Genomic DNA, 144,179 nt, shown 5'->3' with positions numbered 1-144,179 from the left:
CCGGAGAGGGAGTTCAATATCACTTGAATGTCACGGAAACTAATTGGTGAGAGTCAGGACATTAAGTCTCATCTATACCACTGCATACCGTACCATAGATCACTCGCAGCATACTACTTACCAGCAGCCATTGTTCCTGAGATGAATACATACCTGTTCTGTGGCATGTTGTATAACAAGGATCATCAACTAGATTCAGCCGCTGACCGATTTTTGTCTTAAGAGGGTGGTCAGGTAGCCAGAACATAATTACAAATGATTAGCAGACTGCAATTTGACCACAAGATGCCCAAACCAATATGATATTAGACTAAAACATCATAATAATCATTTAAATCCCTGCTTACATTTTGTATATGATCACGTAACAGCCAAAATAATGGAAAAACTTGAATGAGGGACACAATGAGTATATTGAAAGCAGCTGCTTCCAGACAGCTGTGGTTCCTGAGTTAATTAAGCAATGAACATCCCATCATGATTAGGGTGATGTATAAATATGCTGGGCAGGCCATTATTTTGGCCACCATGGCTATGCCCCCATAGGATGACAATGCTGCCATCCACAGTGCACAAAGGGTCACTGAATGGTTTGATGTGCATGAAAACAATGTAGGCAATATGCCATGGCCATCTCCACCACCAGATCTCACCCCAACTGAACCCTTATGGAAGATTCTGGAGCGGCACCTGAGATAGTGTTTTCCATCAACAAAACCAAATGATGGCATTTCCCTTTGAAGAATGGTGTCACATCCCTCCAATAGAGTTCCAGACACTTGTAGAATCTATGCAAGGTCCAATGAAGTTGTTCTGGCTCGTAATGGCCCAACATCCTTTTAAGACACTTTATGTTGGTGTTTTCTTTATTTTGGCAGGTACCTACAGTTGAAGTCGGAAGTTTACATACTCTTAGATTGGAGTCATTAAAACTAGTTTTTCAACCACTCCACAAATTTCTTGTTAACCAACTATAGTATTGGCAAGTCAGTTAGGACATCTACTTTGTGCATGATACAAGTCATTTTTCCAACAAATGTTTCCAGACAGATTATTTCACTTATAATTCACAGTATCACAATTCCAGTGGGTCAGAAGTTTACATACACTAAGTTGACTGTGCCTTTAAACAGCTTGGAAAATTCCAGAAAATGATATCATGGCTTTAGAATCTTCTGATAGGCTAATTGACATAATTTGAGTCAATTGGAGGCGTACCTGTGGATGTATTTCAAGGCCTACCTTCAAGGTCTGTGCCTTATTGCTTGACATCATGGGAAAATCAAAAGAACACAAGCATAGACCTCAGAAGAAAATGTGTAGACCTCCACAAGTCTGGTTCATCCCTGGGAGCAATTTCCAAATGCCTGAAGGTACCACGTTCATCTGCACAAACAATAATATGCAAGTATAAACACCATGGGACCACGCAGCAGGAGATGCATTCTGTCTCCTAGAGTTGAACGTACTAAAGTGCGAAAAGTGCAAATCAATCCCAGAACAGCAGCAAAGGACCTTGTGAAGATGCTGGAAGAAACAGGTACAAAAGTATCTATATCCTGTCACGTTCTGACCTTAGTTCCTTTGTTTTGTCTTTGTTTTAGTTGGTCAGGGTGTGAGTTGGGGTGGGCAGTCTGTTTGTTTTTCTAGGTTGGTTTTTGAGTTTGGCCTGGTATGGTTCTCAATCAGAGGCAGGTGTCGTTAGTTGTCTCTGATTGAGAATCATACTTAGGTAGCCTTTTTCCACCTGTGTTTCGTGGGTGTTTATTTTCTGTTTTGTGTGTCATCACTAGGACTATTTCGTTTGTTCGTTCTTCCTAGTTGTTATTTTGTTTATTTTTAATATAATCAAAACTGAACACTAATGAAAACTTAGCACTCTGCCGCTTGGTCCTCACCAGCTTCCACCGACGACGGCCGTTACATATCCACAGTAAAACAAGTCCAATATTGACATAACCTGAAAGGCCACTCAGCAAGGAAGAAGCCACTGCTCCAAAACCACCATTAAAAAAGCCAGACTACGGTTTGCAACTGCACATGGGGACAAAGAAATGTTCTCTGGTCTGATGAAACAAAAATAGAACTGTTTGGCCATAATGACCATCGTTATGTTTGGAGGAAAAAGGGGGAGGCTTGCAAGCCAAAGAAACACCATCCCAACCTTGAAGCACAGGGGACGCAGCATCATGTTGTGGGGGTGCTTTGCTGCAGGAGGGACTGGTGCACTTCACAAAATAGATGGCATCATGAGGCAGGGAAATGATGTGGATATATTGAAGCAACATCTCAAGACATCAAGTTAAAGTTAAAGCTTGGTCGAAAATGCGTCTTCCAAATGGACAATGACCCCAAGCATACTTCCAGAGTTGAGGCAAAATGGCTGAAGGTCATCAAAATCAAGGTATTGGAGTGGCCATCACAAAGCCCTAACCTCAATCCTATAGAAAATGTGTGGGCAGAACTGAAAAAGTGTGTGCAAGCAAGGAGGCCTACAAATCTGACTCAGTTACACCAGCTCTGTCAGGAGGAATGGGCCAAAATTCACCCAACTTATGGTGGGAAGTTTGTGGAAGGCTACCCGAAACGTTTGACCCAGGTTAAATAATTTAAAGGCAATGCTGGCAAAAACTAAGTGAGTGTGTGGTGATCCTAACTGACCTAAGACAGGGAATTCTTACTAGGATTAAATGCCAGGAATTGTGAAAAACTGAGTTTAAATGTATTTGGCTAAAATGTATGTAAACTTCCGACTTCAACTGTATATCTCTATTATTTGTTTGAATACTTTGGAACAGATTTCCAAAATGAAAATCACTTCGATCTAATTTTCTGGTGTTTTTACAGTCTTATGTCCAACTATAAAACCTCTTTTCTTTTATTTTAAACATTTGCTCAGAAAGGGGGCCAAATAAAATCACTGGCAGTTGGGGTACCCTGTTGTATACCCCCTTGGATATAGAGTACCGTTGAGCATTGTAATCTCTAACTGATTAGTGATGTACATAAGATGCATTGACACGAAAACTGTCACTGGGCCTTTTCAGAGTTTCTCACACAAGTTCTGTTTCATCACAACAAAGCTGTGCCTAGTTATCCTACCTTTTTCCATTGTAGCTCCCCTCCATCTACATTATGTTGCCGTAGAAGCTGACTGCCATCTCCGTATGAAAAACAAACACACAAAAGAAATCAGTGGGTTCCACAGGCTTGAACTAGTGGGACTTTCAACAGTGCAGAGCTTGACATGGCGTATTAATAGATTATGTCCCCCTGCTGCTCTTTTTTAAAATTTAAACCATTTTGGAGTAAGCATTACAGGAGGCCTGTGGATACTTTGTTTGCAACTGGGATTGAAACTCCAAAGAGTTGCTTAGGGAAAAACCACTGGCTTAAAAAAAAGGCAATTTACTGAGTCTTTTGAACTTTTAAATTTTCTGCAGTTCCCCTTTCCTCTTATCTCGCCCGTCAGTGAGAGAGTAGAGGCACCATTACAGACAGTCCTGATGTTTGACTATGTCTTCCTCAAACATTACATGACAAGCCACGATCATTAAACCAAAAAATATTTCTTCATAAAAACTGTTGTTCTCAACTCCCTCTCAAACCCACTCCAGTGGAAAATATACGTATTTTTATGATGGTACCTGCTGACCCTCACCTGTAATGGAACATGTATTTAAGTCCCAAAAAAATGTTAACTGTTGGAAATATATGTCATATTAAATGTATAATAATAGTTTAAACAGTATTTGTATGTAGACAGAATACTATCTTTGTGTCGTATGCTTCCCTACAAATAGTCTGAAGTGAAATATCGAAACTGAGAGAAAATACTCCAGATATTAGTGAACGCAGCTGACTACTTATCTTAGTTCTCAAGAGTGTCAGAAGGTAGTTTATGAAAGAGGCTGCAGTCTCTCTGCTACAGTACAGTGAGTGAGCAATAAAGCTTAGAGGGCTCCTAAAGGGGCTGCCTGAGAGGCAGTAGATCAGTCTGGAACGGCCTAAGTGTTGATTGAGGTGGTCATGGGCAGGTGCATACCACACAGTCACAAGGAGCTGGGCTGAGGGCTACGCCCCCTGCCAGGCTGATATCTGTCTGAAAGAGTTAATGCACAGAAATCCCCAGGAAATATCGAACCAGGAAAGGAAGAGATGCTATTAAACGGAGCACACATACAGTATGAAAGGGCATCATTTGGAGGTGGAGGTCATGTAAATCTAATGATCAGGATGGCATTGCTCATGGCTGAACACGTTGAAGGTTGACATTAAAAAGTAATTTTTTCCTGCTCCATGCCAATACTCCCCCTTAGCCCAACACCTAATCTCCAGTATGACAGCCATCTGGATTCCCTTAAGAGGTTTTCTACATTCCTTGAAATATTTTTCTCTTTCATACACAGTGTGAAGAAGAAGCGGTTTTCTAGATTTTTAACAAGTGAGTTGCCAGTCTATGCGATCATATTATTCATGCAATGTACAGTATATCGTTAAAAACCCTTTTCTTGCAACAGGCAAGGCACTGAGTAAGAACCTTCGTATATGGGGAAATCGACATGTCTTCCTCCCTCTGACTTTGTGTCCGGTTCTCTGAGAGGTTTTGCTAACATCACACGTTCAGATGACTGTCCCACCAGCAATGTTGACAGATATAAAAAAACTCCTCTATGTCTGTTTGGTAGATAAGGCATGGATGATAAGTTAACTTGGCACTGATGGGTTATATCCAGGGCCCGTCAATGATACCTGTGATTTACCTTTGAGACATTTGATAAATTATTTCTACAGATGATGGGAGAAGAGGTGAGGAAGCTTTGATAGTAAAGCTGCACGGCTTCCCTCATCGTACATTCACTCCCTTGCAGTGAGGATGACCTCCACCTTACACTCATTCTAATTCTCATCTCTGTCTCTGGGCCGACAGAACGTGAGCAGAGAGCATTCTTGTCCTTGTCGGTATCTGGAGATTGCTGTAGATTGCTGGAAGTGTCCTCCAGGCAGTGACAACCTGTCCAGTTTTGGGACTGGCACTGAGCTGGCGCTGCATACCAAGCAGACGGTCCCCTCCCCAGCCCTCTCTCAGCCTCCCTCTGTGCCCTGTGCTGCCGGGGAAACATGGAGTGGTTTATTGTACACTCAGACCACGCAGCAGCTCAGGCTGAGAGGAGTGCATTTGTTCTATGGATGCTGTCAGGGGACTGCAGCTGCCTGCTTGGCCTATACTGCAGGAGCTAAGTAAGGAAAGAAGGGTTACATTCAGTTTACATCATAGAGGGCTACACACACATTCACACCCACACAATCCAAATCTAATTCTTTTTTTGCGTCACATAAATCTTATGAAACTTTTCCATTTATTTCTTGCTCACACACATACAGTAACAGTCAAAAGTTTGGACACACCTACTCATTCATTCCTTTGCCTTGATGACAGCTTTGCACACTCTTGGCATTCTCTCAACCAGCTTCACGAGGTAGTCACCTGGAATGCATTTCAATTAACAGGTGTGCCTTCTTCAAAGTAAATTTCTTAATGTGTTTGAGCCAGTCAGTTGTGTTGTGACAGGGTAGGGGTAGTATACAGGAGATAGCCCTATTTGGTAAAAAAACAAGTTCATATTATGTCAAGAACAGCTCAAATAAGCGAGTATGGTTCTCAGAGGGAGGTGTCGTTCGTTGTCTCTGATTGAGAATCATACTTTTCCCACCTGTGTTTTGTGGGTGATTATTTTCTGTTTAGTGTTTTCTGCACCTTACAGGACTGTTTCAGTTTTTTCATGTTGTTATTTTGTAATTAAATTTTCACAGAACTGCTTGTTGCAATTTCGATGAGGCTCTCTCATTCAGATATCTGTAAGTGGACTCGAGGCAGGGCATGAAAGGGATAACGAATCCAGTTGTGTGTCATCCGTTTTGGGAAAGTACCTGTGTAATTGCGCACCCAACTCACTCAGGTGCTTCGCTATATCACATTTGACATTGTCCGTAAGTTTGAGTTCATTTGCACACAAAATACAATGATGGATTTGATGATTTGATTTGGAAAGACCTGTGTGTTGTCCTTGTTAATGCAGACAGAGAAGAGATCAAACTTATTTGAAAACTCTGTTTATTCAGTTTTACACACAAGACAACACAAAACAATATAAATCATATACTCAACTAGAAAAAAAAATGTAAAGAGCTTTAAAGATACAGTACTTTAGACAAGTTAAACACACCGGGCAGAAGGCTACAAAGGTTAAAGGGCAATCTGTAGTACAGGGACAGAGCAAACACATCACCATTGTTCCTGTAAACAGTCAAGGGATAGGGGTGGAGAAATGCAATCACTCACAGACAGTCATGACCACAGACCGACCATCCACTGGACCAAAATAATAATCATTTTATGTATGCGTGAACAAAATGTAAACAGTTTTTTTTTTTTTAACAGGGCAAAACAAGCTCACATTTTAGTCTGACCGGGCAAGATAAACAAGGCATCCACAGGTCACAAACCATAAGCACATCATCAATCTTAATGCCCCCCCCCACAAAGAAATGCTCATCCAGCCCTTAAGTCACAAGGGAATCAAATACAGACTTATTTTTGTTTTAATATGAATGCCATCAGAGGATGGACTGTTTAAAGTAAGACCGGAATGGAGCCCACGCCTCATTAAACAGTTTGGGGTTCCCACATGTATTGAATTACATTTTTTCTAGTTTCAGAGAGCACAACACATCTCCCACCCAATATTTATAAGATAGGGGAACTGCCATCTTCCAGTTCTGTAGTATTAGCCGTCTAGCTAAAAGAGTTGTATAAGCAAGAGTGTCCAACTGGATTCTTGACAGGGGAGTGCAAGGGGAAGGGGAGACAGATCTATAACAGTGTCATATATATCAGAGAAACATTTAAATATTCATTCCCAGAAACCTGACAGTTTATGACAACCCCAAAACATATGCAACGGTGTGGCTGGTTCCGTTTTACATCTGACACAGGTAGGATCAAAATCAGAGAATATTCTTCCAAGTTTGGCCAGTGGATACGGTTGAACCACCTTGAATTGAATGAGGCTGTGTCTAGTGCTAAAAGAGGATGAGTGCACCCTGTGCATCACAGATTCCCAGGTGTCTTCCCCAAGTTCTTCCCCCAAAATATTTTTCGCATTGAGTCTTTAAAGGCATCAAAGAAGGGTTCTGTAAGTCATTAATGATTGCATATACATCTGAAATTGCACCCCTAGGAAGCTTGTTCAGCTCAAAGATGCTCTCTATAGCTGTATTCGCAGGCCTATGGGGAAATTCAGGTGTGTTAACTCTGACAAAGTTCCTAGTCTGGAGATAGCGGAAAAAGTGGGATTGGGGGAGGTTGAACTTTTCCTGTAGCTGAGCAGAAGAGGCAAATGTATCATCAAAGAATAATTGGGCTAGTGAGGAGAGGCCTAGTGAGTGCCAGATGGCAAAAGCCCCATCATTCAAAGATGGAGGAAATAAAATGTTCTGATTGATTGGACCTGATAGAGAAAAGCCTCGGAGGCTAAAGGCTAAACGGAACTGATTCCAAATTGTAAGAGACTGCTTTACAATTGGGTTGACACACCATTTGCCTAGGGACACTGGGAGAGACGAGCACACCACAGAAGAAAGTGCAGCAGGTTTACACGATTCAGACTCCATCTGGACCCAGAGTGGTCTAGGGCCAGTAGGATCAGTCTGGAGCCAGTACAAAAGGGCTCTGAAATGTGCAGCCCAATAGTATGTCTGAAAATTTGATAGAGCTAAACCACCAATGCCTTAGGCTTCTGTAAATGTTTTCTACCAATCTGTGGTACCTTGCCATCCCAAATAGAATACATGAATGTTTGATCCAGTGAATTAAAAAAAGATTTGGAATAAAAATGGATAAACACTGAAATAAATATAAACATTTGGGCAACACATTAATTTTAATGACATTAATCCTTCCAATAAGTGAAAGAGGTAGCGAATTCCAAAAAGTAAAAGATTGTTTCAAACTGTCTGGTAGAGCAACAAAGTTTTCCTGAAACTAATTTGAATATTTCCTTGTCACTTTAACTACCAAGTAGGTGAATTGATCCCGGACAATCCTAAACTAAAAACTTGTAAGAGCACTTTAACTTCTTGCGACGAGCCATCCCAGATGCGGGATCGTGACTACAGCCTCAAGACCATTAGCATAACGCAACGTTAACTATTCATGAAAATCGCAAATGAAATGAAATAAATATGCTAGCTCTCAAGCTTAGCCTTTTGTTAACAACACTGTCATCTCAGATTTTCAAAAATATGCTTCTCAACCATAGCAAAACAAGCATTTGTGTAACAGCATTGATAGTTAGCATAGCATTTAGCGTTAGCATTCAGCAGGCAAAATTTTCACAAAAACCAGAAAACCATTCAAATAAAATCATTTACCTTTGAAGAACTTCTGATGTTTTCAATGAGGAGACTCTCAGTTAGATAGCAAATGTTCAGTTTTTCCTTAACCTCTTGCCTCTACTTGGGACGCTTGCGTCCCAACTAGAGCTCTGGAAATGCAAATGCGCTACGCTAAATGCTAATAGTATTAGTTAAAACTCAAAAGTTCATTAAAATACACATGCAGGGTATCAAATTAAAGCTACACTCGTTGTGAATCCAGGCAACAAGTCAGATTTTTAAAATGCTTTTCGGCGACAGCATGAGAAGCTATTATCTGATAGCATGCACCAATACACTACAACAGAAAAGCACAGCAGGGGACGTAAACAAAATAATTAGCATTTCGGCGTTACACAAACCGCACAATAAAATAGAAAACAGTCATTACCTTTCACCATCTTCTTTGTTGGCACTCCTAGATGTCCCATAAACACTATTGGGTCTTTATTTCGATTAAATCGGGCCATATAAAGCCAAGATATCGTTATATGTAGACTGTGTGATAAACGAAAAAACAGCGATTTCACAACGTAACGTCATTTTTAAAATTCAAAAAGTAGACGATAAACTTTCACAAAACACTTCGAAATACGTTTGTAATGCTACTTTAGGTATTAGTAAACGTTAATAAGCGATAAAAATCATCCATAGGCGATGTAGAAATCATTAGCTGTCGTCTTGGAAAAAATTTCAGGAGAGAGCTCTTCCGGAATGATCTGGGCGGAGACCGGAGGTAAGTCGTGCCCCTCTTTCGGTTCAACCAAGAATCAAAGATGATTCAATTCACAAGACTCTAGACAACATGGGGATGCTGTGGGAGTTGAATGCTCGGTCTTATCTAAAACGGCTCACTGTTAACAATTGCTGGAAGTGGCGCAAGGATATTTATTTCCATTTTCTGTGATCAGGTTTTCCTGCGCTTTCCGATGTAACGCACGTTATGTAATAGCCACAGTCGTGATTTAACCAGTTTTAAAAACGTCCGAGGGTTTCCTATCCACACATTCTAACCATATGAACGTACTATATTCCTGGCATGAGTAGCAGGGCGCTGAAATGTTGCGCGATTTTTAACAAAATGTTCAAAAAAGTAGAGGGTCGACTGAAGAGGTTAAAGATTATTTGTTTAGGAGAAATCGCTCCATTTTGTGCGTCACGTTTAGCTAAGAAAAAACCTGTATCCAGGATTGTGTAAATCTATCCGCAAGCTCATTATCATAACACAACGTTAACTATTCATGAAAATCGCAAATGAAATGAAATCAATATGCTAGCTCTCAAGCTTAGCCTTTTGTTAACAACACTGTCATCTCAGATTTTCAAAAATATGCTTCTCAACCATAGCAAAACAAGCATTTGTGTAACAGTATTGATAGCTAGCGTTAGCATTTAGCGTTAGCATTTAGCGTTAGCATTTAGCGTTAGCATTCAGCAGGCAACATTTTCACAAAAACCAGAAAACCATTCAAATAAAATAATTTACCTTTGAAGAACTTCGGATGTTTTCAATGAGGAGACTCAGTTAGATAGCAAATGTTCCGTTTTTCCTGAAAGATTATTTGTGCAGGAGAAATCGGTCCGTTTTCTGCGTCATGTTTGGCTACCAAACAAAACCGAAAATTCATCCAAACGCCAAACTTTCTTCCACATTAACTCCATAATATCGACTGAAACATGGTAAACGTTGTTTAGAATCAATCCTCAAGGTGTTTTTCACATATCTCTTCATGATATATCATTCCTGGAAGTCTCCTCTCTGTCTCAATCACATGGATGAATGCGAGCAGCTTGGAGATTACGCAACAATTTCAACAAAGGACACCGGGCGGACACGTGGTAAATGTAGTCTCTTATGGCCAATCTTCCAATGATATGCCTACAAATACGTCACAATGCTGCAGACAACTTGGAGAAATGATAGAAAGGGCAGGCCCATTCGTGGCGCTTTCACAGCCATATAAGGAGACAATGAAAAACAGAGCGTCAAAAATCCTGCTCATTTCCTGTTTGAAGTTTCATCTTGGTTTCGCATGTAATATCAGTTCTGGGGCACTCACAGATAATATCTTTGCAGTTTTGGAAACGTCAGAGTGTTTTCTTTCCAAAGCTGTCAATTATATGCATAGTCGAGCATCTTTTTGTGACAAAATATTGCGCTTAAAACGGGCACGTTTTTTTATCCAATAATGAAATAGCGCCCCCATAGCTTCAACAGCCTTATTTTCAGGAAAAAGCTCACTCTTGCCTAGATTCAGCTTGTACCCTGAGATAAACTTTTTAAGAACAGATAAGGCACGTGGCAATGAGGTATCAGGGTTGGAGATAAACAAAAGGAGGTCATCAGCATATAGCAAGACTTTGTGCTCTAAGCCCGTCCTGATTATACCTTGAATGGCATCATTAGTGCGTAGTGCAAGAGGCTCGATTGCCAAAGCAAACAACAAGGGGGAGAATGGACAACCCTGTCTGGATCCGCGGTGCAAGGGAAAATAGTCCGAGGACAAGCTATGAGAGAGAAATAAAGAATCTTTATCCACGCAATGAATTTAGGGCCAAAGCCAAATCTATAATGGGCAGCTGTTAAGTAGTCCCACTCAACGTGGTCAAAAGCTTTTTCCTCATCAATTGAGACCACTTTGGCCAAGTAGGTATGCTTTGAGAGACTCCCATATGGCAGAGCAGGACATACCTGGCGTTGAATTAGTTTCTAGGAATAAGTTGATTTCAGAAGAAATGAAATTGACAAACTCCTTATCTGAGAGTAAAATGGGGTTAAGACGCCATTGGTAACACATAGGAGGTCGCTGGGGAAACTCTAGTTCAAGCACTAATGGTGAATGGTCAGAAATAACAATACTCTCGCACGTACACCGCCGAAGGTTAGGCAGAAGTTTTTTTGTCCAAAAATAAGTAATCAATGCGGGAGTATGTTTGATAGACAGTATTCCTTTTATTCTCATGTTCATCTGTAGGGTGTAGGAAACGCCAGGCCTCACACATAGCATATTTCTGAAGAAAAGATTGAATAAGTAGGGCACATTTAGATGGGCCTGTAGTTCTTTGTGAGGACTTGTCAAGAACTGGGGACATTGTACAGTTGAAATACCCCCCCCTAAAGTCAAGAAATGTGAATCTAAATTAGGTATAGCAGGTAAAAAGGAAGAAATAAAACTTGTCATCCCAATTGGGAGCATAAACACTAGCCAAAACAGTTTACCGGTTACTATGACGTATCGTCCCTTAGGACCAGCAATAACCTCAGAAGCTACAAAGGGAGTAGATGTATCAACCAAAATGGCAACACCTCTTGATTTACTATGAAAGTTAGAGTGGAACTCTTGACCAACCCAGTCCCTACGCACCCTAAAATGCTCACCAGTCCTCAAGTGAGTCTCTTGTAGAAATGCAACATTTGCATTCAAACCCTTTAAGTGTGTCAGCACACTCTTACGCTTCACAGGGTTGTTAACCCCTTTGATGTTCCACGAAATGTACTTGATCGTATTGTTTCAGCCACCCTAAGCACTCCCATTATACAACCCTGTCATTAGAGCATAGAGTGAAAAAGCAATGAGTACCCAAAAACCCCAGAATAACTTGTCTCAGAGTAATAATGTACATTGCAAGATATTTGGAAAAAGTACAGAAAAAAGACAGAATGACAACATTAGAACTGAACAATTCAACCTCCTTCCTCCCCCCAACCACCTCCCCCCATCCCAGACAGTACCTCCCCAAACGAGGTACAAGCCTAAATAGAACATTTTCTCCTCGCTCAGTATGTCTGAGTGTAACGGCGTTCGTCTGTTGAATGAAGAGAGTCGGACCGAAATGCAGCGTGGTGGTTACTCATGATCTTTAATAAAGAAAACAGCGATACAATGAAATAACTGTGAGAAACAAAACAACAAACGGAACGTGAAACTATACAGCCTATCTGGTGAATACACAAAGACAGGTACAATCACCCACGAAATACAACGTGAACACAGGCTACCTAAATACGGTTCCCAATCCGAGACAACGAGAAGCACCTGACTCTAATTGAGAACCGCCTCAGGCAGCCAAGCCTAACTAGACACACCCCTAATCAACACAATCCCAATTACTACAAACCCCAATACGAAACACACCATATAAACCCATGTCACACCCTGGCTTACCCAAACATATACCAAAAACACAAAATATAATGACCAAGGCGTGACAGAACCCCCCCCTAAGGTGCGGACTCCGGGACGCACCTCAAGAGCATAGGGAGGGTCCGGGTGGGCGTCTGTCCATGGTGGCGGTTCTGGCTCGGGACGTGGACCCCACTCCATGAATGTCCTAGTTCCTCCCCTTCGCGTCCTGGGATAATCCACCCTCTCCGCCGACCATGGCCTAATAGTCCTCACCCAGATCCCCACATAACTGAGGAGCCGCTCGTAACAGAGGGGCAGCTCGGGACAGAGGGGCAGCTCGGGACAGAGGGGCAGCTCGGGACAGAGGGGCAGCTCGGGACAGAGGGGCAGCTCGGAACAGAGGCAGCTCGGGACCGAGGGGATGCCCGGGACCGAGGGGATGCCCGGGACCGAGGGGAAGCCCGGGACTGTGAGGAATCCCAGTACTGAGATGAAGCTCAGTACTGAGATGAAGCTCAGAACTGAGATGAAGCTCAGACAGGTAGTAGGCTCCGGTAAATCCTGGCTGGCTGGCGGAACTGGAAGATTCTGGTTGTCTGGCAGATCTGGAAGAGACTGGTTGTCTGGCAGATCTGGAAGAGACTGGTTGTCTGGCAGATCTGGAAGAGACTGGTTGTCTGGCAGATCTGGAAGAGACTGGTTGTCTGGCAGATCTGGAAGAGACTGGTTGTCTGGCAGATCTGGAAGAGACTGGTTGTCTGGCGGATCTGGAAGAGACTGGTTGTCTGGCGGATCTGGAAGAGACTGGTTGTCTGGCGGATCTGGAAGAGACTGGTTGTCTGGCGGATCTGGAAGAGACTGGTTGTCTGGCGGATCTGGAAGAGACTGGTTGTCTGGCGGATCTGGAAGAGACTGGTTGTCTGGCACTTCTGGTGGATCCTGGCAGACTGGCGGCGCTGGGCAGACTGGCGACGCTGGGCAGACTGGGAGCACTGGCGGCGCTGGGCAGACGGGGAGCACTGGCGGCGCTGGGCAGACGGGGAGCACTGGCGGCGCTGGGCAGACGGGGAGCACTGGCGGCGCTGGGCAGACTGGGAGCACTGGCGGCGCTGGGCAGACTGGGAGCACTGGCGGCGCTGGGCAGACTGGGAGCACTGGCGGCGCTGGGCAGACTGGGAGCACTGGCGGCGCTGGGCAGACTGGGAGCACTGGCGGCGCTGGGCAGACTGGCGACGCTGGGCAGACTGGCGACGCTGGGCAGACTGGGAGCACTGGCGGCGCTGGGCAGACTGGCGGCGCTGGGCAGACTGGGAGCACTGGCGGCGCTGGGCAGACTGGGAGCACTGGCGACGCTGGGCAGACTGACAGCTCTGGCTGCTTCATGCAGACTGACATCTCTGGCTGCTTCATGCAGACTGACAGCTCTGGCTGCTTCATGCAGACTGACAGCACTTGGCAGACTGACAGCTCTCTGCAGACTGGTAGCTCAGGCTGCTCCGAACAGGCAGGAGGCTCCGGCAGCGCAGGAGAGGAGACAGGCTCTGGCTGCGCTGAACAGGCGGGAGACTCCGACAGCGTAGGAGGGAAGGAAGGCTCTGGCTGTGATGAACAGGCGAGGCGCACTGAAGGCCTGGTGCGTGGTGCTGGAACTGGTGGTATTGGATTGAGGACACGCACAGGAAGCCTGGTGCGGGGAGCTGCTACCGGAGGACTGGAGTGTGGAGGTGGCACAGGATGGGCTAGACAGTGAAGGCGTACAGGAGATCTTGAGAGCAGTGTGGGCACAGGACGTGCAAGGCTAGGGATGTGCACAGGAGGCCTGGTGCGTGAGGCTGGCACCAACTTCACCAGCTGACTAACACGCACCTCAGGTTGAGTATAGAGCGCTAACTCAGGTGCTATCAAATCCCCGACACGATCCGTCGGACGAATATTGTATCTATAGCACCAAGCTAGCAACTCCCTCATTACTCTCCACTCCACTTTCCCCATTAACTCCTTCACAGTCTCTGCTTCGCTCACCTCGAACACTGGCTCTGGTCTCCTCCTTGGCTCCTCACGATAAACAAGGAGAGTTGGCTCAGGTCTATCTCCTGACTCAGCCATACTCTCCCTGAGCCCCCCCCAATACATTTTTTGGGGTGACTTTTGAGTTTCGCTCTGCACCGCCGTGTTCTCCTTTTCGACTCCATACGTCTATAGCCCTCTTCGCATTGCTGCAGCGAATCCCAGGCAGGCTCCTGCACTCTCTCTGGATCGGCCGCCCACCTGTCGATTTCTTCCCACGTCGTATAATCCTTGCCATTGCTGTCCATAACGTCCTCCCTTCGCTGTTCAAGCTGTCGCTGCCTGTAACCACGCCACTCGGTCCGTTTACGGTGGGTGATTCTGTAACGGCGTTCGTCTGTTGAATGAAGAGAGTCGGACCGAAATGCAGCGTGGTGGTTACTCATGATCTTTAATAAAGAAAACAGCGATACATGAAATAACTGTGAGAAACAAAACAACAAACGGAACGTGAAACTATACAGCCTATCTGGTGAATACACAAAGACAGGTACAATCACCCACGAAATACAACGTGAACACAGGCTACCTAAATACGGTTCCCAATCCGAGACAACGAGAAGCACCTGACTCTAATTGAGAACCGCCTCAGGCAGCCAAGCCTAACTAGACACACCCCTAATCAACACAATCCCAATTACTACAAACCCCAATACGAAACACAACATATAAACCCATGTCACACCCTGGCTTACCCAAACATATACCAAAAACACAAAATATAATGACCAAGGCGTGACAGAGAGAGTGCGGTGTTAAACCCAAACCCACAGTCCCGCTCTTTAAAGTCGCGTGTTGTGTTAGTGGATCAAGCAGCAAAAAGAGAGAAAAATAAAAGTGAATCCCTTGTGCAAACGAAATGACAAAAGCACCACTTGTAGATGTATATAATTATATTCCTAGACTTATAACAGGCGTTGAGAGAGAAAATAAATTAAATGTATAAAGACTCTCAACCAAAAACCTAATTTGAAGTAAGCAAATCGTAGTAAGACAATCAAAAAAGAATAATAATTGTCTAGTTTGACGATAAGACAACTTACAGCCAAGACCAAAAAACTATGTGCGCTCAACGTTGAACGTTTGCTGGGCATAAATGACGTTCAAAACCTTTTAAAATTGAAGTGAAGACCCCCGGAACATTTATTGTTTACTGGGTCGGTACAAACGGATGCAGTAAACAAACAACCCAAAACAAACTGAATAGGTGAATGAGACAACCTGGAAACAAATGAGATAAGTAAAACCTTTATACAATTAAATTAAAATGACTGAAAATAAATTGAATTGAAATTAAATTGTTGCATACACGTGGTTAGCAGATGTTAATGTGAGTGTAGTAAAATGCTTGTGCTTCTAGTTCACAACTACCTTATACACACACAAGCGTAAAGGAATGAATAAGAATATGTACATAAAAATAATGGATGAGCGATGGCCGAACGGCATAGGCAAGATGCAGTAGATGGTATAGAGTACAGTATATACATGAGTAATGTAGGGTATGGAAACATTATATAAAGTGGCATTGTTTAATGTGGCTAGTGATACATTTATTACATCCAATTTTTTATTATTAAAGTGGCTAGAGATGAATCCGTATGTTGGCAGCAGCCACTCAATGTTAATGATGACTGTTTAACAGTCTGAGATAGAAGCTGTTTTTCATTCTCTCGGTCCCTGCTTTGATGAACCTGTACTGACCTCGCCTTCTGGATGATAGCGGGGTAACAGGCAGTGGCTCGGGTGGTTGTTGTCCTTGATAATCTTTTTGGCCTTCCTGTGACATCAGGTGGTGTAGGTGTCCTGGAGGGCAGGTAGTTTGCCCCCGGTGAGTCTTACGGTTGTGGGCGGAGCAGTTGCCATACCAGGCGGTGATACAGCCCGACAGGATGCTCTCGATTGTGCATCTGTAGAAGTTTGTGTGTTTTTGGTGACAAGCCGAATTTCTTCAGCCTCCTGCTGCTGCGCCTTCTTCACCACGCTGTCTGTGTGGGTGGACCATTTCTGTTTGTCTGTGATGTGTACGCCAAGGAACTTAAAACTTTCCACCTTCTCCACTACTGTCCCGTCAATGTGGATAGGGGGGCGCTCCCTCTGCTGTTTCCTGAAGTCTACGATCATCTCCGTTGTTTTGTTGACATTGAGTGCAAGGTTATTTTCCTGACACCACACTTCGAGGGCCCTCACCTCCTCCCTGTAGGGCGTCTCGTCGTTGTTGGTAATCAAGCCTAACACTGTAGTGTCATCTGCAAACTTGATGATTGAGTTGGAGGCGTGCATGGCCACGCAGTAATGGGTGAATAGGGAGTACAGGAGAGGGCTGAGAAAGCACCCTTGTGGGGCCCCAGTGTTGAGGATCAGCGGGGTGGAGATGTTGTTTCCTACCCTCACCACCTATGGGTGGCCCTTCAGGAAGTCCAGGACCAAGTTGCACAGGGTGGCGTCGAGACCCAGGGTCTCAAGCTTAATGACAGGTTTGGAGGGTACTATGGTGTTAAATGCTGAGCTGTAGTCGATGAACAGCATTCTTACATAGGTATTCCTCTTGTCCAGATGGGTTAGGGCAGTTTGCAGTGTGTTTGTGTCGTCTGTGGACCTATTGGGGTGGTAAACAAATTGGAGTGGGTCTAGGGTATCAGGTAGGGTGGAGGTGATATGGTCCTTGACTAGTCTCTCAAGCACTTCATAATGACGGTAGTGAGTGCTACGGGGCGATCGTCATTTAACCCTAACCCTGTTGTTTTGGGTCGCCGGCTGGGATCCGATCCATTGTCCTGGGTGGTGGACCAAACAGAGGATCCGCTTCAGGAAAGTCGTATTCCTGGTCGTAATGTTGGTGAATTGACTTTGCTCTTATATCCAATAGTTCCTCCTGGCTGTATGTAATAAAACTTAAGATTTCCTGGGGTAACAATGTAAGAAATAATACGTAAAAAAACAAAATACTGCATAGTTTTCTAGGAACGCGAAGCGAGGCGCCCATCTCTGTCTGCGCCGGAAGTAGAATGCTGGAAAGCAAGCCCAGAAGCTCTATTCTTGATAGCATCAAGAATGTTCATTTCAGGCCAAGCCGCACCCCCGGGTAAAGTGTGAGTCCCCGGGCCCTCAGACTCAGGAGAGGTGATGAGAGTGGGTCTTGTAGGCCGGGTTTTCTCAAAGTCATGTTTTTGGCCTTATGTTTTGTCAACATGACATTCGAAAGCAAAGTAGTCTCGGTTTTTAATATTTGAAAATAAATATGGTTCTGCCGCAAAATTCACAAACTTTAAGAATATTGCGGGAGCTAACGAAAAACACGTCAGTCGCACATGGCCTCCCTCCAACCCCACGAGCTCCAACTTCTTAATCATAGCCTCAATTTTGTCCCGCAAATTGAATATAGTTGCGGAGAGTCCCTGTAATCCTACAATCCGATCATTCAGGTGAGAAAAAACATCACCCAGATAGGCCAGATGTGTGAGAAACTCGTCATCGTGCAAGTGGTCAGACAAGTGAAAATGATGGTCAGTAAAGAAATCTTTAAGCTTGTCTCTCAATTAAAAAAACTGTGTCAATACTTTGCCCCTTGATAAGCAGCGCATTTCTGTATGTTGTAAAAGCATTAAATGGTGGCTGCCCATATCATTGCATAGTGCAAAAAATACATGTAAGTTCAAGGGCCTTGCTTTAACTTCTTGGTGACAGGGGGCAGTATTTTCACGTTCGGATGAAATTCATGCCCAAATTCAACTGCCTGCTACTCATCCCCAGAAGATAAGATATGCATATTATTAGTAGAGTTGGATCGCTTCCACTGGATGTCATCAGTCTTTAGAAATTGGTTGAGGTTTTTCCTTTGTGTAATGAAGAAGTACGGCCATCTTGAACGAGGGTCACTTGAAGTGTACTGTTAGATAGAGGCGCATGACCAGAAAGCTAGCTACAGTTTGTTTTCCTCCTGTAATTGAGCACAGATCATCCAGTCTTCAGTCGATTATTTACGTTAAAAAATACCTAAAGTTGTTTGTTTTGGCTAAGTTTACAGGAAACTTTTGAGATATTTTGTAGTCACGTTGCACAAGTTGGAACCTGTGTTTTTCTGGATCAAACGCGACAAATAAATGGACATTTTGGATGTTTATCGACGGAATTAATCGAACAAAATTACCATTTGTGGGACATATTGGAGTGACAACAAAAGAAGCTCGTCAAAGGTAAGGCATTAATTATATTTTTATTTTTGCGTTTTGTTGAAATATGCTTTCTCTCTTTGTTTACGGAGGTGCTATCCTCAGATAATAGAATCAGGGGTGTGAGCAAGGGAAGCAAGGGAAGCAGGAAAGTTTTCCATATGGCCCACCAGGGTACTCGCTCCTACCAGTGAGCCTGATGTCTTTAAAGGGCAAGAAGATACAAAATAACCAAGAGTCCCGCAATAAAGACGACTCTTCCTGTTGATCCTGTATGCCGTTCTGCTGGCGATAGCCCAGCTCTACCTAGTTGCATAGGCTCAGGAAGCGGCGACTCAGCTGACTCCGGCGACTCTCGGGGCAGGTCGGGTGGCCTCAGGTTCTCTCGGCAACGGGATCGTCGGGGACTTGCGGGAGTACTTGGTGGCAAGGTGGAATCCCTGGACGTGGGAGTGAAGTCGAATTTCCTCTCCCTCCACCGCTCCCGTAGTTGTCCATCGGTACGGATGGTCAAAGTAATGAGGGAATCGAGATCCGTAGGTAACGCCCAAGCAGCAAGCTCATCCTTGACCTCCGAGACGCCACGCAGGAACATATTGAACAGTGCTTCCTGGTTCCAAGCACTCTCCGCTGCCAACGTGCGGAAATCCCACGCATAGTCAGCCATACTGCAGGAGTCCTGTCAGAGCTGGATTAGCTCCCAGGCAGCTTCTCTCACAGAGAACGGGGTGAGAAAAAAATACGAACCCCTCCAGACTAGCGCATATGTTCCCATACAGCAATTTCCCAGGTGAGTGCCCTCTCGGACATCAGCGTGATGAGAGCGATCCGAGGGGAAGGAGGAGGGCTGAAGCTCAAAAATGAGGGCATACTGAGCTAGAAACGCCTGACAGGTGCTCGACTCTCCATTGAAGCGTTCCTGGGGGTGGTAAACGGGGCTCCCAAGTAGGTGGAGTGGCCGATGAGACGCCGCTGCTAGCAGCTGGGTCGTTGAGGAGCTGCGGGGTTACTACAGTTGTAGGCTGCCTCCCAGACAACCCGCGGAATTGCTCCAGCAAACTGTCCAATGCCCAGTCATGGTGTTCAGCCAACGGTTGGAACCCCTCTATAAGGCCTCCTGATGGCGGCTCCTTGGTTAGGAGATGGCGTCGCGCAGCTGGCCCAGGTCTGCTGGGTCAGTCATGGCCAGTTCGTACTATCAAGGTAAGACCCAAGTGCAGACCTTGTGAAGTAATAATGTTTATTGTAACACCAGGGGCAGGCATCGACAAGGCAGGCAAGGCAGGCAGGCAGGCTCAGGGTCCGGGACAGGCAGAGTGATCAGGCGGGCGGGTACAGGGTCAGGACAGGCAAGGGTCAAAAAACAGGAGGACGAAAGAAATAGAGGCAGGGATAAAGACAGGAGCTGACTGGACAAACGCTGGTAAGCTTGACAAACAAGATGAACTGGCACCAGACACAGGGGATAATGGGGAAGATGGGCAACACCTGGAGGGGGGTGGAGACAATCACAAGGACAGGTGAAACAGATCAGGGTGTGACACCCATAAATGTAACGGACATATACCAAATAAATGCTTCATAGAGTTCAAGTAACAGACACATCTCAACATCAACTGTTCAGAGGGGACTGTGTGAATCAGGCCTTCATGGTTGAATTGCTGCAAAGAAACCACTACTAATGGACAACAATAAGAATAAGAGACTTGCTTGGGCCAAGAAACACGATCAATGGACATTACACCGGTGGAAATTTGTCCTTTGGTCTGGAGTCCAAATTGGAGTCTTTTGGTTCCAACCACTGTGTCTTTATGAGACACGGTATGGGTGAATGGATGATCTCAGCATGTGTATTTCCCACCGTAAAGCATGGAGGAGGAGGTGTTATGGTGCTTTTCTGGTGACACTGTCTGATTTATTTAGCATTCAAGGCACACTTAACCAGCATGACTACCATTTGCATTCTGCAGCGATACGCCATCCCATCTACAGTGGCAAGAAAAAGTATTTGAACCCTTTGAAATTACCTGGATTTCTGCATCAATTGGTCATCAAATTTGATCTGATCTTCATCTAAGTCACAACAATTAAACAAACATAGTGTGCTTAAACTAATAACACACAAATTATTGTATTTTTCTTGTCTGTATTGACTACATCATTTAAACAATAAGTTGGAAAATTATGTGAACCCCTAGGCTCATTCTCGAAAGGCTCATTGGAATCAGGAGTCAGCTAACCTGGAGTCCAATCAATGAGACGAGATTGGAGATGGTGGTTAGCGCTGCCTTGCCCTTTAAGAAACACTCTCAAAATGTGAGTTTGCTATTCCCAAGATGCATTGTCGGATGTGAACCATGCCTCAAAGAAAAGAGATCTCAGAAGACCTAAGATTAAGAATTGTTGACTTGCATAAACCTGAAAAGCGTTACAAAAGTATCTCTAAAAGCCTTGATATTCAACAGTCCATGGTAAGATACATGGACAAAAGTTCATCACTGTTACTACTCTCCCTAGTAGTGGCTGTCCTGCAAAGATGACTGCAAGAGAACAGCGCAGAATGCTCAATGAGGTTAAGAAGAATCCTAGAGTGTCAGCTAAAGACTTACAGAAATCTCTGGAGCATGCTAACATCTCTGTTGACGAGTCTATAATACGTAAAACACTAAACAAGAATGGTGCTCATGGGAGGACACCACGCAAGAAGCCACTGCTGTTCCAAGTGCACCTGGATTTTCCACAGCGCTAACGGCAAAATATTCTGTGGACAGATGAAACTACAGTGTTGTGTGTTCCTTCCAAACAACTCAACTATGTGTGGAGAACAAAAGGCACAGCACACCAACATCAAAACCTCATCCCAACTGTAAATTATGGTGGAGGGAGCATCATGGTTTGGGACTGCTTTGCTGCCTCAGGGCCTGGACAGCTTGCTATCATTGACGGAAAAATGAATTCCCAAGTTTATCAAGACATTTTGCAAGAGAATGTTAGGCTATCTGTCCACCAATTGAAGCTCAACAGAAGTTGGGTGATGCAACAGGACAACGACCCAAAACACAGAATGGCCTCAACAGAAGAAAATATGCCTTCTGGAGTTGCCCAGTCAGAGTCCTGACCTCAACCTGATTTGAGATGCTGTGGCATTACCTCGAGAGCAGTTCACACCAGACATCCCAAGAATATTGCTGAACTGAAACAGTTTTGTAAAGAGGAATGGTCCAAAATTCCTCCTGACCGTTGTGCAGATCTGATCCGCAACTACATGAAAACATTAGGTTGAGGTTATTGTGCCAAAGTAGGGTCGACCAGTTATTAAATCCAAGGGTTCACATACGTTTTCCACCTTGCATTGTGAAGGTTTACACGGTGTGACCAATTTATGCAGAAATCCAGGTATTTCCAAAGGGTTCACAAACTTTGTCTTGCGACTCTGAGCCAATTGTGCGCTGCCCTATGGGACTCCCAATAATGGCCGGTTGTGATACAGCCTGGAATCGAATACCAAGAGTGTGCAAAGCTGTCATCAAAACAAAGGGTGGCTACTTTGAACAATCTAAAATCTATTTTGATTTCTTTAACACTTTTTTGGTTGCTACATGATTCCATATGTGTCATTTCATAGCTTTGATGTCTTCACTAGTACTCTATAATGTTCTACAAACATTGAATGAGTAGGTGTGTCCAATCTTTTGTCTGGTACTATAGAAAATCCTACCTTATTTGACTAGTTTACTCTCTTGCTATGACTAAATGCCTGTGTGTGTGTGTGTTCCTGTGCAGTAGTTACAGTGGTGATTCATGCAAGAAGTGAATAGGCTTGCTCCTGATTGATTGTAGCCATTGTTCTGCAGTCTTGATCCCTGCTGTGGTAATCGCTTTAATACATGAAATTAGTGTGGCCCTTTTTACTGGGGTATAGTAGTAATGAGTGGCCGTGGTGTGATAAGGTGATATGAAGCTCTCATATGACTCTCAAGGCAGACAGATGTTGGCATACTAAAGAGCTAAGTTTCACTGCTCCCTCTATCATTTCCAGGTAATGTAAATGCATGGATGGGGTTGGAGAGGTTTGATATGCTTAGGACGAGCTTTGATGCCTCTGATGTTTGAAGTCCAGGGTCACAAACATTCACACCCCTTGACTTATTCCACATTTTGTTATGTTACAGCCTGAATTCAAAATGGATTCAATAAAATAAACACACAAAACCCCACAATGACAAAATGAAAACATGTTTTTAGACATGTTAGCAAATTTACAGAAATACTTTGTAGAAACACCTTTGGCGTCGATTACAGCGGTTAGTCTTTTTGGATAAGTCTCTAAGAGCTTTGCACACCTGGATTGTACAATATTTTCCCATTATTCTTTTTAAAATTCAAGCTTTGTCAAGTTAATTGTTGATCATTGCTAAATAAACATTTTTAGGTCTTGCCATAGATTTTCACTCCAATTGAAGTCAAAACTGTAACTAGGCCACTCGGTAACATTCAATATCGTCTTGATAAGCAACTCCAGTGTAGATTTGGCCGTCTGTTTTCGGTTATCGTCCTGCTGAAAGTAGATTTTTGTCTCCCAGCTGACTGAACCAGGTTTTCCCTCTAGGAATTTCCTGTGCTTATAGCTGTATTCTATTTATTTTTTATCCTAAAAAACTCCCTAGTCCTCTCATACCCATAACATGATGCAGCCACCACCATGCTATCTGGCGTTCTACCTGGGTGAGCCCGACGAGGCGCGAGGCCCCGACGAGGCGCGAGGCCCCGACGAGGCACGAGGCCCCGACGAGCCAGCCGAGGTGCGGGGGCCCGACGAGACAACCGAGGCTTTGTAAGCCTCTCAAGCCAGCTGATGCATGGGAGCCCGATGAGACAACCGAGGCTTGTGAGCCCGACGAGCCAGCTGAGGCATGGGAGCCCGACGAGCCAGCTGAGGCATCCCCGGTTGCTTCGGCAGCGGCACCAGGACCCGACGTCACCAACAAAAAACAAAAAAATCCCTGATTCTTCCAATTGTGGTGTCTGGATTCTGTAACGGTCTTGAGGCGACAGACGCTGGGAGATCGGAAGCAAGTACAGGGTGAGGATTTAATAATAAATAGACATGAAAGAAAGCAAAAACAGCATCAATGCAGACACACACAGGGACAGATATAGGGGAGGCAATCAATGACGTGATGGAGTCCAGGTGAGTCTGATGAAGAGTTAGTGCGCATAACGATGGTGACAGGTGTGCGTAATGATGAGCAGCCTGGCGGAGTCGAGCACCAGAGAGGGGGAGCGGGAGCAGACGTGACACTTGTGTGTGTTTGTGAATTCCAATGATGGTGCATTGTGGCTGGTTGTTTTTTCATTGTTTGCGGCCAATTGCATCATCCACTCTCATCTCTCCATCCTGAGCAGGAAACCAGGTGTGCCTCTCCCTCTCTCAGTGATCCTCTTCATCACAGATGTGTGGGAATCGGCACGCCCCTCTCATCTTTCTTCTAATGGCACATAATGCAAGCCTGCTGTGTAGCCCAAGATGCTATTGGCTGAGAAACATCAATGCTGCTTTACTTTGCTCTGCTCTCCCAAGTGCTACTAGGATAGTCATCACCTCGCCTGTCCCTGCTGTTAAGATTGTTATTGCTGCCTGGCAGCCTGCTCTGTCTGAGGGCATTGTTCCTAATGAGGAACAAAACAGAGATTCCAGGACGGAGGGATAAAACAGTCATTGGTGGTTATACAAACAGGCATATATATATATAGGCAACTGTTTGGTTGGCAAAAATATTTTGTTATTTGATATGTATTGAGTTTAGATAGGGTAGTATGGCTTTACATGCTACCCCATTCTGGTTGGTTGTGTACTAGCCACAGCTTGGTATGCATAATCATCTTACTCTTTGTCTTCCCTGATCAGTTCAGTACATGCCTTTCGGACACTACAAATAACACAAATGTCTGATATACACTATGTATATAGTATACAAAAGTATGTGGACACTTTCAAATGAGTGGATTCAGCTATTTCAGCCATACTCGTTGCTGACTCTTGTACAAAATTGAGCACACAGCCATAATCTCCATAGACAAACATTGGCAATAGAATGACCTTACTAAAGAGCTCAGTGACTTTCAATGTGGCACAAAGGGAAACCCAGACGTGAGCTGCCCAGTGATTCGAGCCTACCAGAGGAGCTAAATGCCTTTTATGCTCACTTATGCTCGCTTCGAAGCAAGCAACACTGAAGCATGTATGAGAGCACCAACTGTTCTGGATGAGCAAGACCTTTAAAAACAGGTCAACATTCACAAAGTCGCGGGGCCAGAAGGATTACCAGGACGTGTCCTCAAAGCATGCGCGGACCAACTGGCAAGTGTCTTCACTGACATTTTCAACCTCTCCCTGACCGAGTCTGTAATACCTACATGATTCAGGAAGCTAAGGTAACCTGCCTAAATTATTACCGCCCCGTAAGCACTCATGTCGGTAGCCATGAAGTGCTTTGAAAGACTGGTCATGGCTCACATCAACAGCATCCTCCCGGATACCCTAGACCCACTCCAATTCGCATACCGCCCCAACAGATCCACAGATGACAATCTCAATCGCGCTCCACACTGCCCTTTCACACCTGGACAAAAGGAACACCAATGTGAGAATGCTGTTCGTTGACTACAGCTCAACATTCAACACCATAGTGTCTACGAAGCTCACCACTAAGCTAAGGACCTTGGGACTAAACACCTCCCTCTGCAACTGAATCCTGGACTTCCTGACAGGCCACCCCCAGGTGGTCAGGGTAGGCAACAACACATCTGTCACGAACAGGCCCCCATTAACATCAACGGGGCTGTAGTGGAGCGAGTCAAGAGTTTCAAGTTCCTTGGTGTCCACATCACCAACAAACTATCGTGGTCCAAACACACCAAGACAGTCGTGAAGAGGGCACAACTAAACCTTTTCCCCCTCGGGAGACTGAAAAGATTTGGCATCAAAAAGTTGTACAGCTGCACCATCGAGAGCATCCTGACCGGTTGCATCACCGCCTGGTATGGCAGCTGCTCGGCATCTGACCGTAAGGCGCTACAGAGGGTAGTGCGTACGGCCCAGTACATCACAGGGGCCAAGCGTCCTGCCATCCAGGACCTATATAATAGGTGCTGTCAGAGGAAAGCCCATAACATTTTCAGAGACTCCAGTCACCCAAGTCATAGACTGTTTTCTCTGCTATCGCACGGCAAGCGGCACCGGAGTGCCAAGTCTTGGACCAAAAGGCTCCTTAAAAACTACTATCCCCAAGCCTTAAGATGCTGAACAATTAATCAAATAGCCACCGGACTATTTGCATTGACATCACCCCTCCATTTATTTTTACACTGCTGCTACTCGTTGTTTATTATGTATACATTGTCACTTCACCCCTACCTACATGTACAAATTATCTCAACTAACCTCTACCCCTGCACACTGACTCTGTACCGGTACCCCTGTATAGCCTTGTTAATGTTATGTTATTGTGTTACTTTATATTATTTTTTATATTCTTAACTCTTATTGAACTGCACTGTTGGTTAAGGGCTTGTAAGTAAGCATTCCACGGTAAGGTCTACATTTGTTGTATTCGGCGCATGTGACAAATTAAGTTTTTCTGATTTTCTGCACTACTAGAGCTGTCCCGGTCAACTATAAGTGCTGTTATTATGATGTGGAAACGTCTAGGAGCAACAACGGCTCAACCGTGATGTGGTAGACCACACAAACTCACAGAACGGGACTACCGAGCGCTGAAGAGCGTAGCGCGTAAAAAGCATCTGTCCTCGGTTGTAACACTCACTACCAAGTTCCAAACTGCCTCTGGAAGTAACATCAGTACAATAACTATTGGTCTGAAGCTTCATGAAATGGGTTTCCATGGCCGAGCAGCCGCACACAAGCCTAAGATCACCATGAGCAATGCCAAGCGTTGGCTGGAATGGTGTAAAGCTCGCCGCCATTGTTTTTCATAGTTCGGGCTAGGCCCCTTAGTTACAGTGAAGTGAAAGCTTAACTCTACAGCAAACAATGACATTCTAGACAATTCTGTGCTTCCAACTTTGTGGCAACAGTTTGGGGAAGGCCCTTTCCTATTTCAGCATGACAATGCCCCCGTGCACAAAGCAAGGTCCATACAGAAATGGTTTCTCGAGACCGGTGTGGAAGAACTTGACTGGCCTGCACAGAGCCCTGACCTCAACCCCATCGAACACATTTGGAATGAATTGAAATACAGACTGCGAGTCAAGTCTAATCGTTCAACATAGGTACCCAACCTTGCTAATGCTCTTGTGGCTGAATGGAAGCAAGTCCCCGCAGCAATGTTTCAAAATCTAGTGGTGGAGGCTGTTATAGCATCAAAGGGGGAACTAACTCCATATTAATGCCCATGATTTTTGGAATGAGATGTTCGGCGAGCCGCTGTCCACATACTTTTGGTCATGTTGTGTATCTGCACAAAGAAGCTCTTGTTTTAGTACATATCGTTACGAAATGTACTGCCCTTATTTATGAGTGTCTGAGAGTGTTGAGGCTGCACATAGCAATTTCACTGTGGTTTCCAGATCAAGTTCATAGAGAGCTCAATTGTCCATGAAATCCCTTATTTTCAATTGCACCCAGAATATGTGTTGAAGCGTGACGGAGACTGCAGTGTGATCAGAGGATTGAAAGAAAGAATGGCTCAGGGCACATGTTATTGAAATTGGCCAGAATAAGCATAATGTGCCCTGGCCTCTCTGTGGCCCAGTAGCCCCCTGCTATCGCACCAGTCTGTGCTTAACAACACAAAGACACAGGGGGAACAAGGCCACTGGCCAGGGGTTTAGTGATAAAAGGACCTAAGGGCCAATGGACCAGGCTATATTCAGCACGGCTCTAAGTCAAGAGGACGTGGACTGACATACAAGTATATACTACAGTATACAGTATACAGCTCACTTCTGCATGACAGTCAGGTGTGTCATGACGCAACAAGTTCTGTTGTGTATTTGGCTATACTTGTCATTTAGCACTGTGCATTCTCTAGACTGTGCAGTACATATTCGAAAATGAAACCGGGTTAGCTTGATTTGATGTGTAGCAGCAACAGATTTGAGCATGCTGAAGGTTATCCTATTGTGTTCTTCGAGAGAAAGCAGAAGGTTATGTTATTGTATCGTTAGATAGGCATAGAGGGGGACTCGGGGACATTGTTGCAATACCAATACTGATGGGACTAAAATGTAGAGATGCACCAAAGTGTGTGTGTATAGGGGGGGGGGGGGATCAGCTGCTCATGTACTAATGAAGTATTGATTGGAAATCAGTCATGCAAAATAACTGTTTTGACACCAAAAATGTTTCAGGTGACTGATGTTGAAGACAAAATGAAAATGGTGTCGGCAGCCACAGGAGGGAAGACTACTTCACATTATTCAGCGTAATGAATGCACTGGCTGTACTGTATGTCTCATGTACAAGAGGTTTCCATTATGTTTTTGACATGCTGCTAAATTGACCTTGTCTTTTATTGAGTGGCCTGTTTTCCTCTGTAGCTCAGTGCACCCATCCGTACTAAGGTCTGGCAAACAACCAAAATACAAACCACAGACCATTTTAGCCCAGCTTATCAGAATCCGCCTTAAGACCAGTCAACAACCTCAGTCCCTGTGGCACTCTTGGTCGGAATGGAAACTGTGAAAAATCAAACTATGACATTTAACACAGGAATGGATTTCATTCAGGAACACGTTCAAACGACATTTGATTGCTACTTCAAAGTTTCTGGGCAAGAGATCTGTAATCTCCTTTGCAAAGTAGTAAAAGGCCAATTCTAAGTGTTGTTGTCAGTCTGGATAGAGAGTGGGCAGGTGGTGAGAGTCCCTGTGCGCTGTGTGTACCTGGTACACCCAGCCAGACGCAACACTATGACTCATTTCCACCGTGGAAGATCTTTGTCTGTGGCTCATTAGCTGGCGACAAAAGGACGAAGCTACATGGTTATTTCCATTGCTTTGGAAATCTCCCTTTCCTCTTTGCTTTCGGTTTTATCATCTGACCCAGAGTGGTGCTTTAACATCCGACTATATAACCAGGGCAGCTGCTTTGCATCATCCTCGTGATCTGTTATCTGTTAGTCTTTCCTGGTGTATCAGTGGCCAACCTCTGCTCTTGTCCTGTGGGAGAGCAGAGTTCTTCCTAAAAAAATCAATCATTATCTCTGGCTACCATCCTGATACTGTTGGTGATTGAGAGCCAGTGACAGAGGCTGCAGACTTGGGCTGAGAAAGCCGTCTACTGTCTGCAGCACAATTATGATATTACAGTCATATGACTCACGGCTACAGTCGTTTGTCAAATTTAGTGTGAAAGGAGCCACGCCACCAACACACCAATGTAACAGCTGTCTGGTGGAGTATGTTATATTTGGAGTATGCAGCAATAACTGATTTATTTATGAGTGTGAATACGGTGTGTGTTTTTAGATGTGTATGCATCACAGTTGTTAGTATTTGTCAAGCCAGTAAAACCACAGTGCCAAGTAGAGTCATACAATGTGACACTGGTGGTGCAGAATGGCATAGTTTCCTTTCACCTCTGCCAAGCCTTGACACTAAATCACTTTAACAGCCTGGCTTTTCTCTGAACGGACCCATAACCACGTAATAAGCCACAAGCTTCTGCTATTGCAGTACATTTTTAGGAAGTGGAATTCACTCTGCTAGTTTAGTACTGGATTCTAGGAACCGGTCCAGATTTGATTCAGCATAATATTTGAGATGATGGACTGTATGTGGTCTTATCACAGAATGCCAAGTGCCAAATGCAGCTTAGCCTTGTGTGATTTTTCTCCTTAAATCAATGCATGCATGCCATATAACCTTTCAAATGAACAGTGTAGTGTCGCATGTTATAATAATTGGGAGGATCGTCACGTTCTGTGCGGATCATATTCTTTGGCCACAAATCTTTGCCCGCCAAAGGTCCCCTCATTGAAAAGGCTTTGTCATTAGTGGCCTCTCTCTCTCTCTCTCTCTGCCTCAGACACAAACACTGCTGGTCATTATACAGAAACGACCCACACTCTGTTTGCGCAGCAAAAGGAAACTCCGATTTTAATTTGTCTCCTCTGCCGATTTTTTTTATTTCGAGGGATCGTTCTCCCTCCATTTCTTCTTTCCAATGACTAACACGATGATTTTCTACGTTTTCACCACGTTGAATTACACTTGTTCCATACTGAACCATATATTTCACTACAGTTACAGTCGTACTGTAGGCTGATGTATTCATGACTTTATATCAAGTGCCGTTAAATAATTCATACCCCAGTGCATCCATCCTTTCCTGCAGCTGACACCTATGGGCAGAAGCATCCTTCTATTCTATTTCAGTGCGACTTAGATATTCATTTAAATCCTGAGACTTTGTCTTTCCTTCAGTGTCTTAATGGATTTCATTGAGACTGAACTGCATTGATTTAGGTTCGCACTGTCAAAGTAAGTCAAGGAATTGCTAGTGTGTTTTTTTCCGTCAGAAAAAAATACAGATTGTCACATTATGCAAATATTTTCTAACATTTTTATCATGATCTAAAATTCAAGTCAGAGATGACCTTTTTTGTGTTGCAAGAGGCACTTCACTTAAATTTGAGGTGATGTAGAGACAATGTAGTTGATTCTGAATGATTATTTCTGTGGCGAGTGGAAGAGGATTGGAACAGTGCTCTCTCGGCCATCCAACCGACTACATACCTCATCCCCATATTTGTTTTGTTTTTTTCCTGCTCTTTTGCACACCAGTATTTCTACTTGCACATCCTCATCTGCACATCTATCACTCCAGTGTCAATTGCTAAATTGCAATTACTTCGCCACTATGGCCTATTTATTGCCTTACCTCCTTACTTCATTTGCACACACTGTATACAGATTTTCTATTGTGTTATTGACTATGTTTGTTTGTCCCATGGGCAACTCGTGTTGTTGTTTTTGTCGCACTGCTTTGCTTTATCTTGGCCAGGTTGCAGTTGTAAATGACAACTTGTTCTCAACTAGCTTAACTGGTGAAATAAAAAAAATAGGACACCCAGACACTCTAACACATCAACGTTAACCTTCTAATATTCAACGACAGACAGTTGATACATTTCCATTGTTATTGTAGAGTAAGAGAGGCTTTGAGAGGGGAGTTACAACTCTGACAAATGACATGCCAGCTGTCACCCAGGTGTAGCATATGCTCAATATGTCACAGGTTACAATATGATGCTATGATTGAGCGTCAGTATCCCTGCAGGTACTTGACATATGGGAGCTGTTTGAGGTTTCTATTGGCTTCGCTCTCTCCATCTCGTTAGCATCAGCATTGATCTGCCGTGACTGATTGTTGACAGACCTGCCTGGGCACACAGTGTATGCTACACTTTTGTTGAAGAGATGCAAATCACCACATTTTCTGAGAGGTCACTGTGCTTTTTGTTTGTTTACTTGGTACCAGGCCTCAAGCAAACACTGTGGCTGTCTTCGCATGATTGTCTTTATATAGCATGCAATATTTCTTTAAGTCGGTCTGCCTTTGTTGATAGTCGATACTGATTTTACAGCCTGTGTATGTTAAACATTTTAAAGGAGCCAGTTTGCTGGAAGGATTGCTAGGATGACGGCAAGGCTATTTCTGCTCCCTATAGGCCCGTGTTATTTTCTGTCTACCCCTAAGCTCCAGAGCCCAGGACAGACTGTCTCCTCTCCTTCACTTCAGTCTGCCACCAATAGGCTGCCTCAGCCCCCTGAGCCCTACCTACCACCACCTGATTTACCCATCCACACTGTCTGCTGCTGAGCCAAGCTGACAGGCCCACCCCAGGCCAGCTCTGCCTACCTGCCTGCCTGTCCATCTCCTACTCAGCCTCTGTCGGGCCCATCCCTCCTCACAACCTTGTCCTTCCACCCCGGGCCACCCTGGCTCTACCTGCCTCCTTCCCACCCCCTACACAGCCTCTGTCTGCCCATCACAGGAGGCTGCGGAGTAAAGAACGGCTCATAATAATGTCCGGAACAGAGCAAATGGAATGGAATCAAACACCTGGAAACCATGAGTGTTTCTCAATATGTATACTACAGTGCTCCACGCTCTCATGCTCCAAGTGCGTTCTCCGAGGACGTTCTTGTGAGGACGAGTGTGGAGAAGACATAAAACATTTAATTTGAGAAGCACTCGCCCTCCCTCTACTGGTTTACCTCGTTCATCTCCCCATTCACTGAACCTTCTTCCAGCCAGGACAATGGCAACAATAGAGACCAAGCAAGATGTACACAAAGCAAACGTTTTACTTCATAATTATCAGCTAGATATATTTGAATCATAATCTAGCTACCCAGCTAGCTAGTTAAACAGGCAATGACCTAAAACTAATATTATGCAAGGTAGATGTCAATTGTTTGTGGCTCGCTAGCTAGTCAGTTAGCCCAATTGACTTACTATGGACTTACCCATTCACTGAACCTTCCTTCTTCTAGCCAGGAAAATGGCAATAAAGATGAAACAAGATATACACAAAGCCAACCCCAGGCCAGTTCTCAACATTAACCTTTAATATTCAATGACATAACTAGCAGCTAGCTATATGTGAATCGTAATAATTTAGCTAACCAGATAGTATAACAGGCAAAATGACCTAAAACCAATGTTATCCGAGGTAGATGTCGATTCTTCATGGGTAGCTAGCTAACAATTCTTTGTGGCTAAATGGCTAGCTAACAGTAGTAGCTAGCCAGTTAGCTCTATTGACTTACTACTACCTGCCTACGCACACTACAGTGGGTATTGTGGGAAGGTAACTATGACAAAATTAACACAGCATTTATTTATTAACTTATCAAAATAAAATATTGTAGTCAGGCAACATAGGAGATGTGAATAAGCAACATTTCATTCCAAAGTCAGAGTGTATTTTCTCTCGCTTCAGCTCAAATAATGTCTGCCATTGATGCATCCGCCGATGCATGCTTTAAATGATGTACAAACAGAGTACATGCTCCATTTCACATACTCTGATTTGGACGCATACTCCAACCCTCCCGTGCTCCAGTTTGCATGCTTGGAGCACGGTAGTATGCATTTTGAAAAACACCCCATGTGCTTTCCACTCATTCCTCTCCAGTTATTACCACACGCCCGTTCTCCCCAATTAAGGTTCCACCAACCGACTGTGCTGCCCAACCTCCTCCCTCCACAGCCCACACACAGCAGTGACGGTCTTTGGTTTTGTACTACTGTGATCTGTTATTATTCTTGGAGAAAGGGCCAATGTTCCGCTAATATGCTGCTTATTGTAAAAACGGACTGTATTCATTTGTAAGGAGGTAGATTCTTCACAGGTTGAGAACGATAAAGAGGTAGTTTTGTCCCGCGTGTGTATATGATGATTTTGTGCCCGCCAGGTCCCACTACTATTAAAATGTAATCAATATGATCATTGCTCATTCTCTAAAAAGCAGTTGAAACGCAACATTTTGCCCAGTTTGTCTCATTTTCTCTGTAGCCGTTGGCTGTATATTCTGGGTCTGCTGCCTAGACCCCTTTTTGAGCAGCATGCTTGTGTTGTAGGAACAATGTGTCCCTTTCCTTTTTCACTTACTTCCAACTATCAACAAACCATTTCATTTTCAATTTAAAGATAACACCAGTCTGTGGCTGACTGGTACACAATAAAGTGACGGGTCCCATGTGATTGTGTTTAACCACTTATCTGGCCTAACAGAAAACACCACCTCTGGTTTGACCATGGGATGGCTGTAAGATCTACCGCAGTGACATGGCGGTAGCCTATCAAGTGTCACACATCAACATTTCCCTGTTCAAAGAAGCGGCACTCAAACTAACATGGATTAATGTGTCTTGACCTCACGGTGAAATGGAAAGGTCACCTCCCTAATGTCATGTTGTCATTTGGTTGGGGGCCATTTTCCCCTTAGTTTAATTGCTGTTAGGCAGAACAGATAACTGTATGGCAGATAGAGGACGGAAAGTAATGGCAGATTGATGTGTGATGATTAACCAGTAAGGACACAGACTCGGAGCCGCTACCGAGACATTGTATTCTATATTCACCACGGATCTGGGCTAAACATTTGACATGTATCTCTCCCTGCTAAAGCTCTGTATGCTGGATTTCCACCCTTCCCTTCCCTTCCTGTCACCCAGTCAGACCTATTTGAGGTGCTGTCGCTTTAAGTCTTATGAAATCAACTGGATATCTCAACTGCGGGCCATTTATTTCAGAAGAGGTTGGCATTATGGGTAATTAATCTGAAAGTGACATGATTAATCCTGCTACGTTCACCCCCGAGGCTAGCTTCAATGTCTGGGCAAAAACTGTCTCCCCAACAACCTCCCACCCCCGAGACCTGAGACTGCATATTATCTTAAGGCAGGAAAACACAATCTTTTAAATTCTGTGTTCGCACTACCTTTCACTCTGCATTAAAAAAACTGGATGTTCTAACAAAATAATCATAGGGAGTAGGCCTTGAAATGTAGCTAATGATTTAACAGCAATACAGAACATGTCTTTGCTTCCTTAGATTCATTCTATACATGGTTTGATCACAGAATGAACAAACACCTAGCTATTCTTACGCTCATTGAATTTTCACAATTTGACGTTCATTGTTGGCATATTCCAACCAGCTGTAGGTGCTTGGACTGCAGGACTTGATTGGTGTTTTCATTTAGAATACACATGTTCTGTGTTTTGTTTTACTCCTGCTTTACCATATTTTGTATGACTGGGGGGGGGGGGGGGGGGTCAGTGGGAATGGGAGGATAGTCTACTTACTCAGTGGCATCAGCATAGGGAAGGGAAGAATGCCCAACAGTGAAAACAGCCAAGAGGACATATAGTTAAAATCACTGTTACTTCCCCCAACCACCCCCCGTGTCGTCCAGATAGCGTCCTTTTTATCATGTTGAGCAACCCTGGAGCTGGCAAATTGATTAATGCAAGCCTTTCATCCCAGACAGCCCTCGTGAAGATATCATCACTGCCTAGAAAGATGCCTCCAATACCGGGGGACTTGACAAAACATGTCATCCTCTATAAATCACCATTTTCAAATCAACCCTCTTCTTCTACACATTCCACCACTTAATGGTCAGGACTCTTATGTGCATGCCTTGCATTGCACATTACATATATTCATTTCTTCGTCCTTTTCTTGCAGTGATTTTTCTGCACAGCGGGAAATGCAACCTTGTAGCGCGATCAAGATTTTCAAAGGCTTCTAAAGTTTGAAATTTCCGATTTATAATGTCAGACTTTATTTGCCCTTTCGAAAAAAATGTATCAACCCCTACACAATGTCCATGTTGCTGCTGGATTATTTTCCTGCTGTGTGAAACTGGCTCAAATTAAGCTGCCGCATCTGATTACTGTGATTATTAGTTAAGCAATAAAGATGCTCATTTATTATACAGTACTTCCGATGATCACAATTGTGCATTTTTGCCTGTTTCGACCTCGCTTTTATAACTTTGACATTGGCTTGAGCTTTGAATGTTGAAGCCTTTTGAAACCTTTCATTTTGGAGGATTTTCCTTCATGCATGTCTTTGCAGCTACATCTACAGGGCAGCCATCTACATCAGAGACCTGGCTGCTTTGTGTTGGGTGTTCAGATGTCTCACAGCTGATAGTGACTTACCAAGGCACCGCTGCCTGCCTAATGCCACGTAAAAGCTTAATTGACTCAGACTCGTTCAGAAAGTCTGGGTAGTAGTATCCAGTGGTGGATTTCGGGGATAACGGCAACAACTTGCCATGCTCAGCATTGTTCAGTTGCAGTCTCTAGTAATGTCAATACACAAGAGTGTCTTCTCTCTGTTCAATCAGCCCAGCTCATTGGCAACAGCCAGCCCTCTCTCTCTCTCTCTCTCTCCCTCCCTTTCTATCTCTTGCTCTCTCTCTCTCTATCCCTCTGCTAATCTTTCTCTCCCCTTCTCCTCTCTCTCTGTTCAAACCCTCCCTCTCTCTCTCTCTATGTTCCCCCCTCCATCCCTCTCTCTTGCTCTCTCGCTCTCTCTCTCTCTCTCGCCCTGAGTAATGGCCTGCCTCTACCTTCCTGTCACCATGATGAGAGGTGGTGCTGGCTCTGCTCTGTTCCCCTTTTTTCATGCGTGTCCTTTCAACCGACCAGGCAATCCCAGCTGAGATCTCTATCGACCATGATTTAGCTGATATAGCTACGTTTTTGCTTTCTCGCTCTCTCTCTCTCTCTCTTGCCCTCCTCTCCCACGCTGTCTCTCCTTCCCCCGCTCTCTCCCTCTCCCCTCATCATCCAATCAATTCCCTCTTCTGGCATCCCTTTCACCCTTGCACTTTCTCATCCGCTCTCCCTCTCGTCTGGTGTGTTTATTCTGTCAACATAGTCCCTGTATCCTACCCATCACAGTTCCCCCTTCAACTCTCACTGAATCCAAATGTTCCTTATGGGAACATCATTAGATAGCGATGTATGATGAAGTTCCGTGCTACACATACTAGAAATTAATACAGAGCGAGAGCAAGTTAGGGATGGCTGCATGTGGTAATGCAAGAGCGAGGGCGACGCATGTCATCGAATTCTGACTGGAACTAAATAATTCAGCAGAACCAGGGACCAACCATTGTTTTCTTGGTCATGGGGGTATTGTCTGCATCTGGTACCTGAATGTATTGCCTGCTATTTTTAGATCTCCCCTCTCCCTATATTAACATTCCAAAGCCTCTTTATCCCAGGTACACCACCACAGAGACATGCACATCTGTCCTCCTGATGTAGCAGTTTTGACAGTTGAGCTGAAGTGGTCTCTTCCTCTGCAGTATCCTGCTTTTCTATGGCTTGGAGGTCTGTCTGTACATTGGCTGTAAATCAGTAGCCAGGGATGTGTATTTATTCTCACACCCCGTGTTCTGGCTTCTGTGTCTTTCTCTGCACTGTGGCTGCCTGCTCTCCCTCGCTCGCCAACCTCTCTCTCTCTCTGCCGCTCTCTCTCCCTCTCTCTCTTTCTTGCACACACAGAGACTCACTCTCACTCACACACACACACTCACACACACACACACAGGAACCCGCTGCACCTCACTCTATCACAGTCTCTGACTATGCCTTCAGAAGAGCATTGCGCTGTGTGCTGTGCTCCCTCGTCAGTGAGCCCGTAGCGACCAGCTCAGGCTGTTACTTCTGATGTGCGTCTGGAGTCCAGGCTGTCCTGGGATTTCAGCCTTCCACGATTCAGGAAGTCGATGCTCAAGCCGCTGCTCCAGTTTTAATTAGCATGGATTTCGCCACGGCAGCAGTCGGAGTCAACGTCTTCTCAGCCATCTACACCGTTTCGGCGAGAAGGAATTTACTGCTATCATCCATATCCAGCTGCGTGTCATTGTCAATGTGAGCATCCTGGAGAACGGAGAAAAGGAGAGGTGAAGGAAAATGCAGCAGTAGTCTGTACTTCATGCGCTTGGGCAGCAGGTGGAGGGTGAGGGGGACAAGGATGCGGTGTCTGGAGCGCTGACTGCTATCCCACATCTAGAGGTGTTTCTAGTGGTGCTCTGACCCGCCAGAGGTGACCATTCAGAGGGGTTTGGTCACTGGGAATGTTTATTTGTTGATCTTCTGTGTTTTTCTTTGACCGCGCCGCTGCAGCTCTTGCTCCCCTATTCCCGCCCTCTCCTCCCTCTCCTCCAACTATATGGAAACAAGAGAGTGCTGGATTCTGTATCTCCCTCCATCAGCTTGGATCTTTTCTTCCAAATGAAATGATCTTGTTTCCTGTGGGGAGGTCTCTTATCTGTTCCTCTGCAGTGTGGGGGCTTTCGTCTTATTGGGTATTAGTCTTAGCTGCCCCCTCCCCACTCTGTTTTTTCATACTTTAATTTCATAATGGAAATTTATATTTCTAAATTACTTATAGATTCAGCATTGTGTCATCAACATGCTTTTTGATAGACATTTTGGTGCCTAGAAGCTGACCTGGAAGATATTGTTTTGGGATGATTACACACCACTGCTTGGTATTTAATCCTCAGTTCAACGTATCAAAACATGGTGTGAACAAACAGAAATAGGATTCTCACTCTGGGATTTCATTGTCAGACACAATAACTGGATTTTGTCTTTGTTTCACTTCCTCAGCAGAGGTTTTCCCCTCCAACCATTACTAAGGAGAGATCTGGTCATATCTTTACCATTACCCAGTCCCTAGGATTATGGAGGGAACAGGCTTGGCGGCCCACTGAGATGTCCTGTCTTCGTGGGGTGGGACTGAGGGAGGCCCTGGGGGGCCCCTGTGCCAATCTGGAGGTTATGGTGGTGGGGAGTAGACTCCCACCAGGGGGCCCTGAGCTGGGCCAGGGGTCAGGCTGGAGAATCCTGGGCCTAAGCTGCTGGTGGAGGCTGGCGTTGTCATTGGCCTTGCTGGCTGCACTCCCCATACAGGCAGGGACTGCTCGTGTGTCTTCCAGCCTAAGCACCACGCACCATGTCCACCATTTCCACAATAAGCACGGCACGGTACCTATCGCCATCAACAGGATGCCTTTCCTCACCCGAGGAGGCCATGGTAAGGAAACGATCTCTCCTCATTATAGAACTGCTCTTACACGCTTCACACTCTGTCTCTTGAGTCTGGTCCATGTCCAAACAGTTAGTGGAGGAGTTAGTGGATGGTTTGGCTGAAGGTGTAGTAGAGGTTGGGTTGGGTCATTGGTATTTGTTGGGTCAGTGGTATGGGTTGGTTAAGTGGTATGGGTTGGTTTAGTGGCATTTGTTGGTTCAGTGGTATGGGTTTGTTGAATGAGTTTGCTCAAGTAGACAATTGATAGCAAGGCTGTGGTGTTTGTGAGGATGGTTATACTGGCAGGGCCTGGTAGGGCTTGGCATTCTCTATTTTTCTTCAAACTTATGGCAATTCACTATATATATATATATACACACAGTGGGGAGAACAAGTATTTGATACATTGCCAATTTTGCAGGTTATCCTACTTACAAAGCATGTAGAGGTCTGTAATTTGTATCACAGGTACACTTCAACTGTGAGAGACGGAATCTAAAACAAACCATTAAGAACTCATCAAACCAAAGGACAGATTTCCACCGGTCTAATGTCCATTGCTCCTTATGTGTATATATATATATGTGTATATGTATATATATATATATTTTTCCTCCCTCATGATGCCATCTATTTTGTGAAGTGCACCAGTCCCCCCTGCAGCAAAGCACCCCCACAACATGATGCTGCCACCCCAGTTTGAAGTCGGATGTGTGTTCAAACTGGGGTGGCAGCATCATGTTGTGGGGGTGCTTTGCTGCAGGGGGACTGGTGCACTTCACAAAATAGACGGCATCATGAGGGAGGAAAATGATGTGGATATATTGAAGCAAAGTGTCAAGACATCAGTTAGGAAGTTAAAGCTTGGTCGCAAATGGGTCTTCCAAATGGACAATGACCCCAAGCATACTTCCAAAGTTGTGGAAAAATGACCTAAAGACAACAAAGTCAAGGTATTGGAGTGGCCATCACAAAGCCCTGACCTCAATCCCATAGATAATTTGTGGGCAGAACTGAAAAAGCTTGTGCGAGCAAGGAGGCCTACAAACCTGACTCAGTTACACCAGCTCTGTCAGGAGAAATGGCTGAAAATTCACCCAATTTATTGTGGGAAGCTTGTGGAAGGCTACCCAAAATGTTTGACCCAAGTTAAACCACTTAAAGGCAATGCTACCAAATACTAATTGAGTGTATGTAAACTTCTGACCCACTGGAAATGTGATGAAAGAAATAAAAGCTGAAATAAATCATTCTCCCTACTATTATTCTGACATTTCACTTTCTTAAAATAAATTGGTGATCCTAACTGACCTAAGACAGGGAGTTTTTACTAGGATTAAATGTGGTCAAGTGCTGCAGAGATGGTTGTCCTTCTGGAAGGTGCTCCCATCTCCACAGATGAACACTGGAGCTCTGTCAGAGTGACCATTGGGTTCTTGGTCCCCTCCCTAACAAAGGCCCTTCCCCCCTGATTGCTCAGTTTGATCGGGCAGCCAGCTTTAGGAAGAGTTTTGGTGATTCCAAACTTCTTCCATTTAAGAATGATGGAGGCCATAGTGTTCTTGGGACCTTCAATGCTGCAGACATTTTTTGGTACCCTTCCCCTTGAAACAATTCTGTCTCGAATCTCAATGGACAATTCCATCAACCTCATGGCTTGGTGTTTGCTCTGACATGCACTGTCAACTGTGGGACCTTAGCCTAGTGGTTAGAGCGTTGGACTAGTAACCGAAAGGTTGCAAGTTCATATCCCTAAGCTGATAGGTACAAATCTGTCGTTCTGCCCCTGAACAGGCAGTTAACCCACTGTTCCTAGGCCATCATTGAAAATAAGAATTTGTTCTTAACTGACTTGCCTAGTTAAATAAAGGTAAAAAAATAAATATAGACAGTTGTGTGCCTTTCCAAATCATGTCCAATCAATTAAATTTACCACAGGTGGACTTCAAGTTGTAGAAACATCTCAAGGATGATCAATGAAAACAGGATGCACCTGAGCTCAATTTCGAGTCTCATAGCAAAAGGTGTGAATACTTATGTAAATAAGGAATTTCTAAAAACCTGTTGCCATTGTGGGTAAATTGAATAAGATTTGTTTGGTTTAATCCAGTTTAGAATAAGACTAATGTAACAAAATGTGGGAAAATGGAAGGGGTCTGAACACTTTCCGAATGCACTGTGTGTGTATATATTGATTTTGTTTTCTCTAAATAATATTTGTGACACAATTAAAGGTCAAACACACTGCATTTCAAACAGTCATCAATAATCTAACGAACTCAGGGCTTGTTGAATTATACCTAGGCTAAACATCTAGCTTTCAAGTCTGTCTATGAAAATGCTACTTTTTGTTACAAATTTAACCAGAACCATGCATAATGCACATTCACTAATAATGACCAACTCATAAACAATCTCTCAAGCACAAGCCCACGTGGAAGTCACTAGCCAGCTAATCTTTATATTTCACGTTTATCCAACTTGTAACTATTTGCTAGCTAAAAAGGCAGAACAGTTGAAATGTTCTGAACATACCCTTCTGTCCGTCTCAAACTGTTTGAAATAGAGGTATTCACATTAGCTAGCTAGGATAATTGAGGCTGCATTGTATTCTCTCGCTCATCCTACAGCTACCAATAACAACTCCATTCAGAATATTATAGCAGCCTACCTGTTGGGTCTTTGTCGTTGTAGCCTGTTCTGCTCCTTTAACTTTTAATTCCATCGTCCATTGATTAGATATCTCCTAACTTCTGCCAGCACGGAGGCTCTATGACTGTTGCCTATTGCCGCGTTGACGACTTGTGATTGGCCAACAACAAGCCACATGCGGCACGCTCCACTCTCACGCAAAGCAGAAGAGCAGTAGCATTAATGATACAATTTCTCTCTCTTTCTCAGTGGTGGAAAAAGTACCCAGGGGTCATACTTGATGTCACGTTCGTTTGTAGAGATGGACCAAGGCGCAGCGAATGTAGAGTTCCACATGCTTTAATAATAGTTCAACTTAAGAAAAACAAAAACATTCAACAATAAACCAACAAACCGTGACTACAGAGGTGCAAAGTGCACTAACACCAAACACAGTAACATAAACAATATCCCATAACCCACAGGTGGAGAAAATGCTACTTAAGTATGATCCCCAATTAGAGACAATGATTACCAGCTTCCTCTAATTGGGAATCATACAAATCACCAATAATAGAAAATAATTCTAGAACCCCACAAAGAAATAATAAACTAGACTAAAAAACCCTAGTCACGCCCTCCCCTACTCTACCATAGAAAATACAGGTTTTCTATGGTCAGGACGTGACACTTGAGTAAAAGTAAAGATAACATAATAGAAAAGGACTCAAGTAAAAGTAATCCAGTAAAATACTACTTGAGTAAAAGTTTTAAATATACTTAAGTATCAAAAGTAAAAGTATAAATCATTTCAAATTCCTTATGTTGGCACTATTGGCACTATTTTCTTGTTTTTTTGTATTTACGGATAGCCAGGGGCAGGCTCCTACACTCAGACAAAGAATTGACTCCTATTTACAAACAAAGAATTTGTGTTTGTCAGATCAGAGGCAATAGAGACGACAGGGATGTTCTCTTGATAAGTACGTGAAGTGGACCATCTTCCTGTCCTGCTGTGCATTCAAAATGTAACTAGTACTTTTGGGTGTCAGGGAAAATGTAGTACTTTAAAATTACTTTAAACCACTGCTCTTTCTCAATGGCATCAGTATCTTCGGATCTGTACGGGCCCTTCCAGACAAAGTAAGTTAAAGTTACATACTGTATACCCGAGACCCTTGACAATCGTATCAGATCAGACCTGTGACATTGTTTTTCAATTGTGGATCCGGACCAGCTTGGGTCCTGGATCGGGTCTCAAGTATTTGGGTACAGGTGGATCCGTGAAGACCTCTAGTTTGAACAGCATGCTAGCCTGTCCACTTTGTTCAGATGCTGAAATCAAGTGGCTTACCTTATGCCTCAGAGTGAGAACAGGTTGCCATTTCCTTATATAATTGTGTTTTATGCTTATTGCATGTTTATGAAACAGACTGGACAGCTAGTAGAACAGTATTTGGCTAAGTTAACCTTGGAACCTTCTCCTCTATTACAAGAAAACATAATGTCTCAATGTGTTTCGGTGTCCAGTTGACTCATTCTGTGGGGCCAAACCTCAGATGCAAATAGCGAGTTGAAACCGCTTGTCAGAGAGGAAGAAGTGATCTCTCATCTGTGTTGTTGTGAATGGTAGCCGGAGTGGCTTGGTGTGTGTGTGCACATGTGTGTGTGTGTCAACAGAGAGTAAGAGGGCGAAGCGAGAGGTTTCACTCTCGCCAAAATAAGCCCAATGTGTTTCTATGGGCTTATTTTTGTAAGACATGAACATCTCGTCTTTATATATAGATCTCTAGTGTAACGGGGAAGGCGCATACAGCACAGAAGGAGCGAAGGAGACGGTACCAAAAAGACAACATGAGAACAAGCGCACATAAGCGCTCATAAAAAATACAAAATTAGAGCTTTGATTCTGCGATACAGGCATTTGATATATCGTGCAAACAAATACATTTTAATGATATATTTTGGATATATTACCCAACCCAAGGCCCAGGGCTGTGGTGTTTGAGAGGACGGTGATACTGGCAGGGCCAGGGCTGTGGTGTTTGAGAGGACGGTGATACTGGCAGGGCCAGGACTGTGGTGTTTGAGAGGACGGTGATACTGGCAGGGCCAGGGCTGTGGTGTTTGAGAGGACGGTGATACTGGCAGGGCCAGGGCTGTGGTGTTTGAGGGGATGGTGATACTGGCAGGGCCAGGGCTGTGGTGTTTGAGAGGACGGTGATACTGGCAGGGCCAGGGCTGTGGTGTTTGAGAGGACGGTGATACTGGCAGGGCCAGGGCTGTGGTGTTTGAGCGGACGGTGATACTGGCAGGGCCAGGGCTGTGGTGTTTGAGAGGACGGTGATACTGGCAGGGCCAGGGCTGTGGTGTTTGAGGGGATGGTGATACTGGCAGGGCCAGGGCTGTGGTGTTTGAGCGGACGGTGATACTGGCAGGGCCAGGGCTGTGGTGTTTGAGAGGACGGTGATACTGGCAGGGCCAGGGCTGTGGTGTTTGAGAGGACTGTGGTTGATATGACGGTGTGTGATGGATCCCTCATTAACCGTGCCATGTGTGGACCAGCCGTAGTCTCTCTGCATCGCTGAACTCTTTCATGTGCTCATCAGTCTTGGTTGCCTTTTCCCCATGGCGCTGACTACCTGCCTTCATCCAGAGAATAGCTCATCCTGTTAACCCAGTCAGTAGTTTTAGATGCTATAGGGTCTATAAAGCCCCTCTGTGTATTCTGTATGGACTAGGAGTACATATCAATGTAATGGGATTAATTCTAATCCCATCAGTCCACGATCATTCAGAGAGTGTTGAGGTTGTTACTCCAAAATAATAATATGTTACCTATTACTCATTACTTCTTTCAAGATTAACAAATTACTTCACTCATTACTCCCTGGGAAACGTAATTAGTTACACTACTCTTTATATTACTTTTGAGTTACACCTCAAAGTAATGGGACTACTTCCACGCTGAGAAACCATGTTTTAGACGCTTCTGCCATTTTTCATCTCCCTCACTACCGCAGTTAGTAGTTGTGCGTGTGTAAACAGGAAGTTGGTGAGAAGACAGTTGGAAGTTGGTGAGACACCGGATGAAAACAATTAGAATCTGGGGGTGGGGAGGATTGTAAATATTGCCCCGACAGCGAGAAAATGATAATCTCCATGAATATTTATTTGGGTCAACAACTGTAATAGGAAGGGAATGATAACACAGGTATCAAAGTCATGAGGACATTTTCTTGATCAGTAACTGTAATGTTATGACTCAAATTGGAACAGTACTCTGTTATTATTACTCGCTACCGCAAAAAAAAAAACGTAATACTACCTTTGTGACGCGTTGCCCCCAACACAGATGGTTACACGTACCTGCATCATAGTAGAGATCCACTGCACCATGACTATGGGGATTGTATCCATCAAAATGGAATGTGAATAGAATATGCACCGAACAAAGCCATTGCGCAGCATTTTCTCAACCTGATCTGATTGACGTAGTGTTCACACGATAAGCCTTATTTAAGTCAAATATCGTAAAACGAATCAAATGACAACGTCTTTAAAAAAAAAAAACGTTTTACAATTATTTTCTGCTGGATGTGTTATCATGTTGACTCGTTTTAACGCGAAAAACACAACTAGCATGGGACTGCTGCAATCCATGCAGCTGTCCTAAGATTTTGTCGATGTTTCACTATTGATCCACACTTACCGGGGAGTTGTCAAGTGTCCTCCATCCAAATTCCAAATGTTTCTCTGCACTTGTAATAGGACCATCAAGACGGCTGTCTCTGGGAACGCTGTTCCCTGTTATATAGCTGTTATATTGCCTGTCCAGCTTCTATCTAAGACTCACATTCCTCTCCTACAAAAAGACACCGATGCATTTTCTAGGGCCCTTATCTTGCAATAGCAGGTCGGAGAGTTGTAAAAAAGAGCTCAACATATGATGAATTACATCTGTGCTATTACAGCCATATTTTTCCACAATCCCACATTATCTGCTTGCCTTTGCAGAGAAATACTGTGACACAGGTTCAATGAAATAGAGCCTACAACGTTAAAAAGGTTTCATCAAAGCCAAGCAATTGCCAATACACTTTGTATAGGTCTGCATACTCTATGATTAGGGATTTCCCTGAGCTCTCTGTGTGGCTTCAACTCTCACTGCTCTTTGCTGTTTTAATCCAAGTACAAGTGCTCTATATTTAGCCAGTGGGCATGACCGTGTGTGGTTAAAAAAATATATAATCATAAAAGCTCGTTTACAAAATTAACCCAGAACGCAATTATGTCATTCATTTGGAATGGATAACATTGCTGAGTTAATCATCAACAATAATATTAATAATTCATATATTTGCTAGATTTATGCACTCTCTCTCTCTCTCTCTCTCTCTCGCTCTCCTCACTCTCTCTCTCTCTTCTCTCTCTCTCTCCTCTCTCTCTCCTCTCTCTCTCTCTCTCTCCTCTCTCTCTCTTCTCTCTCTCTCTCCTCTCTCTCTCTTCTCTCGTCTCTCTCTCTTCTCTCTCTCTCTCTCTCCTCTCTCTCTCTCTCTCTCCTCTCTCTCTCTCCTCTCTCTCTCTCTCTCTCTCTCTCCTCTCTCTCTCTCTCTCTTCGCTCTCTCTCTTCTCTTCTTTCTCTCTCTCTCTTCTCTTCTATTCTCTTCTCTCTCTTCTCTTCTATTCTCTTCTCTCTCTTCTCTCTCTCTCTCTCTCTCTCTCTCTCTCTCTCTCTCACACACACATAACCATGTCTACTAAATGCACACAGGTACGAGGCAGATACATATTATGTAGACTACAGTGTTGTAATGAGTGAGTCTGACTGGATGACGGCAGCAGGTGACTGCTGTAAGGACGGGTGTGTTTCTGTCAAACAACGAGAAGCCCCTAACTCTGTCATCCATATGACAGGATGGAAACGCCACATAACCTTTGGAACCATGCTGGATATTTACTGGTGCAATATGTATTCCCCCCAAAAGCCCTCCAACAATATGTCAATGCAGAAACATGCAGACTTTTAAGGCTTTTCCAGGATATGCTAGCACTGACCCACTAGCACTTACCACAAGCATCAAGTCAATCTGGATGCTGGATACACCTCACCTCCTCTATCTGGCGATCTATCCTTCAAGTATTGTTGGCGTGTCCTTGCTGCCTTTTCTCCAGTAGTGCCTCATGTGCCTGTCACTCAGAAGCATCTCCTTCAGACGTGCAAGGGAGTCCTGTGCTCCTCCTCCTCTACCCCCCCTCCCCATTAGGATGCCTCTCCACCACCCTAATACTCAAAGCCCAAATGCACAGATGTAAGACCGCTGTTTGACGAGTGCATTAGCCCACGCCTGTCCCTGTTGGTTCAGCCTGGCCTGCAGTCGTGCATGTTGATCATTGGTTTCCATGCCTGTCCAATCACAGTTAGTGTGTGAGCGGAGAGGTTACCACAGCTCTTTGATGTAACCCCAATCAGTTGGGTGTGCTCAGGGAACACATTAACCAAGTAGCCCAGGTAGCCTGTCACATTCACAGATCCCCTCCTTCTTTGCTAGCCCTTGTTGATGGGTTATCCAGGTGCACTGATGTCAATGCTGACTGGTCAGATCCACAGCAGCACTGCAGCTACAGTACCACCTTTACTACCAAGTTTGTTGTTTTGATTTGGCCAACGGGTGGTTGTTGTCACACTTCTCTTGGGCCCTGGGGGCATTTAAGAGGCATTCCTCTGGAATTCTTTAATTTGGTATGTTCTTCACCATGTAAATTGTCAGAGCACTCTCTGTTGAAATGCTACACTGGAACACTCCCCCTCAGCGATTACGTTGTCTGGCAGCACTCCTCTTAGTTCACTAAGGGAGACTTGGGCAGTGAACGGCAAGATAAAAAATATCAAAGGTGTTCTTCAAATCATTTAATATAGACATTTTCGTCATTTATTTTTCTCTCAGTTTGCAGTAATAAGGGATTTTTATAGATATACACTCTTAGAAAAAAAGGTGCTATCCAGAACCTAAAAAGAGTTCTATCTTTAACGTCTGCTTCCAGCTCACCCTCTCAAACACGTAGATCCCCTGAACGCAGCTCACTTTCCAGCTCACACTCTCAAACGCATAGATCCCCCAACTCACTAAGAATTTGTTCTTAACTGACTTGCCTAGTTAAATAAAGGTAAAATAAAAAAAAACACCTGCATGTCATTGTCACACACTATTTAGTTCAGTTCTCTTTGCACCCAATCATTGTGAGGTATTGTTTGTTTTTGTGACACACTTCTATTCGGAGTGCTGGTTTTCCTGTAATTTACTCTTCCTGTGTATGATAGTTTTTGCCTGCCCCACTAACGACACCTTTTGCCTATTCCCTGCCTGTACTTTAGTCGATCGGATTTCCTGTTATTAACCTATTGCCCGATCTCCCGGACAACGTTACTAGCCTTTTCCCTGCCTGTACTCTGTCTCCCATCGTGTTCGTTACAACCTGGCGTGCAGATGGAGTACTTCAGTTACAGCTGCTAAAGAGGGAGGCTGAGTACTGACGACCCAACTTACCCTCTCAATTGTTATGGTAAAGGACAAACTCAAATGTGTAATTGTGTTGGAATGGCCAATATCTCAAAATACAGTACGGTATGTTCCATTCTAGCTCTATTAAAGATGTATTTAGGCCCCCAGTTTTCTATATAATTTAAAGTAAGTGTGATGAGAAATGTAAACATTTCTCTGCCGTAAGTAACTACTGAATAGGTTCATTCATTATATTGTGTTACAGTGCAATGTGCCCGGTCCCCATTATCCCTTTTTCTTTTTAATAGTAGAGCGATCATTCCAGTCCTTGACTCTGATTTGTTTTTTTCTGGTCTCTTAATTGCCATCTCATATACTCTATGGGAGTGGATGAAGTCCTTCTGCGTAGTCAGGAGGAAACAATGAAGGGACACTCCAACTCACATTTCATAGAATGCCACTTAAATGCAAATGCTTGATTTGAAGCGTGGCTTCTGGCAGATTCATTCCTATTCATTCGTTGACGCCGGTATACAGGTGTTTACACAGACGAGCCGTTTTCCTGGGCCTCCATTCTGAGGACAGGTGTACTGTTTCAACTGATCAAATTGGAAGGACAACACTTGCGTCAAAATGTAGCTTTTTGTTACTCATGCCAATGCAATCAACAATGCAATGATTTATTTTTGCCACTCATTGTTTGTCATGATGTCATGAGCACCAAGACACAAGCCACAATGTCCATGTTAATAGATGTAAGTCCTTCCACCATTAGTGACACCGGTTATGGTTATAACACTTTATATTGTCATGGATTCACTGTATCGTAAGCATCAAGGGTAACCATATTCCTTAGCACATAAACCTGCAGCATAACAGCCACATTCTTGTCATTTAATTTCAGGGGAAACGAGAATCTGCAAGGAAATGCATTCAAATGGTCATTATTTTCAATATTAGTGCTGCGTTGTAATTCTCTGTGGCGTGTGAGCGTCAGCAGTGTTGAGGGATATTACCTCGGTCTGCCACATCTCTCTGCCTCCTCGCTGAAATGAAAAAGCCTGGGGCTTGTATGTAGAGAGAGAGAGAGAGAGAGAGAGAGAGAGAGAGAGAGAGAGAGAGAGAGAGAGAGAGAGAGAGAGAGAGAGAGAGAGAGAGAGAGAGAGAGAGAGAGAGAGAGAGAGAGAGAGAGAGAGAGAGAGAGAGAGAGAGAGAGAGAGAGAGAGAGAGAGAGAGAGAGAGAGAGAGAGAGAGAGAGAGAGAGAGAGAGAGAGAGAGAGAGAGAGAGAGAGAGAGAGAGAGAGAGAGAGAGAGAGAGAGAGAGAGAGAGAGAGAGAGAGAGAGAGAGAGAGAGAGAGAGAGAGAGAGAGAGAGAGAGAGAGAGAGAGAGAGAGAGAGAGAGATGTTTGTGTGGGTGCTAGTCGACCCCTGGTGAAAAAAAAAGAGCTGCATGCTGTGATCTCTTGACGGGTTAAGGAAGTCTCTTGGTATTCAGTTCCATTCTCTTCCACCTGCTGCTAAACCATTTCATTACTGCCCGTGAATGTCCTGGAAGTTGGTTGGTTCATGTAGAAATCACATATTATCCTAAGCTTGATTTTTCTTCATTGGCAGCAGATGGGTTCCTTTCAGAAGCCTGGGAGGTGCACATGTTGGTAATAAATAGTAATGACCGAAGACTTTAACAAGGCGTTTAATGAAAGGACTTTGAAGTGAACTGTTGAGCCTGGGGTGATGTGGATTATAGTTCTTAACAGGACAGAGGAGGGAGAATGAACCGGCAGGACTGTTGGCATCTAAAAAGGTGAAAAGATTCCAAAGGAAGTCTTCATAGTGGGTCTATTGTTAAAGAAAACATGACAACTGGAACAACCTGATGTAAAACGCCTTCAATGCATTTATTTCAGTAGCTGATGCCCTTTTTGTTGTTAATGTGTTAATATGGGTGGATGTGAATGTTGCTTTGTGTTAGAAACTGCAGTGGATTGAACACAGGGACCTTTCCAAGTCTTCCCTGATCCTCTGCGCCACTCCTGTTTCCCACTCATTATTCCCCTGACGGATTTAAGAATACCTCAGCATTCAACAAGACTTACCTCTTCTAGTGAAGGAGATTGTGAGTATGGACACACTCGCATAGTCAGTTACTCGCCCACCTCACAGCTCTCCCCTTTCATCACACACACACACACAGAGAATCAAACATCAAAGGCTTCTACTCTCCTCATAGTAGGTAGCTGCAATAGTTCGGGGGGACGAGGTAATTAAAATAATACATTTTTTTTTTTAAAACATCAAAGTGTGAAAATAAAACACATGTAAGTGATTATTTTAGTTGGACTATCCTTTCCTTGGGAGTGAAGAGACTGAAAGTGGAATATTCAGAGATCCTGTAGACCTTGCACATCTTTTGATCAAGGGCTTCCCTTCTAACTGCTACAGTTAATTTCATGGAAAGAGTCAGGGCATTTGATGAATTGATATCCCGTGTGAACACAAGGGACTGTTGCAGCGCTGCCGTACCACAGTGGTGGTGTGGGGGGGGTGGTGTGTATGACTTGTGAAGACATTAGAAACTATGCAACACACCGTAGATATGAATAGATTCCTTCTCCAAGTAAAGGGTCTGATCGGGAAAGTTGTTGCAATGAATGAGCCACTGTGCTACTTTGATCAAACGATTACAGTTTCCATGAAACATCTTTAGATTGAAGAGAGATTTCTGCCTTATAGGAGCTGGTAACAACTCATACTTCCATTCGGAGCTATAAGAAACCTCATTCATTGCAATCCCTCTGGGATTATACAATTTTACAGAATAACAAGCACACTGCCAGTATAAGGTGGTTCAAGTGTGATTCATTTAACACGGGCACACACCAACACAGTTGTGAAAAAAGTGCTCTTCCCCATCAGGAGGCTGAAAAGATTTGGCATGGGCCCTCAGACGTTCAAAAAGTTCTACAGCTGCACCATTGAGAGCATCTTGACTGTTGTCTCTGCTACCGCACGGAAACAGCTTCAGGGTCCTGCATTGACCCCATTTTGCACTAACTCTAATGACACATCACATACGCTGCAGTTACTGTTTATTATCTAGCCTGTTGTCTAGTCACTTTACCCCTGCCTACAGTACCAGTCAAAACTCTGTAAGTTTGGACACACATACTCATTCAAGGGTTTTTACTTTATTTTTTACTATTTTCTACATTGTAGAAATAATAATAATATAATAATAGTAAAGACATCAAAACTATGAAATAACACATATGGAATCATGTAGTAACCAAAAAAAGTGTTAAACAAATTAAAATGTATATTATATTATAGATTCTTGAAAGTAGCCACCCTTTGCCTTGATGACAGCTTTGCACACTCTTTGCATTCTCTCAACCAGCTTCACCTGGAATGGTTTTCCAACCGTCTTGAAATTGTTCCCACATCTGCTGAGCACTTGTTGCCTGCTTTTCCTTCACTCTGCATCCAACTCATCCAAACCATCTCAATTGGGTTGAGGTCAGGTGATTGTGGAGGCCAGGTCATCTGATGCAGCACTCCATCACTCTCCTTCTTGGTCAAATAGCCGTATCACAGCCTGGAAGTGTGTTGGATCATTGTCCTGTTGAAAAACAAATGATAGTCCCACTAAGCGCAAACCAGATGGGATGGCGTATCGCTGCAGAATGCTGTGGTAGCCATGCTGGTTAAGTGTGCCTTGAATTCTAAATAAATCACAGACAGTGTCACCAGCAAAGCACCCCCACACCATCACACCTCTTCCTCCATGCTTCACGGTGGGAACTACGCATGCGGAGGGAGATCTCTTCACCTACTCTGTGTGTCACAAAGACATGGCGGTTGGAACCAAAAATCCCAAATTTGGACTCCTCAGACCAAAGGACAGATTTCCACCGGTCTAATGTCCATTGATCATGTTTCTTGGCCCAAGCAAGTCTATTCTACTGATTGGTGTCATTTAGTAGTGTTTTCTTTGCAGCAATTTGACTATGAAGGCCTGATTTCACGCAGTCTCCTCTGAACAGTTGATGTTGAAATGTGTCTGTTACTTGAACTCTGAGAAGCATTTATTTGGGCTGAAAATTCTGAGGCTTTTAACTCGAATAAACTTATCCTCTGCAGCAGAGGTAACTCTGGGTCTTCCTTTCCTGTGGCGGTCCTCATGACAGCCAGGTTCATCATAGCACTTGATGGTTTTTGCGACTGTACTTGAAGAAACTTTCAAAGTTCTTGACATTTTCCCAGATTGATTAACCTTCATGACTTAAAGTAATGATGGACTGTTGTTTATCTTTGCTTATCATAATATGGACTCTGTATTTTACCAAATAGGGCTATCTTCTGTATACCACCGCTACCTTGTCACAACACAACTGATTGGCTCAAACACATTAAGAAGGAAAGAAATTCCACAAATTAACTTTTAACAAGGCACACCTGTTAATTTAAATGCATTCCAGTTGACTACCTCATGAAGTTGGTTGAGAGAATGCCAAGAGTGTGCAAAGCTGTCATCAAGGCAAAGGGTGCCTACTTTGAAGAATCTAGAATATATGTAGATTTGTTTAAAAAGGATCACACAGTTTTTTTCAAATTTCGCCTAAAATGACATTCCACAAATCTATATGCCTATATTTCAGGACCTGAAGCAATGATATGCCTATTCTTTATACCATTTGAAATGAAACACTTTGATGTTTGTGGTAATGTGAAATTAATGTAGGACAATATAACACATTAGATCTGTTTTTCAATCAACTTTGAAATGCAAGAGAAAGGCCACAATGTATTATTCCACTTTAGACACAATTTGGATTTAGTCCACTAGATGGCAGCAGTGTATGTACAAAGTTTTAAACTGATCCAATGAACCATTGTATTTCTGTTCAAAATGTTGTGTCAAGTCTTCCCAAATGTGCCTAATTGGTTCATTGATACATTTTCAAGTTCATAACTAAACACTTCTCAAACAACAGCATGGTATTCTTTCACTGTAATAGCTACTGTAAATTGGACAGTGCAGTTAGATGAACAATAATTTCAGCTTTCTGCCCATATTTGATATGTCTATGTCCTGGAAATGTTCTTGTTACTTACAACCACATGCTAATCACATTAGCACATGTTAGCTCAACCGTCCCCATTGGGGTTAGCGATCCACGTGGAGGTTAACACTTTTTTGGTTACTACATGATTCCATATGTGTTCTTTCATAGTTTTGATGTCTTCACTGTTATTCTACAATGTAGAAAACAGTCCAAATAAAGACAAAACCTTGAATGAGTAGATGTGTCCAAACTTTTGACGGGTCCTGTACATCTGGCAAAAAGAGCCAACATCTGCTGAACATTGGTTGTGTTAATTACACAGTGTAGTCTGTTTTGTGGTCGTGTTGTTATGCTGTTAAGACCTAGCAGCAATGAAATCTCACTGCTGCTAAAAGCGAGACGAGGCATTAGACTGAACAGGTCCCTTTTCCATACATACAGTTAATAAGATAAGAAATCGATGCAGATGACAACAACAAAAAAATCGAGATAAAGGAATGAGGACATTGTGTTCCAGAAAATGGACTTGTGTAAGAATGCACGAGGATGATATATAAAAACAAAAACGGAGAGAGGACAACTTGAAAGGATTTGCATGCGATCAGTGACACTGTAGCAGTCTGTTAAAAGGGGCTTATTTGCATAACAGCAGGATTGCCTTCTAAAAATAATGCTGTGTGTATGTCTGAGTGTCTCTGTGTTGCTTCCTCTTCAGCAGCATCACCACAGTGCCAGGAAACATTTTCAGCTCAGTTCGGCCTTCACATATGTTTGACACACTCTTTCATATCTTTGATACCCGGCATAAAGGGAAAAATACCATTCGGTGCCTGTTGTAGAATTGCAGCCTCTGAAATTACGAGACACCGCTCACATATCTTTGACCTGCCTACCTTTGTCTGTTATCAATGGAATATTCTGACACAAAGCGCTATCAGGTGGGCCTATACCCTCAGGAGATGAAATGGCATCATATGACACAGAGTCAAATCCCTTTATGCCAGTTGACATGACTTTTCTTTAGTTGTTACTGTAAGCAGCATGCTATTTTTGCTAAAGTGATTGAATGTTTGGGAGCCTAAAGTCAAGTGCTAGGGAGTTTTCAGTGCATTAAAAACTGCCTAATGCTTGTTGTTAAATCCTCTGTGGGCTGAGTTTATTTAAGCTGCTGGGTGAGTCATTTAAAGAGGCTAGAGAGAGAAGAGAGGAGAAGAAAGAGCGAGAAAGGAGAAAGGCTAATCCACAACTAGTTTTCCCACCACCCACAGCCACTTATCGCAGGGAGACGTCAGGATGAGAGGGCTAGCGCAGCCAATCGGAAGCCTTGGAGCCATTCTCTATGAGTGAGTGCTTCCACCCCAGTGTTCTTTGTTCACCTCAGTCTTTATCTGGCTTCGGACTGCCATGTAGCTCAGCTAATTGTTTCTATCGCAAGCTGGGTAGTGCCAACCCCCGAGGAAAGTGGTTGTCTGCCCTGGCCTGCTCTGGTTCTGACAAGGTGGCCACTGAGTATTGATGAATAAATACAACAGGCTCTCTCTGCAGCAGACAGGCCCGTCCCTCACGGTAAGAGGAAGTCTTCCTGGCCAGGCCACAACACACAGGCACAGAGACGGGTGCAGCTCAGTCAAACAGCCATATTTCACATACCTGCTTGACTCGCTGTAAAAAGATAAAAGGAAATTTTGTCAATTAAGAGCACGGAACAGGAAGAAAATGCTTTTGTATCTGATCCTCTTCAGCGAAAGAGCCACAGGGTTCCCTGTATGCAGGTATGTACAAAAAGGCTCACTACAAAACTGCCGACCTTCAGATAAAATGCATAAGCGATACATGCCGTGTGTATATACAGTTAATCCCTCCACATCTTTCACACAGACACAGGAATAACGGAGATCCGCAGAGCATCTAATATATGTAAAACACTGCCAGCCCTGACCCCTGAGTACTGCAAGTGTATCTCTCTCTCCCCTATCTCTCCTGTGGGAAGTCGTTTGGGTTGGGAGTGCTGCGATTTTTATTTTATTGGGGGGTTGGTTGGTTGGTTCTGTTGTTTAAGAGATATAGAACACGTCCTGTGTTTGATTCCAGATCTTTTAATAGTGTTTGACCGCCTGGGGAGGGGCTGTTGCACTCCAGTTTGCTGTTGCTCCAAAGGAGTTGCCATAGACATGTTGTCAGGACTGGAGATGCAGCTTCAACACTTTAATTGGACCCATCCAGGCCCTCGACTGTACCAAGAGCCCAGACTGACTCTGTCCATAGACTCCGACCAAGAGCCCAGGCTGACTCTGTCCATAGACAGAGCACTGAGACTGAGGATCGATGCTGACTTAACTTAACAAGCAGTGAAACCATAGACCAATCTGTGGTCTGGCTCTTCCAGTTCTGTGATTCAACATGTAGAGGAGACGCAGCTCCATTTATCCTTCGACCTACAGTGACTTGACTTCCGTAGCGTGCTTTCCGCCTGAGCAGTTCCAACCGAACAGTGATGCAAAATAAAAACTCCTCACGAATAATTATCGGCTGAGGTTGAGAATCTTGTGTTGCTTTGACGTTAGTTCTTTCATCTTTTTTTTTGAATGAATAATGTATTGTACTTTAGCACAGCGTAGACATTTGTAATACCAGCTTAGTATGCATGCCATTTATTATACAACTTGTGCCACATATCCAGTGCACTGAGTGGAAGTCTTACTTCTTACAGCAGCCATGGAGGGGGAGAGAGAGGCCAGAGATTGCACTGCCTAATAGGCCCTTGCAGGCTGGGTGAGGCAAGCTACAGTAGGCAGGGAGGCTGCTGGGCGTTTTCGTCTCAGCCAGGATGTTTAAGGAAAGCACTTACACAAGATAATCTGTGTCCCTCTGCTACTGTTGCTTTCTGGACACATGGCCTGTTTTGAACATTCTTAGCGAGGTGAGTACTAGGCCATCCTGTGTTGCATCAGCCACATATGTTGCTGTTTTTTTAACGGGGGGGAAAATAAAACGGTGACGGCTTCACGTCTGATCAATAATGGACCAAGTGGAGAGGAAAGAGATAATAGCCCCAGTCTGCGTACAACTGAGTTCCTATTGGTCACGGCCTCGTGCATGTTTGTTTAATGCCATCAGGAGTCAACATTAATCTGATCCAGTGCCTCCTATTTGTAATGTTACTGTAGTTATTAGGAGTTGTCAACATTTGCATGATTAATGACTCTGTTGGCCTCTGTGTCAACAGACATGATTAGCAACAGTATTGGAGCATCTGTTTTACCTCTCTGAGCTCCATAAATTAGCATATGCCCTCCACTCTGCCCAGAAATGTCCGGCTAAGTGTTTTTAACAATTAACAAACTATCTTATACAGGCTATAAGATATGGTAGTTACTATTAGCTAGTAGGTTGTGTAATCCAATGAACTATTAACAAATGGGGACCTGATAAGCGATTGACTGCAGACGTATCTTTGAATGCCAACTAATGATGAATTGTCCTCAATGCATCCTCAACGTGGCATCATATGAACAAAGTAGTTTGTTGTTCAACCATTTATAATATTCATTTGATCCATGCTTTTAGGCTCTGCTGTGTAATTTTCATGGCCAGAACACTAAGCAGCTACCAAGGTTACAGCAGCATTGTCAATGTTGCTGATGAATTCCTTCTCAAGGTTTCCCTGCCTGTATATACTGTACTGCAGCTCACAACCCCCAGGGGTCCCTGGTCTTTCCAGCGCCACCGTACGGTTCTGTATGCGCATGAGAGAATGGAACCATCTCAGGGGATGGCTAGTTAGAGACTGCAAGGAAAAGGCAATGAGGGAGGGGGGGGTATAACCTTTTGCTTGTGTGTTAAACCTTCCTAACACGGATTTGTTTTCTACATTCATTATTTGTCTGATACAGCTCTGGCAGAGAGAGAGAGAGTGATAGAAAGGGAGAGCAGAGGAGACACAATGAAAGGGAGGCAGGAAGAGAGAGTAGGGAAGTGTAGAAGCGGTATGACTAATGCTAATTGAGTTTCTGCCTTTGTTGCACACGTGCCTCCACATGTCCTTTCTGGTGCATTAGCTCTGCATATTTCAAATAAAATCCAATTGTATTGGTCACATACACATGGTTAGCAGATGTTATTGCGAGTGTAGCGAAATGCTTATATAAATTTAAAAAAAATACTGAACAGTTTCCTAAGGACTTGAAGCGAAGCTGCCATCTCTATTGGCGCCATCTTCCTCATGCTCCTTATTACTATTTAATATGTTTCCTTGTGTGCTCTCTCCCCTTCACTTATTCTGTCTCTTCTCATGTTCTCACTGCAGATGTAAGGTATAGAAGACTCGAATTCCCATCTTTTCCTTTGACCCAGACTGGACCTCTTTTTCTTTTGTTGCTAGACAGGGTTTTCTCTACTCTTGCCGAATTCAACCAAAGCCCCTCCTAGGGGAGAGATTTCTGTGCTGACCCCAGACCCCAGCTCCATGTTAGTTGGGCTTGTTTGACTGGGAAGGGCCCTTGTGGCATAGGGGGGAATTCCGACCTGAGTTAAGCATGAATAAATGGGACTTAATTACCCTTTTATGCACTTTTCTCCTATGCGTATTCTGACCTTAAACATACATTATTATACAGTGGGGCAAAAAAGTATTTAGTCAGCCACCGATTGTTTGGAGGACAAAGAATGCTGAGTTGCATCCAAAGAACACCATACCTACTGTGAAGCATGGGTGTGGAAACATCATGCTTTGGGGCTGTTTTTCTGCAAAGGGACCAGGACGACTGATCCGTGTAAAGGAAAGAATGAATGGGGCCATGTATCGTGAGATTTTGAGTGAAAACCTCCTTCCATCAGCAAGGGCATTGAAGATGAAACGTGGCTGGGTCTTTCAGCATGACAATGATCCCAAACACACCGCCCGGGCAACGAAGGAGTGGCTTCGTAAGAAGCATTTCATGGTCCTGGAGTGGCCTAGCCAGTCTCCAGATCTCAACCCCATAGAAAATCTTTGGAGGGAGTTGAAAGTCCGTGTTGCCCAGCAACAGCCCCAAAACATCACTGCTCTAGAGGAGATCTGCATGGAGGAATGGGCCAAAATACCAGCAACAGTGTGTGAAAATCTTGTGAAAAAGTTTGACCTTTGTCATTGCCAACAAAGGGTATATATAACAAAGTATTGATAAACTTTTGTTATTGACCAAATACTTATTTTCCACCATAATTTGCTAATAAATTAATAAAAAAAATGTTTTTCTAATTTTGTCTGTCATAGTTGAAGTGTACCTATGATGAAAATTACAGGCCTCTCTCATCTTTTTAAGTGGGAGAACTTGCACAATTGGTGGCTGACTAAATAGTTTTTTGCCCCACTATATATATTTTTACTTTGTTTAACTAGGCAAGTCAGTTAAGAACAAATTCTTATTGACAATGGCGGCCAACCCCGGGCAAACCTGAACGACGCTGGTCCAATTGTGCCCCACCATATGGGACTCCCAATTAAGGCCGGATGTGATACATCCTGGATTCGAACCAGGGACTCTTGCGCTGAGACAGTACCTTAGACTGCTTAGCCACTTGGGAGCTCTAAGCATGATAATAGCATGCTCTTCATCCGTTATTCGTTTGGGGTGGAGATAAAATAAATAAAGGTGTGGCAGAGGTGTCTACGGATACACCTTATTCTGACATTGACTTAATTCCCTCATAACGCCCCCCCACTTTTACGCACGAGGAAACCATGAAGTGGAAAAAGCATATACTTCATTTTTTTTAGATAGAAGTAACAGCATTCTACATGCACTGTAATTTATAAATTGATAAGAGCTATTGAAAAGGGCTAGGTAAATGAGTCATCTGTTTGGAAAATGAGATTGTAAATACACATAGCAATTGTTTTAGATGATTTTTCCTGATGATCCCTGGAGACGAATTTGAACCCAGTTATATCGAGGCAAACTGAAAATCATATCAACATGACATGTGTTGCAGCTCCCTTTTCCAGAAGTAGGCTATAAATAGCATTATTTTTATTGTACAGTGCCTGCAGAAAGTATTTATAACCTGTGACTTATTTCAGATTTTGTTGTGTTACAGCCTGAATTCAAAATAGGATCAAATACATTTTTAGTTAGTATATACATTTGCGCAAATCATGAATGCTTTTATTAATTTCCAAATGAACGTTATATTTCCATGGAAATACATGGGTAGTCATGAGAAAGACCCCCCCCCCCCCCACGCGCAAATGTATGTGATCGACTATCGAGGATCACTATGGGGCGCAATCGGGCGATATAGGCTTGTACACAATCGCCCAACCTTAACACACACACACACTCTCTGTGGGTGGCTACAGTAGGCTAACGTATGTCAATGGTTTTAGGAACAGCAGTAACATCAGGCAGGATTTAGGCTACCAACTGCCTGGCCTGTTGTAGCTCAATCTTGGGTGCAATGATCACGTTCCCGCACTGACTGACTGGGTGGAGGCTCATTGATTTAACGTTACGTTAGCCTACATGCTACACTAGCAAAGTTATAAATTATATAGCTGTCAGATATATTAGCCACAACTTATCGTTCTTTGTGTAGCTTCAAATGTCGATCAAAGTCGGAAATTGTTGCGCCTCCGTCTGTAATTTTCTTGCATGTTTTGCAAGTTGCAATCCGTTTTTTGTTGATACAGCGTCGTCTTTAGATCCGAAAATAATAATTTGGGGTATCATCTTTCCAAGGGCTCCATCTGAATTCACCCACCGACATTCCTCTGCACTGCCATGCACAACTTTTTCTCAGTTGGCAGAATTTGATTGGCTGGTGTCCAATTCAAACTGTAATCCGTTAAATGAAGAGTTGATGCGCTGTACCCCTTTTTAAAAAGCATAATTTTTCATTTTATTTATTTTATTTATTTCACCTTTATTTAACCAGGTAGGCTAGTTGAGAACAAGTTCTCATTTGCAACTGCGACCTGGCCAAGATAAAGCATAGCAGTGTGAACAGACAACACAGAGTTACACATGGAGTAAGCAATTAACAAGTCAATAACACAGTAGAAAAAAAAATGGGCAGTCTATATACAATGTGTGCAAAAGGCATGAGGAGGTAGGCGAATAATACAATTTTGCAGATTAACACTGGGGTGATAAATGATCAGATGGTCATGTACAGGTAGAGATATTGGTGTGCAAAAGAGCAGAAAAGTAAATAAATAAATAAAAAAACAGTATAAAAACAGTATGGGGATGAGGTAGGTGAAAATGGGTGGGCTATTTACCAATAGACTATGTACAGCTGCAGCGATCGGTTAGCTGCTCGGATAGCTGATGTTTGAAGTTGGTGAGGGAGATAAAAGTCTCCAACTTCAGCGATTTTTGCAGTTCGTTCCAGTCACAGGCAGCAGAGTGCTGGAACGAAAGGCGGCCAAATGAGGTGTTGGCTTTAGGGATGATCAGTGAGATACACCTGCTGGAGCGTGTGCTACGGATGGGTGTTGCCATCGTGACCAGTGAACTGAGATAAGGCGGAGCTTTACCTAGCATGGACTTGTAGATGACCTGGAGCCAGTGGGTCTGGCGACGAATATGTAGCGAGGGCCAGCCGACTAGAGCATACAAGTCGCAGTGGTGGGTGGTATAAGGTGCTTTGGTGACAAAACGGATGGCACTGTGATAGACTGCATCCAGTTTGCTGAGTAGAGTGTTGGAAGCCATTTTGTAGATGACATCGCCGAAATCGAGGATCGGTAGGATAGTCAGTTTTACTAGGGTAAGCTTGGCGGCGTGAGTGAAGGAGGCTTTGTTGCGGAATAGAAAGCCGACTCTTGATTTGATTTTCGATTGGAGATGTTTGATGTGAGTCTGGAAGGAGAGTTTGCAGTCTAGCCAGACACCTAGGTACTTATAGATGTCCACATATTCAAGGTCGGAACCATCCAGGGTGGTGATGCTAGTCGGGCATGCGGGTGCAGGCAGCGATCGGTTGAAAAGCATGCATTTGGTTTTACTCGCGTTTAAGAGCAGTTGGAGGCCACGGAAGGAGTGCTGTATGGCATTGAAGCTCGTTTGGAGGTTAGATAGCACAGTGTCCAATGACGGGCCGAAAGTATATAGAATGGTGTCGTCTGCGTAGAGGTGGATCAGGGAATCGCCCGCAGCAAGAGCAACATCATTGATATATACAGAGAAAAGAGTCGGCCCGAGAATTGAACCCTGTGGCACCCCCATAGAGACTGCCAGAGGACCGGACAGCATGCCCTCCGATTTGACACACTGAACTCTGTCTGCAAAGTAATTGGTGAACCAGGCAAGGCAGTCATCCGAGAAACCGAGGCTATTGAGTCTGCCGATAAGAATATGGTGATTGACAGAGTCGAAAGCCTTGGCGAGGTCGATGAAGACGGCTGCACAGTACTGTCTTTTATCGATGGCGGTTATGATATCGTTTAGTACCTTGAGCGTGGCTGAGGTGCACCCGTGACCGGCTCGGAAACCAGATTGCACAGCGGAGAAGGTACGGTGGGATTCGAGATGGTCAGTGACCTGTTTGTTGACTTGGCTTTCGAAGACCTTAGATAGGCAGGGCAGGATATATTCATATTTGGGCTTCGGGAGGGTATTAAGTCAGGTCGAGTCAAAAGGCTCAAGTCCAAGTTAAGTCACGAATCGTTGGTGTTAAAGTCAAAGTCCAGTTGCAAGTCATCGTATTTGTGACTCAAGTCTGACTCAAGTCCAAGACATGTGACTCGAGTCCACACCTCTGGTAAATACAAATACAATTGTTACATTACAAGCCTAGTTGGTTTCACCACAGAAAAAGCCAGGAACCTTCCCGGTAACCATGATTGGCTGAGCTAATGGGTGGGGCTAGACATGCCAAGATATGAGTTTGGATTGGTCTGCCATGTAGCATGCTGTAACATAAGCTGGTCAGTATGTGTAGGTAATCCTTTTTATTGCAGATTTTTGAAAGATATCAGGTAGTAGAACTGCAAAGGTGTTGCTCTCCACTTTCTGGAAGACTGGGTTTTGAAATCAGTGGAATGCATGGTGGATTTAGAGTATGATCTCTACTGAGATGGAGAAAAATCTGGAGTTTGCTATGCAGACGGAGTCGAAAGAGAACACACAGAAGGCTGTTGTATAAAACACCTCTCCGGATTACATCTACATATTCAGATATTACATGTTTCTAATTTTGTCCGAAAGTCATTTTAATTTCAAGTGAAAGTGTACTGTTAGCTAGCTAACGTTAGCTGGCTGGCTCGCTAGCTAAAGTTACGTGTATGATCTGTGTAGTAATATTATTCGTATCTCAGAGCCATTTGTATTGCTAGTTAAAGCTTAATGTTAGCTAGCTAACATTGAACCTGGTTGGTTAGGAATTGGGAGCTAGCTACATGTCTAAAAAAAATACTACACTATGCAAGTAGCCATTTCAAAAGAATGTTCATGATGTCACTGTGACAACTGTCGATAGACGTAACTGGTAAATTCGCTCTGGCTATCTACTTTGAATTCAGAGCGCAGAATAACTGACACTTTTTACGAACACTCAACACCCGTTGAATATGGCCAGTGTTAGTAAACGTGGGCAAAAAAAGCAGAATGAAATTGTTGACTTAAAAAGTCACCTTTGCCCTCATGGTGAAATCCTTGAGCATTTTACTTCCTCTCCAGCAACTGAGTTAGGACGCCTGTATCTTTATAGTGACTGGCTGAAATGATTGATACACCATCCAAAGTCTAATTAATAACTTCATCATGCTCAAAGGGATATTCAATGTTTTGCTGTTTTTATTTTTACCCATCTACCAATAGGTGCCCTTCTTTGCGACACATTGGAAAACCTCCTTGGACTTTGTGGTTGAATCTGCGTTTGAAATTCACTGCTTGCGTCACGTTCTGACCTTAGTTCTTTTGTTATGTCTTTGTTTTAGTATGGTCAGGGCGTGAGTTGGGTGGTTTTGTCTATGTTAGTTTTTCTATGATTTGCTATTTCTGTGTTTGGCCTGGTATGGTTCTCAATCAGAGGCAACTGTCAATCATTGTCCCTGATTGAGAACCATATTTAGGGAGCCTGTTTTCTATTGTGTTTCGTGGGTGATTATTTTCTGTTTTCTGTTGTATGTCTGCACCAGCCAGAACTGTTTTCAGTTGTTTCTCTTTGTTATTTTTGTTATTTCCATGTTCATTTTAATAAATATGGACACTTACTACGCTGCACCTTGATCCTCACCTTCTTCCACCATCGACGACCGTTAGAGCTTGACTGAGGGACCTAACGGATAATTGTATGTGTGGGGTACAAAGATGAGGTAGGCATTCAAAAATCATGTTAAACACTATTATTGCAACTTATTATGTGACTTGTTAAGCAAATTATTATTCCTGAACTTATTTAGGCTTGCCATAACAAAGGGGTTGAATACTTATTGACTCTAGACATTTCAGGTTAACATTTTTAAGACATTTGTAAAAATGTGATGTTATGGGATATTGTGTGTAGGCCAGTGACCAAACAAAATGCAATTTAATCTATTTTAAATTCAGGCTGTAACACAACAACATTTTGAAAAAATGGTTTGTCAAGATCGGCGTGGAAGAACTTGACTGGCCGGCACAGAGACCTAACCTCAACCCACATTTGGGATGAATTGGAACCCCAACTGCGAACCAGGCCTAATCGCCCAACATTAGTGGCCAACCTCACAAATGCTCTTTTGGCAGCAAGTCCCCGCAGCAATGTTCCAACATCTAGTGGAAAGCCTTCCCAGAGTGGAGGCTGTTATAGCAGCAAGGGGTGACCAACTCCATACTAATGCCTGTGATTTTGGATTGAGATGTTCGACGAGCAGGTATCCACATACTTTTGGTGTATACGCTTACAATGGTGTGCTCGATGTAACAAATACATTTTCCCAAATGGTATCCCAGTTCAGGTCGTGCCCCAATCCCTCCATTTCGCAGTTACATACCGGAGTGGCACCAAATGTAGAGCATTTAACCGACAGCAGGCAATCATAAGTGGCAGAGACCATTGTAAGTTAATGAAGGGTCAATCCATGTAAGCAGATATTAACGGCGAATCCCATGTTACACCTTAAGCTTTTAACGTAGACCTTAACTGTAAGGTAAGATGCCTGGAAGTGAATACATTTGTTTGAGGTCCTGGAAAGGTATTAGCCCCTTAACATTATACATGCATCGCAAGGTATGCACACCCTTATCCGCCCACAATGGGTACGCAAAAGCCTTACTATATGTTAACAGGTTATGGTTATGTCATATAGGAGAAGATTCACAGAACGTCTTAGTGTAGCCTATATGTTTCTCAGCGTAGTACAATATTTGTAGTTGGAACGATATAATTGAGCAACATTTTTTTGAATGCCATCTTGTTGCCGGGCAACAATTGCTTCCTCTAGGCCTCTCCTCTATGCCTCTTTATTTGGAAAGACCAGTAATATAATTTGTAGTCTGGAAGACCAGCCTCCTGTTTCCTTTAAACTGCGTCAGAGTATCATAGTGAATGCGGGGATTTTTAGAATTCCAAATCAACTTTTGAGGTCATTGACTTTAATTCCTCAAAGTGTTTTGGCGGAGGAGGCATAGAGAAAATGACATTTAGTCCACCGAGTACATTCATTTTTACTATTTCAATCCTAACTGCAAATCAGAGGTGATCTCCTCTTTTAGTGGGTATGTATATGCCCAAATCAATAAAGTCTGCCTCGTGCCACTGCACTGGAGATGCAGCAGGCAAAGTAAGCAATTTAGCAGGGCTATTTAGGGGCACCAGTATAGATTTCCTGTGTTTATTTTATATCCAGAGACTGAACCAAAAATATTAAATAATTTGAGAATCGGTGGAATGAAGTTTGAAATGTCTGAGGTATAGATTAAGGTGTCATCGGCATAGAGTGGGTGAATATTGATAGGTGAAATAAGTGGGTCCAATCTAATCGCTTGAAAAGACAGGGTGATAATGGACATCCTTGTTTTGTGGAACGTAAACAGAAAGTATTGGCTAGAATGTTTCCCGTCTGCACAACTGCTTGGGATGCACAATACAATGTTTTTAACATGGAGATAAATCCTTTACCTAAAAAAAAAACTGGATTCCAAAACACACCACATAGTTCCATTGTGGCCTATCAAAGGCTTTTTCTGCATCCAAACTAAAAACTGCAGCAGGGACTAGGTCAATTTCGGACTCATTTATAATATGGACGTCTAATATTGTCTGACGCTAAATTACCCTTTATAAACCCAGTTTGATCATCGCTAATTAGATTTCCTACAAAGCAGTTACAATCTAATGGCAAGTACCTTTGCAAACAGCTTGGTTTTCAAACCAGTGTTTTTCATGATTCATACATACTAACCTTAAAATTTGCCTTAATAATCTACAAGATCAGAGCATTTTTAAATCTACCAGGTGGTGCTGAAACTGAGATGAAATATGCATATATTTAGATAGCTTTCTTTCATTAATCCCTAATATTCTGAACCAGTTCTCTCGACGTAGTCTAGCGAGTCTGTCGACAAAATTTGAATTAAAGGTACACCGTATTTAAAGGGATGGCTTAAGTCAAATGTATTGAAAACCCTATTGAATGAAAACTCCACGAGAAAATCTGTTGTCCAGTAAGTGCTTTTTAGCAGTTGAGTGAAATGTTTTCAGCACACGCAAGGGAACCACACCTGCAAAGCCCGTTACGCACCTGCATAAGGTAAGTCTGAATACCAACTAATGAGAAGTGCGTAGGAAAGGCGTACTTAGGAAAGTCTGAATCGGGCCTATAGTGCTTTGTTTCAGTGGCACACTGGCAGACAGCTCCTGTCAACATAGTGTTCATTCAGAGTAGTCTCTCAGTGGTCATCACTCACTCATCTGGATCAGCTTTGATTGTATTTAGGTGACCACATGCATATTGCCTCTCAACTGGTCAACTAGTTAGTAATCATTCCATTTAACAAGGATGAATAAACATTCATTTGCATGAGTTATGAGCATGCTTAGAGCTTTATGACTGCAACAGCCTCAAATTCTATCCCTCCTAGCACGGCATCCACTTCAGAGGTTAAATGCCCTCGGTCTGGTGGAGCGCTTTAGCTGAGACTGTCATAGTGATTTCCATAATCAAACATTGAAGCACTCGAATACAAAGAGAGACCGTGATGGTTACACTCCGTGAATTTAGAATCACAGCTTCAGAACTACCCTCAAAATACCCACAGGCTACTGTGCTGTTTTTCAGTATGTCCATTTATTTTGGTATTATCCCTTATTCTAAATCTTCCCCCACCCCCCGTCCCTACACATTTTGGCTCTGTTCCCTGTGTGCTGGAGTAAGCTCTTGAGATGAGAAAGGTAGGGAGGGAGAGCTGAGCAGAATACTGAAGCATATTTTCGCAGTGCGCACTCGGTAGAGAGGATCCACCTGCAACTCTATGGAAATACCCAGGGACCGCAACAAAGGAGAGCAGATCCCTGGCGATAATGGGAGGGAGGGAGGGAGACTAAGAAGGGAGCGAGCAAGTAAGAGAATCCATGGAATAGCCTTTCGGCCTAAACATTTCCACATGCAGTAGGTACATTGGATATCACCATTTTTAGGGAGATGCTATCGTGTCTCAAGATGGGTTTTTTTGCGCATAATTTCATCTACATGTCTATTTGCCATCCCCATACATGGAAAAATACTATACTATGGTATAAATAGTATTCACTGTAGTGTTTTTGCAGACTAAAGTCTGCAATACTGTAGTATTTACCTGTAGTATACTGTAGTATACTCTAGTATTTACAGTTAACTGCGGTATAAAAACTGTAGTATTTACTATAGGACTTTACTGTAGTGTTTTTGTGGACTGTCGTATACTCTAGTATTTCTGTAGTATTTTTGCAGATATTACTGTAGTTTTTACTTTCGTGTTTTTGTTTTATCTTTGACTTAGAAGTAGAGACATTCTCCTTGAGGAAACCTACTGGAGAATTACTACAATATCACATTTTCCAGAACCTGTAGGCAGGTAGGACTGGGGTCTGAACGGATAGTTCAGAGCTTCTGCTCTTTTCTATAACCTGTAGGAGACCTAATATATCGTCTACTCTTGCCATGTAGGTTTCTCAGTTATGGGTGGCACATATTGTCATGTACTGTAGAGGAGGGGAATGGGTGTAGTGCATTTACCGTAAATACTGTAGTATTTGACTGTAGTGTTTTTGCTGACATTATTGGAGTATTTACTTTAGTATTCAACAGTATACTACAACATTCTATATTAAGTACCACACGCGATCGAGGGATATTACAGCACGTAGTATAGTATTCTACAGTATACTACCGTTTACTAATGAAGTCTAGAGTAAGTACTGTATTCTATAGTAAACTGTAGTATTTTTTAATGTGGGCCTATCAGTTGGTATGAGTTTTGAGTCATGGACCCAGTTAAGGGAAAGATGATCTGAAGACGGCTGTCGTTTACTTTGAGGATTTGTTCCTGCCGCTGACATCTAGACACTGCAAGGCAGGCACAGCTCATTACTCTCTGCTGTCAATCAAAGCCTTGTCAATCCTGTTCCTCTGCTCTGAGTGGCTCCAACCCGTCAATCTTTTTAACTGGGCTCCAGCCGATTACATCATCTTAATGAATGTTTCACTTTTTGTAACATCTCATTTGTACACGTGCCTTGCCTTGGCTTGTAGGTATGTCAACGTTGATTTGTGGAGTGAAGTAGCATGTCGTCTTTGACTTAAGTTAAGCTTTAGCCAAGTGTGCCACTGCTTATGACAATAACGGCTTTGGATGAGGCTGTCTTGAGCTCGCTCCAGTTTATTTCACCCAATGAGCCTTATTTGGCTGTCACTCAACCAAAGCAGTGGTGAGCAAAACATACGGTTACTTGCGTAACCCTGGTTCTCTGATATTATGAGGGATATACACTACATATCCAAAAGTATGTGGATACTCCTTCAAATTATTGGATTTGGGAATTTAGGCCAAATCCGTTGCTGACAGGTGAGAAAATTGAACATGCAACCATGCAATCTCCGTAAACAAACATTGGCAGTAGAATGGCCCATACTGAAAAGCTCAGTGACTTTAACTTCTTAAGGCAAGGGGGCAGTATCCTGAATTTCCTGATGACTGACGTGCCCAAAGTAAACTGCCTGTTACTCAGGCCCAGAAGCTAGGATATGCATTGGATAGAAAACACTCTGACGTTTCTAAAACTGTTAAAATAATGTCTGTGTGTATAACAGAACTGGCAGGCGCAAACCCGAGAAACATTTTTTGTAGGTGAGCTCACAGACCTTTTCAATGCAAGCCTATGGGATATACAAAAAAATAGCTCCCAGATTGCAGTTCCTATGGCTTCCACTAGATGTCAACAGTCTTTATAGTTTTTTTCCCCTCATCAATCTACACACAATACCCCATAATGATGAAGCAAAATCAATGTTTTAGAAATGTTTGCAAATGTGTGTATGTATGTATGTATATATATTTATATATATATATATACATATACAGTGGGGAGAACAAGTATTTGATACACTGCCTATTTTGCAGGTTTTCCTACTTACAAAGCATGTAGAGGTCTGTAATTTTTATCATAGGTGTAATAATTTATCATAGGTAAACTGTGAGTAATTAATTTGCATTTTATTGCATGACATAAGTATTTGATCACCTACCAACCAGTAAGAATTCCGGCTCTCACAGACCTGTTAGTTTTTCTTTAAGAAGCCCTCCTGTTCTCAACTCATGACCTGTATTAACTGCACCTGTTTGAACTCGTTACCTGTATAAAAGACACCTGTCCACACACTTAATAAAACAGACTCCAACCTCTCCACAATGGCCAAGACGAGAGAGCTGTGTAAGGACATCAGGGCTAAATTGTAGACCTGCACAAGAATGGGATGGGCTACAGGACAATAGGCAAGCAGCTTGGTGAGAAGGCAACAACTGTTGGTGCAATTATTAGAAAATGGAAGATGGTCAAGAATACGGTCCTTCACCTTCGATCTGGGGCTCCATGCAAGATCTCACCTCGTGGGGCTTCAATGATCATGAGGAAGGTGAGGGATCAGCCCAGAACTACACGGCAGGACCTGGTCAATGACCTGAAGAGAGCTGGGACCACAGTCTCAAAGAAAACCATTAGTGACACACTACGCCGTCATGGATTAAAATCCTGCAGCTCATGCAAGGTCCCCCTGCTCAAGCCAGCCCGTCAGAAGTTTGCCAATGACCATCTGGATGATCCAGAGGAGGAATGGGTGAAGGTCATGTGGTCTGATGAGACAAAAATAGAGCTTTTTGGTCTAAACTCCATTCTCCATGTTTGGAGGAAGAAGAAGGATGAGTACAACCCCAAGAACACCATCCCAACCGTGAAGCATGGAGGTGGAAACATTATTCTTTGGGGATGCTTTTCTGAAAAGGGGACAGGACGACTGCACCGTATTGAGGGGAGGATGGATGGGGCCATGTATCGCGAGATCTTGGCCAACAATCTCCTTCCCTCAGTAAGAGCATTGAAGATGGGTCGTGGCTGGGTCTTCCAGCATGACAACGAGCCGAAACACACAGCCAGGGCAACTAAGGAGTGGCTCCGTAAGAAGCATCTCAAGGTCCTGGAGTGGCCTAGCCAGTCTCCAGACCTGAACCCAATAGAAAACCTTTGGAGGGAGCTGAAAGTCCATATTGCCCAGCGACAGCCCCGAAACCTGAAGGATCTGGAGAAGGTCTGTATGGAGGAGTGGGCCAAAATCCCTGCTGCAATGTGTGCAAACCTGGTCAAGAACTACAGGAAACGTATGATCTCTGTAATTGCAAACAAAGGTTTCTGTACCAAATATTAAGTTCTGCTTTTCTGATGTATCAAATACTTATGTCATGCATTAAAATGCTAATTAATTACATACAATGTGATTTTCTGGAGTTTTGTTTTAGATTCCGTCTCTCACTGTTGAAATGTACCTATGATCAAATTGACAGACCTCTACTTGCTTTGTAAGTAGGAAAACCTGCAAAATCGGCAGTGTATCAAATACTTGTTCTCCCCACTGTGTATATATGTATATATATATATATATATATATATATATATATATATATATATTTTTTTCATTATTATAAAGCTGAAATATCACATTTACAGTGCCTTCAGAAAGTATTCAGACCCCTTGACTTTTTCCACATTTTGTTCCGTTACAGCCCTTAATTTTTTTTTGATTAAATAGTTTTTTTCCCTCATAAATCTACACACAATACCCCAAAATGACAAAGAAAAAAATGTTTTTTAGACATTTTTGCTAATAAAAATAAAAACAGAAATATTACAATAAGTATTCAGACCCTTTACTCAGTACTTTGTTGAAGCACCTTTGGCAGCGATTACAGACCTGAGTCTTCTTGGACAAGCATGGCACACGTATTTGGGGAGTTTCTCCCATTCTTCTCTGGAGATCCTCTCACGCTCTGTCAGGTTGGATGGGGAGCGTCGCTGCATAGCTATTTTCAGGTCTCTACAGAGATGTTCGATCGGGTTCAAGTCCGGGGTTCTGGCTGGGCCACTCAAGGACATTCAGAGACTTGTCCTGAATCCACTCCTGCGTTGTCTTGTCTGTGTGCTTGGGGTCGTTGTCCTGTTGGAAGTGAACCTTCGCCCCAGTCTGAGGTCCTGTGTGCTCTGGAGTAGGTTTTCATCAAGGATCTCTCTGTACCTGGCTCCATCTTTCCCTCGATCATGGCAAGTCTCTCAGTCCCTGCCACTGAAACACAAGCCCACAGCATGATGCTGCCACCACCATGCTTCACCGTAGGGATGGTGCCAGGTTTCCTCCAGACTTGACGCTTGGCATTCAGGCCAAAGAGTTCAATCATGGTGTCATAAGACCAAAGATCTTGTTTCTCATGGTCGGAGAGTCCTTTAGGTGCCTTTTGGCAAACTCCAAGCAGGCTGTCATGTGCCTTTTACTTAGGAGTAGCTTCCGTCTGGCCACTCTACCATAAAGGCCTAAATGGTGAAGTGCTGCAGAGATGGTTGTCCATCTGGAAGTTTCTTCCATCTCCACAGAGGAACTCTGGAGCTCTGTCAGAGTGACCATCGGGTTCTTGGTCACCTCCCTGACCAAGGGCCTTCTCCCCAGATTGCTCAGTTTGCCGGGCGACCATCTCTAGGAAGAGTCTTGGTGGTTCCAAACTTCTTCCATTTAAGAATGATGGAGGCCACTGTGTTCTTGGGGACCTTCAATCCCCAGATCTCTATGGAAAATTCCTTCAACCTTAGGGCTTGTTTTTTGCTCTGACATGCACTGTCAACTGTGGGACCTTATATAGACAGGTGTGTGCCTTTTGGATGATCAATGGAAACATGGTGCACCTGAGCTCAATTTCAAGTCTCATAGTAAAGGGTCTGAATACTTATGTAATAAGGTATTTCTGTTTTTATTTTTAATATGTTTGCAAAAATGTCTAAAATCCTGTTTTTGCTTTGTCATTATGGGGTATTGTGTGTTGATTGATGAGGGAATAATTCATTACATCCATTTTAGAATAAGGCTAAAACATAACAAAAGGTGGAAAAAAAGTCAAGGAGTCTGAATACATTCCGAATGCACAATGGCCACTTTGGCTGCAAAAGGCATGGACTTTTTTAGCGGGCATTATGACCACACAGGGGGAATGCGCCTGGAAATTCGAGGCCTGGTGAGAATATTATTCAGTGCTTGTCAAATTGTGAATGAGCGACTGATTTAAGTGTGTAAAGCCTGCGCGTGAAACGAAGCAGAGCTCATGCCTTTCATGCCACTTTTTTTCAAATCATCATCAGAGTCACATCATGCAGCCAGAATGTTTTAAAAATCAAAGCATATAGCCCACCGTTTGTATCGGAGTTGCATAAATCATTCTAAATTAAACATAATATTAAGTACCTGTTTCTTTGTTAACGGCTCAACACAGGAAAGCCGCATGTGCGCACTCCCTCGGAAATCGTTTGGACAAAATATCCTTTATTTTATTTTATTCTATTTCATGTTCAATTGTTTTTTTCACACTTTAAAATAATATAAAATTAATGCCATTGAATTTATAAGCAAATCTTGTCGGCTAAATTAACCAGTGTAGCCCACAGCCATATGGCATAGCCGGATCAGGGCCTAATTATCATACTCTGTTCTTCTAAAACACACTACATTTTCTTCATATCATATCAAGACTTGTCTAAAATAAATAATGGATTTATTTGGATGGTGTAGGCTACATTAAATGGATTTGTTAGACTTTTAAAATGTAGATGTTCCAAAGGTCTGCGTCAGTGGCTTGTAGGCTATGCGTGGAGGATTCTAAATGTGTTTGTTAATTAATGGTCAATTACCGTGAGACCGGCAGTTATTTGCTTGACATTCACAGACTGACAGAATATCATGACCAGCCCTAGCCAAGCCCTGGAAAAATGTTTGAAGGTCCTTGGGTTAGCCATCCAAGATGTCAGCCCATGAGGGCTGGGTCTGTGCGGTAGTTTTCACGCTCAAAGTAAATGTGGGAGATGACCCAGGCAGACGACACACAGATGGTTCATGTCCTTGCCTGAACTGGGTTCACCACATGGACACGGATGTGCCGGTGCTGCGGCAGGGGCCGGGCTTTGCTCGGTACCCCTTGGGCCGAGCTAGCAGGCTCCATGGCTACAAAAAACAGCTAATTTGAGGACAAAGCGAGCTAATAGCCACATGGGCTAATTGCCCAGCTAGTTAGCACAATGCTAGCCGGAGAAGCCAGTGTAGCTAGCGTACGCCTCGTGACCTAGTATCCTAGCTAATTAGCACAATGTATTTTTTTCAGTTAATATTTTTTTACTCCAATTACGTGATATCCAATTGGGAGTTACAGTCTTGTCCCATCGCTGCAACTCCCGTACAGACTCAGGAGAGTCCTCCAAAACACGACCACGCCAAGCCGCACTGCTTCTTGGCCCACTGATCGCTTAATCCAGAAGTCAGCCGCACCAATGTGTCGGAGGACACACTGTACAACTGGCGACTGAAGTCAGTGTGCATGCGCCCGGCCGCCACAAGGAGTCGCTAGAGCACGATGGGACAACGACATCCCAGCTGGCCAAACCCTCCCCTACCCTTACCCGGACGGCGCTGGGCCAATTGTGCGCCGCCTCATGGGTCTCCCGGTAACGGCCGGCTGCGACCCAGCCCAGGATCAAACCCGGATCTGTAGTGGCACCTCTAGCACTGCGATGCAGTGCCTTAGACCGTAGTTAGCACAATGTTAGCCAACGGAAGAAGACAAAGGGAAGAAAATGCCAAAAAGCTAATTCTTACCTGAAACGAAAACGTTGCTTTCTGTAAAGTCACCCAACGCAGAAGACGAGAGCTGTAAAAACCTGAACTCGGCAGCGTAACCTCACGACACACCTGCAAACAGTTGAACAGAAAACAGGTCAAGTTCTGCTCAGGAGAGCTTAGAGTAGTACTCTTTGTGAAGAAGAGAAGTGATCATTTTCAGCGGGGGGGGGCGAGTTGCTCTTTACGTTGAGGGGAGGTCTCCGACAGACGTGTGTGATTGGTTCTCGTTCAACAAATAATTGAAAGAGAACCGAAGAAATTGGGTTTTCAATGATTCCACTTTAGTAGAGTTACACAGGAGAAGCACATAATGCATGACAAGCACATAATGCATGACAGTCTCTTGTAGAGGCTCTCTCCCAGACAGACAGACACTCAGGCAGACATACAGTGGGGCAAAAAAGTATTTAGTCAGCCACCAATTGTGCAAGTTCTCCCACTTAAAAAGATGAGAGAGGCCATCATAGGTACACTTCAACTATGACAGACAAAATGAGAAAAAAAATTATCCAGAAAATCACATTGTAGGATTTTTAATGAATTTATTTGCAAATGATGGTGGAAAATAAGTATTTGGTCAATAACAAAAGTTTATCTCAATACTTTGTTATATACCCTTTGTTGGCAATGACAGAGGTCAAACGTTTTCTGTAAGTCTTCACAAGGTTTTCACACACTGTTGTTGGTATTTTGGCCCATTCCTCCATGCAGATCTCCTCTAGAGCAGTGATGTTTTGGGGCTGTTGCTGGGCAACACGGACTTTCAACTCCCTCCAAAGAGTTTCTATGGGGTTGAGATCTGGAGACTGGCTCAGTTTTGCCCCACTGTACATACTGATCCTGTGGTCAGGGGCTATGGGCCTCAGCCTGCATGCCAGAATACTTTCTCTCAGACCAGCACATGGCCAGACACAAATAAAATAAAACTTTTTTTGTTACATGCGCTGAATACAACATTACCGTGAAATGCTTACTTACAAGCCCTTAACCATCAATGCAGTTTCTAGAAAAATAAGAGTTATGAAAATATTTACTAAATAAACTCAAATAAAAAAATATAAAGTAACAGTAACGAGGCTATATACTGGGGGTGTCGGTACTGAGTCAATGTGGGGGGGTACAGGTCAGTTGAGGTAATATGTACATGTAGGTAGGAGTAAAGTGACTATGCATAGATAATAAACAGCAAGTAGCAGAGGTGTAAAAAAAGAGTGGTTCAATGCAAATAGTCCAGGTAGACATTTAATCAACAGTCTTATGGCTTGGGGGTAGAAGCTTTAAGAAGCCTTTAAGACATGGCACACCGGTACCGCTGCCGTGCGGTAGCAGAGAGAACAGTCTGGCCAGGGTGGCCGGTGTCTTTTGCCATTTTCGGGGGGCCTTCTTCTGACACCGCCTAGTATAGAGGTCCTGAATGGCAGGAAGCTTGGCCGCAATGATGTACTGGGCCGTACACACTACCCTCTCTAGCGCCTTGGCCACTTTAATAATGGGAATTGATGGGAATTCATGTAAAATATATCACTAGCCACTTTAAACAATGCTACTTAATATAATGTTAACATACCCTACATTATTTATCTCATATGTATACGTATATACTGTACTGTATATCATCTACTGCATCTTTATGTAATACATGTATCACTAGCCACTTCAAACTATGCCACTTTGTTTACATACTCATCTCATATGTATATACTGTACTCGATACCATCTACTGAATCTTGCCTATGCCGCTCTGTACCATCACTCATTCATATATCTTTATGTACATATTCTTTATCCCTTTACACTTGTGTGTATAAGGTAGTAGTTTTGGAATTGTTAGCTAGATTACTCATTGGTTATTACTGCATTGTCGGAACTAGAAGCACAAGCATTTTGCTACACTCGCATTAACATCTGCTAACCATGTGTATGTGACAAATAAAATTTGATTTGATTTTGTGGTCGAAGGCTGAGCAGTTCCTAAACCCGGGCGGTGATGCAACCAGTCAGGATGCTCTCTGGTGCAGCTGTTGAACTTTTAGAGAATCTGAGAACCCATGCCAAATCTTTTCAGTCTCCTGAGGGGGAATAGGCATTATTGTGCCCTCTTCATGACTGTCTTGGTGTGTTTGGACCATGATAGTTTATTGGTGATGTGGACACCAAGGAACTTGAAGCTCCCCGTCGATGAGAATGGAGTCATGCTCGGCCCTCCTTTTCCTGTACTCCATGACCATCTCCTTTGTCTTGATCACATTGAGGGATAGGTTGTTGTTCTTGCACCACACAGTCAGGTCTCTGACCTCCTCCCTATAGACTGTCTCATCGTTGTCGGTGATCAGGCCTACCACTGTTGTGCCATCGGCAAACTTAATGATGGTGTTGGAGTCGTTCCCGGCCGTGCATTCATGAGTGAACAGGGAGTACAGGAGGGGACTGAGCACTCACCCCTGATGGGCCCCCGTGTTGAGGATCAGCGTGGCGGATGTGTTGTTACCTACCCTTACCACCTGGGGGAAGCCCGTTAGGAAGTCCAGCATCCAGTTGCAGAGGGAGGTGTTTAGTCTCAGGGTCCTTAGCTACGTGATGAGCTTTGAGGGCACTATGGTGTTGAATGCTGAGCCATAGTAAATGAACAGCATTCTCACATAGGTGTTCCTTTTGTCCAGGTGTGAAAGGGCAGTGTGAAGTGCAATAGAGATTGCTTCATCTGTGGTTCTGTTGGGGCAGTATGCAAATTGAAGTGGGTCTAGGGTTTCTGGGATAATGGTGTTGATATGAGCCATGACCAGCCTTTCAAAGCACTTCATGACTACAGACGTGAGTGCTACGGGTCAGTAGTCATTTAGGTAGGTTACCTTAGTGTTCTTGGGTCCTGGGACTATGATGGTCTGCTTGAAACATGTTGATATTACAGACTCAGACAGGGAGAGGTTGAAAATGTCAGTGAAGACACTTGCCAGTTGGTCAGCCCATGCTCGGAGTACGCTTCCTGGTAATAAAAGTGTTATTTACATGGGATAAAGGAATGCCGTGTGCTGCATTTGTTATAGGCCAATTGTTTACCTTTTTTGTTGGTGACACTTTGATATCTTGATCAAATGCAGCCGATTAAAGGGCAAATCCACAGATGAAACAATAACAAAATCATTGCCTCGCTTCGTCTGTTTTGCCTGTTTTGGTAAAAAGCTGAGAGATGGGCCTGGAGAAATGTAACCACTCTCAGATTAATAGACCGAGCTATGGATGCTACGACTGACCATCCATGATTATTGTTTTAATCATGTTATGTTATACAGTGTTTATTTAAATTAATAATGTTTACAAACATTGCAGAAAAACAAGCTTATATTTTTGTTTCTCATGGAGTGTGACAGTTGAACTAAGCTCATGAGATATGTATAAGCTATATTCTTCAAGAATCAATGAATATGAATCAATGAATAGAATCAATGAATATTTTTGTGTATAAGTTTTTTTTTTAAATATAGCAACTACAGATAGCCCCTTTAAATATATTAAAAGTGTGCGAGTTTGAACATGTGTCCATTCAGACTATGGATTTATTTTTTATCATCATGAATTAGATTGATCAATAAAAGCCCCAAGGCGCAAATAGTTCAATCAAATCAAATGTATTTATATAGCCCTTCTTACATCAGCTGATATCTCAAAGTGCTGTACAGAAACCCAGCCTAAAACCCCAAACAGGAAGCAATGCAGGTGTAGAAGCACGGTGGCTAGGAAAAACTCCCTAGAAAGGCCAAAACCTAGGAAGAAACCTAGAGAGGAACTAGGCTATGAGGGGTGGCCAGTCCTCTTCTGGCTGTGCCGGGTGGAGATTATAACAGAACATGGCCAAGATGTTCAAATGTTCAGCATTCAAATGTTCAGCAAATGACCAGCATTGTCAAATAATAATAATCACAGTAGTTGTCGAGGGTGCAGCAAGTCAGCACCTCAGGAGTAAATGTCAGTTGGCTTTTCATAGCCGATCATTGAGAGCTAAATGAGAGAGCAGCAGTGTGATTCACATCGATGCGCTACGTAGATATCAATAATGAGTGATATCCGTATCACCGTAGACGACACCACTGCTGTCATCCTTACCGCCAAGCGTTTATTCAAGTTGGATCATCTTTGGATATGTAGCCTACAAAAGCCTATTCCTGTGTTTTTCCCGCGAATCAATCAAACACATTTGGTGTGTCATCATAGTGGTCTCTGACTCGTGGTCAGACTGGCTCAGGTGGAACAAACAAACTTGCGCCTTTTTTCAATGCTGATTTGAATTTCATTAAGAAAACAGAGAAGTGTCGAAAAATATTTTTCGCAAACCTCCTTTCTGAATGTAAAAGTAATCCTTGAAGTAATCATCTAGTTTTTCAAAAGTATCTGTAATCTGATTACAATATTTTTGCTGGTAATATAACGGATAACAGTTAGTTTTTTTGTTGTAATCCCTTACATGTAACGTACATATAATCCGTTACTCCCCAAACCTGAAAATAAGTTACAAACTATGCAAAAAAAGAACACAAAATAGCACAATTGGTTAGAAGCCCGTAAAACGGCAGCCATGTCCTCCAGCACCATTCAATGCAGTCTCAATGCTGCAGGGAAAACTAGCCTCTTCAAGTCTACTTCCAATTCCACAGACGGCAATTGATAATACTGTTGACTCTTTCATTTTGGTCATTTTATATTAACATTCTAAAGAGATGACTTCCCCCTCTTGTTTCTATTTATTTTCTTTGTTTCCCTTAATTAACATTTTACTGCAGTGGGCTACATCAGGGTCACACAGAGTGTTTCTTGGAAGTCTTAAACAAATCTACTTTGAAACAAAAGTATACACCTCAGACACATGGTTATGGTCTTAAATAAAAGAAGGCACCTGTACCATGTCAGATATAGAGTTGAAATGTATTACGTTTTGATTTTGCATCCCATTAATACCCTTTTTATACATCACAGAAGGCGGAAATATAACAAAGCCGTTTGACATTGAAACACCAGATTTTCGGCTGGTGTTTGAGGCCACTAGTCATTTGAATTCAGGAAATGGTTACACATGTCTGGGCCATTGGTCAGAAACTATTGAGTTTCCCCTGACCTCTTTACGTAAAACGGCTGACATTCATGTGTAGTTCCAGTATGATGGACAGACCAAGAGGCAAGATTAATGGCACTCTTTAAATTAGAATTGATTTTCCTATAAACTCCTCAAAATGTAATCAGCATTTTATTTTTTTAACAGAAACTAGTGGGCAAGACATCTTATTCGAATCAGATTCTGATATAAGGTGTGTGTTTCAATATCTGACTTTTATTAAATTGGCATGTAAAACAGCCATGTGTGTAAAACTGCCACAGTCATGTTTATTCATTACAAGGATTGTCATTGTCCATCTCTGACCAAGTCCTTACTGATTTAATGACTTCTGTGGCCGTTGAAACCAAAAGTAATACCTCCCTTAAACATTTTAAACATCCCTTAAACATTTGCCGACCTCCCTACTCTTCTACATTTGCACACACTCTACATTTGTATTATTGACTGTGCGTTTGTTTATGTGTAACTCTGTGTTGTTGTTTTTGTCACACTGCTTTGCTTAATCTTGGCCAGGTCGCAGTTGTAAACGAGAACTTGTTCTCAACTGGCCTACCTGGTTAAATAAAGGGGAAATAAAAAATAAATAAAAACATTTGTGACACTTGAGCTATGATTTTTGCAAATAAATTATTACTGGTGATTCAATAGATGGTCAAATATTAACCTTGATGGACACTTGCATACTTGATAACTTGCCTGCTGTTGCTTTAAGGGAGTGGCTGAGGAACTGAGTGGCTGACTAGCATTCCTCCTGTTGCAGTGCAGCATCCAACCTTTAAGGAAAGCTTAAGGAGACCACAGACCCTGGATGGCTGCTGAAAGAAGTACTGCAGGGCAAAGTTTTGAGAAAGGGTGGGGAGAATGGGTTATCAGGTGAAACAGATTTAATAGCTTGTGTTGCAGCCCAGCCAGTTCCCCATTTACGATCTATGTGATTGTCTGGGGGTGTAGCCTGTCCAATCATCCACCCCCACATCTTCGGCTGAAAACACCAGGCAGGCGGTCTGTCCAATTTTATTATAATTATATTTCTATGCTGTTGTAACCGGTGTGAAATGGCTAGCTAGTTAGCGGGGTGCGCGCTAATTGCGTTTCAATCGATGGTGTCACTCGCTCTGAGACCTTGAAGTAGTTGTTCCCCATGCTCTGCAAGGGCCATGTTTTTTGTGAAGCGATGGATAACGATGCTTCGTGGGAGGCAGTTGTTGATGTGGGCAGAGGGTCCCTGGTTCAAGCCCAGGTAGGGGCAAGGAGAGGGACGGAAGCAAAACTGTTACACTCTGTCCTACATGGACCCATGCTCCAGATTCAGACCAGTGGTGTGAATGAATGCAGGTCGAAATTGGCAGTGAGGGAGTGAGACGGAGACAGAGATGAAGAAAAGTGTTACAGGAGGGTTGAGTGACCCACTTTGATAGTAATAGATTCTGTATTTTAGCCAGCTCCACTCTCCAACACCTTTGACTCTGTTAAACAGAGGATAGAGGGCATTCAGAACACCATAGGGTATATTGAATAAAAGTCATGATATGCGACTCACCCCCTGGATTTGGTCTTACGTAGCAAAATATGAAATTGTGTTTTTTACATTGGATAAAAGTAGATACTCAGAGCTACAAAATGGTATACCATACACTGCATTTCTGAGGAACAATGGGAAAGTAATTCTGGTTTGAAAGTTGATCAACTTGTAAACTCACTTTTGAGAAAATGGCCTTTGAATATTTTGGTATCTAGTGAAGAGCTCTTCTTTGTCCATTCAGCATCGTTCACACCCTCTTAAGCTTTAGCCCCACCCATCTCGTGTCACTCTCAATGGGGTGCACACTTGACGCTCTGGCTGATGATTTGTTTACTTCTGAATAGCATGAAAACAGCCTAACCAGCTCTGCTGGCAACAATTTAACGAGCCAGCCAGCTAACGTTAGCTAGTTAAACAACAATGAACATAGTGCCAATCATGTTGTTTCTAACCTGCATGAATATGCTGGGAGCTAACCAAGCAGGTTCAATGTTACATCATACATCATACATGTAACGTTAGCTAGGAGCCAGCCAGCTAACATTAGCTAGCTAACACTACACTTTAGCTTGAAATGAAACCACAATGAAAATGAGAAACATGTCATATCTGAAAATGTAGCTAGCTAGACTATCTTACATCATAATGCATGATGGACGTGTCTCCCTGTCACGGATGCCATGCCACGGTTTCCCTTTGTTTTCAAATGTGATCCGGAGACAGGTGTTTTTTCCATCTCTTTAGCTATCATACTCTAATTCCACTGATTTCAAAACTCGATCTTCGTGAAAGTGTAGAGTAACACTTATGCAGCTCCACTACACCATACATTTTTTTTAAAGCCTCGTTCGACAGGATTACCAACACAGACTGACCAGCTCCAATAGACAGAAGCCTTCTATATGAAAGTTCACATGTTCCAGAAGGCATTTCTGCCACCAAAACATTTTTTAAATGGCTCTCCTGTGAAGTCGTGACTTGCGACAAATGCCTAGTTTCCTGAAACGGGTCACATATGGAACGTTTGGTTACCATGTTAGAGCCTCTGCAACACCATTGCACTTACACTGAGTATACCAAATATTAAGGACACCTTCCTAATATTGAGTTGCACCCCCCTTCCTAATATTGAGTTGCAACCCCCCAGAACAGCCACAATTTGTCGGGGCATGGACTCTACAAAGTGACGAAGCGTTCCACAGGGATGCTGGCCCATGTTGACGCCAATGCCACCCACAGTTGTGTCAAGTTGCCTAAATATCCTTTGGGTGGTGGACCATTCTTGAGACACACGGGAAACTGTTTAAAAATCCTTCTTTAACCTATCTCCTCCCCTTCATCTACGCTGATTGAAGTGTCATCAATGAGAGGATCATAGCTTTCACCTGGTCAATCTATGTCATGGAAAGAGCAGGTGTCCTTACTTTTTTTGTATATATTTTATGTGATTAACCTGTGTGATAGTGTGCTTTAATAGACCAAATGGGCCAAATGTACATTTGACACATAACACACCCATCTGTACCATTCCTGAGTCTCTCTCCAGAGCAGATAAAGCTTTACTTTTCACTGAATGACTCGGATCAAATAGATAGAATATCTGGGGTTGTGTGGAATAGCTATGAAAAGGCCTCGTTGGTGTTCTGTAAAGTGCCAATTATGGACCAATTTGAGGATATCAATGGAAATAGTTTGGGGGCTTTGGTGAGAGGTTTGGTAAAGTGCCTTCAGACACTACTTTACCCATTTGACTCCTCAAACCTTGAGGGAAACAACTGTTGGATTAAATATATACATAGACCTGTGCATCTCTTGATTTGTGAGAAAATGTATTGAAATACTTAAATGCAATGCGTAAAGCTGTTTTTTTACAGTAAAATGATAAGTAGTGTGCCTCATATTTGTATTTAGTTTGACCTTTCTTTTATTAACAGGGAAGACCTAGGTCTCTTTCAAATGTGCTCTGGGGAATACAACATAAATATACACCTTTTTTTGACCTAGGCAAGTCAGTTAAGAACAAATTATCATTTACAATAATTTACCGGGGAACAGTGGGTTAACTGCCTTGTTCAGGGGCAGAATGTCAGATTTTTACCTTGTCAGCTCACAGGAATTCGATCCAGCAACCTTTCAGTTACTCTAATACTCTAACCACTAGGCTATCTGCCACCCCATTATATATACATGGTATATATTGTATATTAGGGCTGACCAAAATTAGTCGACGAGTCGATTATTTGGTCCTTAAGCTGTTGGTTGATCGAGATTGTTTTGGTCGAGCAGTAACACACACACACAGTATATGCACCCATCTCAGTGAATTAATCCAATGTGGAGGTCTAGACTAAATGCCAATTTAGCCAATATAAAAACATGATTATCCACAATAGTATTAAAGACATCTGCAAAAAGGCTCAAAGCTAAATTAGGTTCAAGGATAGCTGAAATACAATAAATGTCACTAAAATAAAAAATAATGTAAAAAAAGACTCTGACTGCAGTTTTTAAAGTTCGTCTTTGTGATTAAACAAGGATTACATGTTTGTATTCTCCCATCTTTAACACAAACAGCTCGGCAATGGTCACTAATATATTGGGCGAAGACACCAGCAGAAACATATTTCTCTGGTGTATTCGTTAAAATAAGATCAATCAGAATTGTCTTTGAAGGATCTTTAGGGTTGGGCCGTGTAGGTTTAGTCACCAGCTGGGTTAGGTTTAGATCATTACACATGTAGTTTAGATTGTCTGAAGCTTGCATTTACCAATCATAATTTAAGTCACCCAAGATAATAACTTCTGATTTAGTCAGAAGACAACAAACTAGTTAACTCTGCGTTAACAGTTATGGATACATTTTTCCCCAGACAAAGGCCTAAAAATAGTAGCAAAAAAAATGGCAAGGGAAATGGATTACAGTAAAAATATATAATTATTTTATTTTTTATAATATAGGCCACTCCACCACCTTTACACCGTCTGTCAGCTCTGAACAAATTATAGCCCTCAGTATTAACATCAGAGTCCAGAATGTCCCCAGAGATCTTAAATTACAGTCAATACCAGAATGTCCGGATTCGTCTGCATAGCCCAGATATTGATGTTTAGGTAGTAAGCTCCTAATGTTCAGATGCATCAACCCAAGTCCTTTACGATTTTAAAGTCACAAGGAGTCTCCAACTCATATAATCTATGTGCAATAGGAAGTTGCAGGCCCCGTCTGATGGTTAATATTGGTATATATTGAACAAAAATATAAAAATGTAAAGTGTAGGTCCCATATTTCATGTACTGAAATAAATATTCCAGAAATCTTCCATATGCACACAAAAAAATTATGTTAGTGAGCATTTCTCCTTTATCAAGATAATCCATCCACCTGACAGGTGTGGCATATCAAGAAGCGAATTTAACAGCATGATCATTACACATGTGCACCTTGAAGCCACTCTTAAATGTCCAGTTTTGTCCCATAACACAATGGCACAGATGTATGGGGGCATGCAATTGGCATGCTGACTGCAGGAATGTTCACCAGAGCTGTTCCCAGAGAATTGAATGTTCATTTCTCTACCATAAGCCACTTCCAACGTCGTTTTAGAGAATTTGGCAGTACGTCCACCCGGCCGCAGACCATGTGTAACCACGCCAGCCCAGGACCTCCACATCTGGCTTCTTCACCTGCAGGACCATCTGAGACCAGCCACCCGGACAGCTGATGAAACTGAGGAGTATTTCTGTCTGTAATAAAGCCCTTTTGTTGGGAAAAACGAATTCTGATTGGCTGGGCCGGGCTCCCCAGTGGGGGGTGAGCCTATGCCCTCCCAGGCCCACCCATGGCTGTGCCCCTGCCCAGTCATGTGAAATCCATAGATTAGGGCCTAATTAATGTATTTAAATTGACTGATTTCCTGTAACTCGGTAAAATCATTGAAATTGATTTTCAACTGCACCATCTATCCCTAGTAGTAATAGAGGAAGGACTAGAAATTGGAATTACCTTTCTCAGGTTACGGCCTGAGGATGCAGCCAATGTCAATATGAGGAACTCTCAGAGTAACCAATGATGGAATGTTATAAACTGACGTACATGGGCTTTGGTTGCTATGTGCAACAGCCCAAGCCCTCTAGGTGATTTGAAAACAGAGGGGTTATTGAACTAAAAGCACTGGGTGAGCAGACCACAGTAGGCGTCTCTTTTGCGCTAGCAACAGCAGATCTAACACTGGAGTTCGAACGAATGGGCAGAATGGGTAGTTACCTGAGCAGGGCTTGGTCTGTCTCTGAGTCAATATCTTAACGCGGCCTTGATATGTGAAGCGAGGGTCAAGGATCCTAGATATTTTGGATGGAGCCCATCATTTTTTGGTGGAGGATCTTTTGTTTCCTAAAAAAGTGTTGAAATTGTGAATCAAGGTTATGTCAACAGAGTGGCGGTAGTCATTAGGACAGATACTGTATGACGTGCTAAGAGCCTGCTGAACCTTTCGCAGACGCAACCCAGCGATGGCACGGGGCCAGAGATAATCGGCTGCTTTTCAGAGCCTTTCGGGGTGTTGATCAGCTCAATAAAAATCCTGTTTTGACACTTTTTGATATAATTTGATTTGGAGGAGTCATCATCAATCAGCAGTGTACCGGGAAAGTACTGCAGGGAAATATCACAGTCAGACAGAGGGCCATCTCCGTACACCCCATGTTTCCTCACTGAGGTATCATTTCAATAAGCTGTTGTAATGGGAATGTATGTATTTAACACAAGTACGCTGTCCAACGTTTTGAAAACCCTTCTCCACAGCTTCACACTGAATCGATGAACAGGCTGTGTCTTATCTCCTCAGTTTCCTTCCTGGTCTTGTTTATGCATTGCTGGAGTAGCATTTAATTAACGTCTGGGCTTTGCAGTCTGCTAGTCGATGGCAGTAATTACATTCAGGCCTCGCAGTGAGTGGGTTTTACTGGCTCACTCCAGTCCTCCGTTTTTTAATGGCCAAGTTATCTATATCACAGTGTCTAGGCTATTATGCACAATGCAATCACTTTTCCCTCGTGGGCTTTAAAAGAGATTATGAGTATACCTGGCTGTGGGCCCTTTCCACACACTGTAGAAATGCATTCACTGCCTGTTTCGATATACTGTCAAATAAATAAATAATAATAATAATAATACTAGATTGTTTGCAGGTTCTCAATTATCCAGACAATCTGTCACTCAGTGTCTCTTGTAAGAAAGCCACAAAGCATAATTTAATTTGTTGGGGTCACAGGCTCGCAGGTAAGGTGATAAAGCAACTTCATTACTTGTGGCTATGATTTTAAATGCATCCTGCGCCCTGTTTTTCTTTTTTTTTTGCTCAGATTCCTATGGTTTCTCGTTGTTTTATAATGAAAGAGCCTGGAGCATCTAATCAAAGTTAATTTAATTAAAGGGACGGGGGAGGGAAAGGAGATACCTAGTCAGTTGCACAACTGAATGCATTCAACCCGAAATGTTTCTTCCTCATTTAACCAAACACGTCTAAATCAGAGAGGCTTGGCAGGCAGCCTAATTGACGCCCACGTCATCGGCACCCGGGGAGCAGTTGTTGTTGGGGGTTAACTGCCTTGTTCAAGGGCATAACGGCAGATTTTTTTCATCTTGCCGTCTCTGAGATGTCTAACTAGCGACTTTTCAGTTACCGTCCCAACGCTCTTTACCGCTAGGCTCCCTGCCGCCTAATGCTGAGGGCTTCTCACAATAGCGAACATGCTTGTGCCTTAAAAAGCATCTCACGCTCAAGCCACACATTTTTTTTTTTTTGCTACAGATGTAGGATCTTATTTTGAGCCAGTTTGCTACAGCAGAAAAAGAATCCTGCAGCAACAGCAAATGTGAGTTATGTGGATTATAGTTAATGGCCCCTTTTTGAAGGGATTGATACATTTTTTGTTAAGGCAAATCAAGTCTGAAATGTCCGAGTGGAAATGACAAACTTCAGATGCCTTTCTACTGTGTTCTTGGGGACCTTATGCTGCAGACAAGTTTTGTTACCCTTCCCCAGATCTGTGCCTCAACACAATCCTGTCTCAGAGTTTGACAGACAATTACTTTGACCTTGCTTTTTGCTCTGACATGCACTGACATTATAAGATGACGTGGCTAAGCATACAAACATCCGGACAACAAATAACTAGTGTTGAGGAAAGTCTTCCAATGTTTACCAGCCTGCTATCTAGCTCTGTCAGAGCTCCAGAGTTCCTCTGTGGAGATTGGAGAACCTTCCAGAAGGACAACCATCTCTGCAGCACTCCACCAATTAGGCCTTTATGGTAGAGTGGCCAGACGGAAGACACTCCTCAGTAATATATATAGATCGGTGTGTGCCTTTCCAGATCATGTCCAATTAATTAAATTGACCACAGGTGGACTCCAATCAAGTTGTAGAAACATCTCAAGGATGATCAATGGAAACAGGATGCACCTGAGCTCAAATTCTTGTCTCATAGGAAATGGTCTGAATACTTATGTACATTTTAGTTTTAAATGTGAAATTGTTTATAAAAACATGTTTTCGCTTTGTCATTATGGCGTATTGTGTGTAGATTGATGAGAATTGTTTTTAATTTCATCCATTTTAGAATGGGGCTGTAACCTAACAAAATGAGGAAAAGGGGAAGGGGTCTGAATAATTTCCGAATGCACTGCACATCTTCAAATGTGCTGTACTGATCTCAGTGTTTATTTTGAGAAGAATGATTTTCCAATGGCTAAGTCATTTATTTTGTTCACAAGCTCTCTGTCTGAGAGAGTGTAGGCCTGCAAATTGCAGTGTAAGCGGAATTGTAAGCTTGGGTGTTGTGATATCATCTGGGTAATAGATAAGGTAGATGGGCAATAAAAGTGTACCGTGTGAGAAGCTCCTGTAATTTCCCTTCATTTTTTTATGGTGTAAGACATCTTGTTCATTCTGATAATATCAACATCACTGTTCAGGGATCTGATATTTGAGAAATATCTGCTCAGGAACTGTTCTCTAACCCTCTGCTACTGTATACAGTCATTTCTGGAGTCAAACTAACTGTTGTTAGTATCTCGTTGTCCAATCAACTCTTCGTAACAAGAACTAAATCATATGCCAATCTAACGCCAGCTCTAATATGTCTTATGGATGATCTGATACTAACGTCACTGCCCTCTGGAAAACATTCTCTAAAATGTTTCCCATACTTATAAACAAAAACATTCCAATATATAAAAGGCTTCAAAGCACAGCGTATGCTTTCATGTGGGCAGATAGAGCTCTCATTAAATGAACCAGACGTTCTGAAAAGTGCAGCTCAAAAATGCACAGTGGGTGCAGCTAGCCTGTATTCAAACACAATGTTCCCATCCATACAAGATGTCTACCTACCCACAATTAAAACAAACAATTTACAGTACGCAGTCAAACACTTTACTATAACATGAATCCCGTAACTGTTACTCCGGTATACTTTCCATCTGTGCGTTATGCACACTCTAAACCCTTCCAGATGGTGTCAATCAACAGTTCAGGTGACCACTATACTGTAGATATCTGCCAAATGTACATATGGACAGATGCATATACACTACCTTACACAGCCCACCTAAAATGGATCCATTGGATACATAATGAGAGTGGGAAATATCAACTTCATGACAGAAGATTCAGCAGCATTAGTCAATACAGTCTGTACAGTAGTAACCAGAGCATTCTATCCCACTCCAGCTTTATGTCTGAAAAACTCTGTTGCCAAGCAGGAGCTCATTAACAGGCCATACCGTTATGACAGATCTAACCTAAGCTGACTGAAGATTCGCCGAGACTGCTGTATGTCAGGATCTGACGGAAGAGAAGACAACCCTAGAGCAACGGAGAGAGAGAAAGAGAGAGTGAGAGAGAGAGAGAGTGTTTGTCTGTGTGCAGAGGTCTGTGAACACATCCACCTTACAAGGACTATTGGGAGGTGAGAGTGGTCACTGAGTTGTTAGCTAGCTGTGCTGCCTCTCCTCGCCTGGTCGATGGTGGTCATGCGGTGGCCAGATGGCAGGGCATGTGAATGAAACATTGTTCATGTACTTGCCACCAGGTTTAGTGCCCAGCTGCAATGGCAGCAGCAGCAAGAGAAGACACACGTTTCCAGGCTGACGTTCAGCAACAACTTCAGTCATTCCAAAATCCCCGTAAGAAAATGTGTGTCCCAAAATATTGCTGATAACAACTTGTTCGCTACCACAGTAATAAGTAAAACAAAACACATTTCTGGGAGCATCAACTGTCCTTTGCCCAGATCCTGTGATACAATAGAATGTTTATTAACCCCCTTTGCCAGTGTTAGATGAATTTAGTTCTTATGTATTCATTAACCAATTCAATTAAAATACTCAGTCTGTACCCAGAGTTTCTAAGGTTCTGGGGGAAATGAAACAGACGGAGACCAGTCAAAAATAGCCGGTGACGTTTATTCCCGAGAGCTCGGCCCATCATTTCATGTACATTGGTTTATGTACCTCTCATTTCGTCATAAATGTCCCTCCTCCTCTCAGACAATGACAAAGCTGCGTTTCAATTCCATTCCAACACATACATATTGCTAATCGAATGCTACCACTTGTTACACAATCTACTGCAAGCCCAACGGTGTCTGCCCGCCTAGACTTCCTTCCTGTTATCGGTTTCACAGTGGTCACAATTTGTCTGTTAACACTTCCTCTTTGCCTATGTCGAAACATTCTTTATCAGGCAGGATAGAATTCTATTAGTTATAATTCTACGTTAAATGTATACAATATTTAGTCATTATTGATAAAAATCCTTCAACAGCTAGATACCAGGCTGGTAAACATTGGAAGACTTTCCTCAACCCTAGTTATTTGTTGTCCGGATGTTTCTCTGGGCTTTGTCTGCTTAGCCATGTCATCTTATAATGTTATAGCCCTCTTACAGGTCTCATTTCCAGGACCAGCCAGGTAAATTGTAAACGGATTGACCTCGTACGATTATTTAGAAGAAGAATCCTATCACACGTTGTGCTTAGAAACTATGCAGCACAACGTGACCATGTGCAACCAGCCATTTTCATCTTTAGCCATTCCGAGCACACTGTAGTCATGGTGATTTCAATTTCAATAAGTTGTAGTCCTCTTTGGTCAATTGTTTCTGTGATGCGAAGGCAGCGGGGGGACTTGGGTTAGGGCTTTCGGGGATGAGACTGGTAGTGTTTAGAACCAGGTCCATCTTCTACGTGTTAGCCTCATCCTCTTCTCTCCCCATCTGAATGAGGAGGTGGAGGGCTCAACCAGGCCTCAGTCTGTCTGTCCTCAGTGTCTGAACCTGACCTCCAACATGGCATCTACTGTCACAGCCATAATTGTAGCCGTCAGTAAAGATAGAATGAGACAAAGCAAGGCGCTAAATGGCGAGGAACAGGAGAGAGACTTAAACATGCTAAAAATGTGTTTGAAACCCTGTGGCGATGTCATACCCTGAGAGAAAAGCGTATTCTAGCATCGTAGTTAGGTACAGGATTCTGCCTCTGTAAACATGAAAGCTGTGGCACCACTCACTTTAAGGGAGCATAATTACTGCAATATTGTATTACAATGGTCTAACAGTATGATCAATAACACTGACCTTGTAGTTCTATGTCCAGATTTCTTAGCCTACGTCGTAGTACAATTTTATAGCTTCAGTGGATAATTACAGAATGTATTAAACTGCTAACGGATGGAAAACTGAAATGAAAGTGAGACTGGAGACAGGGGCTGGGGAAGCTGAATTTTAATCAGAGGATAAACCCAAAACACAATTTCGTCTCACTACGCAGAGAGAGGGCTGGTGATTTTCACAGCTCAACAATTCTCTCTGCCACTGTTAGACTTGGCTGCTATGCTACTCCTACATTACCAGAGAGTTTTTCACTGGAGGCATTATGGGTCTTATTTACTGTTGCAATAATTAAATACAGGAACCTATGCACCCCCACAATATTTCCACAGAATGCCAATTGAGTTCTATTTTAAGGCAGTGCAGGGGGGCGGGATGGGGCGGGGGTTGGGGGGTACTCCACACCTCTTCTCTTGGCTGACCCACTTAATAGATGCGTCAAAGCCAAAAAACACAGCATCAGCTGAAACGAGTCTCACCCCAGCAGCCCCGACAGGTCCTTTGTGAAATTTACACACAGACGCACACAGTCGTGTTCACACGCACACACCACTATATGCACACACATACCCACACCTATATGCAGGCAAGACCAATCATGCCTGCAGATATCGCTCAAATCCTCTAACACAAAGGTACACACTTATAGTCAAACACTGCAATCACTCCACATGGATAGGTCTCCCTCCCCATCGTTCTGTCATCCTTTATTATAACCAATATATTGAGGAATTGGACAGCTGAGTTATGACTTATTTGGTACGGGCTGGCTTCTTCCTCCCTATGAGAGCCCCTTCAGCCAGTGAGACTCTTGAAAAGCCACTTGAACAGATTCTTCTCTGGCGCTTCCACATACCGTTAGGGACACAATGTTAGTTTATGTTCCCTTACCTTTTAAAGTGTTCTAGTCGAGATGATTCAACATTCCACCGTGATATGTGTCTAGTTTGTAGTTCTTCACTTTCGACAAAACCCTCTCTACAGCGCTCGCCATTAGTGCTACATCAATTCTGAAAGTCGAGCCAGAATCTCAGTTTAAGTCAGAACAACAAGCTACATAAATAATAATTGTTTGGCATCTATTTTTTTTTTTTAATTAAAAAAATAATAGAATAACTTTGCGAAGGAAAAACTTTGTATATATATATATCGTATATATATGTATATATCGCACACGTGACTGTATGTACAGAGTGGAAAATATTGAGATTTGATCAGGCTTCTATCTCATCAACAAACAAACAAAAATGTTTTGTGTGTGCCACTCAGACACCTAAATAATCTAGTATGATGTCAGAGGGATGTGTGAGGAATACATATTTAAAGGCATCCTTTTGTCTGCCGCTGAAGTAGGTCACATCTTAAGCAGGGTTTTCCTTTTAACATATGAGTTATTGTTCTAATCTGTAGTCTTAACTACTGTTCCAACTGAAACCTTCTATCAAATGGAGTCTTGTACGTCATTTAGGTCCATCGTATTGTAATACCAATACATTGACTTTTTATAGCATAACTTCACCATTCAAATGCAGTTTGGCAATCTACTGCCAATTGAAAAGTCTTTCAGTCAGCCCTAAATGTTTGTTTAAGATATTGACCTATGGTACAGGCAAAATGTACATTCAACACGTTTCAGAATTAGCTGGAAGTACTGAAACCCATTTCCGTTTTTTTTTCAACGTCCCGCGTGTGGTTCGTTAATACTACTTCCTGTCATCTCTGTACGCACATGCCCATATGGGGGAGGCATGGATGTCACTGCCAGGAATCCCCATGTGTGTGGCTCAGCTCAATGATTTAAGAATGCTTGAAAGGTTTGCTGTTTTTAATGCGGGACCATTTGCAAGACACTCTCACGTGATGCATGTATGCGTGTGCGTGCATGGTGATGCCTGCTCGCTGGTTTGTCTCATTTACAATAATAATACGATGAACAATTTCAATCATTTCTCAATTAAACCTTCTGGATGCAGAGGAGCAGAACTCAATCAATACATTTTCTGTACAGCTCAAATATTGATGCGTTTTTAAATCATGTATTTTTGATTCATTAGGAACTGAGCTGTGAAATGGAAGATTATTATTCGACCTGTCAAGGCCACAGGCATATCATCACATGTCAGGAATGAATGAGTAGTGGCACGGGGACTAAGCTGTTCAATATAACAGCTCTTACATGCATACTCTACTGCATACTGTATGTCTTTATCTCAACCCACAGTGCGTCCATGGCTACTAGCCAGTGAGGAAATGGAAAAGAGCTTTTAAAAGGCCTGCATCACATTGCTGCTCCTGGGGTCGGTCTCTCCATTCATTTCAGAACAGGCTCACCTGACCCACATGTGATAGTGTTTCTTCTACTGGAGGGCACTGGCAGCAGGTGTTCCTCTCATCTTCTCTTCTTCTTCATCTCACTTTGATCTAAGACATGGATGGGCAACTCTTCTTTTTTGTCATTTTTTTTGGTACTCATTCAAGAGTCTGAACTTACTGTTGAGAGTTTAAGTAGTAAAATACACAATGTACAATTTCGAAATTTGGTTGTGCATCAGCAGTCACTCTATTAGCCCATGTCAGCAATTTTTAGGGGAATTGGTAGATTAGTCTAGTGGCCAGCTATCTGAAATTGCAGTAAGCATGGCCGAATTACCAACCGGGGTGGGGCCCGTTGATGATCAAATCAAATTTTATTTGTCACATGCGCTGAATACAACAGATGTAGACCTTACAGTGAAATGCTTACTTACAAGCCCTTAACCAACAATGCGGTTTTAACAAAAATATGTGTCAAATAAAAAATAAAAGTAACACATAATTAAAGAGCAACAGTAAAATAACAGTAGCGAGGCTGTATACAAGGGGTACCGGTACAGAGTCAATGTGCGGGGGCACTGGTTAGTCAAGGTAATTGAGGTAATTTGTTCATGTAGGTAGAGTTAAAGTGGCTATGCATAGATAATAAACAGACAATAGCAGCAGCGTAAAAGGGGGGGGCATGCAAATAGTCTGGAAAGCCATTTGATTAGCTGTTCAGGAGTCTTTTGGCTTATGGAGGTAGAAGCTGTTAAGAGACTTGGCACTCCGGTACCGCTTGCAGTCTATGACTAGTGGCTGGAGTCTTTGACAATGTTTAGTGCCTTCCTCTGACACCGCCTGGTATAGAGATCCTGGATGGCAGGAAGCTTGGCCCCAGTGATGTACTGAGCTGTACGCACTACCCTCTGTAGTACCTTGCGGTCGGAGGCCGAGCAATTGCCATACCAGGCAGTGATGCAACCAGTCAGGATGCTCTCAATGGTGCAGCTGTAGAACGTTTTGAGGATCTGAGGACCCATGACAAATCTTTTCAGTCTCCTGAGGGGGAATAGTCTTTGACGTGCCATCTTCACAACTGTCTTGGTGTGTTTGGACCATGATTGTTTGTTGGTGAGGTGGACACCAAGGAGCTCTCAACCTGCTCCACCCCAGCCCCATCAATGAGAATGGAGGTGTGATCGGTGCTCCTTTTCCTGTAGTACACAATCGTCTCCTTTGTCTTGATCACGTTGAGGGAGTGGTTGTTATCCTGGCACCACATGACCAGGTCCCTGACCTCCTTCCTATAGGCTGTCTCATCGTTGTTGGTGATCAGGCCTACCACTGTTGTGTCATCGGCAAACTTAATGAGGGTGTTGGAGTCGTGCCTGCTCATGCAGTCACAAGTGAACAGGGGGTACAGGAGGGGACTGAGCACACACCTCTGAGGATTTTTTGAGGATCAGTGTGACGGATGTCCTAGGGGCGTCCCGTAAGGAAGTCCAGGATCCAGTTGCAGAGGGTGGTATTTAGTCCCAGGGTCCTTAGCTTAGTGATGAGCTTTGTGGGCACTATGGTGTTGAGCGCTGAGCTGTAGTCAATGAATAGCATTCTCACATAGGTGTTCCTTTTGTCCAGGTGGGAAAGAGCAATGTGGAGTGCAATAGAGATGGCATCATCTGTGGATCTGTGGATCATCTGTGGCTCTCTCTGTGTTAGCCATCACGAACACAGAGAGGTTGCTGCCTACATACAGACTTTAAATCATTGGCCACTTTAATAATGCCACTTTAATAATGTTTATATATCTTGCATTACTCATCTCATATATACTGTATTTTATACCATCTATTGCATCTTGCCTATGCTGCTTGGTCATCTCTCATCCATATATTTGTAAGTATATATTCTTATTCCATCCCTTTACTTAGATAGGTGTGTATTAGGTAGTTGTTGTGGAATTCTTAGATTACTGTTAGATATTACTGCAATGCCGGAACTAGAAGCACAAGGATTTCACTACACTCACAATGACATCTGCTAACCAGGTGTATGTGACCAATAAGATTTGATTTGTTGGGGCGGTATGCAAATTAGAGTGGCTCTATGGTTTCCGGGATAATGGTGTTGATGTGAGCCATGACCAGCCTTTAAAAGCACTTCAGGCCTCCCAGGTGGCGCAGTGGTCTAGGGCATCGCAGCGCTAGCTGTGCCACCAGAGACTCTGGGTTTGCGCCCAGGCTCTGCCGCGACGTCTGAGTTAGCGAGGGTTTGGCCGGTAGGGATATCCTTGTCTCATCACGCAACAGCGACTCCTGTGGCGGGCCGGGCACAGTGCGCGTTAACCAAGGTCGCCAGATGCACGGTGTTTCCTCCGACACATTGGTGCGGCTGGCTTCTGGTTTGGATGCACGCTGTTTTAAGAAGCCGTGTGGCTTGGTTGGGTTGTGTTTCGGAGGACCCATGGCTTTCAACCTTCATCTCTCCCAAGCCCGTACGGGAGTTGTAGCGATGAGACAAAATAGTAATTACTAACAATGTAATTCAAAACATTTAAAAAAGACTAAGGTCGCTAAAGATGTGAGTGCTACGGTCGGTGGTCATTTAGGCAGGTTACCTTCATGTTCTTGGGCACAGGGACTATGGTGGTCTGCTTGAAACGTGTTGGTATTACAGACTCCATTAGGGACAGGTTGAAAATGTCAACTTGCCAGTTGGTCAGCGTATGCTCGGAGTACACATCCTGGTAATCCGTCTGGCCCTGCGGCCTGTTTATCTGGCCCTGCGGCCTGTTTAAAGGTCTTACTCGCATCGGCTACGGAGAGCGTGATCACACAGTCATCCGGAACACCTGATGCTTTCATGCATGTTTCACTGTTGCTTGCCTCGAAGCAAGCATAGAAGTAATTTAGCTCGTCTGGTAGGCTCGTGCCACTGGTCAACTCGTGGCAGTGCTACTCTTTGTAGTCTGTAATAATTTGCAAGCCCTGCCACATCCGACGAGCGTCAGAGCCGGTGTGGTACGATTCAATCTTAGTCCTGTATTGACACTTTGCCTGTTTCATGCTTCATCGGAGGTTATAGCAGGTTAGAGTCATGCTCCTTGAAAGCGGCAGCTCTACCCTTTAGCTCGGTGTGGATGTTGCCTGTTATCCATGGCTTCTGGTTGGGGTATGTACGTACGGTCACTGTGGGGACGACGTCATCAATGCACTTATTGATGAAGCCAGTGACTGATGTGATGTACTCCTCAATGCCATCGAAAGAATCCCGGAACATTTTCCATTCTGTTCTAGCAAAACAGTCCTGCAGCTTAGCATCTGCTTCATCTGACCACTTTTTATTGAGCAGGAATCAGAAGGATAGAATTATGGTCAGATTTGCCAAATGGAGGGTGATGGAGAGCTTTGTACGTGTCTCTGTGTGTGGAGTACAGGTGATCTAGAGTTTTTTTCCCCTCTGGTTGCACATTTAACATTCTGGTAGAAATGAGGTGAAACAGATTTAAGTTTCCCTGCATTAAAGTCCCTGGCCACTAGGAGCGCCGCCTCTGGATGAGCGTTTTCCTGTTTGCTTATGGCCTTATACAGCTCATTGAGTGCGGTCTTAGTGCCAGCATCGGTTTGTGGTGGTAAATGGACAGCAACAAAGAATATAGATTAAAACTCTCTTGGGAAATAGTGTGGTCGACAGCTTATCAGGAGATACTCTGCCTCAGGCGAGCAAAACCTCAAGACTTCATTCGATTTTGGTGCAACAGCTGTTGTTTACAAATATATATAGATATAATATACACCCCTTGTCTTACCAAATGCCAATACAGCGTAAAACCAGCCGGCTGTATGTAATTCATGTCGTCGTTCAGACATTTACAGTTTTTAATGTCCCGTTGGTAGGATATACGTGACCGTAGTTTGTCTATTTTATTATCCAATGATTGTACATTGGCTAATAGGGACCGGACCTTCGTCCCCGATATCTCTGTCTCTTTCTCCTGCGAATGACTAGGGATGAGGGCCCTATCGGGTGTCTGAAGTAAATCCTTCACGTCCGACTCGTTAAAGAACAATTTTTCGTCCAGTACGAGGTGAGTTATCGCTGTACTGATATCTAGAAGCTCTTTTCAGTCATAAGAGACAGTGGCAGAAACGTTATGTACAAAATAAGTTACAAGTAACGCAAAGAAATATACACACAATAGAATTGCAGGAAACTTACTTTAAAATGGCAACATGTTCTCTACGCCCCATGGTGTAATGTAAATGTGCAAAATTGCAGGGTGTATGGATGTGGGTATGCAGACCCACGAGCCACTGCAGCCCCTCATAATGAGTTCAATTTTTTTTTACGGCCACCACCCCGATCAAAGTTGCCCATCCCTGATCTAAGACAAAACCACGACCCAGAATGAGGTTAGATCATTGAAAGTACTCACTCACGTGAAACTGCACATCATTCAACCACCACTACAGCTCACATTGGAAAAATGTACAACCTTTTCTTATTACTCACCATATTCGTTGTGTGATATATTCTCGTTTACAAGTAGCATGCAAGTCATTTCACAAGTAGCATGCAAGACATTTCACACTTTTTTTTTAACCCATCAACCCAACCAATTTTCCAACCCATGCAGGGTTACAAAACCTAGAATATAGGCAAGACCATCATGCCCTTCCTTCCTAAGAGAGGTCATCGTCACCCCTGCCCACTGTGACTTAATGGGTGAGCCCGGTGTGCCATGTGAGCTGTGGTTGTCACTGTTTCATCACATGCAGTACTGGCAACAAGTTATCCGGTTCCAGGAGAGCAGGTGTTCAGTGTGCTGCCATCCAAAAGCTGCTCTGCCTGGGAGACTGGTTGCCAGATCATTCCCCTCATCTCCTCTCTTATCTCATGTGAGGCCCACCGGCGCCAGGACGACAGGGGGCACAGACCTGCCAACCTCCGGTGCTCTGGAGGCGGAATAATCACTCATACCTGAGATATTACTTGTCAACCTTCTGATAAAGCTAATTAAGACCGTAGAAAATATTTGGATGACATGATAACCAGGTTATGTTCGGTCAACAGTGGATGAACTGAGATTAGCTTGCTGTTAGAGATGTGAAGTTGATTGTGCGTATGAGACTCATTAAGGTATTCATAGCTTGACATTGGTATGCAGTGGGATTCATAGCGAACTCCCATACCTTTGCAAACATTGTCCATCTCAGGTTATATGAATAGATTTCTATGAGAGATTATACTTTTTTCTCAGTTCCACCTTACAGGGAAGTGGGAGATCAAGTTAAAATAATATGACAGATGTTCTGATTAGTTACAGAAACCCCCCAAAATGCAACGTGTTAACTCCCTGGGCAGGGCAAGGCATACTACTGCAGCATACTGCAACCCGATGGTCTTGTTTACAGTTCTGCTGGCATGTTTAGACATGGTGGCACCTCAACCACTCTGCAATACTGGCAGGTTTACACAATCTAATGCACAATCGAATCAGTGACAGCTCAACTCGCAACCTCTCGTGGTAGTGGTACTGCAGGTGTGGTGCAAGGTCTGTGCGATAGTGTTCGAACAGGACAATATCAGCACCATCCCAATCACACAAGTGCATTCGAACAATTCTGTGAGGTTTGTGTACTTATAGGCGGCGTCTGTTTTAGTGTTCATCCTCCGCTGTGATGAAAACTGACAGTGTGGCATAACTTAGGGGAATAACGTTTCGCTGTGACATGTTGTTTCTGCCGAGAGAATAATAGGTTGTGTTTGGGAATGAGCTGTCACAGTCATGTACTTGGCAAGAAAATAGGCATCTGAAATTTGGCATGAGTGGTACTGAAGAACAATCTCAGTAAAGATAGCAAGGTCTGCTGGGAACAACAGCAACAACAACAATAAAAAAACAAGATTCTGAAAGTGATGGAACACTCTCTAACACCTTATCTCCTTAATAATGTCTCCCCCTTCTCCTTCTCTCTCAATTTCCTCTCCCTTTCCCCTCAGTCTCTTACTAATGCTTTTGTTTGTCTCCATTTGTCCCTCAGCTGGGACCACGTATATCTTTGGGAGAGGAGGGGCCCTCATCACGTACACCTGGGCCCCCAACGAGCGGCCGAGCACCAGAGCAGACCGGCTAGCTGTGGGCTTCAGTACTCAGCAGAAAGACGCCATCTTGGTCCGAGTGGAGAGCACCAGCGGACTGGGAGACTACCTGCAGCTACACATAGTGAGAATGGGATGGGGGGGGGGGGGGGTGAGAGCATTGTCTGTAGTACTGTGGGGTTAGGGTAGAGGATGAGGGTCCCCTTTTTTATGAAGAGGGATGGGTAACCGGCGACCCGCGGACCGCATCAATTTCCAAAAACGGAATAATGTTTTTTTTTTTTTTTTTTTTATGTGTGAACTCAGTCAGGGTCTCAACTGACTGTTGAGATTTAGAATAGTAGAATGCAGACAATCAATTAGCCCATGTCAGCTAACATCGTTTTTACCCCCATTGATTTTGTTAGTGACTCACTCAGATATCATATATTAAAATATTTATATCCACCCTATGGCAAAATGTGTAAAATTGCAGGAAATGTGTTTTAAAACTGCAACATTTTCTCTGCTCCCCATGTTAGAATGTGTAGAATTGCAGAAAATGTGTTTTAAAACTGCAAAGCGAGCCAATGTGTCCCCTCATGAGTCCTGATTTTGTGTGGCTCTCATCTCCATCAAAGTGTCCCATCCATGGTTTTGAGCCAAGGCTTGGAATGAGCTAATATCCTGAGGTTCACTGTGTAGAAACAGAATCCTGAAAATGCTCTTGCTGGAGATTTGGAGGACTAATTAATCAGCTTAGAAAGACTGTGTTAATTGATCAAATGTGTGTCCATTTCCATAGAAAAAAGACATATGGCACCTATTTCTCATGATATCTATGATTTGTGCCAGAAAAGTATTTACCATGCATCTGGATTGGCAGGGGAGAAATAACACCGGTGTTTTGCTCATTAAAACAGCAGAGGGCAGAGATTGTAACGGCAGAACGTCACGCTGTGAAATGCTCTGGCTCATTAGACTATTTCGTCTAAATGAATTATTCATTCCATTTGAACCATTTGACTTTCACAGTGCACATTTGCAATGTCACCCTATCTGTTCAACACTAGGATACCAGATGCTTGGCAAAACAATAGCTAAGTGTGTGCTCTTTTCTAAAGAAGCCTTTAAGTCAGGTGTAATATGTCCCTGTTTGAGTCCGAGCCCAAACATAGCTTGTTCCCCAGGGGTACTGCGTGTTTGTTTCTATACTGTTGATTTTAGAGTCAACGCCAGCATTGTCACTGTAGACTATGAACAGTGTGTGTTAAGGACTGCAGTAGATTTAATGAAATTCAGACCATTTGAAACAGCATTTGTATAGATCCTTTTTTGGCTTATTGCCTTGTATTGTTTATTTGTTACCTATAAAGAGACCGAGATGGTATGAGCTTGAGAGAGATCGTAAACTCCCTCGTAGATTACATTCCCAGGTTATTCAACAAAACGTCATAGCTTCATTCTGAGGAAGAAGGGAATCATGTCAAATAATGATTAGTGCTCGATCAAAGCTGTGTCTAATATAGCATGATGGCCTCCATAACAATTTAGCCTCTTGTCATTGTTGTCCCTCATGGAGAGGGTTTCTGCCGTAACTAAATTACCAACAACAACATCTAATCCAATTGGTCATGAATGTGATAGTGTTCAGGAGGTGCAGGAGCAGCACTGTGTTGAGCTATAAGCTATTGGCTTCAAGTTATCCCCCTCTCCGAGAGAGAGAGCACTGGATGATAGGATGAATGCAAGTACAGAATATATGATATGCAGCATGTCTCGTATTTCCTCCAGTACTTAGCTTGCTGCAGTTTCGGCGCCACAGGCGGGTTTCCCCATTGTAAGCCATTAGTCACACAGCCACAGAGTCTAGGGTTGGACCCACAAGGGTCTGCAGGCAGGAGCTGCTGACTGATGGAGGGCTGCGTGTGTGTGTGTGTGTGTGCGTGTGTGTGTTTGTGTGTGTGTGTGTGTGTGTGTGCGTGTGTGTGTGTGTGTGTGTGTGGCGGGTGTGCCAGTGGTGCTGTCTGAGTGGAGGGCCTTGTCTGAGTGTGTGTGTGAGGAGTGTATTGATTATTCCCAGCGAAGGGTTGGGTGATTCATTTGCTGACATACAGTAGGCCGTGGTTAGTCACAGAGCAAAGAGTTGCCACCTGGTATCCCCTTGGCTGATGACGCAGCAGTTGGGCTCAGAGCCCTCTCTGTCAGGATGAGCATGATGAATGAAAGGAGGTTGATGGCCATTTGGGTGTGATTGGAACTTCCTACTGAAAAGCTGCATATTACACTTTCCAAGTTACAGTATTTCCTTCTTAACATTTTTCGTGACATCACAAAAGAACAAAGAAAATGACATAGGTGTTCTATAGATCACCTCTGACCATTCCCCACATTCTATGTTAGTGTCAAGGCTCAGGAGATACCCAGATGCAGACAGTTTCGAAGTAACAAAAGTTTACTACTCGAACAGGGGGGGGCAGGCAAATGACAGGTCAAGGGCAGGCAGAGGTCAGTAATCCAGGGTGGCATGGCAAGGTGCGGAATGACTGGCAGGCTCAGGCTCAGGGCAGGCAGAATGGTCAAAACCGGGAAAGCTAGAGAACAACAGAGAACACATGTATAATTACACTGGGGATAATGGGAAAGATAGGCGACACCTGGACAGGGTGGAGACGAGCACAAAGACAGGTGAAACAGATCAGGGTGTGACAGTTAGACATATTGTTCCAGTATTCACTTTTGAAAGTGTTAGGAAAATTATCTTGGAAACAAAGGACATTCCTTTGCTGAATATTGGATAGGGAGACCTGAATCTTCTCCCCTTGATTTATGACCGGACATGAGTTGTTAATCCCGTCTAGTTATTTCCCCCCCCCCCCCCCCCTCTGCGCGTGAGAGAGGGTCTGAGTGAAGTTATTCATTGCAAACCTGATCCGACCTATTTGGATTCTTGTGGACAGTCATGACAGTCCCCCTCTGGTGGGTTCAATCTTGGAAGGATTCTGTAACTCATCCACAAGAATGACCACGGGATGTCCTGGTTTGTGAATCATCGTGACAGTCTCTCTCTGGTGGTTTAACCTGGTAAGATTTCACAAGCTGCAGACCCCAACAAGAATGGCCACGGGATGTCCTGGTTGTCGATCGTCGTTCCAGACCCGTCGTCCGGTTGTCCAGGCTGGTGGATCTGGGAATGAACTTAGACAGACATTAATAACGCACAACACTTATGCAATACATCATTATATTTCTTCCCCAAATAGCCGCCGTTTTTGCCCTAAGTGATGGTTGTATGGGAACTTGTTTGTGGCGGTATCACTTCTTAAGTGTCAAAGAAATGAATAAAAGCACAAACCAAAAAATATACAAAATATAGTTACCACACCTTAATCATCTAATTGGACTCTATTCTATACACTTCTACGGTGTTGGCAAATTACTCTATCATGCCATTTTGTCAAATGTCATATCTAGGGCGATCCTACTTAGCAGTGTGTTGTTTAGGTAACTACCCTAAGTTGCTAACTACATGACAAGGCTACAGCTGTAAGGCACTAGCTTCGGACAGTCTACAGGGGGGACCTATGGAGTGGGGCGGAAGGGTAGCCTAGTGGTTAGAGGGTTGGACTAGTAACCGAAAGGTTGCAAGTTCTGCCCCTGAACAGGCAGTTAACCCACTGTTCCTAGGCCGTCATTGAAAATAAGAATTTGTTCTTAACTGACTTGCCTAGTAAAATAAAGGTAACACATGGACCTCTGGTGAGAAACGGTGGATTAATGGAGCTTGTAGAGGTAAAGGGGCTTCAGGGTCTATTTTCTACTTTACCAAGACTGGTATTTTGCTTGGACCCTTAAGTGATCCTAGTATAAATCATCATTAAATGTTCCGTTGTGCATGTGCATTTATGCTTGCACAAACACACAAGGGTAAGAAAAACCAAGTATCCTGGTAGGCTGCAACCTGGGCAGATTGAGTCTGACGTCATCAGATCATTTCCATGTCAATGACCTTGTGTCAGTAGGAATCGGTACCGAACTCAAGCCATATGCCAAGGGGCCCTGTGGTGGTTTTACTACAAGTCAATGTGTCTTACGCCATTGTAGTGGCGATAGGTATGACTTTCATAGCCATGTTATCCACGGGGGAGCTAACCTCACGACGGAAGTACTCTACTAGCACTCACTCCAGTGATGCGGTGTGATCATAGTTCATGACTTCTAATAACTTTCCTCCTGAATGGAGGGTTATTTTTATTAGCGGCATGTGTGTTAACCATCAGAAGAGGAGGAGATTCCCTTTTACGTGTTGTCTGCTTGAGGGGTATCGAAAAATTCTTTTTCCCAAGGGATCCTGTCAACAGATACTCCTGATGGATGACTGTGTTGCAGCCAGCGCTAGGAGAAGACAGTGTGGTCAGTGGAGAATGGCATGGTTACTTGTGACCACAATTGGTTGTTTTTCCAATCCATCAGTCTGTCCCGAGTAGCAGGTGTTCAGTTTCGAGGCTGGTATTATATTTTATTTATTTCACCTTTATTTAACCGGGTAGGCCAGTTGAAAACAAGTTCTCATTTACAACTGCGACCTGGCCAAGAAAAAGCGAAGCAGTGCGACAAAAACAACGACACAGAGTTTCACATGGGACAAAGAAACGTACAGTCAATAACACAATAGAAAAATCTGTATACAGTGTGTGCAAATGAAGTAAGGAGGTAAGGCAATAAATAGACCAATAGTGGCGAGGTAATTACAATTTAGCAGCTTACAATTGCTAAACATACAATTTAGCAACATGCACAGGATGAACAAGCCATGTGATTTGGTAGAGTTGTTCCAGCATGAGCCGCATTGTGAAGAGGCGAGGTAGTCTGAGTGAAACCTCGGAAGTGTAGTGTCGCATCGTTACGTTTTTAACCAACGTTTAGCAGGGTACGCGGCCCTTTTGAGATCATTGAACAATGTTTGAGAGATGAGCGATATTGTAGAGCCTGAATCAATTAGCGCATCACAGTTTAAACAGTCTTCCAGGACTGTTTCCAGGTAGCGACTTTCAGAGTTGCGTTTTGCGGTCATATTCCCCACAAAGTGGAGGGATTGTTCGCAACGGCGTGATGTGTCATTCGTGTTCATGGTGAAAACAGATCGACTTATCAGAGTTTTAGTGTAATTGGCTATTGTGATGTGGTTTACCTTGTGCGTCACAACATTTGTATTTGGGTCTAGAGTCAAAGCCCGTGGGCTTGTTTCTTGATCGATAGAGTTTAGAGTGAGAACGGGGTTAATTTGATCGTTTATGTCCTCGCTAATGGTGTTAACCTTTCATGGCCACATGATCCCCTTTGGGATCAAGCCCCACCCCCCCTGAGCTGTAATGTGACGCAGGGAACGCAAGAAATAATCCTAAAAATATTTAACCTCCACAGAATCGCTTGAAAAATGGCTCAAATGAAAGATAAAGAAGTTATTTATCTACCCAGCGAGTCAGATTTCTAAAATGTTTTACGGCGAAAACATAGCACATATTTATGTCCAACCACCACTGCATACATACCTCATTAGCTTAGCTAAGTAGGAAAAAATATGCAATCAACAAACGCAGGATTAAAAGAAAAATCATTTCACTAACCTTTTGAAATCTTCATCAGATGACAGTAATATAACATGTTACACAGTACATTCATTTTTTTCAATAATATGCAATATATATCCATAAATCTCTGTTTACAATTATGCATCGTTCAAAAAATGCTACTGCAATGTCAGGAGAAATAAATAGCTCCGGCAGATAACGTCAGCTAACAAGGAATACACATCATAAACTTTGACTAAATATGCATGTTTTACATATGTATGGCAAGATAAACTTCTTCTAAATGCAATTGCTATGTTACAATTATTTTTAACGTTACATTTGGCGTTTACTAGGCTATAATAGAGAGTCGGCGCTCTCATTTAGCATGCTGACTCCTCTATCATGGAGTCGGCAGAAACCCAAAATGAAGACGTAAATATTCCCTTACCATGGCTGTTCTTGCTTCAGAAGACGTGGAAGGGTTAATACTCACCAAGTTAGCGTTCAGTTTGCAAGTCTGTGTCTTTCCGTTCTCAAACTAGACACTTTTCGGTCGAAATGTATGCAAATTTCAAGTGGCTGCGCACCAAAACGTCGAAAGTATACATTATATTTCGAGTAAACTTGTCAAACTATGTTTATAATTAACCCTTAGCATGTTATAAAGGTCTACAGCAATCGTGAGGGCGAACAGATTAGCACACGTTGTTCAGTCTGTCCTGGGAGAAAGAGAGAGAAATATCCAATCTCCCATTGGTGAAACTTTTTTTTTGCGTCACCGGGACGTTTGGTCACGCTGAACGTCTCGTGAGCACGTGATTCTCACAGTTACAGGCCTCATCGAAAGCAGGCTTCACGCTGAAGACATAGAACGTGTTTCCATGGTTATAGCTCTTTGGGAAGTGTGAATACAGTGACGTCAAAGTGATGGCAACTTTTCCCATTACAAGAGAGACTTTGGGAGAATGCATGCCCTGAGACTTCTGCTTTAGCTAGAGACAACATTTAAACGGTTTTATAAGCTTTAGAGTGTTTCCTATTCGATAACAATTTTTAATTGCATATATTAGCAACTTTTGACAAAAATTTATCATGGTTTATATGGGTGCCGAATTCCTCTTAATTTCGGCTGTCTTATTCTCCGGCAATTCCACGCCTAGTCATGGTGACTTATCTTTTTCCTCTTTCTCAAATTGTGGGCGCCTTTGTACTTCTCTTAGCATAACTTCTAGAGAGCATCGGTTCACGTTTTGATTGCCATGGAACCCTTTGTTACCATTGTGTGGGTTGGGTGCAGGAACGTAGCGGCCAGGTTGATTGTATCGGTATTCGCTTCGCTGGTGACGTTCTTTATAGTTCTTTTGACCGCGGTGGTTATTGGTACCGTGGTATCATGGTGGATACCATTGTTGTGCTTCATCTCTCACCGCTCCTATCCCCGATGACGCACCCTCTCACTGGAGTGAGTGCTATTTTGGAGGGCGTCTGTCGCTTGTGGCATTGTGATCTAACTTTCTCAGCCATTCTGCATAGTTTGGGTTTGCGTGGGTGAGGGTTCAATTATTAGCAGGGGAATGGGGGGGGGGCACCCACCCCCTCTGATAGCTTGCTATCTGGGAATTAAACTTTAATTAACCTGAAAGCGTTGCTGTATCTAGGTTAAGCTTAAAAGGCCTCATTGGTTGGAACAAATGAATTTGGTCCTTATCCGAATGAGAACCTGGTAAAAAGGTTTGTTTGGCAATTTAACTTCCTTGATCAATCAAATGGGACAACGATATCCAATCAGTTGAGATTGGTTGGATATTGTAAAGTTTAACCAGTTGAAGACATTTTGCCCTCACATTGGATTGCTGCTTGATTCTGAAAAATTGCTGCTGATTCTTCACCACAAGGGGTCCCTTACCCCTGAAAGCTGAATCACCCGGGATTCCAGCAAAGGCAGGACTTCCGTCAACCAATGCGTGGGATTTTCCGCTGTAAACAAAGGATAATGACTTTTCTCTGTTAGCTTAGCTTCTAATGCAAATCTAGACGTTACTAAGCGCGAGAGACAGAGTGATGATAACCAAACAAATATATCTTCCCAAATTTCCTTAATCGGCTGACCCGTATGTCTTAGCTCTGGAAATTAATAATTCACCTTACACAATCTGAACCTTGGTCAGGTATACAACACCGGAGTCAATCTCTCCCTGCTAACTGGGTTGCATGTGCAGGAAGCACACACCACTCAACGACAATCCTGCCTACTGCTCTTTTGGGTATAACGTAAATTGCTACACAGTTCCTGTAGACTGAATTCAACAGTAGGGCCTAATTCTGTCTTAGATGCATCACATGGGGCACCAATATGCCATGACTTGACTTTAACATCAATCTGAAGACTGTTATTTATCTAATTACCTAACTATGTTTAATTGTTGACCGATTAAATGAATCATGTAACAATTAACCGTTAGCATCTGGGGCACCACGAGAGCGGTTCTTTAAAGAGTTACCATCTCCTGAATTAAACTCTAAAATGTCTTTACCTATCACATTTATAAACAGTCAACTTATTCATCTTAACCTCGTATCATATTATCGGTCTGAACAGAGCCTTACTTATTATTCAGTACTACACAAATTAGTTAAATGTTTTATTTACTAGCTAATTAAATAATAAACTCATACACTTAATACGTTAAAAACAGGTCCCTAGCAGAATGACAACAATGTGGCTGCTTGTTACAAAAGACATGGAGAGGGAGGGAGAGAAGGGGACATAGACATTTAACATTGGTACTCTCAGAAACTACTCTCACTTACAGTGACCATATACTTTGCACACGAACTGCCGCCCGCTTTGAGTAAGAAATCATGAATGTATTTACGTGAAATGCCTTGGTTCACCGGATCTCTTTCGGTGAACAGGGCCGCCTTGGGAAGGGAGTTGGGTCCACAAGGGTTCCAACAAGTCTTCTACTGTTGTTCTTCTCTGTAGTTGTCCGGTATCCGGTGACTTGTGATGTAGTCAGAACTACAGAGTTTATTTTCCTTCCCTTTCCTTCTTGAAGATGCTTCTTTAAAGATAGGCTAGCTAAGCGTGTCGATGGTTCCCAGTGGGGTGATGAGAGTAGCATAATACGATGGTTTGAGCAGAGTAGTATAATGGTCCTCCTTAACTTCTTGACGCTACCCATCCCTTTAGCGGGATAATTGTCATCAACAACCGCTGAATTGCATAGTGCCACATTCAAATAATATTACTACAAATATTTATATTAATTAAATCACAAGTGCAATATAGCAAAACACAGCTTAGCCTTTTGTTAATCCACCTGTCGTGTCAGATTTTGAAAATGTGCTTTACAGCGAAAGCAATCCAAGCGTTTGTGTAAGTTTATCGATCACTCGACTAAACATTATGAACACCTAGCATCAAGTAGCTTGGTCACGAAAATCAGAAAAGCAATCAAATTAATCGTTTACCTTTGATGATCTTCGGCGGATTATGTTCAGAGGAAAGAGCGGTCACGAAAACGCAGACAAATTCCAAATAGTATCCGTAATGTCCACAGAAACATGTCAAACGTTTTTTATAATAAATCCTCAGGTTGTTTTTAAAATATATAATCGATAATATATCAACCGCAACTGTCTTTTGCAGTAGGAAAGGGAAAGGCAATGGCTGCCCAAACTCTGTTGCGCCAACAAAACGCTGCTGGCACCCGGCCATACAATGACGCGATGTTATCTTTCTCGCTTATTTTTCAAAATAAAAGCCTGAAACTATGTCTAAAGACTGTTGACACCTTGAGGAAGCGATAGGAAAAGGAATCTGGTTGATATCTCTTGAAATGGAGCAAAGGCAGGCTATGGAACATGGAGAATTCAAAATAGAAGCCACTTCCTGGTTTGATTTTCCTCAGGGATGTCTGCTATGTTAATTTCTTTACTCATCATGTACACAGTTTGTTAGAACTGGACAGTCATGGCAGCGTATTGGGTAGACCTGATGTACCCATAATACTGTTGCATGGAGAGAAAAAAAACAGATGTTGTGCTATTGAAAATCCACCTAGTGTGTAATGGAGCTGTTTAGCCCTTAGGTAGCAGGGGAGTCGGGACAGAGATAAATGTTGGGATTATTGGAGATAGTGACATGTGAAAACAACCCCTCTTTGCCAAGAGATTTGTGGAACAAAAAGTTAAATGTCAAGCTAAAGGATCATTTGATTTGATCAGTTGAGGACCGACAAAAAAAAGCTTGGTTTACGAGAAAGTGAAGAGCTGGAACCCTTCCTAGAGTAAATTATCTGAACCCAACTGACTGCTAGATTATTACTCAATTGAAATTAGCCTTCCCCAGCTGTGACCCATTATGGTACTTAGTTAGCATGGAGTGCTAAAGGCTAGTGTTTTGGGATTGTTGGAAGGTTATGTCCATTCGCTGTTGTAGCCATCGAATTTACATATTTGTATGTTGAATATTTAGTTTAGCAGCTTGTTGTAAATGTGTTGCTTAACTTAATTATCAACAGGGTTGTTTGGCACATGAGAGATGGAGAGCCCTGGAGTTGGGGCATTAAGTGTCATGCACACAAGTTGGTCCACCATGTTGCACTAATCTTGGCCAGTTGCCCACCTTCCCCACGCACAGTGGTGTAAAGTAACTAGTACTACTTAAGTCATTTTCTGAGGTATCTGTACTTTACTATTTATATTTTTTTGACAGATTTTACTTTTGCTCCACCTCATTCTTAAAGAAAATATATCATTTTTTCCTCCAAACATTTACTTGAGTCATTTTCTATTAAGGTATCTTTATTTCTACTAAAGTATTACAGCTAACTATATTATCCACCACTGCCCACACCTCAATGAGCCTGGCCTCTCTACAGCAGCCAGCACGCTCTGCGCTCGCTCTCTCTGTCATCTGCCCTGTCTATGGTGCTGAATGGGCTACACTGGTAGAGTCGCGTTAGCACTGTCCATGGTGCTGAATGGGCTACACTGGCTGAGTCGTATTAGCACTGTCTATGGTGCTGAATGGACAGGTTCCTGTCCGAATAGATCCCGTCATTGTAAGATCTGGCAGAAGTCTGCAATGTAGTCGGGCAGGAACTCAACCATAGACTGGCTGAGCCCTATGAGTGCTGTCCTTGGGGCTGAAAGTAACACTATTGTTGTTACAGAATCTTAGCTGTGTATCTCTTGGCTCTTTTTGAGTTGTCAGTTGTACGGGCAGAAGGTAGCCTAGCGGATAGAGCGTTGGCCCAGTAACCGAAAGGTCACTAGCTCGAATTCCTGAGCCTCAAGGTGAAAAATCTGTCTATGTGCCCTCGAGCAAGGCACTTAAGCATAATTTGCTCCAGGGGCATTGTACTACTATAGCTGACCCAATAGTAGTACATAGCATACACCGGATAGGTGCAGTGAACATACACTGGATGAGTGTATGAAATGGTGCAGTGAAATGCACCGGATAAGTGCATTTCACTGCACCTATCTTGTGTGTGTTAGACATGTTTATTCTATGTGGTCAACAAAATTTCCCTGATAAGAGGATTAGTAGAAATTCATACAGCCCTCATGGCCCAGTGCGAGTTCCAACCATTCAATAGCTTGTTAGTGAGGCAGATTGGGGAATGCAGGGTGCTGCTCCAACACTGAGCCTCCTGCCCACATCCGAGTGTTTGTGCTACTGTGTCTGTGACTGGTGAGCAGCTGCCAAAGGCAGTGTTCCTCCTATGGGAAATCAGCTTTTTATCAGTGTGTTGCCCTGGGACAGATGTGACATGATTAAAAGCAGAGGGAGGATCTATGACAAGGCGGTGCGAGGTGTAATAATTGACAACCACACCTGTCCCTGAAAGAGGGGACTCCAGCCATGTGGGAAGGCTTACTCTTTGAATCTATTACAAGTTGTGGGATGTTCAAATGATTTAATGTTTAGAGGGTAGTGCTTACGGCCTAGTACATCACTGGGGCCAAGCTTTCTGCCATCCAGGACCTCTATACCAGGCAGTGTCAGAGGAAGGCCCTAAAAATAGTCAAATACTCTAGCCACCCTAGTCGTAGACTGTTCTCTCTGCTACTGCACAGCAAGTGGTACCAGAGTGCCAAGTCTAGGTCCAAAAGACTTCTTAACAGCCTCTACCCCCAAGCCATAACACTGAACAGCTAATCAAATGGCTACCCAGCCATGCTAAACAAGATATACTGAAAAGATACAAATACACATGGTTGCTGTTTTATTTCTGCTCTTTTGTAATGGACATGATACAGTATGTCTTTGTTTTTGGTAGCTGGCTTTAAAGTGCACCCTGCATGCCCTCATGTCGTCAGAGATAATGAAAACAAGATAGAATTTGAAAATCGATGTAGGTCTTTACACGTGGAAGGTGGAAATAGCCACGCCCTAAACCATGTGCAGCTATTCCTTCTATCACATATCAATATCACCGATCTCAGATACCTCAGTATTTTTTATTTACATGGGCATCTATTTCCTGGTTCACAGTGCACAGATGCAGTCTCTTTAGAGTGGGGGATAGAGAGGGATGAGGAGAAAAGGGAGAGAAGAAAATGACTGCTGTGATGTTCCCTGCAGTCCCATCACAGCAGCCCTGATGTCACGTGTGGTTCAGGTTGGAGCAGGTTGTAATAGGACAGGGCCTTGTGGTGACCTGGCAGAAAGGCACTATATGGGGTGGCATCCGACCGTCGCATGGATCTTTGTCTCACAGCGAGATCTCAGCAGGGACCTTGTAACCGAGTCACGATTCATTCATTGGTCTCCATCTCCTATATTCATTGGAAAGAATAACAACATCTGTGACCCACCGTCTCATGTTCCGACATTTGAAATGGTGTTTTGTACATTGGATAAAAGTACAGACTCAGAGCTTCAAAATGGCATAGCATACACTGTAGTTGCAGGAAGTAATGGGGAAGTAATGCCGCTTTAAAAGTTGATGAACGTATAATCCCATTTAGGAGATAAAGGAATGCTAACATTGTGCCATTTTCACACTTACTCTACATTAATCCTTGGGAAACATATTTGGAAAATGAATACTTTCACCAAATTGCCTAAATTGTTTCTCTGAACATTTATCTCAGAAAGTGACCCCATTAGGCAAACCACGTGCAGTATTACATTGCCTATTGTTGTATACTAAAGATAACTTTCGCATTGAACAGCTACAGTGCTGTTCTTTATTGACTCATTCACACCCTCTGAAGCCTTAGACCCACCCATCTCTTAAAGAATTCACATTGGAACACGTGAATGTGGCCATAAAGCAGTGAGGTAAAACAAAGAAAATAGTTCAACAATAAAATACTTCATTAACTTAAGTGCTAAAGGTAGTATCCCACAATTAGAAACAAACTAAAACCATATCTAGACCCTATATCATAAGATCCTTTGAATAACTTTTGGTTCAGGTCAGCCAGGTCATGTTCAGGTTGTTGTGTCTTTTCTATCATTAAACTGAAGACTTCGTTTTTATCAAAGATTCTCTGTAATTAGTTACTCGATTAAACTGAATAATCATGTAACTGTAATTAACTAGGAAGTTGGGGCACCAAGGAAAGTATTCAGTTTACAAAGTTATAATTTCCCAATATAACCTTTCAGATATTTTCATATCTGATCAATAGTCTTCTGATTAATGATTTATTTACTTTACCTCACGTTAGTCTCATTCCAAACGTCATAAATTGTTGGTTATCTGCACGAACCCAGTCTTCACTGAGTCATCCATACATCAAATGTCTTAAATCATTTATTTATTACAAACTAAGTCATTCACAGAAATGCATGAAATGTGTTCATACCTCGAGTTCTGTAAGGTGGAAGCAATTCCTTTGTGCTCCATGAAAATTTCACTCTCTATACTGTGTGACCATGAGGCAAGGTTTTCCTTAGGAATTTACGACTTCACTCTGCCCACAGCAGTCTGGTTGTAGAAGCAGAGAGCGGGGGATGGTGTTCGCTGTACTCAAAGAGGGCAACGTCATGTCAAGGTCATGTGCCTGAAAGCGTATTTCTGTCCTATTCTTCGGAGCAAGACATGTTATGTCCATAGCCTTTTCATTGCAAAAGTCCTGGTTCTTCTTAAAAATATATGTTATGTTCGCTTTGTCCAGTCCGGGGGATGCTTTCACATCTCTGGAAGGAAGTCAACATTGCACAGCAGCTGACCTGGTTCCTTCTGAGTGGAAGCTCCTTGGCCACAACAACACAAGGCTCCAGACAATTCAAACTGTAAAAGAGGAAAGCAGAGAAAAAAATAGGCAAGACATTAAAACCTTGCATACCAGCAATAACATTCATTGACCCCCAAGTCCAGGCAATAAGTAAAAGTACAAAGATAAAATACCCGAAGTGTTGCTTGTTCACCATTCGTCATCTCCTTGTACTGGTGACGGAGAGCAGGTTTATGCTGAAAGGCAAATTCCAGAAAAATATGATAAAACATGAATTCATTCATGTCCTATAGTTGTTATTGCTTGGTGACTGCTACAGCTGTACTAAAATGCCCTGCACACACTTAACCTGATTCCATCCCAACAATATCAATGCAGACACAAGATAACTTGCTAGATTTAGCAAACATTTCTCTTCGTAATTACCAGCCGGCTAGATTTTATTTTTAAAACAACCTTAAAATCTATATTCCAATAGCTAGCTAGCTTTTTAGTTATCATATCATCATTGGATGTGTCCTTATAACCTAACATGAGGGTTTGATTAGCTTGCTAATCGATTAGCATTCGCACCACAGTGGCTATTTTCGGTAGCTAGCTAGTTAAATATGACAAACTGGCAAACATGAAAAATATTATCGTCATGCATGCCTTAGCACATCAGCAATCAACATTAACAGCAGAATGCACCTGGATTCGTCCCGCAACAAGCCATCTGTAAACAATGGCACGTTGCGGGACTAAGCAAGCAAGCAAGCTTTGACCTGCGACCTGTACGCTCTCGTTGGCTGTCCCTCGCTTCATACACGTCGCCAAACACACTGGCTCCAGGTCATCTACAAGCCTTTGCTAGGTAAAGCCCTGCCTTATCTCAGCTCACTGGTCACCATAGCAGCACCCACCCGTAGCACGCACTCCAGCAGGTATATCTCACTGGTCACCCCCAAAGCCAATTCCTCTTTGGCCACCTTTCCTTCCAGTTCTCTCCTGCCAATGACTGGAACAAACTGCAAAAATCACTGAAGCTGGAGACACATATCTCCCTAACTAGCTTTAAGCACCAGCTGTCAGAGCAGCTCACATAGCCCATCTGTAAATAGCCCATCCAACTACCTCATCCCCATACTGTATTTATTTATTTGTCTTGCTCCTTTGCACCCCAGTATCTCTACTTGCACATTCATCTTCTGCATGTCTACCATTCCAGTGTTTAATTGCTATATTGTAATTACTTTGCCACCATGGCCTATTTATTGCCTTACCTCCCTTATCTTACCTCATTTGCACACAATAGATTTACACCTTTTCTACTGTATTATTGACTGTATTGTCGTGTCTTTGGCTATGCCGGATTAAGTGATATGACATGCTATTCTATAAAATTATTTGTCCATAATTAATATCACCTGATTGAGCTAATCATGTAAATGTAATTAACTAGAGTCGGGCATGGGTTGTCCTGGTTGTGATGACTGTGACCGTGGGTTGTCCTGGTTGTGGACCATCGTTGTGGTCCCCATCTGGTGGTCGACCCGGGTAGGGTTTCTGCGAATGAAGTCCGCTCCATGGCTGGACAGCAGATGTCCAGTTGGTGATCGCTGTTGCAGTCCCCCCCTCTGGTGTGGTTGACCCAGGTAGGGTGTCTGCAAATGAAGAAGTCCGCTCCATGGCTGGGCAGCGGATGTCCGGATTGGGATCGCCGTTCCGGACCCGTCGTCTGGTCGTCCAGAATGGAAGATCTGGGCAGTAACTTAGGCAGATGTTAACAACGCACACACACTCATGAAATATATCATTACATTTCCTTCCAAATGAGCGGCGTTGTGGCACTAACTGATGGTTGTATGGGGAAGTTGTTTATGGCTCTATCACTTTCTATGTGTCGAAGAAAATGAAACAAAATGAATGAAAGCATAAACAAAACAAAATATAGTTACGCCACCTTAATCATCTAATTGGACTGTATTCTATCTACGTCCATGGTCTTGGCAAAATGACCCTATCATGGCATTGTCTAATGTCATATCTAGGGCTTTCCTAATTTGTGGGGTGTTGCTTAGGATACTATCCTAAGTTGATAACTATATGAAGTCTACAACTGTAAGGCACTAGTTTTGGGCAGTCTACGGGGATGATTTATGGACTTCTGAGAAGAAAACTGGTGAGTGCTATAGCTGCCCAAAATAAATGTTCAACTTTACTAAGGCTGGTATTTTGCTAGGACCCTTAAGTGATCCTAGCATAAATCCTAATTGGATGTTCCGTTGTGCATGTGCGTTTATGCTTACGCAAGCACACATGTCAAGGGAAGGAAACCAAGTATCCTGGCAGATTACAACTTGTTCAGATTGAGTCTGACGTAGTCAGGTTATTTTCAGGTCAATGTCTGGAGGTCAGTCAGAATTGGTGTCGAGGGAGTCTGTAGTAGTTTTACTACCAGTCACTGTCTTCCACTATTGTAGTAGAGGTAGGATTGAAGAAGTATACTTCATAGCCATGTTATCCAACGTCATGACAGTATGTTTGTTTATTCCATGTGTAACTCTGTGTTGTTGTATGTGTCGAACTGCTTTGCTTTATCTTGGCCAGGTCGCAGGTCGAACTAAGTTTGTCCACTTCACAGAGGAGACATTCCCAAATGGAAATATGCAAATACATGCCATAAAGACGCTAATAGGATTTCACTAGCTCGTGTTTGGCTTTGCCCACCTCCTTGCTTGTTCTGCCCACTATGTGTCACGCCCTGACCTTAGTTATCTTAGTTTTCTTCATCATTTTGGTTAGGTCAGGGTGTGACGAGGGTGGTGTGTGTTTTAGTCTTGTCTAGGTTTTTTTTGTATATCTATGGGGTTTTGGTATGTCTAGGTATATGTAGGTTTATGGTGGCCTGAATTGGTTCCCAATCAGAGACAGCTGTTTATCGTTGTCTCTGATTGGGGATCCTATTTAGGTTGCCATTTTCCATTTTGGTTTTGTGGGTTATCTTCTATGTTTAGTTGCCTGTTCTGCACTAGTCATATTGCTTCACGGTTTGTTTAGTTCTGTTCAGTGTTCTCTCTTTATTAAAGAGTTATGTTCGCTTACCAAGCTGCGCCTTGGTCTCCTCTTTATGACGACCGTGACACTATGCTTCATTTCTTCCCACTGTAAACGACACAGATGAACTATATTGGGTTAGTTAGAAATATATTTGCTATAATGGTACCTGTATGGAACTGTGTAGCTAGCTAGCTATATAGCTAACAATCGCTAGTAATGAAATTACTTTTTGATACAGTTGAGACAATAACATATGTGCATGTAGCTATTTTAGCATTGTAACTGTAGATGCTTACCGATGTATGGATTATGATGATTCATAGCACACTGAAACACTTTCAAAAATAATCCTTCCCACGCTTCTACCACTCCAGACTGCTTTCGTCACAGAAGATAGAGCTGTGTCAATACCAGCAGCTGTATTCAGGACACCACTTGTATTGAAAGCTGTATCTACACCTTGCATGTTGTCCATGATGAAAATATTAGTAAATCCAATGGGCCTTTTCAAATATCCGTGGTAGCAAAGTGCAGGATGAGCCATTTGACAGAGAAGCCTTGAGTGACAGAATGGGCCTCTCTTTCTCCTGAATGTCCCAGTCCCCTCATTATCTCAACCAATCATGGCTAGGCAAGATTCTGTATTTTCTCTGTGTCTAAATAGTTGAGAATTCACATTTTATTTATATTTACAGATGACATCTGAGTTTGTTATTAAGGCACATGTAAGTTCACATGTTCAAGAAGGCATCTCTGAAACCCCAAAAATGCATTTTGACTTTTTAAAATGTTTTTTTTTTTTTTACGTTCAAATGCCTACTGGGAGGTAGTGAAATGCGATATACGCCCAGTTTTCTGTAAAGGCTCACATTTTAGACATGCCTCCCCTTCAGGCTCACACTATGATTGCTCTACTTTATCCTTTGAAACTGGCCCAAATGTTTACGATCAGGATATGAGCCATCTGTGCTGTGTGTGCCATGGAGCAGAAGGAGTAGCTGCAGGTAGGAACATGAAACTGCACCCAGACAGAGTGGTTGGTCGGTGGGTCTTTATGTTCCAGACGGTAGGCAGCCAGAGGCCTGGGAAATGCCCCCACAAGCGCCAATGTCGTTGTCACAACAGCAGGGTGGAAGGCTAACAATGGCCTCTCCTGACAGAACCTGCCAGACCATGTTAATGCCCAAACACAGTGTTTGGGGAAAAAATACCCTGGAAGGCTTGGACTTTATTTACCAGAACAGGGAAAGATGCTGCCCTAAGTTGGCTGTCAAACAGGTGTTGTAGAGTACGTTGACTGTGTGGTGCTATTGAGTCAGCAGAGCGACTCAATATGTTTACGGACATATTCAATTACTCCCGATCCCAGCCTGCTGTCCCCACATGCTTCAAGATGGCCACCATTGTTCCTTTACCCAGGAAGGCAAAGATAACTGAACAAAATGACTACCGCCCGGTAGCACTCACTTCTGTCATCATGAAGTGCTTTGAGAGACGAGTCAAGGATCATATCACCTCCACCCTACCTGACACCCTAGACCCACTTTAATTTGCATACCGCCCCAACAGGTCCACAGACAATGCAATCGCCATCACACTGCTCACTGCCCTATCCCATTTGGACAAGAGGATTACCTATGTAAGAATGATGTTCATTGACTACAGCTCAGCATTCAACACCATAGTACCCTCCAAGCTCATCGTCAAGCCGGAGGACTTGGGCCTCAACCCGGCCCTGTGCAATTGGGTCCTGGACTTTCTGACGGCCACCCCCAGGTGGTGAAGGTAGGAAACAACATCTCCACCTCAACACTGGGGCCCCACTGTGTTCTCAGCCCACTCCTGTAATCCCTGTTCACCCACGACTGCGTGGCCATGCACGCCTCCAACTCAATCATCAAGTTTGCAGACGACACAACAGTAGTGGGCTTGATTACAAACAACGACGAGACAGCCTACAGGGAGGAGGTGAGGGCACTCGGAGTGTGGTGTCAGGAAAACAACCTCTCACTCAGCGTCAACAAAACAAAGGAGATGATCGTGGACTTCAGGAAACAGCAGAGGGAGCACCCCCCTACCCACATTGATGGGACAGCAGTGGAGAAAGTGGAAAGTTGTAAGTTCCTCGGCGTACACATCAACGACAAACTGAAATGGTCCACACACACAGACAGCGACAGCGCCTCTTCAACCTCAGGAGGCTGAAGAAACTCGTCACCCAAAACCCTGACTAACCTTTACAGATCCACAATCGAGAGCATCCTGTTGGGCTGTATCACAGCCTGGTACAGCAACTGGAGGGCCTTGCGGCTGAGGGTGGAGCGTTCTGCACAACGCAAACTACCCGACCTCCATTACACCTGTAGCACCCGATGTCACAGGAAGGCAAAAAAAGATTGTCAAAGACAACAACCACCCGAGCCACTGCCTGTTCACACCGCTGCCATCCAGAAGGCGAGGTCAGTACAGGTGCATCAAAGCTGGGACCGAGAGACTGAAGAACAGCTTCTATCTCAAGGCCATCAGACTGCTAAACAGCAATAACTAACTCAGAGAGGCAGCTGCCTACATGGAGACCCAATCACTGGCCACTTTAACAAATGGTTCACTAGTCACTTTAAACAATTCCACTTTAAATAATGCCACTTTAATAATGTTTACATATCTTACATTACTCATATCATATGTATATACTGTATTTTATACCATCTATTGCACCTTTCCTATGCCGCTCGGCCATCGCTCATCCATATATTTATATGTACATATTCTCATTCACCCCTTTAGATTTGTGTGTATTAGGTAGTTGTTGGGGAATTGTTCGATTACTTGTTAGATATTACTGCACTGTCAGAACCAGAAGCACAAGCATTTCGCTACACTCACATTAACATCTGCTAACCAGGTGTATGTGACCAATATAATTTGATTTGAGAGAGAGAGAGAGAGAGAGAGAGAGAGAACAGGCCATAATGTGATCAAGAAGGACAAATGGACTTGCTCAGCTCCTCGTCTCTGGCCTGGCCCTAGAGCCACAGCCACTCAATGATTTATGGCTCTCCTATCCGGAGCTGGGGGCTGGCTGGGGCTGACTTAGGTCCAGAGAGCCCCATGGCTGCTTTATGAATTCTACATGGCATGCCTCAAGGGCAATGAGAATTTAGCCTTGGGCGAGACTGCAAAATAGCACTGCTATGCACGGGGGGAATGTCAAAGAGAAATAAGCAAAGGTGACTTTCAAGCTTTTCAATATACCAAATATGTCAATATTGCTGGGGATGTTAAAAACTCTACTAATCTACCCAAGTCCTGTCTTGATGTCTGACGTCTCTTTTTTGGTGCATGCATACTGTAATATTCCAAGTTATCAAGGAATCATCACTGCCGTATATCTGTTTTGTTTTAGCGTGGTTGTTTCTCTAATGTAGAAATGAGTTCTTTGAAACAGAACCTAGTTAATTGGTTTTAATTCATATTCATTTCCAGTATGCAAGCAGGCTTCCATTTACTCGTTTCTCAGGTGAGAATTGCATTCCTTCGTGGAGTAAGTGTGTACTGTAGCTCCCTTTAAATCCATTGCAAGACATGTTTTCTGAAAACAGAGGCTTCACAGTGGCACTTTTAACATAGTATAATGTATTTGGGCTTCTAATATTGTATTTGTGGGCATTTGCATTTGGTTGAGAGGATGGCTGAAGACTGAAGACTGAAATCTAAGTGATTCATCTCGATTCACTCATCTGAATATGAATAGCTTCGTGAAAAAAAAGTGAGGAGCAGTTGTGTCTGCAGCCCTAGCCCTGAGGCCATGGGAAACTCAAGTCACTGCAATATTCACAAAGACCACAATTTGAAGGGACCAAAGGCCTTTCTTTGCCTTGCGGCAGCCCACCGATGTGCAGGGACTGGTGGGATGGCACTCTACCTCCAGGCCAGATTAGTCAAGATGGTTCTTTAGGCTCTTATAGGGATTTGTCAGATATTACAGTCCTACAGCGCTGATGGTCCTGCTCTCTCTACTGTTACTACTGCTGGTAACAACAGCCAGCAATTGCCTGGCTTCAACGTGGACTCTTAATCAGTGAGAATAAAGGACACGGAGGCTTAAAAGGGGTTCGAGCTGACACTACTTGTCCAGATTCTGGTTTATAAAGACCAGGAGAACCAAGTCTGGTGTGGACCTGCTTTGTCTGTGTGGACCAGCTTTGTCTGTGACTGGACCGCTGCTGGCAAGACAGGAGCAGACTGGATTGAAATCACTCCCCTTATTCGAACAACATGAGATGGTCCACTCTACACTATGCAACAAACAGAGGAAAATGATGTTCATGTTAAGATGTACTGTGGTCCCTCCTATGCACACGGAAACACACTAAAGTGGGCCTACGCTCTCATAGCTTTGCTCTTAATGTACACTACCCACCACATCCCCTGGCCTCGGTCAGCACCATTCAGTAGCAGAGTGGCGGTGTGGAGTAAGTGTCACTGTCACTGTTGTTCTTAGCTATGTTTCATGTTCCCCAGTCACAGTGGTAAATAACAGAGTGACTACATTTTAAATAGTTGCAAAGTTGCATCCACCCACTTCCCCCTGCAATGTGAACTAAAGTGCACTGGGAGCAGGTTGAACACACAGGTGTTGGCGACAGCATGGCAAATTATAGGAACATAACCCAGGTGGTGGCAAGGGGACAATAGCTCACACTGAGCAGCTGGGCCAGTGACCGTATCCATGGCCTAAGAGTGGGAGACACCCTGAGCCTGCTCTTTATTCACAGCTTACACGGGCATGCCTTTGACTGGTGCAGGCATCCGTTCAACAGGCAAGCTAATTTATGGCGGCGCGTGGGGTTGAGCCGGAGGGCAGTAAATACTGGAGAAGAACATGTCCTTTCCCTCACCTTTCCTAATAGCCAAGTACTCTGCCTTTCCATGTAACCTGTACATACCCCAGCCCACACCCTCGCTCCCCAGCCCAGGTCCCTGCTGCACCAGGAGAAATGTCACCCTGTAATTCCATGAAAATAACTGATGGGGTCAGTGAACGTCACACTTGGTGATTGTAAAATGGGATCTTTCAGCATGAGAAATGTGGAGTGCACAGTAGGGGCTCTCCTTATCTTGAAACACTGGGCTCCGATACATTTCCCCTACTGCACTGTGGATTCAGGAGAAATCACAGGGCTTAATGTGAGGAATGCAGACTGAAGGAGTTTGCTCTTGACCCCAAACTGAACTGCTGTCTCCAAGGAAATGGAGGAGCTAGCTTCTGCACCAACTGTTGGTGGTTGGTGGTAGTCTAGCGATCAAGAGTTTTGGACCAGTAACCGAAAGGTTGCTGGTTCGAATCCCCAAGCCACTTAACCCTAATTGCACCTGTAAGTCACTCTGCATAAGAGTGTTTTCTAAATGACAAAAAAATGTCAAAAATAATTATACTGAACAAAAAATATAAACGCAACATGCAACAATTTCAATGTTACAGTTCATAAGGAAATAAGTCAATTGAAATAAATAAATGAGTCCCTAATCTATGGATTTCACATGATTGGGATGGGGTGCCGCCATGAGTGAGCCTGGGAGGGCTCCTCACCCACTGGGGAGGGCTCCTCACCCACTGGGAGGGCTCCTCACCCACTGGGAGGGCTCCTCACCCACTGGGGAGGGCTCCTCACCCACTGGGAGGGCTCCTCACCCACTGGGAGGGCTCCTCACCCACTGGGGAGGGCTCCTCACCCACTGGGGAGGGCTCCTCACCCACTGGGGAGCCAGGCCCAGCCAATCAGACTGAGTTTTTCCCCACTAAAGGGCTTTATTACAGAAATACAGTGCATTCGGAAAGTACTTTGTTGAAGCACCTTTCACAGTGATTACAGTCTTCTTGGGTATGACACTACAAAGCTTGGTACACCTGTATTTGGGGAGTTTCTCCCATTCTTCTCTCCAGATCCTCTCTAGCTTTGTTAGGTTGGATGGGGAGCGTCGCTGCACAGCTATTTTCAGGTCTCTCCAGAGATGTTCGATCGGGTTCAAGTCTGGGCTCTGGCTGGGTCACTCAAGGACATTCAGAGACTTGTCCTGAAGCCACTCCTGCATTGTCTTGGCTGTGTGCTTAGGGTCGTTGTTCTCTTGGAAGGTGAACATTCGCCCAAGTCTGAGGTTCTGTACTTTGCTCCGTTCATCTTTCTCTCGATCCTGACTAGTCTCCCAGTCCCTGTCACTGTAAAAACATCCACACAGCATGATGCTGTCACCACCATGCTTCACCGTAGGTATGGTGCCAGGTTTTCTCCAGAAGTTACGCTTGGCAGGCCAAAGAGTTCAATCTTGGTTTCATCAGATCAGAGAATCTTGTTTCTCATGGTCTGAGAGTCCTTTAGATGCCTTTTGGCAAACTCCAAGCAGGCTGTAATGTGCCTTGTACTGATGAGTGGCTTCCATCTGGCCACTCTACCATAAAGGCCTGATTGGTGGAGTGCTGCAGAGATGGTTGTCCTTCTGGAAGATTCTCCCATCTCCACAGAGGAGCTCTGTCAGAGTGACCATCAGGTTCTTGGTCACCTCCCTGACCAAGGCCCTTCTCCCCCAATTGCTCAGTTTGGCCAGGTGGCCAGCTCTAGAAAGTGTCTTGTTGGTTCCAAACTTCTTCCATTTAAGAATGGAGGCCACTGTGTTCTTGGGGATATTCAATGCTGTAGAAATGTTTTGGTACCCTCCCCAGATCTGTGCCCTGACACAATCCTGTCTCTGAGCTCTACAGACAATTCCTTCGACCTCATGGCTTGGTTTTTGCTCTGACATGCACTGTCAACTGTGGGACCATATAAAGACAGGTGTGTGCCTTTCCAAATCATGTCCAATCAATTGCATTTACCACAGGTGGACTCCAAACAAGTTGTAGAAACATCTCAAAGATGATCAATGTAAACAGGATGCACCTGAGCTCAATTTTGAGCAAAGAATCTGAATATTTATATAAGGTATTTCTGCTTTTTATTTTTTAATAATTAAAAACCTCTTTTCACTTTGTCATTATGGGATATTGTGTGTAGATTGATAAGGATTTTATTTATTTAATCCATTTTCGAATAAGGCTGTAATGTAACAAAATTTGGAAAAAGTGAAGGGGTCTGAATACCTTCCGAATGCACTGTAAATAAATCAGCTGTCTGGGTGGCTGGTCTCAGAGGATCCCGCAGGTGAAGAAGCCGGATTGGAGGTCCTGGGCTAACATGGTTACACGTGGTCTTCGGTTGTGAGGCCGGTTGGACGTACTGCCAAATTCTCTAAAATGACTTTGGAGGCAGAGAAATTAACATTAAATTCTCTGGCAACCGCTCTGGTGGACATTCCTGCAGTCAGCAGGCCAATTGCACGCTGCCTCAATACTTGTGACATCTGTGGTAATGTGTTGTGTGACAAAACTCCACATTTTAGAGTAGCCTTTTATCATCCCCAGTACAAGGTGCACCTGTGTCATGATCTTGCTGTTTAATCAGCTTCTTGATATTCCACACCTGTCAGGTGAATGGATTATCTTGGCAAAGGAGAAATGCTCACCAAAAAAAATGTGCGCACAAAAGTATAATATTTACCTTGTGCTGTTTGGGTGGTAGCAGTGGTGGGGTCACTCCAAGGGTCTGTCAGTTCAGAACACTGATGTAATGGATCGGTGCTACAGCTGTGCAAATCCCATACTTTGTTAATACAAAAGATAAGTCATCAAATAACTAGACAAGATTTTAACGAGATAACTGATAACAGATGACCATCATCACACTGCAGTGTATGGATGGACAGGATATTACATAGTATCATTTCCTGGCGGCTGTAATGCTCCTCTAACTTTGTCCTCATTTATCCCGAGGACGTGACGGTTGAGGTGACCCAGAGTGGTGAGAGGTTCCATATTCTCTCATCGTCGGTGACAACCTTTTGGCAGTTTGCCCTTTCAGATGTCTACCCTGAAGGATCGACTGGTTTCTGTTCTGCTCATCAAATGGCTGTGTGGGAATCAATTCCCAAGCTACCCGAGCTAAAAACCTGGCGGTTGCTTGTCATCTTCATGAAGACACAATACCACATCCCAAATTACTGACAGTACCAAATGATGTGTGAAGTAAGCTTGGTTGTCACCCTGTAGATTGGGATGGAATGTTGTTGAAGCTGTCAGACCGCTGGTCTGGTCTTCAGGGAGGTGAGTCTACTCTCACACTGCCACATTACCACTGTGACCTTGTAGTCCCATCACAGGGGCTACAGACGTGCAAAGCCCGCTTGGGCACAGAGCGCCCACACGCGCGGTAGTGAATGGGCTCCCCAGCCCAGTTTCCTGGCTGAGGCAGACTGAGGCAGTGACTTTGACCTGTTATGGAGATTCCAGGTGTGAGAGAAGACGCAGTGAGGGGGATGGGTAAGGTCATTTCTGGTAGACGAGTACCAGCAGGGTCGTGTCTTTAGTGAGCCACATCAGGGAGCCTGATGCAGACCGCAGAAGGAAGCGTGTGGTGAATGGAACGGATAGAGATGCACTAGTCTAATATACTGCCCATGTCACAGAGGATAACTCTGGGCTGCTCAACCAAAGGTACTTCCAGCCCTGCAGCTCTGTAACAACAAAAACAATACCAATGTCTTTACTCATCAGTGGTACAGCAGCTGCCACTATTTTCAACACATTTTTAGGATTGGGAATTTCTCGCTTGCATTTTCACTTCAGACACCCCAAGTCAAACATCTCTTCTGTTTCTTCTATCTCCAGGAACAAGGAAAGATTGGCGTGATCTTCAACGTGGGGACAGACGACATCACCATTGACGAGCCGGCTGTCATAGTTAGCGATGGCAAGTACCATGTTGTGCGCTTCACACGCAGTGGTGGCAACGCCACCCTCCAGGTGGACAACCAGCCGGTCGAGCGCTACCCACCAGGTAAGGCATGGAGCAGGACACTTTGAAATGGGTGGGATGAGTGGGAGCGCCAGATAAGTATACATTAAAAGAAAGAGGGAGAGAGAGTGTGAGAGAGAGAGAGAGAGAGAGAGAGAGATATCCAGGCTGTATTTGAACAACACAGACATGGAGGAAGGTGCACGGTGATTCCAGCTCAAGCCATCAAACAGAAAATATCACATCAATTCAGGGACAGTTGTTGGATACTCTTGGCAAGCAAGTCCAAATGGAATTGGAAGTTTGCCTTCTGCCATAGAGTAAATTGATTTGTTTTCTTCAGCACGCCCCAGCATTCAGTTTTGATATGTGCCATTTCACTATTCTATCTATTCAGAGCACTTTATGGAGTCGCCACATGGTGGGCACAGATAACTACTGCATAAACAATCTAATAACAATCTGAAATGGACACACTTCCCTCAAGCTGCCTTGCCGAGTACATCTGGCAGAGGATGGATTCGGATTCTTCGTAGTAATTGTAGCAGCCAGCTTGGCCGGTGGCAGAGTGGATGCTGAGAATGGGATCTTCGCACAGCCTCAGAGCAATGAAGGAACCCTCAGCCAAATCTCAGCTTTCGTTTTATTCCCCCCCCCCCCCCCCCCCCTGCCTGTAAAATGAGCTTTTATATGAGAGCACTGATGATGTGTGTGTGGCGTGAAAAGGGGAGGAGGAAGAGGTGTGTGGCTCTCAAGTGGCGCAGCGGTCTAAGACACTGCATCTCAGTGCAAGAGGAGTCACTACAAATCCTGGTTTGAATCCAGGCTGTGTCGCATCCGGCCGTGATTGGGAGTCCCGTAGGGCGGCGCACAATTGGCCCAGCGTCGTCGGGTGTAGGCCATCATTGTAAATAAGAATTTGTCCTTAGCTGACTTGCCTAGTTTAAATTAAGGTTAAAAAATAACATTCTGTCGTCTGCTCCTCGTCCCTTCACCTTCTGTCTCTCCTCCATGCTATCTGACAAATCAAATCCAATTTTATTTTTTACATTATGATTCAGGTAGTATCTAATGATCTGTTTCTTCTCCACTCACACTGGCCAAACTAACAATAAGAATTATCCAAAATATGTCAATGATTTTCTAGATTGTAATTGATAGGGGCAGTTCAGCTATTCTCTAACTACTTTAGTAAAGGTATTGTTCTCAATGACAGAGAACTCTCTCCCTCTCCACTTTCTTGATATTCAATACATGATCTGACATAACAAGTCGTGTCTAGTCAGACAATCAGTTGTATACCCATATTTGGCACAGGCATTTTGTTGTACTGTATCTTCAAGGTAGGTTAGGAGCACCAGGGTAAGATTAGGTTACTATGCTACCGCAGGTGTTTGGTTCCAGTACAGTCAAGTGGAGTGCTGCTCAAGGCTAGTTTTACCAAGGTTCTTTTTATTTTAGAATGGCTGCTTCATCCACTCTAGCACTCCACCAATGGGGCACTAACCCAGTCAGTAATTGGCCCAATCATAACATTACTGTAACCGTATGTGAAAGGAGTAGAGCAGTGGAAATGAGGGCTTTGAGCTAGATGAGAACTGTCACAGAGAAAGTTCAGATGCCATTGTGGTCCTTCTTTTGGTTCGTTATTTCATTTTGAGTCTGATACAAGGCGTGTCATCCACAGTCACACAGACAAGGGAGAAAATTTATTATCTCATTAAAGCAATGCCTAGTAGTAGATAGAGTCATATCCCATACCTTGGCAGCCTTTGATTTGTTCACAATAGAATGTCCTCAATAGGGCCTACCGAGTGGCGCAGTGGTCTAAGGTGTCACTACAGACCCGGGTTCGATCCCAAGCTGTGTCAAAGCTGGCCGTGATCAGAAGACCCATTAGCCCAGCATCATCCGGGTTCGGGGAGTGTTTGGCAGGCTGGGATGGCCCTATCCCATGTCCTTGTGGCAGGCTGGGCGCCTGCAAGCTGACCTCAGTCACCAGTTGGATGGTGTTTCCTCCGACACATTGGTGTGGCTGGCTTCCGGGTTAAGCAAGCAGTGTGTCAAGAAGCAGTGCAGCTTGGGAGGGTCGTCCTTCGAGAAAACACATGGCTCTCAACCTTCGCCTCTCCCGAGTCCGTACAGGAGTTGCAGCGATGGGACAAGACTGTAACTACCAATTGGGGAGAAAAGGGGCTAAAAGTTGAAAGAAATATGTCTTCCACAAATAAATACTAATCTTATATCTGTAAAGTTAATCACGCTTAACAGACTGTTTTATACTGTATACATAAAGTATATCTGTTCAGAGTAAATAACAACAATTGATTGAAATGTCTGTGTATAACATTTTGATGATATCATGAATCCCTTTCGTCAAGAAAAAAGAACCCTGCTAGGCTACTTCCCATAACAGTCGCCATCGCCCTTCCATTGACATGATAACAACCAGAAAATGTCTTCTGGACATTTACTCATGCTTCTAAATGGTTATCTTTTGAATGCATGCATTGTTGCTTTCTTGCTGTTTTCTACCAATTACAGTTCAATCTCTTCTTCTATTTTGTATGCATTTAAGCCCTGATGCTTTGCTAAAAAAAATGTCATAATTACACCAATCCCCCTAAATGATCCAGCTCAGTATTTTATAAATAGAAATAAACACCATTCTAACTAATGTACCATTTGTTACTGTCCCTTAACTAAATACCACTAAGTAAAGCACAAGTTTCTTTTAACCTGAAGCTGGGTTAAAATGGATAACTTGCTAAATGTGTTAGTCATGATGCCCTGTCTCTAACCTTGTGATCTTTCAACTTCCAGACTTTAACCTCTAATCTGTCTCTCCAAATTCTTTGAAGGGAACTTTGATAATGAGCGCCTGGTTATTGCTAGACAAAGAATCCCATACCGACTTGGTCGGGTAGTTGACGAGTGGCTACTCGACAAAGGTAAACCGAAAAAAATGAATGAATCCATTAAACAGTTACTAAATCCAGTTAAATCCCTCTGTCTAAATCCCTGTAAGAGGTGCAGTGCCAAGAGGCAAAGGATCAAATGCTGTTACCTATGTACGGTATAGAGCTACACGTTGGGTATGTTTGGACTGAAATTGACTGTGGATCGTAGTGAACAGGACGGGAACATAGATATATGTCCTCCAACAGCCACCTCGGGCATTTCGAGTAACGTACCCCGGCTCATTTAGTACCATTCTAAAAAAATATATATATACCAAATGGTTAACAGTACATCTACCAGGTATTCTTTGCAATCCCCAATACCATTTGGGAATGCTGCACCTCTTCAGAGATTTTTAAATGAATTAACTAAACGTAACCCCTGACTAACCCCCCGACAACGTCCCTCCAATTATATGTGTTTAATTAGATGCTGCTGATTTTCTTACCTTGTTGTTATCTGTTTATACTTCTTGTGACAGAAACATATTTAAAGTGATAACTAATCTGTTAAACAACTGGGATAATTAGCTGGTAACGGAACATAGAGCATTTCATCTAATGTTTTGTGGTTCTTGCAACAAGGTGTAAGTATCCACAATAAACCTTCCACTTGATTTCACATCCTGGTCCCTCTAAATTCCTCTAGTCATGTATAGTCCACGCTGTGGTTGACTGACCATGCTAAAAACCCACGCACTAACGTGACCCCACTAAACACCACTATACTCTCCCTGCTATACTCTCCAGATGACTTCCCTGCGTCCCTGGCAACCATGTCACAGACATTCAGGGACAAAGGGGCTGAGACCCTGACAGACCTCTAGGTTACTGTCACTGCGACATAGTTCATTAGAATTCTCCTGAGATTGGCACACGACATTACCCTCTCTCGACATGCTGAACTCACTGGGTGACCTAACAGGGACAGTGCTTACCAATGCTGCTGTCAGTGTTGGAGTTAGATAACCCGAGGGAGGAAGGGAGGGGGAAAACACTTCCCTTCCACCAGAGGTAGTCAGTCCACTCAGTACAGTGGGTCCCAGAGGAGCAACGCTGATTGGTCCGTCAGCTTATGACTGAGAGGATGAAGGGGAAATGCCCTGTCCCTAGCTGTCCTTCCATTCAGAGAAACAACTCCCTGTGCTTAATGGAGGAAAGTAATGTGCTTACAATTTCCCATGACACTCTTTACTCACATTACTCCATGTAAACACACTGATAGTGAAATGTAAGTAAAATTATACGCATTGTTGTGCCATCTTCCCCTCTCGCAAACACTTTGTTTGGACCCTGTGACCAGGATTGAGCCAATTCGCTAACTCAATTGAAAATTTAAAATACTTTACCAATATAACATTCAAACTAACCACATCTTACCCTCAGAATATATTGGGCCAATATATGTGACCAGTACGATGACTAAATATACAAACCAGACCACTGACATTGAGTTGAACATTTCAGACAAGCTTTTAACATATACTTCCATCATTTAACTTGTTGTGCTGAGTTCCAAATCTGTTGCCAAGGCCCTTCTGGGTATCTAGAACGGTATAACTCATACTGTAATTGGATGTCCGCCTGTTTGTGTCTCTCTCCTTTCTCTCCATTTCTATCTTTCGACCTCGATCCCTCTTCCTCCTATTCCTTTACCTCACTACAGGACGACAGCTGACTATCTTCAACAGCCAGGCAGCGATAAAGATCGGGGGTCAGGATAAGGGCCGGCCGTTCCAGGGCCAGATCTCTGGCCTCTACTATAATGGCCTGCAGGTGCTGACGCTGGCGGCAGAGAATGACCCCAGTGTCCAGGCTGAGGGGAACCTGAGGCTGGTGGGAGACTCCCTGTCTGTGCTGACCACTGAGAGCACCTCCACCACCCCACTGGCAGCCTCCGACATGTCCACCACCATCATGGAGACCACCACCACCATGGCCACCACCACCACCCGCAGGCAACGCTCCCCCAGCATGAGGGAGAGCATCTCCCAGGTCAGAGGGAAGGCCGGGTGGGGGCATGCGAGGCAGGGTACTAGGGCCATGTTGAACGTTATTGGTGACCAATGGTGCGTGAGGTGATGTAATGATGACTGCTAACTAAGACTAGCCATTTTAATCAGTATGTTAACTGTCCCTCATTCAGTAATCCTGGTTTTAACATTGTACTATAAGGAGCTGTACGTATGGTGTTTTCCTAATGTTAGAGGTGACTGTGACAAGGACTGTGGGTGAGCTCGTGTTAGGACTGAAGGCATTAGACAGACAGCATAAGTAACCATTTAGATGGGAAGGTTTTGCGAAGGGACTCCGCCAGACAGACAATATGTCCATTATTGGCTGCGTGAGACAGACACTCCATCTACATTATAGCTCATTTAGCCACTCACCAGGCAGACAAATCCAAACAACCCTTAAAGAGCACTTTCACAGGAACAATCTCCCTCTCTCTCTCTCTCTCTCGCTCCCTCTCTCTCTCTCTCTCTCTCTCTCTCTCAATTCCTTTGCACATTTTCAACATAACCATGCTGGCATGCCTCTGCCAATAAGAGGCTGTAATTACTCATTAAAACCAAGAGCTTTCAAAAAGGGAGCACAGACAAAGCACTGGACCTAGACACGTCTTTGAACATACGTTAGCTCTCTATTGGAAGTGTTTTCCTGGTTTGTTGGGGGAAATGAATTCATGTATGATGCCTTTTCAATGTCATGGTCACAGTGCACACCAGATAGAAAAACCATCAGACCCTGTGGAAGTCATTGTGCTGTTTTTAAAACTCCCTCAGCAGCGTGATGCACTCTTTTCTTCTTCTTTTTTTCCAGCTACAAAGCTGTAAATCCCCCAAAAGCTACATTTACAGTTTTTTTTTTTAGCAGACAGAGCTACATTTCCTTTTCTACACCGACTTGCATATGTATTAGGCCGCCTGTGGACATATAGATCCACGCAAAAGGCCCCACCACATTCAGTGTAAGTTGTCAAGGGACCTCCATCCTTTAATACGCCCCCATTTCTTGGATTCAACCTTTTTTTCCCCTCAGCCTTTGGCTTTGTTGATCAAGATATGATTGAAGGTCACACTCAGGAACAATTTATGCCAGTCATGGCTAAACGGCCTATTTCCATATCCAGCGATCCGGTAGTCATTTGCATGAATGTTGATGAACCACAATTCAACCCCACGTAGAACCTTGGACTAATATAAATAGCCCTAGGGAGACCAGCAGAGCAAAGAGGGGGGGGTTACAGAGAGACCATCTCAGAGCTGCTCTTATTAGGCTCCCAGCAGAATGTTTCTAACTACCAAGCTTGTCCTTTCTACACATGAAAACATCATTTATGTTCACGGGTTGTCTGAATATTTCAAACAACATTAGTCACTTGAAATATTAAACAGTACAAGTTTAAGTTATATTCAAAGTAATTTTTTTCTCTAACACTCTGATTGGGAGAGACAAACACCTGTGTTTATCATGACATACGGCGGGACCCAGATGCAGACACAGGAGGCAGATGGTTGGAGTCTTACAATGTTTATTAATCCAAAAAGGAGTAGGCAAGAGAATGGTTGTGGACAGGCAAAAAGGTCAAAACCAGATCAGAGTCCAGGAGGTACAGAGTGGCAGACAGGCTTGTGGTCAAGGCAGGCAGAATGGTCAGGCAGGTGGGAACAAAGTCCAGAAACAGGCAAGGGTCAAAACCGGGAGGACTAGAAAAAGGGAGAATAGCAAAAAGCAGGAGAACGGGGAAAAACGCTGGTTGACTTGGAAAAACATACAAGACGAACTGGCACAGAGAGACAGGAAACATGGGGATAAATACACTGGCCCAGAGAGACAGGAAACACAGGGATAAATACACTGGCCCAGAGAGACAGGAAACACAGGGATAAATACACTGGCCCAGAGAGAGAAGAAACACAGGGATAAATACACTGGCCCAGAGAGACAGGAAACACAGGGATAAATACACTGGCCCAGAGAGAGAAGAAACACAGGGATAAATACACTGGCCCAGAGAGACAGGAAACACAGGGATAAATACACTGGCCCAGAGAGACAGGAAACACAGGGATAAATACACTGGCCCAGAGAGAGAAGAAACACAGGGATAAATACACTGGCCCAGAGAGACAGGAAACACAGGGATAAATACACTGGCCCAGAGAGAGAAGAAACACAGGGATAAATACACTGGCCCAGAGAGACAGGAAACACAGGGATAAATACACTGGCCCAGAGAGAGAAGAAACACAGGGATAAATACACTGGCCCAGAGAGACAGGAAACACAGGGATAAATACACTGGCCCAGAGAGAGAAGAAACACAGGGATAAATACACTGGGGAAAACAAGCGACACATGGAAGGGGTGGAGACAACAACGAGGACAGGTGAAACTGATCAGGGTGCGACAGTGTATTCACTTGGCAATCCTCTCTCTTCTGTTGTGGCTATGATTTATTCTCCATCCTGTACTTTCTAGGTTCCTCATAAGATTAGCACGTGTGCTACTGAACAACACAAGCTCAATCATTCTCACAGTCAGCTAACTCCCTCTGTGCCATTAGACGACAGTAGTGGGATATAAGATACTGTAATCATTTCCCCAGGCAGTGCTTTACATTGAAAGTGTTTCGTGTACCTGAGACGAACATTTGTCATGGCGTCATGTCATAAATTACGAAAACAAACCAAATGAATAATACCTACAGTTCCACCAGAAACAATCAACTTGCTTATGAAACTACAGGCGTTGTATACACAGACACAGGAAGGGAGGGAGTAATTGTTTCATGAACGCAGTCAGGCAGGTCTAATATGCAGCAATAAAAGCATGTTTTAATTAGAGAATCAAAACGCCACAACGATGCCGTTATTTGTTATGTGCGGATTAGACAGTAAAGACACAAGGGCCAGACAAGACAACTCTTTAATCGTCCTACAGTTTTCACACGGCCAAGCAATTGTTCTGATCACAGTTGCTAAAGCTTTACTGTGGAAAAAAAGCGAAGCTTTAGATAACTTTTCATAACACTAACCACGCCTCCAGATGTCTTGAAAGCACATTTGATGGATGACAGTACTCTGTAACAGCCATTGCCCAGTCAGCATGTCAAGTTCCAGCTAAATCCGAACCCTGTAAATGCATTGATACCGTATGGTGGGGCAAAGGCTACTTCCTCCAGCTAAATAAGTTGATTAGGCTTGTCCATACGATAATGAAGGCGATAAATTGATGTCAATCATGGCCTAACTGCTTACCTCCAATGTCAAACCTCCCTGTCTATGCAAAGCTAGGTCATTAGCGTAGATTTACATCGACTAGATTTCTCAAGCCCTTGTTGAATTTCAATGCTCTTTCAGAAGGTCATAATGGCAGACAGCTTTAGGGTTGGCTACACCTGCTTGTAGTGACCACATTTATTTCTACATTTACTGACACCGCCTTTTCTCCTCAAAATAGTTCACTGTGTCTATTCCTTTGATATTTTATATAGGTAAATAATACACTGTGACAGTTGAATACATGTTTGAATGGAAAACATTGTCTTCGAAACTGCGATGGCAGTTTGATGGAACATTGTTTGAGGAGAGCTCAGGGCAGTCCAATGATTAATATACTGTATGTGAGAGCTGTCAAAACAAAAAAGTGGTGTCTCGTATCAAACATGTTGCAGATATGATTTATGGTGAGGTTTCTGTGCCTTGACATGTGAGGACAAACTGATGCATTCGTGTAATCTCCGGATCAAACTACAGTGAGTTCCAAAAGCATTGGGACAGTGACAAATGTGTTGTTGTTTTGGCTCTGTAATCCAGACCTTTGGGTTTGAAATGATACAACGACTGTGAGGTTCAAGTGCAGACTGTCAACGTAAACTTGAGGGTATTTTCGTCCATTATTGGGTGAACCATTTAGAAATTACAGCACTTTTTGTACATAGACCCTCCATTTTTTAGGGGACCAGAAGTATTGCTACAAATTCACTTATAATGTGTATTAAAGTAGTCATAAGTTTAGTGTTTCGTCCCGTATTCCGAGCACGCAATGACTACATCAAGCTTGTAACTCTACAAACTTGTTGGATGCAGTTTCTGTTTGTTTTGGTCGTGTTTCAGATTGTTTTCTGCCCAATAGAAATGAATGGTAAATAATGTCTTTTGTCATGTTGGAGTCACTTGTAATTGTAAATGAGAATATAATATGTTTTCTATACACTTCTACATTCATGTGGATGCTACCATGGTTATAGGTAGTCATGAATGAATTGTGCAATAATGATGAGGGAGAAAGTTACAGATGCACAAATATCGTACCCCCAAGACATGCTAACCTCTCACCATTACAATAACAGGGGAGGTTATCAAAAAAAAAAATTGGGGGGGGGGGGTATGATATTTATGCCTCTGTAACTTTCTCACTCCTTATTCACGATTCATTCAGGATTAGCCGTACAAATGGTAGCATCCACATGAATATAGAAGTGTTTATAAACATATTATTTTCTTATTTACAATAAAAGTGACTCAAAAATGACACATGACATTATTTACCATGAATTTCTTTTGGGCACAAAATAATCTGAAACACAATCAAAACAAACAGCAAATGCATCCATTCACAAGCTTTATGTAGTTATTGCGTACTATGAATATGGGACCAAATACTAAACTTTTTACTAGTTTAATACACATTATAAGTGAAATACTTTTGGTCCCATTTGGTAAAATGGGGAGGCTATGTACAAAAGGAGTTGTCATTTCTAAATCGCTCACCCGATAAAGATGAAGATACCCTCATAAAATCTGACAGTCTGCGATTTAACCTCATAGTCATTGTATCATTTCAAAACAGCTACAACAAAACATGTCACTGTCCCAATACTTTTTGGAGCTCACTGTATATGATATTTATGTAGCTCCTGTATATGTCTGGGATATAAATGTATGTCTAGGTACAGAAGGTAGTAGGAAAGGGAAAAAAAATGGATGATTCTGTTTGAGCACAATCATTGCATCATGAAACTAGCACTGTGAAATTGAACCCTGGCCCATAATGAACTGTTTTTCTAATATTGACCTGGTGTGAACAGCAAGGAGTGCAATACTCCAGCCTGAGTTTTCCTGAAGTATTCTCGAGTAAGGAAGTTTCACTTGCAAGGCTTTATTTTGCAGGGATAACTTTGTGTTATTGTTTTATTAATGTTCGACGTTGACAACGAAAGAGACTGAATACTGTATAGATAACAAAGCGCCAACGTTGTGTCCTCTTCTTCTCCTCAGTCTCAGAACTCGGATGACATCTTGGTGGCTTCGGCTGAGTGTCCCAGTGATGACGAGGACCTGGAGGAGTGTGAGCCTGGAACAGGTGAGTCTGTCTGTCAGCCCTGGCCTGGGGTTCAGTGTCATACCAAGGCCCTAGGAGGGAACAGGACCTCCTAGGATCACCTACTGTCTTCCTACACTAGGGACCAATAGGCTAGTTTTAATGAGCTCATGGATAAAACCGAATGTAGCCTTGGTACTCGCTACTTTCAAAGTTGTAATTTTGTCTGTTCTCATCGCTCGTCTTTTCCTCGGCTACTACCTCTGCTTTGAACTCGCTGTTAGGGGGGATTTGACTACTGCCACTAGCTAGCAAGATCTTATCTCAAGATGAGAAGATCTCATGCTATCCTTGTGCACTCCCATAAACAAAATAAGAAACAAACGGGGGGGGGGGGGGGGGGTAGCTGAGGCTGTCATGTAGGTCTACATTTGGTTGTCGGAGGCAGTGTTCATCATATCAAGCTCATAGAAGGTTCTGGTGTTTGTGGATGACTGATCTTCATATTCCTACAGCTATCACTGCTTCTGCTCCATATTTCACTACTGCCTGCCTGGCCCTGGCCAGTGTGAGCTGTCAAAGACAAGCTGCAAAGACACAAATGTCCTGGCAGAGTCTGAAAGCCCATTATGGTGAAGGTCAGGAGTAGGGTTGGACAGATCTGTGGCACACCTGGCTCTGAGACAGACAGAGGGACATTTCCCTCTTCTACGTTCTAGTCTTTCGCTCGCCAAATCGGGCAAAATGCAGCAGTGCTTCATTGTAGTCACATTCATTACCAGGGTTACTCATGAAATGTATTACATGTACAGTTGAGTCGGACGTTTACATGCACTTAGGTTGGAGTCATTACAACTCGTTTACATGCACTTAGGTTGGAGTCATTACAACTCGTTTACATGCACTTAGGTTGGAGTCATTACAACTCGTTTACATGCACTTAGGTTGGAGTCATTACAACTCGTTTACATGCACTTAGGTTGGAGTCATTACAACTTGTTTACATGCACTTAGGTTGGAGTCATTACAACTCGTTTACATGCACTTAGGTTGGAGTCATTACAACTCGTTTACATGCACTTAGGTTGGAGTCATTACAACTCGTTTACATGCACTTAGGTTGGAGTCATTACAACTCGTTTACATGCACTTAGGTTGGAGTCATTACAACTCGTTTACATGCACTTAGGTTGAGTCATTACAACTTGTTTACATGCACTTAGGTTGGAGTCATTACAACTCGTTTACATGCACTTAGGTTGGAGTCATTACAACTCGTTTTTCAACCACTCCACACATTTCTTGTTAACAAACTGTCGTTTTGGCAAGTCGGTTAGGACATCTACTTTGTGCATGACACAAGTCATTTTTCCAACAGTTGTTTACAGACAGATTATTTCACTTATAAGTCACTCTATCACAATTCCAGTGGGTCAGAAGTTTACATACACTAAGTCGACTGTACCTTTAAACCTTAAACATCTTTGAAAATTCCAGAAAATGATGTCATGCTTTAGAAGCTTCTGATAGGCTGATTGACATAATTTGAGTCAATTGGAGGTGTACCTGTGGATGTATTTCAAGGCCTACCTTCAAACTCAGTGTCTCTTTGCTTGACATCATGGGAAAATCAAAAGAAATCAGCCAAGACCTCAGAAAAAACCTCCACAAGTCTGGTTCATCCTTGGGAGACATTTCCAAATGCCTGAAGGTACCACGTTCATCTGTACGGAAGTATAAACACCATGGGACCACGCAGCCGTCATACCGCTCAGGAAGGAGACGCGTTCTGTCTCCTAGAGATGAATGTACTTTGGTGTGAAAAGTGCAAATCAATCCCAGAACAACAGCAAAGGACCTTGTGAAAATGCTGGAGGAAACGGGTACAAAAGTATCTATATCCACAGTAAAACGAGTCCTATATTGACAACCTGGAAGGCCGCTCAGCAAGGAAGAAGCCACTGCTCCAAAACCGCCATATAAAAGCCAGACTACGGTTTGCAACTGCACATGGGGACAATGATCGTCCACTGGTCTGATGAAACAAAAATAGAACTGTTTGGCCATAATGACCATCATTATGTTTGGAGGAAAAAGGGGGATGCATGCAAGCCGAAGAGCACCATCACAACCGTGAAGAATGGGGGTGGCAGCATCATGTTGTGGGGGTGCTTTGCTGCAGGAGGGACTGGTGCACTTCACAAAATAGATGGCATCATGAAGCAGGAAAATTATGTGGATGTATTGAAGCAACATCTCAAGACATCAGTCATAAAATAATGTATATGTTGAAAGATAATGATAAAATAATTCCACTCTGAAACCTTATAATTGCATGAAATGGATTAGAATCATAAAATTATAATCTGATGATGTGTGTAGTTTTAGTCAGAATTAGATTAAACAATGTATCTGTATAGTGGAAAATCACAGACTGTCTGAGCAAGGCGTAGCTTAGGATTTGAACTTGTATGTGTGTGCCTGTAACGTCCGTTGGCGGTGGAAGAAGGTGAGGACCAAGGTGCAGCGTGGTAAGTGTCATATTTTTTATAAAGTAATAGAACACTGAACAAAAACAACAAAGTGAACGAACGAAACTGAAACAGTTCTGTCTGGTGCAGATACAAACACTCAACAGAAAACAATCACCCACGAAACACAGGTGGGGATACCTAAGTATGATTCTTAATCAGAGACAACTAACGACACCTGCCTCTGATTGAGAACCATACCATACCAGGCCAAACACAAAATAGAAAAACGAACATATACAACTCACCCCCTGACCATACTAAAACAAAGACATAACAAAAGAACTAAGGTCAGAACGTGACAGTACCCCCCCCCCCCCCAAAGGTGCGGACTCTGGCCGCAAAACCTGAACCTATAGGGGAGGGTCTGGGTGGGTGTCTGTCCGCGGTGGCGGCTCTGGTGCGGGACGTGGACCCCTCTCCATCATAGTCTTTACCCGCTTCTTAACCCGCCTCTGTGGCGCCTTTCGAGCGGCGACCCTCACCGCCGACCTCGGACTGGGGACCCTAGCAACGGGTCCCGAATGGACGGGAGAGTCCGGCAGCACCGGACAGGCGGGAGACTCTGGCAGCTCCGACGTGAAGGGCGACTCCGACAGCTCCTGGCAGCTCCTGGCTGACGGACGGCTCTGGCATCTCCTGACAGACGTGTGGCTCTGGCATCTCCTGACAGACCGGGCGGCTCTGGCAGCTCAGGACAGACGGGCGGCTCTGGCAGCTCAGGACAGACAGGCGGCTCTGGCAGCTCAGGACAGACGGGCGGCTCTGGCAGCCCAGGACAGACGGGCGGCTCTGGCAGCTCAAGATATTTTTGGGGCTGCCTCTCGTCCCAGCCACGCTGCGGTGCTGCCTCCTCATATCGCCGCCTCTCAGCTTTCGCTGTCTCCAGCTCTGCCTTGGGGCGGCGATATTCCCCAGCCTGTGCCCAGGGTCCTTCTCCGTCCAGAATCTCCTCCCATGTCCATGAGTCCCGAGATTTCTGCTGCTGCCCGATACCACGCTGCTTGGTCCTTTGGTGGTGGGTGATTCTGTAACGGCCGTTGGCGGTGGAAGAAGGTGAGGACCAATGCGCAACATGGTAAGTGTCCATATTTTTAATAAAGTAATAGAACGCTGAACAAAAACAACAAAGTGAACGAACTAAACCAAAACAGTTCTGTCTGGTGCAGATACAAACACTCAACAGAAAACAATCACCCACGAAACACAGGTGGGAAAAGGCTACCTAAGTATGATTCTCAATCAGAGACAACTAACGACACCTGCCTCTGATTGAGAACCATACCAGGCCAAACACAACATAGAAAAACGAACATAGACAACCCACCCAACCTGACCATACTAAAACAAAGACATATAACAAAAGAAGTAAGATCAGAAAGTGACAGTGCAGAAGAAAAAAAACGAGAACAGTTAAACTGTGTTTGGACCGACCTGGCTAGGCCTCTGAGGAACTTATGATGGCATAGGGAGTACTTCTCAAGGTTTCCCTAATCTCGGGGGAATGGAATTGTCGGCTGGGTAGTGATACACAGTGGTGAGAACTATGGAGAAGGATAAAACTCACCTACTGTTTGTGTGGAAGTATGTGCGTAGGATACCTTCTGTTTGTGTGAAGTATGTGCGCAGCTATAAAATGGATTTCTTTGTATAATGGACTTTAGAACGTTCTCTGAATAAACGGTACTGATCTTTTGCATAAGCTGAGTCTTTGCCTAATTATTATTACACCCATAGTCTTTCAAACCTCTGGGATTGGTCAAAGCTATTGATTGATAGTTATTATCATTGGGATTGAAAATTCTCATGACAATCAGTCAGGAAGTTAAAGCTTGATTGCAAATGGGTCTTCCAAATGGACAATGACCCAAAGCATACTTCCAAAGTTGTGGCAAAATGGCTTAAGGACTACAAAGTCAAGGTATTGGAGTGGCCATCACAAAGCCCTGACCTCAATCCTGTAGAGAATTTGTAGGCAGAACTGAAAATTGTGTGCGAGCAAGGAGGCTATCCAAAACGTTTGACCCAAGTTAAACAATTTAAAGGCATTGCTACCAAATACTAATTGAGTGTATGTAAACTTATGACCCACTGGGAATGTGATCAAAGAAATCAAATCTGAAATAAATCATTCTCTCTACTATTAGTCTGACATTTCACATTCTTTAAAATAAAGTGGTGATCCTAACTGACCTAAGACAGGGAATTTTTACTCTGATTAAATGTCCGGAAATGTATTTGGCTAAGGTGTATGCAAACTTCCGACTTCACCTGTACGAAACAAGAGGCTGCTGAAGGGAGGATGGCTCATAATAATGGCTGGAACAGAGCAAATGAAATGGCCTGGAAAACCATGTGTTTGATGTATTTGATACTATTCCAGGTATTCCGCTCCAGCCATTACCACGAGCCTGTCCTCCCCAATTAAGGTGCCACCAACCTCCTGTGATGTACGAAGGGGTCGTATTTTCTTACTCGCCTGTGTGATAAAAGGCTTGTTTTCATGTAAATGTTTCAAGAGTTTCAAAAGCGACATTAGATCATGATAGACGATTGGCCTTACTTGTCGCCAGTTTGCCCGATAAGACACTGTCAATGACACTGTCAGTAGAGGTGAATCGGGCCCTTGTCTTGTTTTCGTTGTCTTCCTAACCTTGATATTTGTCTCGATTTTTTGGGGTCATTTTGTTGAGGTGGCTTGAGGAGGTGTGGTTATGTTCCTATCAACATCAAGGATGTTCAACCTCAGTAAACTAGCAAATATTGTTACTGGCATGCACACATCCGTCTGCAACTGCAAATCAAATGATCAAGGATGTATGTCAATGTTATGCAGCTGTTTTTGAATTTGTTTTTCTCTTCATGCAAAAATCATGTGGCAATATGTTGATGTACGTAAGTGACCTTATCCCATGGTTTGCTGTCTTTTTAAATTTTTATTAAGAGATGTCCAGAAATGTGATCTTGTAAGCAAATCCATATTATAGATAATACTGTATACTTAAATATCCTCCATATGAATTATCTTGCCCCTACATGGCGTAATATTACATGATTTGGAACATTGTAGCTATATAATGAGCACATTGTGTTTGTAATGTAATGAGCACAATTGTTCATTATTTGTGTCTGGGGTCTCCTAATGCTCCTCTAATGTGTGTCTCCTGCCCTCTCTTTTTCTTTTCTAGGAGGTGAATTAGTGTTGCCTATAATAACAGTGGATTCCCTTGAGCCCCCATCCATCGCCACCCGTTACCCTGCTATCCCCCCTCCTCCCACCTCCCTGTCCCCACTTGAGACCACCAAAGTGTCCCTGATGCTGTCCAACCCTCACCCTCCCTGCCCCCCGGATCAGGAGGGCTGCGGTGACCCTGTGGAGGTCTCAGCCTTCGGTTCTGGGGAGATGACGGAATCAGATGATGAGGACTTTTACAAAAACTCCCCTCTGGTCACTGATAGGACAGTCCTGCATCCTCCTCCTCCCCCCGCCGTCGGTGAGGGCGGGGCACAGAAACCCCACAATCCCCGCCCCCTTCCTTATGCTCCCACCACCAACCCTGACCAGCTCCACATCCCTGCGGGCAAAATGAACACCCGTGACCAGGTGCTTCTGCCCCCTGCCCCTCCGTCATCCCGGTATACACCTGGACTAACTTACCCCCCCAATTTCCCCCATGTGCCCACAGCCGACCCTACAGCCCCCGGTGAGAAGGTCATGCACCCGGCCTGGTGGATAGGATCGGAGAGTCCAGTAGCACCACAGGGATGGTGGTTGGCATTGTGGCAGCTGCTGCCCTCTGCATTCTCATCCTCCTCTACGCCATGTACAAGTACCGCAACCGTGACGAGGGCTCCTACCAGACGGACCAGGGACACAACTTCATCAGCAACCCAGTTTCCGAGGGCAACGGGGCCATGGTCAAGCTAGAGAAGACACCAAGCACAACCACGGCTGCAGTAGCTAAGACAGTAACCAAGGGCAAGAAGAACAAAGACAAAGAGTATTATGTCTAAGAGAGGGATGGATAGAGAAGGAGAGAACGAGAGAGATAGGCTAGAGCAGGGTTTCCCAACTCCAGTCCTCGAATACCCCAGAGAAGCACACCTGATTCAACTTGTCAACTAATCATCAAGCCCTCAATCAGTTGAATCAGGTGAGTTTGTCCGGGGCAGCAACAAAGATGTGTGCTGTTGGGGGTACTCTGGGACTGTTGGGGTACACTGGGATAGAGGAAAATCATGGAAAGGGGGTTCTCACAAAGAATTTCACTTCCACATTATCCTCTAGATAAATATCCAAGGTGTAGGGTGTAATTGTTACATTTGTGGAACACAAAAAAAAGAAAATCCAATTTGCGATCAGTATTTCCACAATTCCTGTTCAATTATGCTTTGAGAATTTGTATCACATACCATACCACATATTGTATTGGATAACATACCATTTCATACAGGATAAGAAGCATATCCATGTTGCTGTGTTTGTATATAGCACCAATATCTATCAACTGTATGGTTATGGTTCCCAGTGAAAACTCAGTTTAAACCATTGTACTATAGAACCAGGTTTGCATGAATGTCAGTTCATCATGCTCTATCTCAAGTCCCTATGTCTTTGTGATGAAGTCAGCGGTATCAGTGTGTACTGAAAGGTCAATATGGTAGATAAGGACAGAGCAACCCAGTGGAGTTTACTAGATTAAACTAAAGCCATACCCATATTTGGAGATTGGGTGACCCACCTTCTCTGCAGACTAGCCTACCCCATTTTGTGTTATCCCACGTAAAACGGCTTTCAACTCTGTCTATCTCTCTGGTTGTCCATGGTGCTATGTTAATGGTCCAGTATCATTGAACCATGTTTCCTTTTGGGAAAATACAGGTTTTCAAAGGGAATACACCAGTTCATAGCAGAATTTAGCCAACAAACCCACACCATTGGATGGATGAGATGAGCTGGATTCTCTCATCTCTGTGTGAGAAGAGATCACCAAACCGACAGTGTCATTCATTCCATCCAGGAACAAGTTCCTCAAGCTTAACAAATCTCAAAAAGCAAAACGCTACTGTAGCAAAGACATTGCTCTGTAAACATATTTGTATGTATAGATGTCTTGGGTTTGAAAAAGCATTGCTTCTGTGTTTGTTGGAGTAGATTGGGGGGGGGGGGACACACACAGACATGAAAAAGATACTACATGTGAGAGATGTTCTGCCCCCACGGTTACCACTGTCAACACTCCAGCCAGATCCCCCTATGAGGAAAGTAGAGACAGTGAATATGAAAGGGAGCTGCAGGACACAGTCACTTTTGAATAACTTTTTCTGGTTGTTCCTGTGGGAGGGGGGACATGTCCAAGCTTGTGTCAAGAGGCTGGCTTTCGCTTTCCTTCTTCAAAATTGGCACACAAAAAAAAACTGGAAAGGCACAAACAGTAGAAACATCTCTTTGAGAGATAAATACTGTGTTACCTTTGAAAGCAAACCAAACATGTATTCTGGTTTTTCTACCCATGAATAAAAGACTGTTCTGTGAGATGAACTATTGAAGGTTTGTGAATTGTATAGCTACTTCTCAGATACTTCTGTGTTTCTCTTGTTACCATTCCTGCAGTTCCGTTTAAAAATAAAAATGTTTCCTTTTAATCCGATACAGATGAAAGGGAGCATTTTGTCTATGATGAGACACCATTGTCTGACTACAGAGACACATTATAAGTATTTTATTTTTTTCAATGTTGAATAACATGACATTTCCATTAAGGACAGGTTAGTGATTGTATGTAAACGTATCAAGAGAAAACACAAAAGGATGATGTGCACTCTTTTGATTCATTTCTTCATTTCATGTACATTGAAAAACCTGGCTATCTTTGTCTGTTGTTGCCATTCTCTCTGTTGTATCATGTTTACATTTTCAATTTCTGTCATTTCATCTTGTTTTTTTTTAATGACGTGCCATTTAACATAAACTTCTCAGAGTATATCCCTGTCCTAACTCAATGATATTGTAAAGTGTTCCTGTGAAATTAACCTTAATATGTGTACAGTACATTGACAGAGGGGAAATACAATTGGTTATATACTTCGTATACTCCTGTGTTGTGTGGCTTTTTTTTATGGGTGCAAAGGCCTCATCAAATGAATGGGTGGCACTTGAACTACTACACACAGCCAGTGGCGTCATTAGGCCGGGGCTTCCAGGGCTTCAACCCTGGATGTTTTTTGGTCCAGCCCTGAACCTTTATATGGTCCAAAATTGTTATTTCATTTTTTTGTTACATTTCAGTGTGATGAGTTTGCATAACCACACATCAATTGTGCTATTCAGGATCAAAAATAAAAAAGAATGACATATTTTAATAACAAAAATAAACAATCCAATATACTGCCACTAGGAAGAAGCCCCTGGAGTGACGCAGTGCCTGCTGTGATTGGTGGAGATTTCACAAAGCAGTGGACCACTCACATCCCTTGACCCCTCCCCTACAGCACCAGATATATGTCAATGTCATCACTCAGCAAAATGCCTGTTACTCAGTCAGAGTCTGCATCATCTTTCTTTCGACAGAGAGGCAAAGAAATGCAAGCAGGTTGAGGATGCAGTGAATGGGGTGGAAAGGGCAGAACAGCTAGAAAGGCAATGTGCATCAGCAGAGTTAGCCACAGGTTTGTGCAGGGTTGGTGGTAGCTAACTAGCTAGTCTCCCTCAGTATAAGGGTTGGCTAATGCTGATATGCTAGCGTTAGCGCTCGGGAACCTAAAGCCAGTCAGTGTTAATTAACAGTATATTTAGTGAATGGGCAAACTTGGGATGTTTGATATAAGTCATGATATTAGGAAAAGTGTTTATTTCCAGTGAGCGTATTTAAATGGGTTTAGTTTCTGTAGCTAGCTTGGCTGGCTAGTTCGGTAGCTACTGGCTGGCTAGCTAGCTGAGACCGAAGAGATGAGACATTTTTTTTACCTGAATCACATATCTTCTGACAGTGACACAGTGCCCCCCTGTGGACTGAAGCTGAAATGTAATACAACATTATATTTAACCCTGTTTAAAAATGAGCAATGTTGAGGTGGTAGAACTGGCTAAATGAAATGAGTCGTAGAGGTCTTATAACCTATTCCATTCGACAGTTAAACATGCTTGGCTCATGTTGGATATTTCTATATAGGCCATGTAACTATTTGTAAAGAAACTGCCCATCATTAAATTGGTGACATTATTTAATTGAACTTTTATTTTTATTACCATTTTTATTCACCTGGGAAATTACTTTTTCTATTGTTGTTGCATTGTCGAGAGGTTAACCTGCAAGTAAAAATTCATTGTGTACTTTGTGTATATCATGTGTGTGTGGGGGGGGGGGCGCAGTGGTTAAGGGCGCTGTACTGCAGTGCCAGCTGTGCCACCAGAGACTCTGGGTTTGCGCCCAGGCTCTGTCCGTGGGGTGACGCACAATTAGCGTCGTCCGGGTTAGGGAGGGCTTGGCCGTTAGGGATGTCCTTGTCTCATCGCGCACCAGCGACTCCTGTGGCCGGCCGGGCGCAGTGCGCGTTAACCAAGGCTGCCAGGTGTTTCCTCTGAAACATTGGTGCGGTTGGCTTCCGGGTTGGATGCGCGCTGTGTTAAGAAGCAGTGCGGCTTGGTTGGGTTGTGTATCGGAAGACGCATGACTTTCAACCTTCGTCTCTCCCGAGCCCGTACGGGAGTTGTAGCGATGAGACAAGATAGTAGCTACTAAAACAATTGGATACCACAGAATTGGGGAGAAAAAGGGGTAACATTTTAAATAAAAAATCCAATGAATCATAGAGGTCTTATGACTTCTTTCATTCTACAGGTCTGTTTTTGGCTCATGTCACTTTATATTCATATAACCTAGGGGCTATGTACTGTAGCTTCTTATCTGTCATGTTTGGAGTGGTGCTGCGCTGTTATGTGGACACTTGAATTTTTCTTTACAGTTGAGTTCCCTGGTCGTGTCAGTTTACAGTGACTTACAAGAGTAATTGCC

At 43.4% G+C, this 144,179-nt stretch overlaps 1 protein-coding gene across 1 annotated transcript; it reads left to right on the top strand.

The window, feature by feature from the left end:
* The first annotated feature begins 36,958 nt into the window (after positions 1 to 36,958).
* LOC135573758 (neurexin-2-beta-like) lies at positions 36,959 to 141,507 on the top strand. Its single transcript, XM_065023523.1, is given in 8 exon segments — positions 36,959 to 38,407; positions 97,606 to 97,787; positions 123,218 to 123,386; positions 126,206 to 126,295; positions 127,971 to 128,299; positions 133,591 to 133,675; positions 139,353 to 139,876; positions 139,879 to 141,507. Coding segments are annotated over 8 exon segments (2,001 nt in total). The 5' UTR covers positions 36,959 to 38,085; the 3' UTR covers positions 140,179 to 141,507.
* Positions 141,508 to 144,179: the final 2,672 nt, after the last annotated feature.

Source organism: Oncorhynchus nerka, linkage group LG10 (genome assembly GCF_034236695.1).
Source record: "Oncorhynchus nerka isolate Pitt River linkage group LG10, Oner_Uvic_2.0, whole genome shotgun sequence".
Lineage (NCBI taxonomy): Eukaryota > Metazoa > Chordata > Actinopteri > Salmoniformes > Salmonidae > Oncorhynchus > Oncorhynchus nerka.
This window is presented reverse-complemented; position numbering and strand designations above follow the sequence as displayed.